The sequence below is a fragment of the Rhinoraja longicauda genome, chromosome 27 (assembly GCF_053455715.1).
Source record: "Rhinoraja longicauda isolate Sanriku21f chromosome 27, sRhiLon1.1, whole genome shotgun sequence".
NCBI lineage: Eukaryota > Metazoa > Chordata > Chondrichthyes > Rajiformes > Arhynchobatidae > Rhinoraja > Rhinoraja longicauda.
In genome coordinates, this window is record NC_135979.1 from 24,729,911 (window position 1) to 24,874,089 (window position 144,179).

The 144,179-nt window shown below is 45.5% G+C and overlaps 4 protein-coding genes across 10 annotated transcripts; 2 read left to right on the forward strand and 2 right to left on the reverse strand.

The window, feature by feature from the left end:
- The first annotated feature begins 23,733 nt into the window (after positions 1-23,733).
- On the forward strand, positions 23,734-29,087 carry LOC144606897 (C-reactive protein-like). Its single transcript, XM_078423370.1, has 3 exons — positions 23,734-23,807; positions 23,915-23,990; positions 27,922-29,087. The coding sequence occupies exons 2-3, from the start codon at positions 23,927-23,929 to the stop codon at positions 28,536-28,538; spliced, it is 681 nt and encodes a 226-aa protein (XP_078279496.1). The 5' UTR covers positions 23,734-23,807; positions 23,915-23,926; the 3' UTR covers positions 28,539-29,087.
- A 3,630-nt stretch (positions 29,088-32,717) lies between these two features.
- LOC144606857 (small ribosomal subunit protein uS15m-like) lies at positions 32,718-45,934 on the reverse strand. Its single transcript, XM_078423283.1, has 8 exons — positions 45,782-45,934; positions 45,336-45,392; positions 44,162-44,237; positions 41,536-41,584; positions 40,329-40,413; positions 36,065-36,123; positions 34,860-35,051; positions 32,718-33,096 (listed from the first exon to the last, which is right to left on the reverse strand). Exons 1-8 carry the CDS (start codon positions 45,879-45,881, stop codon positions 32,983-32,985), a joined length of 732 nt encoding a protein of 243 aa, XP_078279409.1. The 5' UTR covers positions 45,882-45,934; the 3' UTR covers positions 32,718-32,982.
- Positions 45,935-46,101: 167 nt separating this feature from the next.
- nipal3 (NIPA like domain containing 3) lies at positions 46,102-103,261 on the forward strand. 3 transcript variants are annotated; one of them, XM_078423281.1, is made up of 12 exons: positions 69,439-69,509; positions 77,236-77,307; positions 78,683-78,751; positions 82,603-82,774; positions 83,051-83,110; positions 85,724-85,869; positions 87,115-87,211; positions 89,114-89,249; positions 95,252-95,340; positions 96,069-96,132; positions 97,611-97,699; positions 102,186-103,261. In XM_078423281.1, the coding sequence occupies exons 3-12, from the start codon at positions 78,746-78,748 to the stop codon at positions 102,335-102,337; spliced, it is 1,011 nt and encodes a 336-aa protein (XP_078279407.1). In that variant the 5' UTR covers positions 69,439-69,509; positions 77,236-77,307; positions 78,683-78,745; the 3' UTR covers positions 102,338-103,261. The 3 variants fall into 3 exon arrangements, with proteins under 3 accessions (XP_078279408.1, XP_078279404.1, XP_078279407.1); XM_078423282.1 differs by lacking the exons at positions 69,439-69,509; positions 77,236-77,307 and adding an exon at positions 46,102-46,122; XM_078423278.1 differs by lacking the exon at positions 77,236-77,307 and having other exon boundaries at positions 69,394-69,509.
- On the reverse strand, positions 48,637-64,749 carry LOC144606854 (uncharacterized). 5 transcript variants are annotated; one of them, XM_078423273.1, is made up of 6 exons: positions 64,690-64,749; positions 64,108-64,588; positions 56,970-57,049; positions 56,039-56,330; positions 54,617-54,782; positions 48,637-54,532 (listed from the first exon to the last, which is right to left on the reverse strand). In XM_078423273.1, the coding sequence occupies exons 2-6, from the start codon at positions 64,162-64,164 to the stop codon at positions 53,481-53,483; spliced, it is 1,647 nt and encodes a 548-aa protein (XP_078279399.1). In that variant the 5' UTR covers positions 64,165-64,588; positions 64,690-64,749; the 3' UTR covers positions 48,637-53,480. The 5 variants fall into 5 exon arrangements, with proteins under 5 accessions (XP_078279399.1, XP_078279401.1, XP_078279400.1 ...); XM_078423275.1 differs by lacking the exon at positions 64,108-64,588 and adding an exon at positions 58,910-59,046 and having other exon boundaries at positions 64,690-64,715; XM_078423274.1 differs by lacking the exon at positions 64,690-64,749 and adding an exon at positions 58,910-59,046 and having other exon boundaries at positions 64,108-64,665.
- Positions 103,262-144,179: the final 40,918 nt, after the last annotated feature.

Below are 144,179 nucleotides of genomic sequence, written 5' to 3' on the forward strand. Positions count from 1 at the left end.
TTTGGAGCGTGGGTGGAAACCGAAGATCTCGGAGAAAACCCACGCGGTCACGGGGAGAACGTACAAACTCCGTACAGACAGCACCTGGAGACAGATCTCCGGCGCTGCAAGTGCTGTAAGGCAGCAACTCTACCGCTGTAACTGAATTTATTGTAACTGAATCTACAATTCACATCTGTCTGTCCATAACTCCATCACTCAGAGAGAGAAACACACTTCCATCTTACAATGGATGCCTCTGGCTGAATCGCTCAGTTACTCCAGCACTTTGTGTCTATTTTTTGTGAACTATTTTTGCAGTTCCTTGTTTCTGCACCTTAAAGTAAGCAGAGTAAACACAAATACGAGTCAAGAGTATTTAATTGTCATATGCACCGGCAAGGAACAATGACATTCTCACTTGCAGCAGCATATCAGTTCTGTAAATATGATACTCATAGATAACATAATAAACCAAAAAAAATATTGGTAAATTAATAACCCCAACACGAGTCACAGATCATAGTTCATAGTTGTGGTTAGTATTGTGTAGCGTTGCAGAATTTGATGGTTGTTGGGAAGAAGCTGTTCTTGAACCTGGTGGTCATGGTTCTCACATACCTTTTTCTTGATGGCAGTATCTATTCACAAAATGCTGGAGTAACTCAGCAGGTCAGGCAGCATCTCAGGAGAGAAGGAATGGGTGACGTTTCAGGTCGAGACCCTTCTTCAGACTGATGTCAGGGGGGCGGGACAAAGGAAGGATATAGGTGAAGACAGGAAGGTAGAGGAAGATCTGGGAAGGAGGAGGGGAAGGGAGGGACAGAGGAACTATATAAAGTTGGAGAAATCTTCAGGAAACGGGGCTTCCCCTCTTCCATTATCGATGAGGCTCTCACTAGGGTCTCTTCTACATCCCGCAGCTCCGCTCTTGCTCCCCCTTCCCCCATCGCAACAAGGACAGAATCCCCCTCGTTCTCACCTTCCACCCCGCCAGCCAATGGATCCAACAAATCATCCGCCAACACTTCCGTCACCTACAACGGGACCCCACCACTGGCCATATCTTCCCATCCCCTCCCCTCTCTGCGTTCCGCAGAGACCGTTCCCTCTGTAACTCCCTGGTCCACTCGTCCCTTCCTACCCAAACCACCCCAACCCCGGGCACTTTCCCCTGCAACCGCACGAGATGCAACACCTGTCCCTTTACCTCCCCCCTCAACTCCATCCAAGGACCCAAACAGTCTTTCCAGGTGAGACAAAGGCTCACCTGCACCTCCTCCAACCTCATTCTATTGCATTCAGCTGCTGTAGATGTCAACTTATTTACATCGGCGAAACCAAGCGCAGGCTAGGCGATCGCGTCGCTCAACACCTGCGCTCGGTCCGCATTGACCAAACTGATCTCCCGGTGGCCGAGCACTTCAACTCCCCCACCCATTCCCAGTCTGACCTTTCTGTCATGGGCCTCCTCCAGTGCCATAGTGAGGTCCACCGGAAATTAGAAGTCTGAAGAAGGGTCTCGACCCGAAACGTCACCCATTCCTTCTCTCCTGAGATGCTGCCTGACCTGCTGAGTTACTCCAGCATTTTGTGAATAAATACCTTCGATTTGTACCAGCATCTGCAGTTATTTTCTTATACGACTGGGCAGTATCTGCCACTGGGTAAGGATGGGTGCCGTTTTGGGTTGGGATCCTTCTTCAGTTTGAAAGTAGGGTGTGCATGGGGGGGGGGGGGGGGGGAGGCAGGAGCTGAAGCATCACCTACCCACGTTCTCCAGAGATGCTGCCTGACCCTCTGAGTTACTCCAGCAGTTTGTATCTATCTTCGGCATCTTAATTGTCTGTTCGTAGGTGAGTCTCCAGTGACTAATGTTTTTTCAGGATCCCGTTAACTGCCATCTCAAAACCTCCTACTGGCTGTTATCATCTGCTTTCTCTCATTGAATCTAATTTGAAACCAGAGGGTTTTTCCCATGCATCGCAAGGGTTTTTACTTCCCTGGTTTGTCAGCCACATTGGACATTGTCAGGAAAATTTATGTTGACTGCATTTAGTCCACTATCCTCATCAACACTCCTCTTCTTTTCATCCCTAGCCTTTGTTTATCCGTCTGCCAATTAAGTACCCTCCTCAATTATATACTCTTATCACTGGCCAAGCTTTGTCTCATTCCACCTCTTTTCCAGCTCCCCCCCCCCCCCCCCCACCACAATCTGTTTGAGGAAGGGTCCCAACCCAAAACATTACTCATCCTTTATCTGCAGAGATGCTGCCTAGCACGCTGAGTTACTTCAGCACGTTGTGTCTGTCTTTGTTATAACCCAGCATCTGCAGTTCCTTGTTTCTGCAGTTCCTTGCTTCTATATCTTCTTGCTATGGAGGGCGTGCAGCGTATACTTGCTATGGAGGGCGTGCAGCGTATACTTGCTATGGAGGGCGTGCAGCGTAGGTTCACTAGGTTAATTCCCGGAATGGCGGGACTGTCGTATGTTGAAAGGCTGGAGCGATTGGGCTTGTATACACTGGAATTTAGAAGGATGAGGGGGGATCTTATTGAAACATATAAGATAATTAGGGGATTGGACACATTAGAGGCAGGAAACATGTTCCCAATGTTGGGGGAGTCCAGAACAAGGGGCCACAGTTTAAGAATAAGGGGTAGGCCATTTAGAACCGAGATGAGGAAGAACTTTTTCAGTCAGAGAGTGGTGAAGGTGTGGAATTCTTTGCCTCAGAAGGCAGTGGAGGCCAGTTCGTTGGATGCTTTCAAGAGAGAGCTGGATAGAGCTCTTAAGGATAGCGGAGTGAGGGGGTATGGGGAGAAGGCAGGAACGGGGTACTGATTGAGAGTGATCAGCCATGATCGATTGAATGGCGGTGCTGGCTCGAAGGGCTGAATGGCCTACTCCTGCACCTTTTGTCTATTGTCTATTGTCTATTGTCTATATCCCTTATCGATGCATGGATATGAAAATATTGATAGATCCAGTCCCTAAGAATAACTTACCCACATTCATGTCAGGTTTATCGGCCTGTAGTTCCCGAACATGTCCTTGCTGCCCTTCTTAAACCAACGGTACATTTTTAATTAATTTTATTTAAATTTTAACAAAACAAATACATGTATGAACTCATAGTACGCAATGGTACCTACATTCTAAATTCGATTATACATTTTAAATTCGATTATACTTGTATTGTTCTGTATTATCTCCCCACCCACAACCCTCTCCCCCCCCCCCCCCCCCCCCCACCCCCCAGTTAGAAAAAAGAGGAAAAAGGAGAAGAAGAAAGATTTAAAAAATAAAATAAATAAAAAGGGAAAGAAAGAAAGAAAGAAGAAAGAAGGAAACCTGGAGACAAGAAGGAAACACTTCCGGCTAATTTCTTATTAAATTCTTTTTAGGGGTATCAAAACAATCCTGAAATTAAATATTTCCAATTCTTAATCCTAGTTTTAAAGTGAATGGGTTCCAAAGTTTCAAAAAGAAATCATATTTATTTCTCAGATTATAAGTAGCTTTTTCTAATGGGATACAACTACGCATTTCTGCATACCATCTTGCCATTCTTATTTCATTGTGATCTTTCCAAGTGACTGCCACACATTTTTTTGCTATTGCTATTGCTATTTTGAGAAATCTTTCCTGATATTTATCTAAAATTAATATTGGTAATATTCCTTTAGTATCTCCCAATAAAAACAACCTTGAATCCAATGGTATGGTCTTATTCATCAATTGTTCCAAAAAGTTTTTTAGGTCTTTCCAAAAAGGAGTTACCTTCGGACATGCCCATGTGGAGTGTAAAAAAGTACCCACATCCTGGTTGCATCTAAAACAAATTTCAGGTAAATTTGGATTTAAATTGTTTAATTTTTTCGGAGTTAAATATAGTTGATGTAAAAAATTGTATTGTACTAAACTATATCTCACATTAATAGTATTTTTCATACTTTCTAAACATAATCTTTCCCAACTTGGTTCATCAATGCTAATATTCAGGTCTGTTTCCCATCTTTGTCTTGATTTTTGAATTCCTGTCTTTGGACTAGATTTTTGTAACAATTTATACATTGAAGATATAAAATGTTTAGTTCCCTTGCCCTGAATCAGGGATTCAATTCCTTTAATTTGAAATAAAAACATTGAATTACCTAACTTTTCCCTTGAAAAAGATTGTAATTGATAATAGAAAAAAATACTATTCCCTGGAATTTGATATTTGTTTCTCAATTGAGAAAATGTCAAAAAATTATTTCCTTCGTAGCAATCTCCTATATGTTTAATACCCTTCTGTTCCGACTTGTAATATTTGATTATTCCAAGCAAACGGCAGTAATCTATTTTTTACTAATGGAGTTTTAGCTGTTAGAAAAAATCTTTTATCATTAGCTTTAACTGTTTTCAACAATATATTAATTAAATGTTTTAGCAAAGGTGACTCTTGATCCTTAACTAATAGCTTCGCTTCCCATTTATAGATAAATTCTTCTGGGCATAGTTCTTTTATTTTATCCATTTCAATTTTAACCCATGCTGTTTTTCCACCCTCTTGATAAAAGGATGAAATAAAACTCATTTGTGCTGCCAGATAGTAATTTTTAAAATTTGGTAATTGCAGTCCACCTAATTCAAATTTCCATGTTAATTTTTCCATAGACACTCTTGGCATTTTACCTTTCCAAAGAAAATTCCTCACAATTTTATTCAATTCTTGAAAAAAATTATTTGGTAAAGGTATAGGCAGTGTTTGGAATAAATACTGTAACCTCGGAAAAATATTCATCTTAATACAGTTCACTCTCCCTAGCAATGTAATTGGAAGGTTCATCCATTTCTTCAAGTCCTCCTCAATTTTTTTAATTAGTGGTTTATAATTTAGTTTATACAGATTATTTAACTTATTATCTACTTTAACCCCTAGGTACTTCATGCCTTCTTTTTGCCATTTAAACTGACTTTCTCTTTTACATTGATCATAATTACCTTCAGAAAGAGGCATTATTTCAGTTTTATCTTTATTAATTTTGTATCCTGATACTTTCCCGTATTCTTCCAGTCTGAAATATAACTTTCTTAAGGATTCCAATGGTCTAGTAAGGCAAATTAAAACATCATCTGCAAATAAAGTAATTTTGTGATTTTCCTGATTAACTTTAAATCCTTCAATGTCTAAATCTGATCTTATTAGCTCTGCCAGAGGTTCAATGGCCAATACAAATAAAGCCGGTGACAAGGGACATCCCTGTCTACTAGATCTTTCCAAATTAAATGATTGAGAAGATTGGCCATTTGTCACCACTTTGGCTTTAGGTTGTTTATAAAGAGCTTTTACCCAGTTAATGAAACCATTTCCCAATCCGTACTTCTCTAATACTTTAAATAAAAAATCCCATTCTAACCTGTCAAACGCCTTTTCAGCATCTAAAGCAACTGCTACGCTCAATTCCTTTCTTTTCTGTGCTAAATGTAAAATACTTATAAATCTTGCTACATTATCAGATATTTTCCTTTTTTTGACAAATCCAGTTTGGTCCTCTTTAACCAGCTTCGGTAAATATTCTGCCAATCTCCTTGCCAAAAGTTTAGCAACTATTTTATAATCTGCATTCAACAATGATATTGGTCTATAAGAAGATGCATTTAAAGGGTCTTTCCCTTTTTTTTGAATTACGGTTATAATTGCCAGTGAGAAGGATTCTGGTAATGTAGAAGTTTTTTCCGCTTGATGTATCACTTCCATAAATACTGGTAACAAATCTTTAAATTTTTTATAGAACTCAGGCGGGAAACCATCTTCCCCTGGAGATTTATTACTTGGTAAAGAATATAATACTTCCTCCACTTCTCTCAAAGTAAAGGAGGCATTTAGTCCCATCTGCTCCTCATTAGAGATTGTTGGTAATTGTATCTTGGATAAAAAATTATTTATCTTAATTTCATCCTTTTCAGATTCAGAATGGTACAGATTAGTGTAGAATTGCTTAAATACCTCATTGATTTCTGTAGGTTTATAAGTAATAATGTTTTGATCTGTTCTAATTGAATTTATTGTTCTTGATATTTGTTCTTCTTTCAGTTGCCATGCCAATACCTTGTGCGCTCTTTCTCCTAATTCATAATATCTTTGGTTAGTTCGTAATATTCGTTTTTCTGTTCTGTAAGTATGTAAAGTATTGTATTGAAATTTTTTATTTGCAAGTTGTGTTTTTTTCGTATCTGAAGAAGTTTTCTGTAAGTCTTTTTCTAATACGGTGATTTCTTTTTCTAATCTTTCAGATTCCTTCCTACAGTCTTTCTTTATCTTAGATGAGTAGCTTATAATTTGGCCTCTCAAATAAGCCTTCATTGCATCCCATACAATAAATTTATCAACAACTGAATTTAAATTTATTTCCAAAAATAATTAAATTTGTCCTCGAATAAAATCACAAAAGTCTTGCCTTTTCAATAGTAAAGAGTTGAGTCTCCATCTATACACTGACTGTTCTTTATCTGGCATTGTAATTTTCATTAATAATGGTGAGTGATCCGATAACAATCTAGTCTTGTAATCTATTTGTATTATTCTACCCCTTAATTGAGCTGAAATCAAAAATAGATCTATTCTAGAATATGTATCATGTCTATTGGAATAAAAGGAGTAGTCTCTTTCCCTGGGATGGCTTTTCCTCCAAACATCTATTAAATTTAAATTTTCCATTAAATTCAAGGTTGTCTTCGCTGCTCTTGTCCTTGTCGTTGTCCTTGATGATCTATCCATTACTGGATCTAAACAAAAATTGAAATCTCCCCCTATCAATATATTTTCATGTGCTTCCGCCAGATTTAAAAAGGTACCCTGCACAAACTTCTCATCATCTGTATTAGGTGCATATATATTCATTAAGGTCCACAATTCTGAGAAAATTTGACAATGTACCATTACAAATCTACCTACTGGGTCACTTACAATATTTTGTATCTTAATTGGTAGCGTTTTCTTAAATAGGATAACAACCCCTCTTGCCTTTGAGTTAAAAGAAGATGCGACCATACTTCCTACCCAATCTCTCTTTAACTTTTGATGCTCTTTTTCCGTTAGATGTGTTTCTTGCAAGAAAGCCATATCTACTTCCAATTTTTTCATCTGTGTTAAAATTCTCTTCCTTTTTATCGGTCCATTTAACCCATTCACATTATAGCTTAAAAAATTTAATATGTTATCCATTCATTCCTTTTTTTTTTTTTCCTTTTTTTTTCTTCCTTTTTCCTTACCTTGATACCTCTTCCGGTATTTACATTGTGCCGTATTTCAGTGTGCTCCCCTCCATAGTCCAGGTATAAAAACAGAAAATAAATAAGAAAGATAGAGAAATAGACCCTCCCTCTAATGTTGTTAATAAATAGATTAGCAACATTACCCCCCTCTATTATACGAGGTGTGATCCGCACCACACTTGTGCCCATGATTATGGTGGAGCATCCACATTCTCCAACCCCCCCGATATATCAAGTACTTCTAAAAATTAACAATCCTTAATACAGTTAATCCCCTCTATAGTATACAGATCTTATTAATAATCATTCATTCATGAATCTTCTTAAGCATATCTCGATGGCAATTCTTCCGCATACTCTTCTGCTTTGACAAAGTCTTTAAAAAATTATTTTCTCCAGTGTTGATCATAATCTTCAAAGTAGCCGGATGTAGTAAAATAAACTTATAGCCTTTCTTCCATAGAATATTTTTTGCCTTATTAAATTCTTTTTTTCTGCTCAACAAGGCATTACAGATGTCTGGGTAAAAGATTATTTTAGTGCCTTCATGTTCTATTGGTTTTCCCTCCCTTATATTATTCCCGACAGTTTTGAAAACCAATTCTCGATCTTGGTATCTTAAAAATTTAATCAACACAGATCTTGGCTTTTGATTAGCCGAGGGTTTCGGTCTTAGAGCCCTATGTGCTCTTTCTATTTCCATCCGACCTTGTTTATCTATTCCCAGAGTGGTCACTATCCAATCTTGAAAAAAATTAATTGGGTCTTCCCCCTCCACTCCCTCTGGCAAACCAACAATTTTAACATTATTTCTCCTGCTATAGTTTTCCAAGGCATCCAACTTCTCCGCCGTCTTTTTGCTTTCAATTGCTGCAGCAGTAATACTGTCTTCATTTTTTTCCACTCTAGATTTTAACATTTCATTTTCCATTTGTATATTATCCACTTTATTTGTCACTGTTTGAAATATCTCCTCCATTTTTTTCAAAGTCTTATGAAATTTCTTGTTATCTCTCCTCATTAATTTGTTATCTCCTTCAATTTTCTTAAGCCTGTTAATAATTTCTTGAAGCATCGTTTTCATATTAGTCTCTGTATCTTCTTGCTTTTCTTCTTCTTCCTCATTTCCACTTCCACTGCTAGTGGAGTCTCCCGTTACCTCATCGTCACTCGAGTCCGAAACTCCAGACACAACATCAGCAGCCTCTCGGCAAACAGTGGGCCTTTTTGGTAACTCACGGCGACTCCCTCGTATTTTGACCCGAGTCAAAGAGCGCTTGCTGGGAGTAGTAGACTCCAGCTTCGTACCGGAGCCCTCCCCAGACTCACCGCCTGCCGAAGGGTCACCAAATCTAGTCCCCTGCTCCATCAGAGCTGTGGGCCTACCTTCGATTTTTTTTCTTGATTCCTTTGCTTGCTTCTGTGGCAGTTGTACTCCTCCTTTTACTTTCTTGGAAGGCATCCATACGTTCTGGATACTTTCTGTATACTTTCTGATTTAATTTAAAGTACTTGATTCCTTTAGTTCGTCTTTTTTTTAGCAGTTTAGGGCTTTGTTTTCGGGAATGCAAAAAGTTATGTCTACTCAGCCAAGCATTGGACACGCCCCCAAACCAACGGTACATTAGCCAAACTCCTAAGTTCTAACCACGAGCATCACGGGATGATCCAGAAGAATATCCTCTCCGAGCACAGTAGTTATATCCCCTCTGCTCTCACCTGCATCTCTATCACAGCTGTAGCATCTATACCCTGGAACATCTATACCCTGTGCTGCCAGTTCTGCCATTCTCTCAGTCATGTTTCTGTTATGGCTAAAATATCCTGGTCCCCTGAGTAGTTTACATTCCTTGTTAAGTCTCCGGTATTAATTTTAAACCACTGGTCTTTCCTCTCTCTTTGCCCTTCACCTGCCTGTTCTGTCTGTTAATCTTGCCTTCTTTGACTACAGTATTTGCCCCAACTTCTCATCTGCCTCCTTTCTGTTCTGGCACCCTCTCCCTACAATCTAGTTTAAACCTCCCGAGTAGCATGAGCAAATCTCCCTCCCAAGAGAATTGGTTTGTCCCGAGTGAAATGAGATGCCGTTCCTCCAATTTGCGTTTAGCCTCAGTCTGACAATGGACGAGACCGACGACAGAAAGGTCTGTGTATGAATGGGAAGGAGAATTACCAGCAACCGGGAGAGCAGGTTGGTTCACGTGGGCTGAGCGAAGGTGTTCCGTGAAACGATCGCCCAGTCCACGTTTGGTCTCGCCGATGTATAAGAGTCCACATCTTGAACAACGGATACAGTAGATGAAGTTGGAGGAGGTGCAAGTGAACCACTGCCTAACCTGACAGGGCTGTCAGGGTCCCTGGGCAGAGTCGAGGGAGGAGGTATAGGGACAGGTGTTGCACCTTCTGCGGTTGCAGGGGAAGGTACCTGGGGAGGGGGTGGTTTGGTTGGGTAAGGGAAGAGTTAACCAGGGAGTTGCGGAAGGAACGGTCTCTGCAGAAGGCGGAAAGGGGTGGAGATGGGAAAATGTGGTTGGTGGTTGGGATCCAATTGGAGGTGGCGGAAACTTTGGAGGATTATATGTTGTATGCGACAGCTGATGGGATGGAAGGTCAGTACTAGGGGCACTCTGTCTCTGTTACGTCTAGGGGGAGGGGGAGCAAGGGCGGAGATGCGGGGTACTGAGGAGACACGAGTGAGGGCCCGTTCCCCATAGAATGAGGACATCTTGGATGTCCTAGTATGGAACACCTCATCTTGGGCGCAGATGCGGCATAGACGGAGTGTAGTCGAGATAGTTGCGGGAGTCAGTGAGTTTGTAATAGATGTCAGTCAATAGTCTATTTCCTGTGATGGAGCCTGAGAGATCAAGAAAGAGGAGGGAGGTGTCGGAGATGGTCCAAGTAAATTTGAGTGCATGATGAAAATTGGTGATGAAGTTGATGAAGTCCATGAGTTCTGCATGGGTGCAGGAGGTAGCACCAATGCAGTCGTCAATGTAATGGAGGTAGAGTTCGGGGATAGGGCCCGTGTACGCCTGGAACAGGGATTGTTTGACGTACCCTACAAAGAGGCAGGCGTAGCTGGGGCCCATGCGGGTGCCCATAGCTACTCCTTGGACTTGGAGGAAGTGGAAGGAGTCAAAGGAGAAGTTGTTGAAGGTGAGGATCAGCTCCGCTAGGCGGAGGAGAGTGTTAGTAGAGGGAAATTGGATGGTTCTGCGGTCAAGGAAGAAACGGAGGGCTTTAAGACTTGCTGATGGGGGGTGGAGGTGTAGAGTCACTGAACATCCATAGTAAAGATGAGGGAATGGGGGCTCAGAAAGTGGAAGTCATTACAGACACGAAGGGCATGTTGGACATAAGTCGGGAGAGATTGGACCAGGAGGGATAGGATGAAGTTGAGGAACGTGGAAATCATTTCCATAGATCAGGAGCAGGCAGAAACAATGGGTCTGCCAGGGCAATTGTGTTTGTGGATTTTGGGGAGAAGGTGAAAACGGGCCGTGCGGGGCTGGGAAACGATAAGGTTGGAGGCTGTGGAAGGCAGATGGCCAGAAGTGATGAAATCAGTAATGGTGTTTGACAAGGGAGGTGCCGTGGTAGTCCGGCGTGCTGACCACCACTGGCTGAGGCCAGGTGACAACTCTCAGACACCTCGTCCTACTTATCCTTGGACCATGACCCCCACAGACGAGCACCAGGCCTTAATCTCAAACACCACCACTGATCTCAGAGAACCTATCTCTGACAGGTTTCCAAAAGCTTGTATACACTTGAATTTAGACTTGTGTACACTGGAATTTAGAAGGATGAGAGGGGATTTTATCGAAAAACATATAAGATTATTAAGGGGTTGGACACGTTAGAGGCAGGAAACATGTTCCCAATGTTGGGGGAGTCCAGAACCAGGGGCCACAGTTTAAGAATAAGGGGTAGGCCATTTAGAACGGAGATGAGGAAAAACTTTTTCAGTCAGAGAGTTGTAAATCTGTGGAATTCACTGCCTCAGAAGGCAGTAGAGACCAATTCTCTGAATGCATTCAAGAGAGAGCTAGATAGAGCACTTAAGGATAGCGGAGTCAGGGGGTATGGGGAGAAGGCAGGAACAGGGTACTGATTGGGAATGATCAGCCATGATCACATTGAATGGTGGTGCTGGCTCAAAGGGCCGAATGGCCTCCTCCTGCACTTATTGTCTATTGTCTATTGATGTAAAATATGAGGAATCAGAAATTCAGCTTCGCCAGGAACAAACAGAAATGTAATACTGTTGGAGTGACTTCTGCTGGAGGTGTACCAACAGGATTGGTGTCTCAACCTGGCAGTGTCCGAATTATAGTGATGCAGCCCCAGAGTTATCAGACTGAGGACACACATGGGATGTGAAATAGCACACACAAAGATTTTGGCTCCAGTGGTGGGAACAGGACAAGCAAGGTAACACGGGGAAAGAGCTCCCTCTGGTGTTGTAAGTTGATAACGCTCTCAGTGAGCTGTGCGGCAACTGGGGAACAAGCCGATCAGACCCCCTTGAAAGAGCAACACCAAGAACAGCTTTCTTCTTCACGCATTCAGAAGCGGAGACACATTCTCCCAGTGGTCTCCCACCATCATGTTGAGGCCTGATAGGTCTGTGATCGATACATCATCAGTCTTCAGAAACAGCCCATCCAGTCTCACACGAGCTACTGATTGACCCATTTATTGGACTCCTGTTATTTACTCACTCCCAGACATGAAGCTATGCTGACTGTTACTGTCCTTCAGAATCCCCTCCATTAACCTTTCCACCACTGACGTCAGGCCTGGCCTGTAGTCCCCTGGCTTATCTTTGCAGCCCTTCAACTTTCGCCACTCTCCGGTATCCCTGTCCCTCCGCCGTGGCTCAAGGTGATGCAGTCTCTCTAACAGGCCCCTGTAACTTCGCCCCTCACTTCCCACAATGTCCCAGCATACACTGGATCACGCTCCAGGCAGGGCCGTCTTAATGCATGGGCCTGATGGGCACTTGCCCGGGAGCCCACGAGCATAGGGGCCCCATGCTGATCTGTGTATGTTAAGTGACTTGCAATAAATAAATACTACTTTAAAAATGTAGGTTCAATAAGTGCTTTTTTCGCAACATTTTCGGTCACTAAGTGTTTCTCACAGCGATCTGTAAGTGCTTTTCGCAACAATGTAGCACCCTAAGTCCATCGCTAAGTGCTTTTCGCCGGCACGACAGGGGGGGGCTGGTAGGGAAAGGGGGGTGGGGGAGAGTAACGGTAGGGGCCCCAGTACACTGCTTTGCCCGGGGGCCCATAATGCTGTAAAAACGGCCCTGGCTCCAGGGATTTATCTAACCTTGCATTAACGTAACCAGAGTAAAGATAGGACCACTCAGGGATAAAATACGGCACATGGCCCTGGAGTCAGAGGATGTAGGTGAGATACTAAATGAGTACGTTGCATCTGTATTAATGACATCAATGTGGGGAATATTAATATGCAAGGGCAGTTTGAGATCAAGAAGGAGGTGGTAGTGGAGCTCTTGAAGAGCATTAAGATGGATAAATCCCCAGGGCCTGATGGGATCCATCACATTATTGAGAGAATCAAGAGAGGAAATAGCAAAGGCTTTCATGAAGATCCTGACATCTTCATCCAGTCACGGATGAGGTCTGGGGGAATGGAGATTTGCCAATGTCGTTAATGTGTTTTAGAAGGTAGTAGAGATTTTCCAGGGAATTATTGGCCAGTCAGCCTCACGTCGGTGGAGGAGGTGCTGGTCCATGAGGAAGAAGTTGTATCCACTCAGTCAGCTGATTGAACACGTTTGCAGAAATGAATGAAGGCAGCAAACAAGTGTCTTTGCAAGCATTTCCCTGGAATCAGCTGTCAGAGGTCATGACAAAATCCCAACGACAAGAATCTGGACTCTGATGTCGACCCACAGATCAATGGCAGCTCTCGGAGTGTCGGTTGGCCCCCAGGTTTTTCCACCCCCTCAGTTCCTTCCTACAATTGGCAGTGACTGGGTTCAGCAGGATATAAATTGCAGCAGCTTGTGCCCAGGGTATTGGACCCACCTGAGGTGAGACCGGCTTGTTGGAGACGGACACAGTGAGTACCAGAGGGGCTGTTTGTACGTTGCTGACACACGGGACTGGCTGCTGGTTCTCAGTTGCAGTAGATTGACACCAAGTGAAATGAAATGAATTGGGGATTCTTTGTTTTAACAGGTCGGAGAAAGGATGAAGCCCTTTGTGACAATTGTGCTTGTGATGTGCACTTACCTGCCGGGATCGGACAGTGTAGGTTTGTAGGAGGTTTACGTGTAAGTTTGGACAGTGTGTGTCTGTGCTGAACACGGTGCCACCAATTACACCTCCTTGCACATGGTCTGAACCCCTCTATTCCTGTAGGTTTGTGTGTCTGTCTGAACACTGCTATTGTATCGGTTTCTACCAACCCATGGCAGTGTGTTGCATAAGTTTCTTGTCTTGAGCTGAATTAAGCAATTTGGTCCATCGAACCTACTCCACCGTTCAATCATGGTTGATCTATCTTTCCCTCACAATCCTATTCTCCTGCCTTCTCCCCATAACCTTTGTCATCTTTACTAATCAAAAATCTGTCTCTCCACTTTAAAAATACCCAATGACTTGACCTCCACAGCAGATTGTGGCAATGAATTCCACAGATTCACTACCCTCTGACTAAATAAATGTCTCCTCATCTCCTTTCTAAAGCCACGTCCTTTTATTCTGAGGCTGTGCCCTTTGGTGCTGGACTCTCCCATTAGTGGAAACATCCTTTGCACATCTACTCTATCCGGGCCTTTCACTATTTGGTACGTTTCAATGAGGTCCTCCCTCGTCCTTCTAAACTCCAGCGAGTACAGGCCCAGAGCCGTCAAACGCTCATCATACATCATCCCACTCATCCTGGGATCATTCCTGTAAACCTCCTCTGGACCCTCTCCAGCATCAGCACATCCTTCATCAGATATGCAGCCCAAAACTTCTCACAATACTCCAAATGCTGTCTGACCACAACCTAATAAAGCCTCAGCATTACATCCCTGTTTTTATATTTTAGTCCCTTCTAATTAAAGCTAGCATTGTAGTTGTCTTCCTCACTACCAATTCTACTTGCAAATTACCCTTTTAGGAAACCTGCAACAGCACACCCAAGTCCCTTTGCACCACTGATTTCTGAATCCTCTCCCCATTTAGAAAATAGTCTAGGCCTTTAAAAGTGGGAAAACTCACATTTTCCTACATAATGCTCCACATGCCAACTTATTGTCCACTCAGTTAACCTGTCCATATCCCTTTCCAGGCTCCCTGTGCCCTCCTCACCACTTGTTCATCCACATGTCTTTGTTCACCAGTAAATCTGTCTACGGTGCACTCAGTCGTTTCATCCGTCACTAATGTGCACTGTAAACAGATCTAACCCTCATGACCCAACACGAGTTACTGATTAACCCATTTATTGGATTCTCCATGACAATTTCCCGGACATGAAGCCATGCTGACTGCTACTGTCCTTCAGAATCCCCTCCATTAACCTTTCCACCACTGACGTTAGGCCTCCCTCCGTCTAGTGTCCGTCTCCCTCCTCCGTGGCTAAAGGTGATGAAGTCTCTCTGCCAGGCTCCCATAATTTCTCCCTTCACTTCCTAAAATGTCTCATGATACTCTGGATCATGCTCCAGGGATTTACCTAACTTAACATGAAGGTAATCAGAGTAAAGATAGGACCACTCAGGGATAAAGTACGGCACATGGCCCTGGGCATTATTGGCCAGTCAGCCTCACCTCGGTGGAGGAGGTGCTGGTCCATGAGGAGGAAGTTGTACCCACTCAGTCAGCTGATTGAACACGTTTGCAGAAATGAATGAAGGCAGCAAACAAATGTCTTTGCAAGCATTTCCCTGGAATCAGCTGTCAGAGGTCATGACAAAATCCCAACGACCAGAATCTGGACTCTGATGTTGACCCACAGATCAATGGCAGCTCTCAAGTGTCGGTTGGCCCCCAGGTCTTTCCACCCCCTCAGTTCTGTGAGATGTAAAATGTGAGTGCTCACAATCACGATGCCAGAGACAAAGTCGTGGAAACAAGAAATTTATTCACGAGTCTGCAGAACCGGGTGCCTCCCTAAACTGAGACACCCCGAGACAAAGACAGTGCCTTCTCTTTATACAGTACAACTTCGTTGAATCTCCCTCCCTTCTGCTGAATCCTCCTCCCCTTCGGGCTCCTTCCAATCAGAGCGCTGAGGTGCACAATCTTCTGTACCGCCCCCAGGTACCCCCCCCCAGATCATACATTGTATGTGCATGGCAATTGGCAGTTCCCCACTCAGGGGCGTATTTGCAATATTCATTTATCTAGTTGAGCAAGCGCAGTAGTTATCCACATAACCCTTAGTTACCTTCACAACCCATTTCAACCCACCCCTGCTACTTTGACACTCTCCTAAATTTATGGCCCTTTGTCCAGTCTGCCTCTCTCCCCGTACCACACTCTCAGTGCTCCAACGAACATGTGGTAGTTCAATCATCCAACCTGTCTCTACCCCCTGACGGTTTAATAGCCCTGTCCCCGGCATCGTGGTAGTTCATCATCCAGCCTGTCTCTGTCTCTGACGGTTTAATAGCCCTGTCCCCGGCATCGTGGTAGTTCCAGTATCCTGTTTCTGGTGGTTTAATCATCCTGTTTCTCACAATCCATCCTTTTTCTTTTGCTACGCATTCCCTGATTAAACCCCATTTTTAAACTCCTTCGTCTCCAACTGATGTAGCATTCTCCTAATTTCCTTACTCTGGGCATCCAGAACCTCCTCTGGCCGCATTATCATGATTCTCTGCACCTCCCCTCTCGTCCCCATTGGTATTGCTACAGCCTGCATCTGACTTATGCTCCGTGTTATGAGTCCCCTAACACAAGGTATACAACAGGGGATAAAGATCAGCCCAGCCAGTGCACATAAGATCACCAGTGCCACCGTTCTCCACCATGATCCTCCCAGGAGGGAATCCCACCATCCAATGCCCATAATTGAGTTCCATTTTTGTATCGGAACATGCGCCAATTTCCGGATTCCTTCGGATATGTCCATTACTGCCTGTCCGTTATCGTCAATATTCAGGCAACAATTAGAGAGGTTGAATTTCCCACATACCCCTCCTTCTTCGGCTAGGAGGTAGTCCAAGGCTAATCGATTTTGGTATATTGCTGTTCTCATCTGCGTTTGCTGCTTTGCCAACATTTCTAGAGCGGCAGCCGTTCGATTAGTGATCACCTCTAATACAGCCTGTAAGCGTATTAGCCGGTTTAGCATGTACACTGGGGTACGATATCCCCAGGAACCATCCTGAGCCCAGGTGGCTGGCCCATAATATGAAATGAGCAGTCCTTGACATCCAGCGTCTGAGCAATCCTGGTAGCCAGGTCCACAAAGAGATTCCCTCCCAATTCAGGAATTTACTTGAGGTCTCTTAGTTGGGGCTGGTGGGGCTGGTGGGACTAGTCGGGTTATCCCTTTTGCTCGTAGCCAGTTTATTAGGATTTCTTTTTGCCTGTCTAGATGTTCCTTCCCCAACCGGGTCCCCATCCCCCACTGCCCGGCTTTCCATAAGCAAAACCATCTCTCCCCTCTGGGGCAGGTGCCATACATCCTCATTCCTGTGTATCCCAAATTCTGCACTAAGTAGTATTCTACCCCCACCTCCTTACAGCTGGTTCTGGTCCTATGGGTATAACATGAGTCATGCGCATAAGAATGATAGGTAAAAGACCTTCTGGTTTGTCCACCATACCTGATGGGGTGGTAACATTTATCACAGCCGTCCATGCATTTACTTACAGTGGCAACCATCGTGAACACCAGTGCCACGCACTGCATTGTAATCTTTTAGTTCAATTGTCCTTTCTCAAAGATCAGAGTCAGTGGTTTCCTCCCTTGCCTTACTGTCCAGTCCTCCTCAGCTGGAGGTTCCACTGATCCCTTTATTCGCACTGCGTGTGTCCACCCTTTCTCTTTCGTCCGCACTGCCGTCTCCGTGGTCAACAATACCAAATATGGACCAGTCCAACGGGGTTGCGATTTTTCCTCCTTCCACGATTTCACAAGAACCCAGTCTCCCGCCTTCACAGAATGGATTGCAAAGTCGAGAGGGGACTCTGTGCCAGCAGCCCCTTGGTTTTTAATTCTGTAATAGAACGAGATACTGCCAGTACATAGTTCCTTAAGAAAACATCACTACCCTCTAGGGTGGGTATTCCTTCTATCTTTCCCAAATAAGGTAACCCAAACAACATTTCGTAGGGGGATACTGCTATATCCTTTCGTGGGGCGGTTCGAATTCTAAGTGAGCCACCACCACTAGGAGGTATTTCCATTTAGCAGTTGCTTCCCATCCGGCGTCCACCACCGTCCATCTTTTGCTATTCTCGCTCCCAACTCATTCATCCTATCTATTTCGAACTCGGAAAACACGGGTATCTTCTCTATCCCCTCCCTGAGAGGTATCAGAGACATCATCTTTACTGTCCCCTGTAGAGCCGCCCGCTTTGCCATCTCGTCCGCGGCTCTGTTTCCCTGGGCCTCTAGAGAATTTCCCTTCTGATGTCCCGCCACATGTACTACTGCTATTTGCTCTGACTTTGCCAATGATTCCAAGGTTTTTCCAATCAACTGTTCATGTGCTAACTCCTTTCCTCTCGCTGTTATCATTCCCCTTTCCTTCCAAATCTTTCCAAAGGTATGCACCACCCCAAAGGCATATTTCGAATCAGTATATATGGTGCCTTCTTTGCCTTCAAGTAACTCCAATGCCCGCATCAGGGCATAGAGCTCACAGGACTGGGCTGACCAGCTCCCAGGTAATCGCCCAGCCTCTATATCACTTAATGTATTCCCGTCAATTATGGCGTATCCACTGTGTCTTTTCCCATCTATGCACCGAGATGACCCATCTATAAACCATCGACCTCCCTCGGCCAGAGGCTGTTCCTCCAGGTCTTCCCTACTCTTGGTCTCCAATTCTATTATCTCACTACAATCATGTTCTGGCTTCTCTGTCCCTTTTTCCTTTTCTTCGGGCGGGTACAAAAACTGAGATGGATTTAAGTTTTTGTCCGTAATCAGGGTCAAATCATCCTTTTCCATTAGGATAGCCTCATATTTTAATATCCTTGAGTCTGTTAACCACCTCTGGGACCTCTGTGCCAATATTGTTCTCACCATATGTGGGGTGGAGACCACCAAAACCCCCCCCAAGGTTAATTTCCTGCTCTCCTCTACTAGGACCGCTGTGGCTGCCACTGCCTGTATACAGACAGGCCATCCTCGTGACACTGGGTCCAATACTTTTGATAAGAATGCCACAGGCTGCCGGCTTCCCCCCCTCCTTTGGGTCAATACCCCAAGGGCTATCCCATCCTCCACATTTACAAACAAATGGTAGGGCTGGCCTATTGATGGCAGGGCTAAGACAGGGGCAGTTATCAAGCTATTCTTTAGCTGATGGAAATCCTGTTGTTCTTTCGGGTCCCATTCCACCTTATCTTTCTCCTCTCCTAGCCTGTTATACAAGAACCGGACTTGTCTGGCATAGTCATCGATCCAGAGTCTACAGTACCCAATTAGCCCCAGAAATTTTCTGATTTCCTTTTTATTCCGAGGCATCGGCAAGCCTGTGATTCCTGCGATTCTTTCAGGATTTATTCTTCGCTTTCCCCCACTAATTAGGTGGCCCAGGTACTTCACCTCTTGTTCCACAAACTGGAGTTTATTCCTCGATACCCTTAGTCCCTTCTCTCCCAGGAAATTTAGTAATATTATAGTGGCATCCCGCACCTCCCCTTCCCCCTCTCCAGAGATCAGGAGGTCATCCACATACTGCAGGAGCTGGATCTGGGGAGAACACGGGTATTCCTCTAACACCTGTTCCAAGATTTGACCAAACAGGTTTGGAGACTCAGTAAATCCCTGAGGAAGTACTTTCCAGCGATACTGTTGCTTTCTACCCGTTCCTGGGTTTTCCCATTCAAAAGCGAACAAGTCTCGGCTCCCCTCATCCAAGGGACAACTCCAGAATGCATCTTTTAAATCCACTACACTGAACCAATTGTGACTGGGGGGTATCCGTCCCATAATCGTGTATGGGTTCGGGACCACCGGATGCCTAGTCCGGACCACCTTATTTAATTCTCGGAGGTCTTGTACAAGCCGGAATGTTCCGTCTGTCTTTCGTACGGGTAAGATCGGGGTATTATAAAGGGACATGCAACTTTCTAATACTTCCTCCTTCAATAGATTCTCAATGATTGGCTGGAGTCCCTTTCGGCCCTCGATAGAGATAGGGTATTGCCTGACTCGCACGGCGTCATGCCCTTCCCTGTGGACTATTCGGAGGGATGGTATTCTCAGCCCCCCTCTATTTCCTTCCCTAGCCCAGACCTGATCATTGATCCTCTGTTCATCCTCTTCCCTTAGTTTATATAATTGGATTACTATCCGCCCTTCCACAGGTGCTGTTCCTATTCCCAACTGGATCTGCAGATCCCGTCCCATTAAGTTTACTCCAGCCTGTGGAACTAAAATCAAATCTTCCACCGCCTCCCTATTTTCGTATTTGACTTTTACTCCTTCTATCTCCGGGGCCGCCATCACTTTCCCTCCTACTCCAGAAATCTGCACATGCCCCTTTCCAGTTGCCATCCCTTCAGGTATTCTGGTCACACTTGATCTTTCAGCCCCCGAATCCACCATAAACACTGTGTCCTCTCCTTGGGGTCCGAGTTTTAAATTTACTAGGGGTTCCCGTTTGTGTCCTGTTAACCCCAAGGAGGGGAACCCCTGACCCCCCTATTCTTCCTCCATCATGGCATACGACTGAACTTCTTTCCTTAGTTTAAGGCACTCTCTTTTGAAATGTCCCTCCTCATTACAGTGATAACACCTGGCAGGTCCTGCTCTCCATGCCCCATCGCGTCCTATATCTCTTCTCTCGCTTCCCATTCTTCCCCTTATTCCTCTTCCTCGTCCCCTATAGGTCTCTTTCCGTCTATCCCCTTGGTCTTGCTCAACCACTTGCTTTACCGCCTGCATCATCATTTTGGCTTTCCCCTTTTGCCTTTCCTCATCCCGCCGCACATATACTTTCTGTGCCTCTGTTTATAATAGATTTAATGGTTTCTCATTCCAATCCTCTATTTTTTCTAATTTCTTCCGGACATCGGGCCAGGATTTGGTTACAAAATTCGCCCTCAAAAGTTGTTGCCCAGCGTCTGACTCCGGGTCAATCCCTGAATATTGCTGCATGTTCTTTCTTAACCTCTGTAGGAAGGTATTGGGGCCCTCGTCCTTTGCCTGCTGGTTCTCAAATGCTCGCTCAAAATTTTGTCCCTTAGGCACGGCCACCCTTATTCCTTTTATTATTATTTCCCGGAGTTCTCTCATGCTTCTCCGACCCTCTTCGGACTGCTTGTCCCAATTGGGCGAGGCAATCGGGTACTTCACATTCCCCGCTACAGCTGGATGATGCTCGGATCGCTCCCAAATTCTAATCCCGGCCTGTCTAATCATTTGTCTTTCTGCAGAGTCGAACAGATTTCCCATAATGGACATCAGTTCGTCCCAGGTATATATATTTGGGCCCAAAAAACTGGTTGAGTTGATCTGCTAACCCCAAGGGATCTTCCAGCAAACTCTTCATCTCCTTTTTAAAATTCCTAACCTCCATACTGGTCAGGGGAACATTTACAAATCCGAATCCCCCGTCAGGTCCGCCCATGGGGACCTCCCTCAAGGGATATGCAGTTGAAGTTTCACCCCTCCTTTCCTCTATTCGACGGGATCTACGGAGTTCTAGGGAAGGCAGATTCTCTGCCGCTCCCTGTCCTCCTCCACCTGACGTCTCCCCCCCGTCTTCCCTTGGTTGTTCGGGTATAGACCCGGAAAGGGGAGGCGGTGGGACCACGTATGGTGGTGGCAAATGTTCCAAGGGATCCCATTTGGGAACATTTGGTTCTTGTTTACCTGCCAATTCTAGTAAACGTACCTGAGGAACCCAACAGCCTGCATAACAACTTTCCTCCAGATTAGGGGAAGCTTTTGAATTAACAAACACATTTAATGCCTGCCGTACCCAATCCTCATCGGAGCCCAGTCGTGGCCACCAGACTGAACTCCCTTTTATTGGTTCCTTTGGTCAATCAAAATAACAGAATTTAATCATGATCTCCTTATTTTTATCCCCAGTGCCTCCCTCTCCCCAGAGTTGTAACATTCGCCCCAACGGACTATCGGGTGGAATGTTGGGACCTTCTTCCTTTGGTCCCTTTCCCTTGGTACATTTTTATCCCCTGGGTCATTATTTTTAACACAAGAATTACCCATCCTCCCTGTCCGACTTATCCCGTCCGACAGTATCCTCCCTGTCCGACTTATCCCGTCCGACAGTATCCTCCCTGTCCGACTTATCCCGTCCGACAGAATCCTCCCTGTCCGACTTATCCCGTCCGACAGTATCCTCCCTGTCTGACTTATCCCGTCCGACAGTATCCTCCCTGTCCGACTTATCCCGTCCGACAGTATCCTCCCTGTCCGACTTATCCCGTCCGACAGAATCCCTGTCCGACTGTTCCTGTCTGACAGAACCCGCATTCGCCCCAACGGACTATCAGGCGGAATGCTGGGGTTGGGCTTACCGCCCTACCCCTCCCGTTCGGAACTCCCCTCCCGATCTGTTATCCTCCCGATCGGAACTCCCCTCCCGATCTGTTATCCTCCCTGTCTGACTTTTCCCGTCCGACAGAACCCAATCGCCCGAATAATACTTAATAGTCAATTTTCTTACCCGGGTCCCGTGCACAGAAATTGCTCGATTGATCCCGATCAGAGTTTCCCTCCGATCCCCTGTCCGACTGTTCCTGTCGACAGAACTCCGGATACCGGATTCCCTCTTGTTTCCACGAATCTCCTGTCCAGATATCACTCGCTCAAACCGCTGATGGCAAGCAAGGAGATCAGGCACTGCTGAAATCAGCAGGGTGCACCTTCCCTTCCTTTCGTGCCTCCGCCAAGCGGCCGGAGTGGCGATCCCGGACGAGCCCCCAAGCTTGTGAGATATAAAATGTGAGTGCTCACAATCACGATGCCAGAGACAAAGTCGTGGAAACAAGAAATTTATTCACGAGTCTGCAGAACCGGGTGCCGCCCTAAACTGAGACACACCGAGACAAAGACAGTGCCTTCTCTTTATACAGTACAACTTCGTTGAATCTCCCTCCCTTCTGCTGAATCCTCCTCCCCTTCGGGCTCCTTCCAATCAGAGCGCTGAGGTGCACAATCTTCTGTACCGCCCCCAGGTACCCCCCCCCAGATCATACATTGTATGTGCATGGCAATTGGCAGTTCCCCACTCAGGGGCGTATTTGCAATATTCATTTATCTAGTTGAGCAAGCGCAGTAGTTATCCACATAACCCTTAGTTACCTTCACAACCCATTTCAACCCACCCCTGCTACTTTGACACTCTCCTAAATTTATGGCCCTTTGTCCAGTCTGCCTCTCTCTCCGTACCACACTCTCAGTGCTCCAACGAACATGTGGTAGTTCAATCATCCAACCTGTCTCTACCCCCTGACGGTTTAATAGCCCTGTCCCCGGCATCGTGGTAGTTCATCATCCAGCCTGTCTCTGTCTCTGACGGTTTAATAGCCCTGTCCCCGGCATCGTGGTAGTTCATCATCCAGCCTGTCTCTGTCTCTGACGGTTTAATAGCCCTGTCCCCGGCATCGTGGTAGTTCCAGTATCCTGTTTCTGGTGGTTTAATCATCCTGTTTCTCACAACCCAACACGAGTTACTGATTAACCCATTTATTGGATTCTCCATGACAATTTCCCAGACATGAAGCCATGCTGACTGCTACTGTCCTTCAGAATCCCCTCCATTAACCTTTCCACCACTGACGTTAGGCCTCCCTCCGTCTAGTGTCCGTCTCCCTCCTCCGTGGCTAAAGGTGATGAAGTCTCTCTGCCAGGCTCCCATAATTTCTCCCTTCACTTCCTAAAATGTCTCATGATACTCTGGATCATGCTCCAGGGATTTACCTAACTTAACATGAAGGTAATCAGAGTAAAGATAGGACCACTCAGGGATAAAGTACGGCACATGGCCCTGGGCATTATTGGCCAGTCAGCCTCACCTCGGTGGAGGAGGTGCTGGTCCATGAGGAGGAAGTTGTACCCACTCAGTCAGCTGATTGAACACGTTTGCAGAAATGAATGAAGGCAGCAAACAAATGTCTTTGCAAGCATTTCCCTGGAATCAGCTGTCAGAGGTCATGACAAAATCCCAATGACCAGAATCTGGACTCTGATGTTGACCCACAGATCAATGGCAGCTCTCAAGTGTCGGTTGGCCCCCAGGTCTTTCCACCCCCTCAGTTCCTTCCTGCGATTGGCTGTGACTGGGTTCAGCAGGATATAAATTGCAGCAGCTTGTGCCCAGGGTATTGGACCCACCTGAGGTGAGACCGGCTTGTTGGAGACGGACACAGTGAGTACCAGAGGGGCTGTTTGTGTGTTGCTGACACACGAGACTGGCTGCTGGTTCTCAGCACCAAGTGAAATGAAATGAATTGGGATTTTTTTTTCTTTTAACAGGTCAGAGACAGGATGAAGCCCTTCGTGACAATTGTGCTTGTGTTGTGCATTTACCTGCAGGGATCGGACAGTGCAGGTTTGTATGAGGTTTAATTGTGTGTTTGGGCAGTGTGTGCCTGTGCTGGTGCCACCAATTCCAGCTCCTTGCCCATGGTCTGGACCCCTCTCTTCCTGTATGTTTGTGTGTCTGTCTAATCACTTAACCACTGCTGTTGTATGTGTTTCCACCAACACGTGGCAGTGTGATTCATAAGTTTCATAAGTCATGAGCCAAATTCCAAATACCAAAGTTAAAGTGTTGTATTTGAATACGCGGTATAAAAAATAAAGTGGATGAGCTTGAGGCTCAGATAGATATTGACAAGTATGATGTTGTGGGAATCACAGAGACATGGCTGCCAGAGGACCAGGGCTGGGAACTGAATATTCAGAGGTATGCCTCCTATCGAAAAGACAGACAGGTGGGCAGAGGGGGTGGGGTCGCTCTGTTGGTAAGGAATGAAATTCAGTCCCTTATGAAGGGTGACATAGAATCAGGAGATGTAGTGTCAGTATGAATAGAACTGAGGAATTGTAAGGGATTGTAAAAAGACCCTAATGGGAGTTATCTACAGGCCCCCAAACAGTAGCCTGGATATAGGGTGCAAGTTGAATCAAGAGTTAAAATTGGCATGTCGCAAAGGTGGTTATGGGAGATTTCAATACGCAGGTAGACTGGGAAAATCAGGTTGGTGCTGGACCCCAAGAAAGGGAGTTTGTGAAGTGCCTCCGAGATAGATTCTTAGAGCAGCTTGTACTGGAGCTGACCAGGGAGGAGGCAATTCTGGATTTAGTGTTGTGTAATGAACCGGATTTGATAAGGGAACTCAAGGTAAAGGGACCATTAGGAAGTAGTGATCATTATATGATAAGTTTTAATCTACAACTAGACCAAGTGGGCCCAAACCTCTCCTGTAACCCTCCCCCAACTGACGATCCTGCAGACCCGGCAATAATTAAACGGCTTTTTTTTAAAATGAAATAAATATAAATGAAGGTGTGTATTTTTTTTTAAAATGAAATAAACCTTTCTTGAAAATAAAGCGTTTTTTCATTAAATTAAATGGCTTTTTTTAGATGAAAGAAATGCAAATGAAAATGGCGATCTTTAAAAAAAAGGAAAAAATCTTTCTTTAAAATAAAGCGTTGTTTCTTTAAATTAAACGGCGTTTTTTAAATGAAATAAATCTAAATGAAAGCGTTGTAGGAAAATAACTGCAGATGCTGGTACAAATTGAAGGTATCACAGAAAGCTGGAGTAACTCAGCGGGTCAGGCAGCATCTCAGGAGAGAAGGAATGGGTGACTTTTCGGGTCGAGACCCTTCTTCAGACTGAAAGTGACGATTTTTTTTTAAATGAAATAAATCTTGCCTTAAAACATTTTTTCTTTAAATTAAACAGGTTTTTTTTAATGAAATAAATGTCAATGAAAATTATATATTTTTTTTAATGAAATAAATCGTTCTTTAAAATAAAGTGTTTTTTCTTTAAATTAAACTCCCTCTATATGGTACCTGGACCAATTGGTCGCCAAGGGTTTTTTCCTTAAATTAAATGGCGTTTTAAAAAAAATGAAATGAATGTCATGAAAATGTCGATTTTTTAGTATTCCAGTTGAGCAAAGGGAACTATGAGGCATGAGGGAGGAGCTGGCCAGAGTTGACTGGAAAGAGACCCCAGCAGGGATGAAAGTGGAACATCAGTGGCAGGTATTTCTGGGATTAATGCAGAAGGTGCAGGATCAGTTCATTCCAAAGAGGAAGAAAGATTCTAAGGGGAGTAAGAGGCGACCGTGGCTGACAAGGGAAGTCAAGGACAGTACAAAAAATAAACGAGAAGACGTCTAACAGGTACTTTGGTTCTGTCTTCATTAAGGAAGACACAAACAATTTCCCAGAGGACCTAGCTAGGGTGATGGAGAAACTGAAGAAAATTCATATTCGGCAGGAAATGGTGTTGGGTAGACTGATGGGACTGAAGGTCGATAAATCCCCAGGGCCTGATGGTCTGCATCCCAGGGTACTTAAGGGAGTGGCTCTAGGAATCGTGGACACATTGGTGATGATTTTCCAATGTTCTATAGATTCTATTGATTCAGGATCAGTTTCTGTGGATTGGAGGGTAGCTAATGTTATCCCACTTTTTTTTAAAGGAGGGAGAGAGAAAACAGGGAATTATAGACCAGTTAGCCTGACATCAGTGGTGGGGAAGATGCTGGAGTCAGTTATATAAGATGAAAAAGCGGCACATTTGGATAGCAGTAACAAGTCAAGTCAAGTCAAGTCAAGTCAATTTATTTGTATAGCACATTTAAAAACAACCCACGTTGACCAAAGTGCTGCACATCTGACTAGGAAAAAAAAGAAACATACAGTGGCAGGCAGCCAAACACAACGGCGCGGCCATCTTGAACAAAATGTAAATTCAATCACCCACAGTCCAACAACAAAAGCATTAAATAAGCATCAAAATTACACCCCCAAAAAACAGTCCAACAATAAAAGCACTAAACAGGCACCCAAATTACCCAACCCCAAAAACCCCCAAAAACACAGTCCAACAATAAAAGCATTAAATAGGCATTCAAATCACACAACCCCAAAACCCCCAAAAACAGGGGGTAACAGGACCAGTCCGAGTCAGCATGGATTTACGAAGGGGAAATCATGCTTCACAAATCTTCTGGAATTTTTTGAGGATGTAACTAGGAAAATGGACAAGGGAGAGCCAGTGGATGTAGGGTACCTAGACTTTCAGAAAGCCTTTGATAAGGTCCCACATAGGAGATTAGTGGGCAAAATTAGAGCACATGGTATTGGGGGTGGGGTGCTGACATGGATAGAAAATTGGTTGGCAGACAGGAAACAAAGAGTAGGAGTTAACGGGTCCCTTTCAGAATGGCAGGCAGTGACTAGTGGGGTACCGCAAGGCTCAGGGCTGGGACCGCAGCTGTTTACAATATACATTAATGACTTAGATGAAGGGATTAAAAATAACATTAGCAAATTTGCAGATGACACAAGGCTGGGTGGCAGTGTGAACTGTGAGGAGGATGCTATGAGGTTGCAGGGTGACTTGAACAGGTTGGGTGAGTGGGCAGATGCCTAGCAGATGCAGTTTAATGCAGATAAATGTGAGATTATCCACTTTGGTGGCAAGAACAGGAAGCCAGATTATTATCTGAATGGTGTCAAGTTAGGAAAAGGGGAAGTACAATGAGATCTGGGTGTCCTTGTTCATCAGCCACTGAAAGCAAGCATGCTGGTACAGCAGGCAGTGAAGAAAGCTTATGGCATGTTGGCCTTCATAATAAGAGGAGTCGAGTATAGGAGCATAGAGGTCCTTCTGCAGTTGTACAGGGCCCTAGTGAGACCACACCTGGAGTATTGTGTGCGGTTTTGATCTCCAAATTTGAGGAAGGATATTCTTGCTATTGAGGGAGTGCAGCATAGGTTCACGAGGTTAATTTCCGGGTTGGCGGAACTGTCATATGTTGAAAGAATGGAGACACTGGGCTTGTATACACTGGAATTTAGAAGGATGAGAGTGGATCTTATTGAAACATATAAGATTATAAAGGGATTGGACACGCTCGAGGCAGGAAACATGTTCCCGATGTTGGGGGAGTCCAGAACCAGGGGCCACAGTTTAAGAATAAAGGGTAGACCATTTAGAACAGAGATGAAGAAAAACTTTTTCACCCAGAGAGTTGTGAATCTGTGGAATTCTCTGCCTCAGAAGGCAGTGGAGCCAATTCTCTGGATGCTTTCAAGCGAGAGTTAGATAGAGCTCTTAAAGATAGCAGGGTCAAGGGATATGGGGAGAAGACAGGAACGGGGTACTGATTGTGGATGATCAGCCATGATCATAGTGAAGGGCGGTGCTGGCGCAAAGGGTCGAATGGCCTACTCCTGCACCTATTGGCTATTATCTATTGTCTAACAATCTAATTCTTTGTATTCTACAGGAATGTACGGGAAATCAGTGATATTCCCAGCCAAAACAGCCAACAGCTTTGTCAGGATGTATGCATCTGATTTCTCCCGTTTGACTGCCTTTACTGTCTGCCTCAGGGCAGCCTCTGAAGAGACTCGTGCTTACAGTTTGTTCTCTTACGCAACAAGCTCTTCGCCCAACGAACTGCTGCTTTGGCAAGAATCTAAATCAAAACTCCGGCTGGAATTAGGAACACAAAAGATTACGTTTTCCCTCCCAGAAATGAATGCTTTACTGAGACACATGTGTGTGACCTGGGAGTCTCAAGGGGGTGAGATAACAGTCTGGGTCAATGGTAGACGCAGTCTACGGAAGGTTGGTGGAAAGGGTCAGGTTGTAAAAGGGTCTGGTCAGTTTATTCTAGGTCAGGAGCAAGACTCAGTCGGTGGAGGGTTTGACATCAATCAGTCCTTTGTTGGAGAGATCTCTGATGTTCATCTGTGGGATGGTGTTTTACAATCCAATGATATTAAGAAGATAAGTCAGGGCTGTCTCCAGTACGGAGGGAACATCATTGACTGGGGATCAACAAAATATACATTTGAAGGGATTGTGGCAATTGGAGGCAATAAGGATTGCACACTTTGAATACAGTAAACATTAAATTGTGCAGAGGAGAACACAATTACCTCAAACTCCTCTAGCTGAATATGACCTTGCGATATTTCCTCTCTAAACCAGATCAGTAGTAGAAGTAGTGATGGTGATTCCTGAATAAAGGGCTGTTTACATCTGGGTAAGGGACAACTCACTGAATCCTTCCAGTTTATCTTCAAACTCAGCCCAGGGACTGTTAAGCACAGACAAGTCCGCCCTCTTTAACCTGACACCCTCCTCGTCCATTCTGCTGAAGCCCTTCCTCAGATCCCACCGGGAACAGTTGGGCATCCCAGTTAAAAGGTGCAGCAGTACAGAGCGGTGTCCAGGGCATTTGGTGCCATCTGCTGATCCTGCTCTTGATTTAGATTGTGCTGATTGGAATTATTACTGTCTCTCTCTGTATTACCCTTTTGATTTCACATTGTTTGTTACACCAAGGTTTGGAAAGCTCACAATGTGTTCTGTGCGTCCAGTGATTGTGATTGAAATGTAACATTGCAGTTTCATCAGCTTAATAAATGAGCATCAAAACAGAAAGGATCTTGTTTGTGAAGTCTGTGTGTGCGTCTGGACTCGTTATCGCTCTCAGAGCACTCCCAGTGTGCATCACTAAATCGACTCCTGACACAACCCAGTGTGGAGCTGATCTGCTGACAGTAAGATCAAACCACCTCCTCCCCAGGTATTTTCCCATGCAACCACAGGAGATGCAACACCTGTCCCTATACCTCCTCCCTCCACTCCGTCCAAAGACCCCAACAGTCTTTTCAGGTGAGGCAGAGGTTCACTTACACCTCCCACAGCCTCATCTACTATATCTGCTGTTCCACCTGTGGATTCCTATATATCGCTGAGACCTTGCACAGGCTTGGCGATTGTTTCGCTGAACACCTCTGCTCAGTCTGCCTAAACCTATCTGTTCTCCTGGTTGCTAAACACATTAACACCCTCCCTCATTCTCTCCTGAGCCTCCTCCATTGTCCGTGCGGAATAGCACCTCATATTTCGCTTAGGCAGCTTACACCCCAGAGGTATGAACATTGATTTCTCTAACCCTTCCTTACCCCCTTCCCCCATCCCTTCCCAGTTCTCCGACCAGTCTGACTGTCCTTGATTACATTTTATCTCTGTTTACTTTGTTGTTACCTTCTCCTAGCTAACAATGATCTATTCTACATTTTCCTTTATTGTCACCCCCTTGGATCTCTTGTTCTCACACCTTACACTTCCTTATCCTGATTCTGGATTAGTACAGGTGTCAGAGGTTATGGGGAGAAGGCAGGAGAATGGGATTAGGAGGGAGAGATAGATTATCCATGATTGAATGGTGGAGTTGACTTGCTGGGCCGAATGGCCTCATTCTGCTCCTATCACTTATGATCTGATCTCCACATGTTCGCCTCCCCTGACTCAGTCTGCAGAAGGGTCTTGATCCGAAACGTCACCCATTTCCTCTCTCCAGAGATGCTGCCTGTCCCGCTGAGTTGCTCTAGCATTTTGTATCTATCTGCTGACAGTAAGTTCGCTTTAGGCTGAGAAACGATGAATGTGAATCCGTGGGAAACTGGGGAGAACTGCACTGGCTGGTGTCGGGTGTCGCACCCTGCTGGCCAGCTGAGGCCATTGGCACCCAGTCATTGTCCTTTGCTCTTAATAAATTTATCCAACCTCTCAGGATCTTGTTTTTAGCTTGTCTGACATGTCCTCTTCCCCACCTGATTTCCCTCTTAAGTGTAGGTATCACAAAAAGCTGGAGTAACTCAGCGGGTCAGGCAGCATCTCAGGAGAGAAGGAATGGGTGATGTTTCGGGTCGAGACCCTTCTTCAGACTGCGAAAGGGTCTCGACCCGAAACGTCACCCATTCCTTCTCTCCTGAGATGCTGCCTGACCCGCTGAGTTATTCCAGCATTTTGTGATACCTTCGATTTGTACCAGCATCTGCAGTTATTTTCCTATCCCTCTTAAGTGTAAATGCATACTGCTCAAGTGATTAATTAGATCGCCAATGCTTTCATAGAGGTGCTTAAGGAGAATGCCTCCCTGCTTTTCCTGACCAGTGCCTCAATATTCCTTGTCAACCAGGGCTCCTTATTCCTGTTAGTCTTTCCCCTCGCTGTTCTCATGAAGAGTCCTGACCTGAAACGTCCATTCCCTCCACAGATGCTGCCTGTCCTGCTGAATTCCTCCAGCACTTTGTTTTTTATTCAAGATTCAAGATATCGCTGACTCCCCTCACTCTTAACAGAAACACTCCAATCCTGAACCCTCCCTAACTCGCTTTTAAAACCCTTCCACATCCATGCCCAGCCGTCCCTGGAGAAGCATGCAATGTCCATGGACACCTTGGTCACTTTCCAGTCATCCACAAACCTCAGGGTCTGCAGTAGCTCAAGTGCATCTTGGAAAAAAAGGATAATGTTTTGCTATGAAACTCGCTCTCACGTGCAAGAACTGTGCCCCGCCACCTTTTTATATTATATATTAATGATCTGGATGATGGGATTGATGGCTTTGTGGCCAAGTTCACAAAGTCTGCGGACTTTTCACGGAGCCCGCGATCTCTGTCGGGGATCGACTTTGGGGCTCCAACCGCGGGAGCCTGCGGACTTTAACATTGCGGAGCTTGCGGTCTCAGGGTAGAGACCGACTTCGGGAGCTTCAATCCGCAGAGGGTTTCGATCGCCCCCGACGCAGGGACTTCGACCGCCGGCTGTGGAAGCTTCGATCGCCCCAACTGCGCATGCTTCGACTGCCCTGACCACGGGAGAATAAAGAGGAAGATTAGACTTTATTGCCGTCCATCACAGTGAGGAATCTGCTGTGGTGGATGTTTGTTAACTTTTTTGTACAGGTAGTTGTACGTCTTTTTTTTTAGTTTGGCAGTATGGTAATTTGAATTTCACTGTACCTTTGGTACACGCGACAATAAACTGAACTTGAAGTTTGTGGATGATACAAAGATAGGTGGAAGGGCAGGTAATGTTGAGGAAGCAGGGAATCTGCAGGACTTGCGACTGGTTGGGTGTAGGTAAAGAAGTGGCAAATGGAACACAGCATAGCAAAACATAGTCATGCACTGTAGTAGAAGGAATAAAGGCATAGAGTACTTTCTAAAAAGGGAGAGGATTCAGAAATCTGAGGTACAAGGGGACTTGGGAGTGCTGGTGCAAGATTCCCAAAAGATTAATTTACAGGTTGAGTCGGCGATGAAGGTAAATGCAATGCCAGCATTAATTTCAAAGGGACAGGTATATGAAAGCTTAGATGTAATACTGAGGCTTTATAAGGTGCCAGTCACATTATATTTGAAATATTATGAGGAGTTTTGGGCCCTTTTTCCAAGGATGTGCTGGGTTTGGAGAGAATCCAGAGGTTTCTGACAATGATCCAAGAGATGATGGTTAATGTATTTGTCAGGCTCTGGCCTGTACTCATTGAAGTTTATAGGGATGAGGGGGGATTTCACTAAAACCTATCAGACAATGAAAGGCCTGGATAGAGTGGCCATAGAAAGGATGTTTTTTATTAATGGAAGCATCTAGAGCCAGAGGGTACAGCCTCGGGATAAAATGACGCACCTTTAGAATGGAGATAAGGAGGCATTTTTTTAGGCGGAGGGAGGTGAATTCACTGCCACAGATGGCTCTGGAGGCCAAGACATTGGGTATTTTTAAAGTGGCATTTGATAGGTTCTTGATTAGTAAGGACATCAAAGGTTATGGGGAGAAGGCAGGAGAATGAGGTTGAGAGGACTCGCAGTTAGTTTAGTTTAGAGATACAGCATGGAAACAGGCCCTTTGGCCCACCGAATCTGCGCCAACCAATGATCACACTAGTTCTAATCTACACAGATGGGGACAATTTTACATAAGCCAATTAATCTACAAGTCTTTGGAATGTGGGAGGAAACCATAGCAACCGGGGAAAACCCACAGGGAACTCTGTAGAGAGCACCTGTACGCACGATCAAACCCTGGTCTCTTGCGCTGCAAGGCAGCAACTCTACTGCTGTGCCTCCGCACAGGATAAAATAGATCACCCATGATTGAATCGCAGAGTAGACTTGATGGGCCGAATGGTCTAGTTCTGCTCCTCGTACTCTTACAAGACAGACATTGACAGCTTGAGGCTAAGTAGATGGGGGGGGGGGGGGGGGGAGAGAGAGAGAGAGAGAGAGAGGGAGAGAGAGAGAGAGAGAGAACCAACAATTGGCACTGTAAAGTTTAGCAAGCCAGGATCATACCTTTAGAAGTATCTTCCATCTCCTGGTATCAATATGCCTCATCACACTCCTGATGATAACTAATGAGATTCAGATTTCTCAAAGTTATCAAAAAGTGTACAGTAAATTTGAAAAGATAAATATTTATTAATTGGACATTGAAGTTTTAACACCTTCCATGGAAATGCAGATGTTGCAGGCACCGGTGGTCACACAGGTGTACCTTCATTCACTACCTTGCTGACAGACTGTTCTCTCTCTGCAGCCACTGCCTTGCGCCTCTGCCGTTCGGCAGCACGGATTTTCCGAACTTCCTGGAAAACCTGAATTAGAGCAAAACGTCAGAGTGAGAGTAGGATAAGATGGGAATGCGACTGAGTGTGTGTTTCCCTGCTTCTTGGAGTCCACACTGGCTTCCAATGTCCACCCTTTCATCCGATTCTTTGTTGCCAAACTAAGTACCCAAAGATAAATCTGTCAGCGCCGCTGTGATCTTCTCACATTTTGTCACATCTTTTCATCTAAAGTATGTGTGGGGAACATAACATCGAGAGAAATCTCGGCAGTAATTGTCATGTATCATCTAATTACTCAAATTAAGGTTCATGCACAATAACCATCTTCGTTCTCAGTAATGTCCGCCTACTGGGCTGGAGTTCAGCCTGCATCACACAGCTTTTAGCCCTTGCCCCAGGACTGTTCTTCGTGGGCAACTTTGGACAATGTCCAATGGATGTCAGGTTGTTCGACTGTAAAGTTATCACAGCTGAAGTTGATCGTAACTAATTGCGATATCAAGGTTTGTCAGTAAAGGGTGGAAGCTCCAGTCAAACCACAGGTATGGATATTGGTTTGGCTATGTCACCATTGTTCCCAGTAACATTAATATACCCTACAAAATCTCAGCAATGGAATCAGTTTGCGTGTGGCATGCTTGCCTTCATTGGCCGGGCATTAAGTATAAACATCAGGAAGTTATGAGTCCCGGGGTCTCAAATTTGGGGTTTGGGCTTTGGGGTCTCCGGTTCGCGGTCATGGGTTTGGGGTCTCGGGTTCGGGGTCTCGGCTTTAGGGTCTTGGCTCTTGGGGTCCCATGTTTGGGGTCGTGGGTCTAGGACTTTGGTTAGGCCGTATTTGGAGTACTGCGTACAGTTCTAGTTGTCCTATTACAGGAAAGGATGTGGCGGCATAAGAGGGTGCAGAAGAGTTTAACAGAATGTTGCCTGGATGTTGGACAAACTTGGATTATTTTCTCTGGAGCGTCAGAGGTTGAGGGGAGACGTGAAAGTATATAAAATTATTAGAGGCATGGATAGGGTAGACAGACAGGACCTTTTTCCCCAGGGTGACAATGTCAAAGATTACAGCTTTAAGATAAGGAGGTTTTAAAGGAGATGTGTGGGGCATGTATTTTCACAGAGGGTGGTGGGAACATATTGCCAGAGTTGGTGATGGAAGCAGATACATTAGTGGCATTTAAGAGGGCTTTAGATAAGCACATGGATATGAAAGAAATGGATGGATATGGCAGATGAGCTTAGTCCACCTTGGCATCACGTTCAGCAGGAGCATTGTTGGCCGAGTGGCTCGTGTTGGTTCAGTACTCAAGCTATTCTTTAATGGATGACATTGGCACATATCATATCATATCATATATATACAGCCGGAAACAGGCCTTTTCGGCCCTCCAAGTCCGTGCCGCCCAGTGATCCCCGTACATTAACACTGTCCTACACCCACTAGGGACAATTTTTACATTTACCCAGCCAATTAACCTACATACCTGTACGTCTTTGGAGTGTGGGAGGAAACCGAAGATCTCGGAGAAAACCCACGCAGGTCACGAGGAGAACGTACAAACTCCTTACAGTGCAGCACCCGTAGTCAGGATCGAACCTGAGTCTCCGGCGCTGCATTCGCTGTAAAGCAGCAACTCTACCGCTGCAAACACAATATCCACAAATTTTGCACTAAATGGTGATCAGAGTGGTTCCATTGACAATTTAAGCCTTGCACGTCCTGAAGAAGGGTTGACTGCAGCTCCCAAATAACCACCCACGATGAAACAACTGGCAGATATCCGTACCTTTATGCACAAAGCCTTCTTGGCAATCCATCGCTGTGTTGCCTTCCTGTAATACTCAGGGGGAAAGGTATACTGAATACCCAGCTGTGTGCAGACATTTTCAAAGGCCTCGTAGCGTGTCCGCCGGAGGTACTTGAGCAGCTTCTTCCGTCTGTCGATTGCCAGCAACATATAACGCTTGTTGGTCTTATCCTGGCCAAGTGAAAATGAGAATGAGCACTGGATACTGGGGTGTGTAACTATCAGAGCCTCAAACATTGCCTCCAACATTAGGTCAGGTAACAAGATTGGAAAGGAGAGGAACGGCTGAAGATCCATTCAGCCTCTGTCTTCTGCTCAATGGTCATAAATGGGAGTGTGCTCCCTTCTGCTCCACGTAAGACAGTAGGTCTACAGGCAGCTTATCGGAAGTACAGAATCCCAGTGGAAGGGAGAAATGCCACACAATGGCCATGTTTAGAGACCACAGGGCAATGGGAGTAATCAGAGAGGGATGCCTTAATGGGATTATGTGGAATATAGACCACTAAACACCGACACAAAAAGGTTGGTCTGTGTGGCCTGTTCCTCTCCTACATTATTGGGAGATGCATGCGTGGAGAGCAAGTGAGGCAAAGCTCAGTGGCAATCAGTGCCATGGTGATGTCCAGCTATTCGTTAAGGGACAGAAAAAGAGTTGACATTGAGCAACATAGGAGGCTGAGGAGAGAGAGTAGATTGACACAAAATGCTGGAGTAACTCAGCGGGACATGTAGCATCTCTGGAGAGAAGGATCGAGACCCTTCTTCAGACTGAGTTACCGCCTGTCCTGCTGAGTTACTCCAGCATTTTGTGTCTATCTTCAGTTTAAACCAGTATCGGCAGTTCCTTCATACACAGAGGGAGTTGAGTGAAGAAGGGTCTCGACCCAAAACGTCACCCATTCCTTCTCTCCTGAGATGCTGCCTGGCCCGCTGAGTTACTCCAGCATTTTGTGATACCTTCGTAAGGAAAATTAGAATGGGAAAAGAGAGAAGGCAGGCTTTTTTAAATTGCAGAGTTGGCTAGGGAAGGAAAAGGAGGATGTGTGCAATAGTATGCAGGCCAAAGTTGTCAAAGTAACAATTATTTAACAATTGGCAGCTGGAGCAATGTGTAACATATGTTAATACAGAAGGTACAGATGTGTCTGCACAAAGATGCTGTGGAACTCCGATGTACACACCTTCCTGTGGAGCTGCAGGTGCTCCTGGTAATTCCGAATTTTTGCTGTTAGGATGGCAACTGTGGGAAGGAAGAGAGAAAGGTGGGTAACTTAACACATGAACACCCTACACCTCAGCCTGTGGTCAAGGAGGCAAAGAAACAAGTGCTGCAAGTCTGAAGTGAACACATAACAGTGGAAACACTCGGCAGTTCCATCATCACATTTATATTTCAGATTGCCTGCAGGTTTAGCTTGCCCACCAGGTTTAGCCTTTTCAGAGTCTGTTACAGAATGCAGAAAGGGGCTCAAGCAGGGACTTGGGAGGAAACTCTAGCACCTGGAGTAAATCAGGTGAAAGATAATCGACCAGAAACATTAAATCTGATTTTCTCTCCGCAGATGCTGCTGGCCCTGCTGGGCACTTGCAGCACATCCCACACAGAACCACTCGGGGTTTGATGAACTCCAAACACTGCCATCTATCTCTATCCATTGGATTCCTTTTTGACTAACCTGTCATGTGGGACCTTATCAAAAGCTTTGTTAAAATCAGTGCAAGGTGCATCATTGCTCTCACCAACTCTCGTTGTTACCACAACAAGAAGTAATTCCATCCTGAGTCAGACATGGCGTACCATAACCATGCCAGAGGCAGATACGATAGTGCTATTTAAGAGGCTTTTGGATACATAAATAAGCAGTTTAACTTGCTATCATTTTCGGAACAGACATTGTGGGCCGGAAGATTATTTTAAACCCCTCTGATGCAATTGGTCTGAATCATAGAGCCATACAGCACAAATACAGTCCCTTTGGCCCTACTTGCCCATGCCGACCACTAATCAGGCATTCTACATTCTAATCAACATTGTTGATAGAAACCATAAGCAATGGGCCCAGCAATGATCTGGAGGCACACTAGACACAGACCTCCGGTCCCAAAAAACCACCTTTCAACATCACCCACGGCTTCCTTCCATGAAGCCAATTCTCTATCCAATTGGCTAGCTGTCCCTAGAACCCATGTAATCTAACCTTCCAGAGCAACCTCCCACACGAAACCTAATCTAATGCCTTGCTGAAGTCCATATACATGGCTTGGGCCTCACCAGCTTTTTTGGTTACTTCTTCAAAAAAACTCAGATTCGTAAGACACAATCTCCCACATACATAACCATACTGCCGATCCCGAATTAGCCCATGTCTATCCAAATTCATATGCAGTCTTGCAGCACCTCACCCATGTCTAATGACGATTCATCTATATCAGCCACAGTGCCTACAATTTCTTCCCTAGCTTCCCACAGTATCCTTGGATATATCTGATCAGGCCCAGGAGATTTATCTATTTTAATACAGTCCCAGTCTTTATTGGGAAAGTTAATTCCCCTACTATGACAACCTTATTAGTCTTAGCCCGCGATCTCCTGGCATATTTGATGTTCTAATTCCCATTGACTATTTGGGAGCCTTTAGTACACCCCCAAAAAACAGGTCACCCCCGTTTTATTTTTCAGCTCTACCTATATAGCCTCACAGGACGAACCATCAGTAATGTCACCTTGAACTATTGTTGTGACATTCTCCTTGATCAATAAAGCAACTCTTTTACCCCCCCCCCCATCTCCATCTCTCCTTGTAGCACCTGTACTTTGGAATATTAAACTGCCAGTCCTGTCCCTCTCTCAGCCAGGTTTTCGTAACAGCTACACTGTCCCTATCACCTGAGTTCATCCGCCTCGCCCGTCAGGCCTCTCAGTAAAATAAACACAACTCAATCCAACACTCCATCCTTGCTCCCTGCTGCCTATTCTGTCCACCAAATTTTCTTTCTTCAACTTCCATAACAACCCCCAGCCCGTCACCTGCTTCTATGCTGTATTGGATCACGTCCCCCTGCCAATGAAGTTTAAACTCTCCCGAGTAGCACTAGCAAATCTGCCTGCCAGGATATTGGTTCCCTTTCATCCCTATTGTACAGATCATCTTGACGCCAGAACAGATCCTAATGGTCCAAAAATCTGAATCCATGCACCAACTCCTCAGCCACGCATTTATCTGTCCTGTCTTCCTGCACCTAACCTCACTGGCAGCTGGCATTGGGAGTAATCCAGAGATCCCCACTCTGGAGGTCCTGGAGGCTCTGGAACTCCCAATAATCATTTTTGCAGGACCTCATCTCTGTTCCTACGTCATTTGTGCCAACGTGAACAATGTCTACTGGTTGCTCCCCCTCCTCCTTGATGATGTCATGCAGCCACTCCGAGACATCCTGGACCCTGGCATCAAGAACATCCTGGAGTCTCAATCGTTGCCGCAGAATCTCCTGTCTGCCTCCGAACTAACGAGTCTCCTATCGCTGTGGCTCTGCTTGACATTACCCTTCCCCACTGTGCCTCAGACCCAGGCTCAATGCCACAGCCATGATTCCTGCTCACCCCTAACTGGTCATTCCCCCTAACTGTATCCAAAAGGGTAAACCTGTTATGAAGGAAAATGGCCGCAAGGTCACCTGCAATCTCTGATCTTTTCTCCTCCTGGTCACCTACCTACTCTCTTCCTGGATCTTAGACCTGACCACCTTGTACAACTCCTATCTGTGGCATTGGGAGTAATCCGCAGATCACTACCCCGGAGGTCCCACATATGAAGCTCCGATTTTCTTGGATGATCCTGAGGTCGTCCAGCTGTAGCTCTAGTTCCTTAATACTGCAAGGAGCTGTGCGTGCACACAATCCCAAATGTGTAGTCATTAGGGGCACGAGCAGTTTCCCTGACTTCCCACAACCTGTAGAACGTACACTGTACCATTCTACCTGCCATCACCATTGCATTAAAACCGAGAAAAGAAAGCACAACAATCACAGAAGAAAAAGGCAGACTGAACCTTTACCCCCTGTCCTCCTCTGCCCAGCCTCCTTGCCCAAACATCTTGAACCAAAGCCACACACTCACCCACCACACAGCACGTCCTCACTCACCACACAGGTCTCTCCTAATAAGGTGTTCTGCAGCAACTTGCCTTATTTTTATTGACTGCTCAATTAGCTCATTTTGATCACTCAGCCCATCCACCGGCTGCCTTTTGAAATGTCCCGCTGCTGCTGCTGCTGCTTCAACATTGGAATAGACTCAATCAACCAATTCAGCAGCTGTCTTTTGAAATATCCTCCTTCTGCCCACTGCAGACACTGAAACACACTGACTCAACCAATTCTCTTAAATTTGAATAGATTTTGCGATTTGTTTTTTTACACCCCGGCATGCACCAAAACAATGATTCGATGAGTGTTCACTTTTATTGCATACTCTGAGCATGCTTCAGACACGGAACATTGAAAATAGTAGGCCAGGGCCCTCTGCTCTCTTCTCCGCCAGCAAACCTGTACTGGCCTTTCCTCGGCATCCTTCCCATTAATAAACAATAACTCTATTGACCTGTGGAGAGTACTTTCATCTTAGGCCCTCATGATTGCCCACAATACACTCAGCAACTGATTGGTATCGTGTGCAGTGAATTCCAAATATTTACTGCCCTCTGGAATGATTGATCCATAACAACTTGCTTCCTCCATGGACACCACAACTGGCCATTCCTGCTGAAACTTGTCCATCTGCAACATTAACCCAGTGATTCTCCATTAGCACAGCCTGATATGCTGGGCATGTCCTGCATCTTTGCCATGGCAACACATAGTGGAGACAATGGCACATAATCACCTAACTCCCCATCCACCTGTTGTGGATTTAAACATATCATCGATCCATCCCTCTCAGTACCTCCCCTGCAATTTTAAATCATCTTCAAATTTATTTTTCCCAATCTTGATGAAGGGTCTCTGACCCGAGATGTTGAACGTTTTCCTCTCCACAGATGCTGCCTGACCTGTTGAGTGTTTCCAACATTTTCTTGTTTTTAATTGCAAACTTGTGTGGAGTTCAATAGAATTAAATGCAATTTAATTGAAACTAATAAGGTTCTTAAGACATTTGACAGGGTGGAATCTGATAGGCTGTGTCCTGAGTGCAGAAATTAAAATGGGAGACAGATTAGGATAAGGAGTCGTGCTTTTACAGGCACGGAGGGTTACAATTCTCTATCCCCAGAGGGCTTTGGACGTGGGTGCAGAGTTTATTTGGCACAGTCATGTCTGGGAAATAGTGATTGGGTAGGAAAATGAGCTGAGGTCAAGGAACAGCAATGGTCCTGCTTCACCTGTGTCCTGGGCTATTATTAGTGGTTGAAAGATGAATGGAAGGCAAAACTAAAAAGCGAACTCACTTTGGACTTCCGTGGAACCAACGTCACTGGGATTCCTCCGCACCTTCTCCACCAGAAGGCTAGTTTTCAGCTGCAGCTTCTCTCTCTAAAAGTGAGTCAATCACACAATCAAATCTGTACCAGTAGAAAGGTCAAAGCAAAGTCAACAGCACGAGGAGGAAATAAAGGCTAATCCTGCCCCTTCACCCTATCCAGTGAGAATCTCTGAAAGGAGTAATACTGAGAACTGTCAGCCCCGTGACTGTATACACTGGACAGATGTGATTAAACTCTCACCACTGAACATTGACTTTTCCAACTTTAGATAGTTCCTCTGTCCCTCTTTACCCCTCCCCCTTCCCAGATCTCCCACTGTCTTCCTGTCTCCACCTATATCCTTCCTTTGTCCCGCCCCCCTGACATCAGTCTGAAGAAGGGTCTCGACCTGAAACGTCGCCCATTCCTTCTCTCCTGAGATGCTGCCTGACCTGCTGAGTTGTTCCAGCATTTTGAATAAATACCTTCGATTTGTACCAGCATCTGCAGTTATTTTCTTACACTTCTTAAACTCTCATCAAAAGTCAGGCAGTTACTAAGTTCAAGATGCTATTGCAAGATATTAATTAGTTGTTTTGCTAGGTAGCATCTTTTCACGACTTGCCCAAAATGTTCCATGATCACTCAAGGACAGTGGAAATACACAATATTCAGTGCAAAATCTTAAACTTCCTCTCCTTTCTGAAACTAATAACATGCCAACCATCTTCTCAGCCTCATCAGTCTTCTCCAACTTTCTATTTCCATCCGTCTTTGAAGGTTCTCCAGTCATCTGTAGCCTTTAGCAACGTCAGTCAACTGTAGTGACCTGGGGCTTGTGATGCCATCATCTTCCGCTCCACTCTCTCCGTATTCCTTCACCATTATTTAACAGTTACACATTCAATCTCCTTCTCTCTGTTCAGCCCTGAATCACCTGACTAGAAACATCGTCTATCTATTCCCTCTATAAATGCTGCCTGCCCCACTGATTTCTTCAGTACTTCGTGACTGGTTAGCTCGCCACAAAAGCTTTTCACTCTACCTCGCTCGGTACACTTGCCAATAAACTAAACTAAATCTAAACTTTTGCTCAAGATGTAAGCATCTGCAGTCTCTTGTGCCTTCATTTTTGGAACGCCAGCTCCACAGTACTTTTCTTAAACATGATCCAAAAATGGGAAGGACTTACATGACTTGCCATTTCCAGTGACAACAGTCTTCGAACCACGTCATCAGTCCTGTAGAAAACACATCACAGTCCTTACACACGAGAATTAGGGCCAACGCCTTTATATTCCCTCTCTGTTTCCTTCTTTGTCCTCCTGCACATCATCCCAATTCTAAGTCAGCATCTGCTTCCCAGCTCGGTAATGATACTACAGACCAGATGAGCAAGTGGCTTGACGTGCATCATTCCTGCTCATGAACAAATGTTTTCTCCATCTCCCTCAATATTCATCCACATACTCCAAAGCCCCACTCAGTAACATTTCATTGTGTTTCATCAGTAAGCACATTCTATGTATCCTTAGTCCCAGACTCACTCCCCCTTTTTGAAGAGCCTTCCTCAAAAGCACCAACTCACTCAGACAGAGCAACCACAGCAATTCATCCATTCTGTAATGCATGGGGTTAAAACAAATGGGCACCCATTCAGTGGAATTATGTACCCAGTATTTGGCAATTTGATATTCGGAATACCAGGTAAGGATTTCCTATCTTCAGTACAATATTTTTCTATGGTTTGAGGCTTTGTTTTGTTCAGAACCTTACCAATGTCATCAAACTGTCTAAAATAAGGATGAGAGGGGATCTTATAGAACCATATAAAATTATAAAAGGACTGGACAAGCCGGATGCAGGAAAAATGTTCCCAATGTTGGGGGAGTCCAGAACCAGGGGCCACAGTCCTAGAATAAAGGGGAGGCCATTTAAAACTGAGGTGAGAAGGAACTTTTTCACCCAGAGAGTTGTGAATTTGTGGAATTCTCTGCCGTGGGCAGTGGAAGCCAAATCACTGGATGGATTTAAGAGAGTTAGATAGAGCTCTAGGGGCTAGTGGAATCAAGGGATATGGGGAGAAGGCAGGCACGGGTTATTGATTGTGGACGATCAGCCATGATCACAATGAATGGCGGTACTGGCTCGAAGGGCCTCCTCCTGCACCTATTTTCTAATAAACAGGCCCAGGTTCAAATAAGTAGTGACAACTTTAAATTAAATTAAAACAACAGCCAACATTAAAGTGGTGACTTTTTATCACTCGGCCTAATTTCAACAAGGCAACTTTTGTAAAGACTTGACTGACTGAACTATATTGTAACACTGTGGGTGTCAAAAGACACGTCAAACTGAGCTAATGACTGGGAAACACTGAAGGAGATTCCCAAAAGGCATCTCGACTTGGCTGCATCAGAGTCATATGCAGAGTACTTTTGCAGGTAAGTTCAGGAGAGAGTCTTTGCAAAAGATAGGATAGGAGGCAGTGTAGTTCAGATAATTGTGGGAATCGGTGGGATTGCAGTAGACATCAGTTAATAGTTTTTTTTATTCTAGGACATTCAAACTCTTTCTTTAGTAGTCTTTCTTTAGTACTACACTTCCTCCACCCTGCCTCTTGCAAAAACACTATCCCCTACTCTCAATTCCTCTGACTTCACTACATCTGCTCCCACATCAAAGCTTTCTACTCCAGGACATCTCAGATGTGCTCTTTCTTTAGTAAGTGTGGTTTCCCCCTGCAATCTTAGATGAATCCTTCACCCGCATCTCCTCTGTGTCCCCTCACTCGGCTCTCACTTCACCTTCCCCCACAGAACAAGGATAGAGTTCCCTTGGTCCTCACCTTTCACCCCACCAGCCTTCGCATCCAACACATGATTCTCCAACATTTCTGTCACCTTTAATGTGATCCCACCACCAGTCACATTTTCCCATTCCCACCCCTTTCTAACTTCTGCAGAAACTACTCCTTCTGCAACTCCATGATTCGCTCAAACCTTCCCATCCAAACCACCCTCTCCCCAGGTACCCTTCCCTGCAACCGCAGGGGATGTAACACCTGTCCCATTACCTCCTCCCTCGCCTCCATCCAGCGATCCCAGCAGTCCTTCCAGGTGAGACAGAGGTTCACATGCATCTCATCTAACCTCATCCACTGCATTCAGTGCTCTAGATGTGACCTCCATTACATCAGCAAGACCAAGCATAGACTCAGTAATTATTAGTCAGGCCTGCTGGATCTCCAGGTTGCTAACCATTTTAACTCCCCTTACCTTCCTGCACTGACTGTTCTGGGTCTTCCATTACCATTGAGCCCATGTGCAAACTAGAGGAACAGTATTTTGTATTCCTACCCAACGGTATGAACAATGAATTCTCCGATTTTAGGAGAAACCTTTTTTGAAATCTTTATTTTCAACTTCTTCTTCCTCTCCTTTCCCCTGTGTCCCACCGTGACAAACGTCACCTATCCATATCCTCCAGAGATGCTGCCTTAAATGTTGAGTTACTTCAGCATTTCGTGTTTTTTTGTTGTAAAACAACACCTGCAGTCTGTTGTGTCTACTGGGTTTAAGAGCTACGCTTCAGCAGCAGTTGCTTAGTTCTCAATGACAGTTGGCAGCAGCCCTCCAAATGCCAATACATGCGGGGCCCTAATAACTTTTACTTTATTTCAGATTCTGCTGGACAGGGAGGTGTTGGAACAAGAGGTGCTGAAGCAAGGATAAATTGGGAAAATGTCAGAGAGAGGCTTTAACAGACTAAGTTTTTAAACACTAAGCAGCAGTAGTTAGTGAATGATGGCCACGTACTTGCTCACTACTGCCACATCGCGGTAGTTTTTCTTCAACATGGTTGGGGACAGATCATCCAACTGACTGGAAAATTCTATCAGAGAAAAATATTACATAAAAGAGCACTGAGAGACTTCATTCAATTACACAGAAAACAGTTATGCATGTGCAAGCTTTGTAAACGACATTGAATTAGTCCACTCAGCCATTCCTATTCCACAATTCTCCTATAACTATAACCTTGTAAAACTCCCCATTGAAAATGTTTCCATCACTTCACCAGCCGGAAATGTTCTGCCCCTGTTGCTACACAACCCTCTTTAATCCCACACACATGATCTCTTCACTTCCTAGTGTTCTTTCCATTCAATCGAAAACACAGTCCCAACCCAAAATATCATCAGTCCACCCGATCCAAAGATTGTGCCTGACCCATTGAGTTCCTCCAGCACTTTGTATTTTGCTCACGATGCCAGCATCTGCATCTCCATCCTGGTTCTCCTGTGTCGTTCCCATTCCTCTGCCAAGTTAAAACCCTTCACAAAAGCATTAACAAATCCGCAGGGATACTGGCCTTGCTCACACTGAGGTGCAACTTGTCTGGCTTGCACAGGTCCTACCTGCCCCAACCACAGTCCCAAAGGCTCATAATTAGAAAGCCCTCGCTCCAGCTTATGCATTCATTTGCACTATTCTCTTTTTCCTCTACTTGTTAGCATGTGCAACTGGGAGCAATCCCAACCTTTGAGGTTTTTTTAATGCCTTTTCCAGCTCCCTAAATTCTGCTGCGAGGACTTAATTCCTTCCTTCAACCTTTGTCATTGGTACCAACAGGAACCACTATTTACAGTTCTTCACCCACTCCCTTACAACCATTCAATCTGCTCTATTGCCCTGGGATTTGGGAGGTGACTTATCACGTAGTCACACCTCTGGTCACAGCATCACCTATGTGTTCCTCCAACCATTAAATCCCATCAATATTACTCTCCCGCACATCTTGCTCCTCCACTATGGCACTGAACCTCTGTGGTATTTTGCTTCTCTCTCTGCCTGCCAGTCAGTGTCAGGCCTATCCCTCGGGGCGACAGGGAGCCAACACAGGAGCCAGGCTTCTCTGAGGGAGATCACAAACTCAGCTCCCTCTCTGGGCCGACCCCCGGGTTTCACACAGCTGCTGACCCGCACTCACCTGGTGTCCTCCTCGACACCGCAGCATAACGGCAGCCGGCCGGCTCCCACCCCGCACCTGCGACAGACACGGGGAAAGTCAGTGGGCTTGTCAGACCCAGCACCGGCCGCCATCCCAGGGTTATCCAACCCCCCCCCCCCCCCCCCCCCGGCCCCGTCACTGCCCACCCACCTCCCTCCAACAACTCCCCACACGGGTTTCCTCCCTCTGGTTCCCGCCTCCCTGGATCCCTCCCCTCATTCCCTGAGTCTGAGACTCTCCACCCGGGTCCTCTTTCCTTCCTCGCCCAGATCTCTGGGTTTGTCCCACCCGCCCTCTCCCATCCCTGGGATTGCCCCCCTTCCCCTCCACCTCCCCGACCCTCGGGTTTTTTCTCCCGGGTTCTCCTCTCTACCCCGTCCCTGGGTCCCCCCCCCCCCAATTCCCGGGTCCCCCCGCAGCCTGACCCGGTCGCCGTCCAGGCCCGGGGGCCGCCGCCCTGCTCCAGCCGAGGAGGAGGCCGCGAGCCCCGGGCTCCAGCAGCGCGCACACGGCCCTCCTCAGCATCCCCGCGGCAACGCCACCCGAAACGTCATCAGGCCGCGCCGAGGGTGACGGGGGCGGGGTGGGGTCGTTGCCGGAGTGACGGGCGGGGGCGGGGGCGTTGCCGGGGTGACGGGCGGAGCGGGGCGTTGCCGGGCTGATGGTAAGGGCGGGGCGGGGCGGGGGCGTTGCCGGGGTGACGGGCTGATCCACGGCTGGGAGTTGCTGCCGAGACTGCCCGGACACCAGGAGACACTAACTGCAGGTATTTCTGTGATAACGCCCATGAGGGAACACTGTTTACATTTCGCGGGTCAAGCCGGTTACAATGCAATTTCCACCGGGAACTGGAGAGCGACTTGAAATGTGAAAACAAGCAACTACAGACGCGGAAGGGTCCCGACCCGAAACATCAGCCGCCCATTCCCTCCCTCCCCAGACCCGCCGAGTTCCACTTCCACATTTAGACAAAAGACAATAGACAATAGACAATAGGTGCAGGAGTAGGCCATTCAGCCCTTCGAGCCAGCACCGCCATTCAATGCGATCATGGCTGATCACTCTCAATCAGTACCCCGTTCCTGCCTTCTCCCCATACCCCCTCACTCCGCTATCCTTAAGAGCTCTATCCAGCTCTCTCTTGAAAGCATCCAACGAACTGGCCTCCACTGCCTTCTGAGGCAGAGAATTCCACACCTTCACCACTCTCTGACTGAAAAAGTTCTTCCTCATCTCCGTTCTAAATGGCCTACCCCTTATTCTTAAACTGTGGCCCCTTGTTCTGGACTCCCCCAACATTGGGAACATGTTTCCTGCCTCTAATGTGTCCAATCCCCTAATTATCTTATATGTTTCAATAAGATCCCCCCTCATCCTTCTAAATTCCAGTGTATACAAGCCCAATCGCTCCAGCCTTTCAACATACGACAGTCCCGCCATTCCGGGAATTAACCTAGTGAACCTACGCTGCACGCCCTCAATAGCAAGAATATCCTTCCTCAAATTTGGAGACCAAAACTGCACACAGTACTCCAGGTGCGGTCTCACCAGGGCCCGGTACAACTGTAGAAGGACCTCTTTGCTCCTATACTCAACTCCTCTTGTTACGAAGGCCAACATTCCATTGGCTTTCTTCACTGCCTGCTGTACCTGCATGCTTCCTTTCATTGACTGATGCACTAGGACACCCAGATCTCGTTGAACTCCCCCTCCTCCTAACTTGACACCATTCAGATAATAATCTGCCTTTCTATTCTTACTTCCAAAGTGAATAACCTCACACTTATCTACATTAAACTGCATCTGCCATGTATCCGCCCACTCACACAACCTGTCCAAGTCACCCTGCAGCCTTATTGCATCTTCCTCACAATTCACACTACCCCCCAGCTTAGTATCATCTGCAAATTTGCTAATGGTACTTTTAATCCCTTCGTCTAAGTCATTAATGTATATCGTAAATAGCTGGGGTCCCAGCACCGAACCTTGCGGTACCCCACTGGTCACTGCCTGCCATTCCGAAAGGGACCCATTTATCCCCACTCTTTGCTTTCTGTCTGTCAACCAATTTTCTATCCATGTCAGTACCCTACCCCCAATACCATGTGCCCTAATTTTGCCCACTAATCTCCTATGTGGGACCTTGTCGAAGGCTTTCTGAAAGTCGAGGTACACCACATCCACTGACTCTCCCGTCAATTTTCCTAGTTACATCCTCAAAAAATTCCAGTAGATTTGTCAAGCATGATTTCCCCTTCGTAAATCCATGCTGACTCGGAATGATCCCGTTACTGCTATCCAAATGCTCAGCAATTTCGTCTTTTATAATTGATTCCAGCATCTTCCCCACCACTGATGTCAGACTAACTGGTCTATAATTACCCGTTTTCTCTCTCCCTCCTTTCTTAAAAAGTGGGATAACATTTGCTATCCTCCAATCCACAGGAACTGATCCTGAATCTATAGAACATTGAAAAATGATCTCCAATGCTTCCACTATTTCTAGAGCCACCTCCTTAAGTACCCTGGGATGCAGACCATCAGGCCCTGGGGATTTATCAGCCTTCAGTCCCATCAGTCTACCCAAAACAATTTCCTGCCTAATGTGGATTTCCTTCAGTTCCTCCATCACCCTAGGTTCTCCGGCCCCTAGAACATTTGGGAGATTGTGTGTATCTTCCTCAGTGAAGACAGATCCAAAGTAACGGTTTAACTCGTCTGCCATTTTTGTTCCCCATAATAAATTCCCCTGCTTCTGTCTTCAAGGGACCCACATTTGCCTTGACTATTTTTTTCCTCTTCACGTACCTAAAAAAACTTTTGCTATCCTCCTTTATATTATTGGCTAGTTTACCCTCGTACCTCATCTTTTCTCCCCGTATTGCCTTTTTAGTTAACTTTTGTTGCTCTTTAGACCAATCCATGCTACTCACACAGTTCTCTTACTAATAAAGCCATTATCCCGTTTTCAGAATATTTTCTTCAGTTGTAAAACTTTGCAAAACTTTGATTTTAGATTTCTAATTAAATATTTTTGATGTTTGACAGGTGAGTTGATTCAATAACCACTTATTGGATCCAGCTGTGGTCACTTGACTGGCTTCAGCTCAGTCCAGAGTGCCAGTGGTTCCTGGCTGCCAGGCATTGTTGGTCGGCTTCTTCTGGCCTGTCTGCTGATGACAGGGATTGGAGTGGACCTGAGGGAGGATGCGTCGTCACAGCTTGTACAGAGCAGTGAGACTACATACATACAGTGTAAGAAAATAACTGCAGATGCTGGTACAAATCGAAGGTATTTATTTCACAAAATGCTGGAGTAACTCAGCAGGTCAGGCAGCATCTCTGGAGAGAAGGAATGGGTGACGTTTCGGGTCGAGACCCCTCTTCAGACTTCTACATGCATACAGTACATACAGAAACCTAATTGGTGAGTTTCAAGCATAGTTGTAGGAAAGAATGGATTGGTTCTGGGATGTGAAAACTGTTAAGGGCTTTAGGTGGAAAAAAGATTTTGGAAATGGGGTAATTTACAAAGATAAAGATGCTTTTCAAGTATGCCTGTATTTTCTGACATGAAATGTGTTGCCTACCCAGCCTATATCACCATACACAAGTGATCTTTGGGTGATGCTATAGAAGAACATGTTTAATGTTAATGCCAAATTGACCCATAGAGTCTATGTTGACTCAAAGCAACCTTGTCTATCCCATTTCTTTCCCTGTAACAGATTCTCTCTGAGACATATGCCCGACTCTGACTGCCATTTCTCTCTCTTGTAGCACGAGGTAGAAAGCACTCACAACTTTCATTGCCCCTGCCCCTGCACTGAAAGGATCCCCCCTCTAGTAGAAGCTGCTGCTGTAGAATCTGGAGCCACAGCCAATGCTAATACTTTGAAAAATGGAACTGGATCTAAACTCCATCTTCCACTGTTCTACACTGGCACTGTCCTCCACTATTTCCCCAAAACATCAATGACTGCATTGGGGCTGCCTCCTGCATCTGTGCAGAACTTTGACACTAACTTCTACCCTCTTCATAAATTCTCTTGGACCATCGACACATCTCCCACCTTTCTTGGTCCCGGTTTCTATCACTTATCAACTGATGTCTACGATAAACTCACTGACTCCCATAGTTATCTTCACCTCATCCTGTCTCTTGTAAGGACACAATCCCCTACTCGCAATGTCTCCATCTCTGCTGCATCTGCTCCCAAGGTGATGCTTTTCACTCTAGGACATTCGAGATATCCTTTCTATAGTGAACATAGTTTCTCCCTGGTGTTGTGGATGGATCCTCACCCGCATCTCCTCTGTGTTCTGCTCGCGCTCTCCCCCTCTCTCCAGATGGATCAAGGATAGAATTCCCCTGCTTCTTACCTTTCACCCCACCAACCACTGCATCCAACACGCACATCATCCTGACATTTCTGACACCTGCAACATGATCCCACCGCTAGTCACATCTTTCCTTCCCCACACCTATCTGCTTCCTGCAGTGACTACTCCCTCAGTTCACACACCCCTTTTCACCCAAACTGCCCCAGGTACTTACCCCTGCAACTACAGATGTTACACCTCCTCCTTCACTTTCACCCAGGGACCCCAGCAGCATTTCCATGTGAGACAGAGATTCACATACCCCTCCTCTAACCTCATCTATTGCATTCAATGCTCCCAAAATGGCCTCCTTTACATCAGCGAGACCAAGTGTAGACTAGGCAACGGTTTTGCCAAACAGTGGTCCACCAAGACCGGCTGGCCCTCTCAATTGCTAATCACGTTAACTCCACTTCCCATACTAACCTTTTGGTCCTGGGCCTATTTCCACACTATCTCTAAAGGAGATTAGTTTGTCTTGGCAAACTGCTTGGCATTGACATTGTGGACCTAAGAGTCTGTTCCTAGTCTGTACTGTACTATGTCGACGAGGATTCTCCTGCACCTCTACAGATGCGTCACAGATTACATTGACAAGGTTGTATCTCAGCCCGATATGGCAACTACTCTGCTCTTGACTACCTGAACTCACAGAAAGTGGTGAACACAGCCCAGTCCTCTTTCCTCTCTTTTTTTCCTTCCTTCATTCTTAATGGTTCAAGAAACTGATGTTTGCTAGCGACGTATAGCTCCATTCCTTCACCCTTGCAGTCAGTCGTTGAACCCCCACCCTAGCAACATTATCAATGAGTTCTACAGCTTGGAAACTCAACCAGGCTAACCAAGGTGTCTTGCTCAGCTCATCCCATCTATCTGTGTCTGGCCCCATTGAAGCTTTCCTATCCATGTACCTGCCCAAATATCCTTTAAATGGTGTAATTGTACCCGCCTGTACCACTTCCTTAGACGGCTCGTTCCACGTTCCCATAACCCTGTGAAAATGTTGCCCCTCTCACAAACCTGTGCTGTTTAGTTTTAGACTCCCCTACCCTAAGTAAAGTCTGTGACTGGCCATCTCACTATGTCCCTATGGTTTGATAAACTTGTAACATCACCCTTCAGCCTCTTATGCTCCACGAAAACCATCTTCGCCTATAGTCTGCCCTCATTGCTCAAGCCCTCTAGTGCCAGCAACATCTTGGTGAATCTTTCCTGGAATCAAACCCTCCGGATTAGAGGTTGGTCCCCACAATACAAGGGTCATCTGTGGAGGCCATATGCCCATGAGACAGTGTGGTGTGAGCTAGTTGGCTGCTGGCAGCGGCTGCCCAGATGGAGGCAAAGTCATAAAGTGCGGTGAGGGGGATGACTTGCATCACATTTTGGTTTCGGAAGAGTTGTACCCAAGAGTTTTACATGTCATCCCCCTTAATGTACTTTATAACTTTTCTTATCTATTTTCTTCTTACTTATTTTGTTTTTCCTTTTAATGTTTCTTCCTTTCTTCTTAGCATTCTTCCTTCTCTTTTATATTCCTTTTCCCTGTCGTTTCCTTCCTTTACTTTTTGTCATCCTCTCTCTGCTGCTCCCTCACACCCAATCCTATTTTCCTGCATTAATGCTATATCCTGTCAAGATGCCTTGTAAATGTTGGTCCCGTTGCTGCCTCCACCAACTCCTCCGGAAGCCCTTTCCAGATATCAACTACTGTTTGTGTGAAATCTTACTCCTAAGACCTCCTTTAAACCTCTCTCTGACATTAAGCCTATGACTGCTAGTTTTGGACAACCCTACCAATTGAAAGAGACACTGGTTATCCACTCTATCTATGCCTCATAATTGTTATATACCTCTATCATACCTCTCAGTGTCCTTTGCTCCAGAGAAAACAGACTCAATCTATCCAATCTCTCCTGATAATTAAAGCCCTCCAATTTAGGAAACCTCCTTGAGAATATTTTCTGCATCATCTCTTGGCTTAACTATCCTCCCGATGGCGTGGTGACTAGAACTGCACACGAAACTCTGTTGGTCTCCGTGTGGTCTAACCAACATTTTGTACAACTGTTAACATGACGTCCCAACTCTTGTACTCGATATTTTGTCCAAGGAAGGTAAGCATGCCATACACCTTCATTACCTCCCTGTCTATCCGTGATTCCATTTTCAGGGAACTGTACTTGTACTCTGTATATTCTTCCCTCATTTAACTACCCAAAATGCATCACATTGCACTTGTCTGAGTTAAATTCCATCTGCCATTTCTTCAATATCAATATCCTGTTGTAACCTAAGACAACCTTCTTGATTGTCCACTATAGCTCCAAATTTGGTGTCATCCGTAAACTTATGAAACATGTCACCTACATTCTCATCCAAAACATTAATAAATATGACAACACAAGAACCAGCTCTGATCCCTGTGGCTCACAGGTCTTCAATCTGAAAAAACATCCTCTGCCACCCATCACCAAGCCTCCAAAGCGGTTCTGAAAATTCCAAGGATTAGCTGAGAGTGACAGAAATGGGGATCCATTAAGGCTGAAGATTGCCGAGAAAAAAATCTCCAGGCTGAGGAAGATTTGGTGCTTTTTTCTTTATATCTTCTTTCTTCGACAAGCAATGCTTCTGACTGTCTGAAGAACATGAAATCCCAAAGATACCTTTGATTCCAGAATTGGGATTATCAATCAGAACTGCTTTGTCTGCAATTGCAATGGCAGAGCAGAATTAATAGGGGACAGAGAAAGGGAAATAACTAGATTATACACAATATATTAACCCCACCCCCTTAAATAATTTGCAGGCTGCACAGGTTCATGTTGACTTTAATAAGGTGCTCTGCACATGAAGAGTGCTAAAAAAGAAAATTATGTCAGTTACTGCATGAACATTTGTGGCTAAGAACACTGTCTGGATAACTGTTAAAAGTGATGACTGCACTGAACTTTTCTGCCAACGCTTCATTGCAGACAGTCACAGAAATCGGTGCAAACACCCAGTTAATTTTATGAACAAAACGTGTAGGAATAACAGCACACAAATAGCTCTCCTTTAAAGATACACAAAGCTACCACGATGCATTATTCTAAAGTATCTTTATCCCTCTAAACTCATCAGTGATGTAAACAGAGATTTTGAGGAGTGAGGTTCGGATCTTGCTGCCACAGTTAATGAGCTCACTCACAGCTGGAAGAGCAGCCGAGGGGCCACTGGATTCCTGAAAGGGCAGGGCTCTCAGTTTTGTCCAGATCTCATGCCCATTTATAGATCCTTCCACCCTGCAGGACTTTGCAATTTAAAACCTGCACACACGTGGATAGACTCTGCCTGAGGAATCGGCCTCTGGCTGCTCCGAAAGTATGTGGAGGGAAGCATCAGGATGGCCATCACCACAGAGACAGGTCACGTACACAAGCAGGCACTGACGTCATTGGTTTAACAATGTATCTTTGTCACAACTCACAGATCTCTTGCTTCCCGCTGTCATACAAATGACAAATCATCATTAACACTAATATTCATCCTACCTCCTCACATCAGACTCATTAATGTTCATCTGACTGAATAACTGGCGTAAAGTAAGTTCACATTCTCTTTAATTACAATCAACCCATTTGTAAAATAAACCTTTCTACTTTCTTCTCACATAATGCTTCCTGGAGTTGCCAGGTGTGTTTCTCTTTCTCCCATCCTACAGTTTCTCCTGGGTGCAGCCTGAGTACCGCAGTAGGTGATCAGCTATTCCTGTGCCACAAATGGGTCGTGAGACCGGAGCAAGACAGGTCCACCTCCTCCTCGGGCTGCCTGCTCCTGGCTGGGAGCAGCTGCTGCCTGCATCTCCTGAGCTCCTGTATGTGCCGACTGACATTGTTTCCTAAACTCTGATGCTCTGGTACTGAGAGGGGGCAGGCCAGACCTCTGCCTGGTGATTGTGTCCTGAGAATTGGCCTCAGCTGCACTGGGCCCTGCATTTGTGTTCCCGTTGACCAGAGGAACGGTTGGTCTAATGGCAGCTATAAGTTCCTGAAAGCCCTGCGACAGAGCGGTCTGTATCCCCGATCCCAGAGCCTGAAAGCCAGCGTGTAGGGTGCCATCTATTCTCTCCCCTATCATGGTCATGGCTGTACTTTGTGCCTCAGCAGGGGCACGGAGTGGTTCCTGGGTGTTACGGAGATGAAGGTGTGCAGCAGTTTCAAGTGAAGCTGCCACATGCTCCATCGACGTCTGCAGGGAAGCGAAAGCTTCCTTGATACTGCTGCAGATGAGGGCTGTGGATTCCAGCGTCACGGTGGTCAGGTGCTGCACATCCTCGAATATCGATCGCAGGGGCTGCAAGTATGCAAGATGCTCGTTGAACATCCTTCGCTTTGGCCGAGTCCCCGACAGGTCAGAGTCCCACGGCTCCGAGACAGGATGCATCCTTCTTCTCGGCCTCTGCTGTGAAGATGACACATCCTCGTACACTGCCCAGTTATATGGTTCCCTGACATCTTGGGCATCGCCCAATGCATCCTCCTCACTGATGCTATCCAACCGTGCTCTGGTGAGCGCATCGGAGCTGGAGTAGGGGAGTGGGAAAGCCATGTTCGATGAGGTTGGGATGGAAGGGGCTGGACCTGTGGAACACGGAGATGGATCAAGTTGCAAGGACTCACGATCCGGTTTGCTTTCAACATCCTCATCCTCCTCCTCATCATCGTAGTCAATTAAGAAGCAGAGCTTATCATCATCATCATCCTCGTCATCATCATCGTCATCATCCTCCTCTGGACCCCACTGCTGTGAAGGCTCTAAAGTGAAGCAAGAGGCAAGATAAAAAATCCCCTCCTGTTTTGGAGTGTTGCAATTCAATGTACTGATGCAATCCCACAAACCTGTAGCCTTCAGCGTCACACCAATCTCACCGTCCGCCACCACTGCAAGACCACACTCTCTACCCACCAACTCCACAGCCTGATCCTCATAAGGGGTGAGCTCCTTAATGTTGGGGATGTACCCTTTGCATTCCTGTACCTCGCGCGCGTTGTGCATTAGTTTTTCCTGTAAAAAGAATGCAGCGTTAAATTATTGTTAGCCAGAGAAATTTCTCCCAGATCTGAGGTGAACTTTTATGGCCTTGTGATATAACACAGGAAGGTTCTGCATGCAAGGGATCTGGCATAGGAATGGAGGGACAAGTAGACCATTGAGCACATCCCACCATCCAATAAGACTCTACCTACTTGTCTTTCCCTGTGTCGCATACCATTGATTACCAGAAAAATGATCAACCTTTGATTTAAAAACTAGAAGTTGATCTAGAATGAACTGACTTCTGTCCCATGGCTCTGACACCCAGTGTCACAAAGTGCTTTGAGAGACCGTTCAGATTGCACATCAACTCGTCTCCCAGACAGCGTTGATCCACTGCAATTAGCATTCAACTGCTACATTTCCATGGCAGGTGCTATTTCCTTGGCTCTACACTCATCCCTGGAACATCCTGTTTATTGTCTAAAACTCTGCCTTCAACTCTATAATTCCAACCAAACGTCTCCAAACCCGTGAACTTAGGACCCAAATTTGAGGAAGGATATTCTTGCTATTGAGGGCGTGCAGCGAAGGTTCACTAGGTTAATTCCCGGAATGGCGGGACTGTCGTATGTTGAAAGGCTGGAGCAATTAGGCTTGTATACACTGGAATTTAGAAGGATGAGGGGGGATCTTATTGAAACATATAAGATAATTAAGGGATTGGACACATTAGAGGCAGGAAACATGTTCCCAATGTTGGGGGAGTCCAGAACAAGGGGCCACAGTTTAAGAATAAGGGGTAGGCCATTTAGAACGGAGATGAGGAAGAACTTTTTCAGTCAGAGAGTGGTGAAGGTGTGGAATTCTCTGCCTCAGAAGGCAGTGGAGGCCAGTTCGTTGGATGCTTTCAAGAGAGAGCTGGATAGAGCTCTTAAGGATAGCGGAGTGAGGGGGTATGGGGAGAAGGCAGGAACGGGGTACTGATTGAGAGTGATCAGCCATGATCGCATTGAATGGCGGTGCTGGCTCGAAGGGCTGAATGGCCTACTCCTGCACCTATTGTCTATTGTCTTTTGACCCCTCCTCTGCAACTGGATCCTTATCTTGCTGACCCATCTTCCTGTGAAAATGAACATATTAGTGTGGTTTTATGTGTAACATGATTTCTAAAGCCAGTTCCCTCTTAACCACAAAGGGGAATGAAGTAGCTGCTGCACAGGTGTAAAACTTTATAGGGTGAGGAACATGACAGTGCATAAGAGGGAGAATGCCCGGAGAGTTACCTTGCCTGCTCTGGTCAGGTCATTGAACTTCTTCCGACACTGGTCTGCAGTCCTTGAGGTGAGAGAGGTGGCGTTTAGTGCCATTGCCACCTCTCTCCACATGGCACGTGAAATAGATTTCTGTGGTTTTCTTCCATGTACACCCAGCAGTCTGTCTCTCCTTGGCTGCATCTCATTTAGAAGCGTCTGGAGGTCGGTGTCGGTAAAATTTTGAGCCCTTCTTCTCTGCCTCTTTGAACTGCCAGGCTCCCAGGTCTGGATGTCACTCCCAGATCCTCCATTGGAAGAAATGCTTTAAAGAGTGTCACGAAAACTAACATGAGCCAATGATTTCAGACACTTGACAGTCGAGTTGATTTGCAACTCACTTGCCTAATGGAATCATACAGCACAGAAAAAGACCCTTTGGCCTACCATCAAGTATCTAGCTATACTAATCCATTTACCAGTACAAGGCTAAAGGTGTCAGCCATTCTTGGCTTTCCCAGATGCTAGGCCACTAACTTGTGAGTTCCACACAGCAATACTCCTGGCTCAATACTACTCAATCTAAAGAATCTCTCAACAATTTGCAAATAACATAAGGTCAACTCTGAGTATAATCAGGGAGTTGTTTTAGCTGAGGGACATACAGGTGTAAATGACTGAAACTAATTAATTAGATACATTGATAATTAGAATCAGAGATGTCTAATTGAATACAGGGGTTATTGCCATGAATATATAGATTAAAGGTTTGTCTGGCCCCGTCTCACTGGATTGCTGAAGATGAGTATTTAGCATGTCACATTTAATTCACAGACTCACACCATCTTTCTAAAATTAATCAATATACCATATTATAAACATCCTATTGTTGGTTATCAGGTCAATCATCTACTCCCCAATATACTAAAGATACTGATTATTTCAAAGTTGAATGAGAACGTACTCATTTAAATGCTCTGCTGATTTCAGGCAGTTTGCCAGTCGACTCCTGAAGGTGCTTGGCATCTCCATTGGCTGTTCACCCTGTTAATTAATTGGGGAAAAAAACCATACACCAGGTTACACGTATCGCAATCAGTCAATTCTCCAGCAGTTGATAATGAAGGCTTTGATAGACACAAAATGCTGAAAGTGACTCAGCGGGACAGGCAGCATCCCGAGAGAAGGAATGGGTGATGTTTCGGGTTGAGACCCTTCTTCAGACCGTCTGAGTCTGAAGAAGAGTCTCGACCCGAAACGTCACCCATTCCTTCTCTCCAGAGATGCTGCCCGTCCCGCTGAGTTACTCCAGCATTTTATGTCTATCTTTGGTTTAAACCAGCATCTGCAGTTGCTTCCTACACAGCGAAGGCTTTGGACAGCTTGGGGATTTTTAAACTCTACTGGTTTTAAGCACCTGCGATAAGGTACTCCCCCATCAGTATGGGTGTTCCTTGGGGAAATCACATCAGTAGTGCCATTCTGATGTGCAGGATGTACTTGTGTGTGAAGGTGGTAGAGATCAGAGGTAGAGGTGATAGAGCAGCAGTAGAACCACCACTTATTTCCAGTGACCTGGGTTTGATTCTGACCCTGTGTGCTGAATATTGGAAGCACTTGTGACCATGTGGGTTTCCCTGGGAGCTCTGGTTTTCTCCCACATCCCCAATAAACTGTGGCTGGTTAATTTCCTCTAGTGTAGGAGAGGGACAGATGAACCAAGGGAATTTGTGAGCTTAATAGGTAGAATAGTTACAGGGAAATACACAGGGAAATTTGGCTCATGTCAATGCTCCAAGAGCCAGCACAAATTTGACGGCCAAATTGACCTCCTTTTACTGCAAGAAAATATGAGAATATAAAATCAGATTTAGTGGTGATGAGGAATCCATGGAGAATTGGTTCAGTACTCTCAGAGATGGTATCTCTTGGGATCATGTACTGGTGTTGAAGGCAGTAAATGTCCAGGGATGTTGAATATTCATCAGACAACATCCCCCCTTCAGGCTATTGAAGGAATAGATGATGAAAGATGACAGGCCCTAGAACCCTACATGAAAAGTTCATGTAGTGGGGAGGAGCTCACCCACATCATCACGATGTTGATGATGGGCGATGTGGCTAATGCAATTTAATGTCAAGTTGATAGATTGATTGAAAGACACAGCCAAGGAGTTGGTGCCGGCCAGCTTTGTCCTGCCTTTCCTCTCTTCTTGCTTTCTCCCACACCACCCCCCAATCAGTCTAAAGAAGGGTCTTGACCCAAAACATTACCCATCAATGTTCTCCATAAATGCTGCTCGACTCACTGAGTTACTCCAGCACTTTGTGTCCTTCAATGTGACTTTACTGTTATTTTTCCTTGGTGCAATCCATATAACCTCATTTATTGATCTTTTTGATGAAATGTTCATATCCACTACTTCTTTAACCAAAATGGCCACCTCCTTTTATCCTCACCATCACTTTCTAATCTGAAAATGCTGTAACTGGGAATGCTGAGGTGGCATTTCCAACTTTCTTTTAACCATTACTATTATCTCGACACAAAGTGCTAGAGTAACTCAGTGGGTTAGGAAGCATATACTGCCTGGCCCGCCGAGTTACTCTAGCATTTTGTTTCTATCTTCGATTCATCTGCAGTTCCTTCCTACACATTATTATTATATGTTTGATGAATTCCTGGGACCTTATCTGCCTTATTCTTCACAAATCACATGAAGGAGTTTTATATATTAGTGCTGCCAAACTCCTTTGTTGTCTATCTTCTATTTTTTGTTTCCTTTACCCGACACGAATTTCCACCACTCATGGAATTGTACAGCCCAAATTTCCCATTGAATACCAGAACCGGTTCCAGGAAACATGGTGCCTAATCATATTTCTTCAGCTTTATATTATTACCTGGTAGTTATGGCCTTACTGCAGCATCTCCTTTGGCAGGGTGGGTTCAACTACGACAGACTGGGCAGCAATATAAAGGTCTCATCATAAATGTAAACATAGCTCAGCATGAGTGAATAGCAGGAATTGCTAGAAAACTGAAAATATAGAATGAAAAACAAATAAAACTACGGATGCTGGAAATACAAAAAGGAATGTTGGAAGAATTCAGGAAGTCAAGCAGCATCTGTGAAAAGAGAAACCAGTTACCATTTCAGCTCATTTTAGGACAAGATAGCGGCACAGCTGCTGCCTCACAATACCAGAGACTCAGATTCGATTCTGACCTCGTGTTATATGTGTAGTTTGCACATTCTTCCTGTGACTGCATGGGTTTCCTCTGGTCCTTGGATTTCCTCACACATTCTAAAGACGTGCAGGTTTGCAGATTGATTGGCCTCTGTAAATTGCCCCTTAGTGTGCGGGGAGTGGATGAGAAAGTGGGATAATATAGAACTACTGTGATCGATGGTCAAAGTGGACTCGGTGGGCTGAAAGACCGGTTTCCATGTTGCATCTGTAAATTTTTAAAAATCAACTGGGAACAGTCTGACAAATTTTAACTGATTTCTCTCTCCAGGATGCTGCTTGACTGGCTGTGTTCTTCCAGCATTCCTGAAAATGTCTGAAAATATTCAACATGTGATGTCCTTTGTACTGTTTCACAGGTTGGCAGGGCAGCATAGTAGAACTCTAGGGAGGGGTGGGCTGGCAACAACAGGGGGAGTACAATGACAGGATAGGAAGGAGACTAATGGGAGGGAGAAGTGTGATGGGAAGGGAGAAGGAACGTGATGAAGAGGGGATCGTGGAGTAAGAAAGAACATATGAAAATAGTACCAGGTGCAAGCCTGAAACCTCTCCACTATTCAATGTGATCATGACTAATTTGCCCCAGACTTCAATTCATCTTTTTACAAGCTCTCCACAGCATTCAATATCCTGGTCATTCAGAAATGTATCCAACTCCTCTTTCAACACCTTCAGCCATCCACCCGTCACAACCATCTGTAGTAAAGAATTCGAGATCCACCACCACCCACCACAGTAAGCTGCGGGGCGAAGACTGGGAGTGGAGGTTGGGGGTGTGCGGACAGATGTGGAAAAGGTTAGAGATCGGGGAATTGAGGTGAAGGCAGATTTCTAGGGGTGAATGTTAGGGTGGGGCGCATTTGAAGAAGGTTGGGGTAGGACATTGAGGGAAGATGTGAGGGTGAATGAAGATCTGGGGGAGGATGTGAGAATGGGGACATGTTTGGGACTAAATTTTTGGGTGAGCCAAATTAAGAGGGTTGGTGTTTGGGAGGGGGTGTGAGGGTTGGAGGTGAGGGACGGGGGGGGAGATCTGGGGGTTGGAGAGGAGATGGGGAGGTTGAGGATCTGGAGGTGGCAGGTTTTCAGAATGTGAAAAGGGATGCTGGGGCTAGAGCTGAGGGGGTATCAGTGGTTAGGGAGCGTCCAGGTTGAGGGGATGTGGGGAGGTTTGAGGGTCCGAGGGATGGGGCAGGTATGGAGAAGGTTAGGTGGAGATTGGGGATTAAGGTGGATCTGAGGCTGGTGCAGGTCTGGAGAAGATTGAGGTGGGGAGGGGTGCAGGGAGTTGGAGCTGAGGGAGGAATCAGAGGTGAGGGCCTAGGTTGAAACATAGACAATAGGTGCAGGAGTAGGCCATTCGGCCCATTTGAGCTAGCACAGCTATTCAATTTGATCATGGCTGATCATCCAAAATCAATACCTTGTTCCTGCTTTCTCCCTGTATCCCTTGATTCCGTTAGCCCCATGAACTATATCAAACTCTCTCTTGATCATCCAAAATCAGTACCCCGTTCCTGCTTTCTCCCCATATCCCTTGATTCCGTTAGCCCTAGAGCTATATCTAACTCGGGGGGAAAACATCCAGGGCTTCCACTGCCTTTTGTGGCAGAGAATTCCACAGATTCACAACTCTCTGGGTGAAAAAGTTTTTCCTCATCTCAGTCCTATTCTTACACTGTAACCCCTGGTTCTGGACTCTCCCAACATTGGGAACATTTTTCCTACATCGAGCCTGTTCAATCCTCTAAGAATTTTATATGTTTCTATAAGATCCTCTCTCATCCGTCTAAATTCCAGCAAATACAAGCCCAGTCAACCCATTCTTTCATCATACGTCAGTCCCGCCATCCTGGGAATTAACCTGGTGAACCTACGCTGCACTCCCTCAATAGCAATAACGTCCTTCCTGAAATTAGGAGACCAAAATTGCACACAATACTCCAGGTGCAGTCTCACCTGGACCCTGTACAACTGCAGTAGGACCTCCTTGCTCCTAAACTCAAATCCTCTCGCAATGAAGGCCAACATGCCATTAGCTTTCTTCACTGCCTGCTGTACCTGCATGCTTACTTTGTGACTGATGTACAAGCACACCCGGGTTTCGTTGCACCTCCCCTTTTCCTAATCTGACACCATTCAGATAATAATCTGCCTTCCCTGTTCTTGCTTCCAAAGTGGATAACCTCACATTATACTGCATCTGCCATGCATCTGCCCACTCATCCAACCTATCCAAGTCACCCTGCAGCCTCATTGCATCCTCATCGCAGCTCACTCTGCCACCCAGCTTTGTGTCATCCGCAAACTTGTAGATGTCACATTTAATTCCCTTGTCTAAATCATTAATATATATTGTAAATAATGGGTCCCAGCACCGAGCTTTGCGGCACCCCACTAGTCACTGCCTGCCATTCTGAAAAGGACGCGTTAATTCCTACTCTTTGCTTCCTGTCTGCCAACCAGTTCTCTATCCATGTCAATACCCTACCTCCAATACCATGTGCTCTAATTTTGCACACTAATCTCTTGTGTGGGACCTTGTCAAAGGCTTTTTGAAAGTCCAGATACACCACATTCACTGGCTCTCCCTTATCCATTCTACTTGTTAAATCGTCAAAAAATTCCAGAAGATTCATAAAACCATGTTGACTTTGACCAATCCTGTCACTGCTTTCCAAATGCGTTGCTATAACATCGTTAATAATCAACTCAAGCATCTTCCCCACTACCCATGCAAGGCTAACTGGTTTATAATTCCCCATTTTCTCTCGCCCTCCTTTCTTAAAAAGTGGAGTTGCATTGGCTACCCTCCAGTCCACAGAAACTGATCCAGAGTCGAGAGAACATGAGAAAATGATCACCAATGCATCCACGATTTCTAGGGCCACCTCCTTGAGTACTCTGGGATGCAGACCATCAGGCCCTGGGGATTTATCTGCCTTCAGTCCCAACAGTTTACCTAACACCATTTCCTGACTAACGTGGATTCCCTTCAGTTCCTCTCTCCCACTCAAGTACTTGTTTAGCTGTTCAGCCATTTCTTTGTTTCTGATTATAAATTCATCTGCCTCTGATTGTAAGGGACATACATCTGTCTTCACTAATCTTTTCCTTTTTACATATGTAAAGTAGCTTCTAGTCAATTTTTATATTCCTTGCAAGCTTTTTTTATGCTCTTTTCCCCCCCCTCTTAACCCCTTTGTCCTCCTCTGTTGATTTCTAAATTTCTTCCAGTCCTCCGGTTTGCTGTTTCCTCCAGCCAATTGATATGCCTTTTCCTTGGATTTAACACTATCCTTGATTTCCCTCGTTAGCCACAGTTGAGCCGCCTTACCTGTTTTATTTTTTCGCAAGGGATGAACAATTTTTGGAGTTTATCCATGCAGTCTTTAAATCTTTGCCATTGCATCTCCACCATCAACCCTTTAAGTATAATTTGCCAGTCTATCCTCACTGCCCCAAACCGTTAGAGACTCCCCCACACTCACCACATTCAAAACATCGCTGAAGTCTCACCTGTTCAGTACTGCCTTCAACCACTGAAGGTCACCTCACCTTCTGTCTCCTTTCTCTGTTCATTTATTTATTTACTTATTTATCTATTTATTCATTTACCTATGTTCTCAAAATCTCTGTAAAGTATCTTTGAGTATATGAAAAGCGCTATATAAATAAAATGCATTATTATTATTATTATTATTATCCTAGCCAATTCCTGTCTCATACCTTCAAAGTCTCCTTTCTTTTTCAGGGCCCTAGTCTCCGAATTAACCGTGTCACTTTCCATCCTAATGCAGAATTCCACCTTATTATGGTCACTGGTGCCCAAGGAGCTTTGCACAACAAGTTCGCTAACTAATCCTTCCTCATTACACAATACCCAGTCGAGGATGGCCTGCCCTCTAGTCGGTTCTTCCACATATTGGTTTAAAAACCCATCCCGTATACATTCCAGGAAATCCTCCTGCTCAGCGCCGCTACCAATTTGGTTGGCCCAATCTATAGGTAGATTAAAGTCACCCATGATAACTGCTGTAACTTTGCTACACGCATCCCTAATTTCCTGAGTGATTTCCCCAACCTCCCTACTGCTGTTTAGTGGTCTGTGGGGATTGTGTAGGTTGCAAAAAGGTTGGGGTGAGGGAGAAGGAGGTTTGGAGCAGGTTGGTGTGAGGTGAGAGTATTTGAGGATGGGGCCAAGTTTGGAGAAAGTTGGGGTGAGGGCGTATCTGAAGGTGGTGCAAATTTGGAGAAGGCTGGGGTGGGGAGGGGTGCAAGAAGTTAGAGTTGGGGGAATCTGGGGTGAGGGTCTAAGTTTGGGGATGTTTGGGGAGATTGGATGGGCCAGGGATGGATTGGGCCGGTTTCGATTAGGGTTGGGGGCGAGAGAGGTTTGGAAAAGGTTGGGGGTGAGAGAGTATTTGCGGATGGGCAGGTTTGGATTTTGGGGTTAAGCAGGATCGAGGACAGGTTTCGATGAGGTTGGGTTGAGGGAGGATCTGAGGGTGGGGCAGGGTAGTGTGGGAGGGGAGTTTGGGGTGAGGGAGGAGCAGGTTTGGAGAAGGTTGGGGTGAGGGAGGGTCTGAATGTGGGACATGCATGGTGAAGGTTAGGGTGGGAGGGGAGGAGGTTGGATTGAGGGTGGATCTGAGGGGTGGGGCAGGCATGGAGAAGATTTGGGGTGAGGCGGGTGTGGAGGGGGAGCAGAGGGCCATGTGAAGCCGGGCACGGTCCGCGGGATGCGGGCTAGTGGTGGCGGCAGTGGGCCGGGTCGGGCCGGACCGGTGCAGTCCCATCCCGGGCCCCGGTCCCGGGCCGCCAGACTCGGGTTAAAGGTCACTGACCTGAGGAGAGGAGGCTCCAAGATGGCGGCGGCGCGGCGGCTCCGCACGGGTGCGCATGCGCCGGCACTGGGCCGGTCCGCGCCTCCCCTCTGTGGCTGCGCTGCGGCCGCCCGGAGCGAGGTGTGGGGTCCGGCCGATGATGAGTCTGGCCTTCGTCCCCCTCCCTGCCCGGCACTGGTTCCCGGTCCGTGCCTATCGGCGTCAGCGACGCGGCGGGATATCTCGCAGCCGGTCTGCGGGAGGCCTGCCTGCACAAGCCCAGCCGCCCTCGCTGCTCCCCGGTGTGTTTGCACCTCTCAGCTTTACATCTCTCGTTCACCCTTGGCCTCAACTGTTCAGGCAGAGAGTTCGACAATTATCCCGCTTTTTGTGTGAAGAAATAACGTCACGCAGCATATAAACAGGTAGCTTGTCCATGCCGAATTAGATGCCCCAGCTAACACATTCCCGTTTGCCCAATATACCTCTCCTATCCACGTACCTGTACAAATAAAGTTACATACATATTAAATGTTTTTTTTGTTGTAAATCAGCATCTGAAGTTCATTGTTTCTACCTGTTCAAATGCCTTCTAAATTGTACCTGCATCGACTACATCTGGCAGCTCATCCCACATAACCACCATCCTCTGTGTGGAAAAAGTAGCCCGCCAGGGCTTTCTCCTCTCATCTTAACCCTGTGCTCTCTAGTTCTTGAATCTGCAACCCTGGGGGGGGAGACACCATGCATTCACACTGTCTTTGCCTATTGTGGTTTCACACAGCTCTACACAATTGCCTCTTTCTCCTACACTCCATAATTTTTACAACTGGTTGCACCTGTAGAGGACATTCTGAAGACGGGTCTCGACCCAAAACGTCACCCATTCCTTCTCTCCAGAGATGCTGTCTGTTCCGCTGAGTTACTCCAGCTTATGTGTGTCTATCTTCACCAGGACATTGGCTGGATTGGAGGACTAGCTAAGGGGAGAGATTGGATAGGCTGTGCCTGCCTTCCCAAGAGCGAAGGAGGATGAGGGATGACCCGATAGAAGTATTTAAGGTGTAGATAAGGGCAATAATAAGAACTTTTTTTTCCTCATGGCAGGGGAATCAAAAACAAGATGGTGTTGGTTTTTGGTAGGAAGAAGGAGTTTTAAAAGGGAGCTAAGGCTAAGATTTCTGTTCAGAATAGTTGATATATGTAAGTCGATGGCAGAGGAGGTGGTGGATTTGATACAATCACTATATTTAAAAGGCATTCAGGTGGACTCTTAAATAGACAAATTGGATTAGTATAGATGGACAAAGCTGAAGGGCTTGTTTTAGCTGGACAACTTTATGACTGTCTGAAGAAGGGTCTCAACCCGAAACGTCACCCATTCCTTCTCTCCAGAGATGCTGCCTGTCCTGCTGAGTTACTCCAGCTTCTTGTGTCTATCTTAACTTTATGACTGTATTGGTCAATCAGCCTGCACAATGTTCTGCCATTCAATGACATTGTGGCTGGTTCAGTCTTGGCCCCAGCACCACTTTCCTGCCATGAGCATACTCCCAAGACTCATGCTGACAAACAATGGCTCTTATGTGTCCACACTCTAATTGTAAGCTTCTGTTCGCTTGAAAATAGTTTAAGCAACTCTGGTTTGAAGCATTTTCATCACAGGGTTCTTACTGCATTACACCTTATGGTGCTGTGGTGCTCCTCTCACCACTATCCTCTCCCATGTTTTTTGTATTTAACATTGGAGAATCATTTAGATCCCCCTATCTACCTTTCCAATGGGTAGCATGGTAAATGATCAAGAGCCAACAATGAGACATATAATATGAACATCTTCAGGGCAATTTGTTGTTATGGTATAGACCCATTGTTTTTGAGGCATAATGGCAATATCAGCAGTGCCCATTAACAATGTGGTCAGTTAAAACATTGTAGAATCAAAGTTGAAGGTAGACACAAAATGCTGGAGTAACTCAGCAGGTCAGGCAGCATCTCAGGAGAGAAGGAATGGGTGACGTTTCGGATTGAGACCCTTCTTCAGTTTGAAGAAGGGTCTCGACTCGAAACATCACCCATTCCTTCCCTCCTGAGATGCTGCCTGACCCGCTGAGTTACTCCAGCATTTTGTGTCTATCTTCAATTTGAAACAGCATCTTCAGTTATTTTCCTATACATAGAATCAGAGTTGATGTGCTGATATCATTGAGGTCGAAAGGAAAATTCAGAGGGTTCTATGGAAGGGTTTACAGGATAATAGAGCTGGAGTAGGTGACATATATTGCAGAGCAATGGTGGAATTCTAAATGTGAAGCTAGAAAATGTAATTTGCATTTATGCAGCAGAGATGAGGGAGATAAGGAATAGTTATGAGAAAGAAATGAGGCACAACCAGCCTGACACAAATATATTATACCATGTAGACAGACACAAAGGCTGGAGTAACAGCAGGTCAGGCAGCTTCTCTGGAGATAAGGAGTAGGTGACCTTTTGGGTCAATATCCTTCTTCAGACTGAAAGTCGGGGAAAGGGGACGACCCTAACCCAACTTTGCATCCCCTCTCTCTCCATCCCTCCCCCACCCTAGTTGTCATACTAATTTTACTGTCCTGTTGAGTTCCTCTGTTTACTCGTTGTCACCTAGCCCACACGCAACAATGGCCTGTGTGGGAAGGAACTGCAGATGATGGTTTAAACTGAAGATAGACACAAAAAGGTGGAGTAACTCAGCAGGTCAGACAGCATCTCTGGAGAAAAGGAACAGGTGACGTTTCGGGTTGAGAGCCTTCTTCAGATGAGGAAAAACGTTTTCACTGATAGTTGTGAATCTGTGGAATTCTCTGCCACAAAAGGCAGTGGAGGCCAGTTCACTGGATGTTTTCAATAGAGAATTTGATTTAGCTCTGAGGGCTAACGGAATCAAGGGATATGGGGGAAAAGCAGGAACAGGGTACTGATTTTGGATGATCAATCATGATCATATTGAATGGGGTGCTGGCTCGAAGGGCCGAATGACCTACTCCGGACCCTCAAACGTCCCCACATCCCCTGCAACCTGGACGCTCCCTAACCACAGATACCCCCTCAGCTCTAGCCCCAGCATCCCTCTTCACCTTCTCAAAACCTGCCACCTCCAGATCCTCAACCTCCCCATCTCCTCTCCAACCCCTAGATCCCCCCCCCATTCTCACATCCTCCCCCAGATCTTCTTTCACCCTCACATCTTCCCTCAATGTCCTACCCCAACCTTCTTCAGAGATGCTGTCTGACCTGTTGAGTTCCTCAAGTCAAATCAAGTTTATTTGTCACATACACATACACGATGTGCAGTGAAATGAAAGTGGCAATGCCTGCGGATTGTGCACAAAAAAGAATTACAGTTACAGCATATAAATAAAGTTACTATAGTGTAGACAAAATTTAGTCTCTGGAGTTATAAAAGTTGACAGTCCTGATGGCCTGTGGGAAGAAACTCCGTCTCATCCTCTCCGTTTTCACAGCGTGACAGCGGAGGCGTTTGCCTGACCGTAGCATCTGGAACAGTCCGTTACTGGGGTGGCAGGGGTCCCTCATAATCTTACTTGCTCTGGATCTGCACCTCCTGATGTATAGGTCCTGCAGGGGGACGAGTGTAGTTGCCATGGTGCGTTCTGCCGAACGCACTACTCTCTGCAGGGCCATCCTGTCCTGGGCAGAGCTGTTCCCAAACCAGACTGTAATGTTGCCGGACAGGATGCTCACTACAGCCCCAGAGTAGAAGCAATGAAGGATCCTCAGAGACACTCTGAATTTCCTCAGTTGTCTAAGGTGGTAAAGGCGCTGCTTTGCCTTACCTACCAGTGCGGCAATGTGCGTTGCCCATGTCAGATCTTCTGTGATGCGGACTCCCAAGTATTTAAAACTGCTCACCCTATCCACAGTAGACCCATTTATCTCCAGTGGCGTGTACGTCCTTGGTTGTTTAGCCCTTCTAAAATCCACAATCAGCTCCTTTGTTTTAGTGACATTCAAGAGGAGGCTATTGTCCTGACACCAGAGTGCCAAATCAGCCACCTCCTCCCGGTAGGCCTTCTCATCGTTGTCGGATATCCGGCCCACCACCACAGTGTCATCAGCAAACTTGATGATGGAGTTTGATCTGAACTTGGCCCCACAGTCATGTGTGTACAGGGAGTACAGTAGGGGGGTAAGGACGCAACCCTGGGGGGATCCTATGTTCAGGGTGAGGGAGCTAGATGTGTGTTCCCCCATCCTGACCACTTGGGGCCTGGCGGTGAGAAAGTCCAGGACCCAGGCACAGAGTCATTTATGCCTACAATAGCCTATAGTGTGCCCCACATTTCCTTAATTATCAGTGTTTTGTGCATTCATTTCTTCTGAGTACCGTCTATATCTCTCGTTCCCCTTTCCCCCCTACTCTCAGTTCGAAGAAGGATCTCGACCCAAAACATCACCAATTCCTTTTCTTCAGAGATCTCCACCTATCACTTGCCTGGCTTTGTCCTGCCCCCACCTCTCTTCCAGCTTTCTTCACCCCCTCTTCCTCCTCCTCCTCACTACAATCAACCTGAAGAAGAATCCTGACCTGAAAAGTCACCTATCCATGTTCTTCAGAGATGCTGCCTGACCTGCTGAGTTACTCCAGCATTTTATGTCGGTCTTTGGTTTAAACTAGCATCTGCAGTTCCTCCCTACACACATTATACCACTTTATTATACCACTGATGGGCCCATACATTGGAACTGAAAGCACAAGGTGATGGCAGATAGATGTAGCCTGTAGGAAGGAACTGCAAATGCTGGTTTACACTAAACCAGGGTGGTGAATCAGTGGAATTTTTAGCCACAGAAGGCTGTGGAGTCAAAGTCAGTGGAGATATTTGAGGCAGAGATAGATAGATAGATTCTTGATTAGTACGAGTGTCAGAGGTTATGGGGAGAAGGCAGGAGACTGGGGTTTGGGGGGAGAGATAGATCAGCCATGGTTGAATGGCGGAGTAGACGTTGGGCCTAATGGCCTTAATTGTACTCCTAAGACTTATGATCTAGACACAAAATGCTGGAGTAACTCAGCGGGACAGGCAGCATCTCTGGAGAGAAGGAATGGGTGACGTTTCGGGTCGAGACCCTTCTTCAGATACATGTAGCATTGGGACCAAAGATACTAGTTTGATTGGGACGCTGGTACCTTCTACCACCTGAATCCTCCTGCCCGCCAGGGGGCAGTGAAACCCCCCGCCGGCTGCACAGGCACCCAGACCAGAAGCGCCTCGGTGCCCCATTGGTCAGCGACCCCGTCACTCACTGCGTGTCCCCGCCCCGCGGCTGCCGGCCGGCCTCTGATTGGCGGAGGTGGGCGGGCTCAGTGAGCGGGGACGATGGAGCGGGAGGGCAAGTGGCCACCGAGCGACCTCTCCTACAAGGTAGGCCGCGGCTCACGGCTCCCCAGCACCCACACACGGACCGGTGTGTCCGCCATTCCCCCGTCCCACGACGGCTTCGGCGCCGACTGAAGCACTCCCTCCGTCGGCCGCTCCCTCGCAGTGTCCTCGCCTCTTTCCTCCCTTCCTTCCTCCCTCCCCCCCCCCCCATTCTCCCTCTCTCTTCCTCCCCCTCCCTCTCCTCCCCCTCCCTCTCCTCCCCCTCCCTCTCCCTCTCCTCCCCCTCCCTCCCCTCCCTCTCCTCCCCCTCCCTCCCCTCCCTCCCCTCCCTCTCCTCCCCCTCCCTCCCCTCCCTCTCCTCCCCCTCCTCCCCCTCCCTCTCCTCCCCCTCCCTCTCCTCCCCCTCCCCCTCCCTCTCCTCCCCCTCCCCCTCCCTCTCCTCCCCCTCACCCTCCCCCTCACCCTCCCTCTCCTCCCCCTCTCCCTCTCCTCCCTCTCCTCCCCCTCCCCCTCCCCCTCCTCCTCCCCCTCCTCCTCCCCCTCCCCCTCCTCCCCCTCCTCCCCCTCCCTCTCCTCCCCCTCCCTCTCCTCCCCCTCCCTCTCCTCCCCCTCCCTCTCCTCCCCCTCCCTCTCCTCCCCCTCCCCCTCCCTCTCCTCCCCCTCCCCCTCCCTCTCCTCCCCCTCCCCCTCCCCCTCTCCTCCCCCTCTCCCTCCCTCTCCCTCCCCCTCCCTCCCCCTCCCTCCCCCTCCCTCCCCCTCCCCCTCCCCCTCCCTCCCCCTCCCCCTCCCTCCCCCTCCCCCTCCCTCTCCTCCCCCTCCCTCTCCTCCCCCTCCCTCTCCTCCCCCTCCCCTCCCTCTCCTCCCCCTCTCCTCCCCCTCCCCTCCCTCTCCTCCCCCTCCCCTCCCTCTCCTCCCCCTCCCCTCCCTCCCCTCCCTCTCCTCCCCCTCCCCTCCCTCTCCTCCCCCTCCCTCTCCTCCCCCTCCCTCTCCTCCCCCTCCCCTCCCTCTCCTCCCCCTCCCTCTTCCCCTCCTCCCCCCTCCCCCTCCTCCCCCCTCCCCCCTCCCCCTCCTCCCCCCTCCCCCTCCTCCCCTCCTCCCCCCCTCCCCCTCCTCCCTCCCTCCCCCTCCTCCCTCTCCCTTTTCCCCCATCCCTCTCCTCCCCCTCCCTCTCCTCCCCCCCTCTCCTCCCCCTCCACTCTCTCCACTCCCCCCTCTCCTCTCCCCTCTCCTCTCCCCCTCTCTCCTCTCCCTCCCTCATCTCCCCCCTCTCCTCTCCCTCCCTCATCTCCCCCCTCTCCTCTCCCTCCCTCCTCTCTCTCTCTCCCTCCTCCTTCCGCCTTCTCGCTTGGGTGAGATCGCTGGGGCTGTGCTGTTGGCTCTACATCAAAAAATGCTGGGCTGTCAACAAATGGTCTGAGCTATCCGTCTCTTGCCACAGCAAACCAGGAAAAATCAAACCCCAGATCTAGCAGGAAACAGAACAGAACAGTTAGGTTTAGTATTATTATTGTCAAGTGTACTCGGGTACATTGAAAAGCATTGTTGGCGTGGTTGTTGGAATTCTTTGGGGAAGTGAATATTAGGAGAGTCAGCAGATGTGGCTTACCATGATTTTCAGTAAGCCTCTGATAAGGTGCCGCACATGAGGTTGCTAATGAAGACGAAGAAGCCCATGGTATCAGAGGGGAGATACTAGCACGGATGGCAGGTTGGCTGGATGACAGAAGGCAGTGCGGCAATAAGGGGAGCCTTTTCTGTTTGGCTGACAGTGACTAGCGGTGTTCCGCAGGGGTCGGTGCTGAGGCTGCTGCTCTTCACATTGTATATAAATTATTTAGATGAGGGAATTGAAGGCTTTGTGGCCAAATTTGCAGATGATATGAAGATGGGTGGAGAAGCAGGTAGTGTTGAGGAAGTGGGGACTCTGCAAAAAGTCTTGGACAGGTTGGGAGAGTGGGCTGAGAAGTTGAAACTTACTGAATAGTGAAAGGCCTGGAATAAGTGAATGTGGAGAGGATGTTTCCACTAGCGGGAGAGTCTACGACCAGAGGCCATAAGCCTCAGAATAAAAGGAGATACCTTTGGAAAGATGAGGAGGAATTTCTTTAATCAGAGGATGGTGAATCTGTGGAATTCATTGCCACAGAAGACTGTGGAGACAAAGTCAATGGATATTTTTAACGCAGAGATTGACAGATTCTTGATTAGTAAGGGTGTCAGGGGTTAATGGGCGAAGGCAGGAGAATGGGGTTGAGCGGGAAAGATAGATCAGCCATGATTGATTGGCAGAGTAGACTTGATAGGTCGAATGGCCTAATTCTGCTCCTAGAACTTATGAAATTATGAATACTGTACTTGAATGTAATCAAGCCAAACGCAAGTCCAATACATAGTACGGGTGATAGAGCGAAGGGAAAGATACAGAATACAGGAAATAATTCTCAGCATTGGAGCATAACAGTTCCAGGGTTAGAGTCCAATGTCTGCAATGAGTAAGAGAAGCCTGAGAAACTGTCAACTGTCGTATGTTGAAAGACTGGAGCGACTAGGCTTGTATACACTGGAATTTAGAAGGATGAGAGGGGGATCTTATTGAAACATATAAGATCATTAAGGGGTTGGACACATTAGAGGCAGGAAACATGTTCCCAATGTTGGGGGAGTCCAGAATCAGGGGCCACAGTTTAAGAATAAGGGGTAGGCCATTTAGAACAGAGATGAGGAAAAACATTTTCAGTCAGAGAGTTGTAAATCTGTGGAATTCTCTGCCTCAGAAGGCAGTGGAGGCCAGTTCTCTGAATGCATTCAAGAGAGAGCTAGATAGAGCTCTTAAGGATAGCGGAGTCAGGGGGTATGGGGAGAAGGCAGGAACGGGGTACTGATTGAGAATGATCAGCCATGATCACATTGAACGGTGGTGCTGGCTCGAAGGGCCGAATGGCCTACCCCTGCACCTATTGTCTAAACAGGGGAAGAAGCTGTTCCTGAGTCTGGTGGTGCTTGCTTTCTCGCTTCTGTATTTTCTGCCCAAAGGGAGCAGGGTGAAGAAGGAATAAATGGGGTGTGAAAGGTCTTCGATAAAGTTGGCTGCTTTTTGGAGGCAGCATGAAGTGTAGATGGAGTCATGGGTGAGGAGTCCGGTCTGTGTGATGGACTGGGCGACATTCACAACTCTGCAATTTGATAAGATCCCAAGTGACATGAGTAGAATTAGGCCATTCGTCTCAAGTCTACTCCGCCATTTATTCACGGCTGATCTATCTCTCTCCTAATCCAATTCTCCTGCCTTCTCCCCAGAACCTCTGACACCCATACTAATCAAGAATCTATCTGTCTGCCTTAAATATATCCACTGACTTTGCCTCCACAGCCTTCTGTGGCAAAGAATTCCACAGATTCACCACCCTTTCACTAAAGAAATTCCTCCTCATCTCCTTCCTAAATGAATGTCTTTTAATTCTGAGGCTATGGCCTCTAGTCCTAGACTCTCCCATGAGTGGAAACATCCTTTCCACATCCTCTCTCCAAGTCTTTCACTATTCTGTATGTTTCAATGAGGTCCCCCCGTCCGTCCCCCACCTCATTCTTCTAAACTCCAGCGAATATAGGCCCAGTGCCATCAAACACTCATCACATATTAACCTACTCATTCCTGGGATCATTTTTGTAAACCTCCTCTGGACCCTCTCCAGAGCCAGCACATTCTTCCTCAGATATGGTACCCAAAATTGCTCATGATATTCCAAATGTGGCCTGACCAGCACCTTATAGAGCCTCAGCATCCGTTTTTGTATAGAAGCCCTCTTGAAATAAATGCTGGCATTGTGTTTGTTTTCTTTACTACTGATTCGACTTGTCAGTGTTACCATCGAAGAAGTACATAAGGTACTATCGTGTATGAAGGTAGACAAATCTCCAGGGCCTGATCAGATATATCTGAGAACACTGCGGGAAACTAGAGAGGAAATTGTGGGAGCCCTGGTTGAAATTTACGAGTCGTCCTTAAATACAGGAGAGGTGCCAGAGGACGAGGGTGGCAAATGTTGTGCCTGTTTTCAAGAAGGGCTGCAGGGAAAATGCTGGGAACTATAGGCCTGTGAGCTTAACATCTGTAGTTGGAAAGTTACTAGAGAGTATTCTGAGGGATAGGTTATACAGGTATTTGGATGGGCAAGGGCTGATTAGGGATAGTCGGCATGGTTTTGTACGTGGGAGGTTGTGTCTCACAAATCTGATTGATTTTTTTGAAGACGTGACCAAAAAGGTTGATGAGGGCAGAGCTGTAGATGTTGTGTACATGGATATCTGTAAGGCATTCAACAAGGTTCTGCATGATTGGCTGGCCTGGAAGGTTCGATCCCATGGGATCCAAGGAGAGATAGCTGAATGGATAGCAAATTGGCTCCGTGGAAGGAAGCAGAGGGTGATGGTAGAAGGTTGCTTCTCGGACTGGAGGGCTGTGATTAGCGGTGTGCCTCAGGGTTCGGTGCTGGGCCCGTTACTGTTTGTCATCTACATCAATGATTTGGATGAGAACGTACAGGGCAAGATTAGCAGGTTTGCTGATGATACAAAAGTGAGCGGTTTAGCTGATAGTGAAGATGGTTGTGAAAGATTGCAGCAGGATCTGGATCGATTGGCCAGGTGGGCTGAGGAATGGTTGTTGGAATTTAATACAGAGAATTGTGAGGTGTTGTATTTTGGGACGTCTAACAAGGGCAGGACCTACGCAGTAAATGGTAGGCCTCTGGGGAGTGTTGTAGAGCAGAGGATCTAGGAGTGCAGGTGCATGGTTCCTTGAAGGTCGAGTCTCAGGTGGTCTCGGGTTGAAGGTGGTCAAAAAGGCTTTTGGCACTTTGGCCTTCATCAGTCAGTGTATTGAGTATAGAGGTTGGGAGGTCATGTTGCAGTTATATATGACATTGGTGAAATCGCATTTAGAATATTGTGTTCAGTTCTGGGCACCATGTTATAGGAAAGATATTGTCAAGCTTGAAAGAGTTCAGAAAAGATTTACGAGGATTTTGCCAGGACTAGAGAGTGTGAGCTATAGGGAGAGGTTGAGTAGGCTGGTTCCTTGGAGTGCAGGGGGATGAGGGGTGATCTTATAGAGGTATACAAAATCATGAGAGGAATAGATCGGGTAGATGCACAGAGTCTCTTGCCCAGAGTAGGGGAATCGAGGACCAGAGGACATAGGTTCAAGGTGAAGGGGAAAAGATTTGATAGAAATCCGAGGGGTAACTTTTTCACACAAAGGGTGGTGGGTGTATGGAACAAGCTGCCAGAGGAGGTAGTTGAGGCTGGGGCTATCCCATCGTTTAAGAAACAGTTAGACAGGTACACTTAGACAGGTACATGGATAGGATAGGTTGGGAGGGACCAAGCGCAGGCAGGTGGGACTAGTGTAGCTGGGACATGTTGGCCAGTGTGGGCAAGTTGGGCCGAAGGGCCTGTTCCACGCTGTATCACTCTGACTATGACTTGCAGATTAACTTTTTGGGAATCCTGCACCAGCACTCTCAAGCCTCTTTGCACCTCCAATTTCTGGATTCTCTCCCTATTTAGAAAATAATCTACGCCTTTATTCCTACTACCAAAATGTATGACTCCACACTTTGCTACACTATATTCCATCTGCCACTTCTCTGCCCACTCTCCCAACCTATCCAAGTCCTTCTGCAGAGTCCCTGCTTTCTCTACACTACCTCCCCCTCCACTTATTTTCGTATCATCCGCAAACTTGGCCACAAAGCCTTCAAACCCCTGTTCTAAATGTCTTGTGGTCTTGGGCCGATCTGCCCCAAACCAAGTTGTGATGCATTCCGACAGTATGGTTTCTTTGGTGTGCCTTCTTGGATGTCCCTTTGAATGTGGTTGGTACACGATAGATCGTTGGTAATATTTATGCTAAGAAATTTGAAGCTCTGAACCATTTCCAATTTAGCACCATTAATGCTGATTGGGGCAGTTACCTTACCATTTGTTCCCTACCAACTTTCCTGTATTCCGTCTTGTCATTGTTCATGATTTGGCCCACCACAGTGGTGTATTCTGCAAACCTGTAGTTGGAGTTAGATCCGACTTGGTCGCACAATCGTGAGTGTGTAAGGAGTATAGTAGGGGACAGGGCACCGGTGTTGAGAGTTATTGTGGAGGAGGTATTAACATCTAAGTTCACTAATTGTGGTCTCTGTCTGCACAGGAACAGGCCCTTCGGCCCACAACATCTGTACTGAACATGATGCCAACTAAACTAATCTCCTCTGCCTACACATGAACCATATCCTTCCATTCCCTGCATATCAATCAAAAAGCCTTTTAAATGCCACCATTGTATCTGCCTCCACCACCACCCCTGGAAACGCATTCTAGGCACCCACCAAAAAGCACCATTTATCAGTGGTAAAGAAGGCGTGTGGCCCACTTGCATTCATCAGCCAGGCATGGAGTACAAGGGTTGGGAAGTCATGTTATGAGACATTTATAAGGCCACACTGCCTTTCCGATTACCTAGCTACTGAAAGGTGTCATTATACTGGAATGGGTGCATAAAAGATTCACAAGGATGAAGGAAGGGCCTGTTATAAAGAGATACTGGATCCATGGGAGCTTTTTCCCCCCCGAGTCTAAGAGGCTGAGCGATGACATTATAGAAGTATATAAAACCATGAGGTACATAGATAAGGTGAATGATTGCAGCCTTTTTCCCAGGGTGTGGGAGTCTAAAACTAGAGGGCAAAGGTTTGTGGTGAGAGAGAAAGATTTAAAGGGAACCTGAGTGGCAAACTTTTCACACACAGTGTGGTGGGGGTATGAAATAGGCTGCCAGAGGATGTGATAGAGGCAGGTACAATTGCAGTGTATAAAGACATTTAAAGAGGGCGTCACGGTGGCGCAGCGGTAGAGTTGCTGCCTTACAGCGAATGCGGCGCCGGAGACTCAGGTTCGATCCTGACTACGGGCGCCGTCTGTACGTTCTCCCCGTGACCTGCGTGGGTTTTCTCCGAGATCTTCGGTTTCCTCCCACACTCCAAAGACGTACAGGTATGTAGGTTAATTGGCTGGGCAAATGTAAAAATTGTCCCCAGGGTGTAGGATGATGTTAATGTGCGGGGATCGCTGGGCGGCGCGGACCCGGTGGGCCGAAGGGCCTGTTTCCGCACTGTATCTCTAAATCTAAAAAATCTAGGAGCTGGATAGAAAGGTTGAGAGGGATATGGGCCAAGTGCAGGCACATGGGTCTAGCTCAGGCGGCGTCTTGGTCAGGTCAGTTGAGATGAGTTGGGCCAAAGGGCCTTCTGTTCTGTATAACTCCGTGACTATAAACCGTTAAATAACGGCGTAGGATTTCCAGAGTACCTTGTGGTAAGGCAAGTCCAGAAACATCTGAAATTCACACCTGTCCAGAAATTTTCCTTGATCCTTCAGAGAGAATAAAACACTTCATCGTGGGGAGGCTATATGAAGTAGCCATTGTAACTGTAGGGGTTCTGTGTTAAATTACACCCGTGTGGAAATTCCAAAGTTGCTGTTAGGTGGAATTGTGATGGTGAATGACAATACAAGGACGCAACAAAATGGAAGCAGTAGTTGGACAACAGCCCCCTCCAGCTTGCCCCACCGTTAAATATGATCATGACCCAGGCCCAGCTCCTCCTATGCCAGGTCCATATAGCCCTCAATTATCCAGTCTTTAAAAAAATATATCTACCATCTCTTTACATACCCCACTGATATAGCCTTTGTTATATTAACTTTATTTCAGAGATTGTAAGAGGAACCTGCACATCTCTGTATTAAATATCCAGCCTACAGTCTTGTCATTATATCCCCTCCTGTAAGTTTAGTTTATTAGTTTAATTTAGTTCATTGTCATGTGTCATGTGTCATGTCATGTGTACAGTGTATAGTACAGTGAAAAGCTTTTGTTGCATGCTAACCAGCCAGAGGAAAGACAATACATGATTACAATCGAGCCATTCACAGTGTACAGATATATGATAAAGGGAATAAAGTTTAGTGCAAGATAAAGCCAGTAAAGTCTGATCAAAGATGGTCCGATGGTCACCATTGAGGTAGACAGTTCAGTGCTGCCCTCCAGTTGACGTAGGATGGGAGGTAACACTCTCCCACTGATGGAAACATCTCACCATCAGACTTATCATTGCCCCTCAGCATCTTATATGTTGCAGCAAGATCACTCGTCTATTTTCTAAACCTTGAACTAAACAGATCCAATTTTCTGAGCTGCTTATGACAGGATAATCCTTAAATCCCAGGAATTAACCTAATGAATCTCTTCTGAACTGCCTTCAATGCAAGAATATCCTTTCTTAAATAAGGTTACCAAAACTGCATAGCACTCCCAAGTGTGGCCTCACAAACATCCTGTACAATTATGACACCATTTCCTTTCTTCTAAACTCTATCTCTTTTGCAATTAAAGGCAATGTGACAGTTACCGCCCTAACCACTTGCTTCACATGAGTACTAACATTTTGTAATTTAGGCGCAAGAACAGATCGATACCTCTGAACTCCTCTCATTGCATCCTTTTTCCTTTTAGGTAGTAATCTGCCTTTTAATTCTCCTTTCTGAAGTGCGTTACCTCGCACTTACCCATTTGCCCACTCACTCAACCTATCTATATCCTGTTGTAAAGTACAAATATATTCTGTCAGACCATACCTGGATTTGACCATATTGTCATCACTACTTCCTTGGAATTCATGAAACCAGATGATCTTAATTAATCATATTTCATTTCTCACCATCAACATTGAAAACCTAGTTCCTTAAATAGATTCTGTTACGTACTACTCTAAGGAATAGTCCCTGACACACTCCACAACCTCCTTGTCTATGGTTAAGCATATTGCTTAACCAATATGCAGATTAAAGTTGCCCATGATAATTTCAGTTCTCTTACATGCCTTTGATATTTCCCCATTTATTCTCTGTCCTATTTAGAGGTGACAGTTGAGGGGGATAAAAACTAATCCCATCCATGTCTTTTGTTCCCTGCTATTCATTATTTCCACCCAGATTGATTCCACCTTATTATTTATTGCGTCATTATCACTCCTCAGCACCTTCCTTGGGTGTGAAGTCATAAGGGGAATGAATGTTATGTTACCTCCTAAGTTCTAAATTTTGTGTTAGGACTGGTTGTCTCTTGTTCCTTACTGTATGACGTTTTGTTTTATTAACAGGAAAATCTTATTGGAACTTTACTCGCCATCTTTGGAAACCTCATCATCAGCATCTCGCTGAACATGCAGGTGAGCCTATGACTGGAGGGAGGGAGGGTTCTGGCGGGAGTGTGGGCCTTTGAGAAGAGCGGCGAGGATCACACTAAGGTCAAGTTGAAGTTCAAAAGACCAATGTTTATGGTTGCCGTGATTGTGTTTACTGAACACTGATATGGGTCGGTACTTGCAATTACTTGACCAATCGAGGAGCTCGCAAAGCCATATGCAACCAAACATGTAACACGTTACATCCAGTTGAAGCAATTATCTTATTTGGAGGAATGTTGAGAATGTTAGCGTGAGCAATTGTGTAGCTTTACAACAGATTGCAACACAAATATATAAAACCCACTGTTTACATAAAGAATAGAATAGCGTCTGACCTGAGAGATAACTGCAATCAATCTCGTGAACCCACTTTGCATTGCCTTGAAGTAAGGTTTATTCTTCCTTCAATAAGAAGGCTGAAACTTTATGTTGTTTTGCAAAGCCTTGTTCAATGACAGACAGACGTCCCTATTTTGGTACTCCATCTCTTCGGATTAAAAGGAAAAATATTACTGGTCTGTCTAATTACGTTGTGTATCTGCAGGCTATTTTTTTGTGTTGTGTAAGAGCAAGCCGGGTCTTCCTTAAAGCAGTATTCTGTACTCTTTCCCTATCTAAACAATATTCTGTGTTTCTGTTCCTCCTGTCAGAGTGGACAACTCCTATTTCCTCACGTTTTACTTCATCCGCCATAGTCCGAGCACTCATTTTCTTGAAATTAGAGAGTATCGGCGCGGATCCCTGTCACTGCCACATTGATGGTCTCAATCCTGAGTTTCTGGGATACTGATAATGACCCACTGTGATCCAAAATCTTGACACTAATCTCTGGTACTCTCTGAGACACTGTCACTGAGTCTTTGGGACCTTCTATTGATCTGTGAGAACCGTTATGAACATAAAAACACCAGAAGCAGGGATAGACTGTGCTGTGTACTCTTCCATTTAATCAGATCATGACTCTTCCTTAACCTCTGCTGCTTGCCTGTACTGATGTTTAAAAAAGATGGACACAAAAAGCTGGAGTAACTCAGCCGGACAGGCAGCATCTCTGGAGAGAAGGAATGGGTGGCATTTTTTTTAATTTTTATTTTATTTATTTTTTATTTTTTGAAAAGCATATGTACAAATCGAAATTTAAAAAAAACACATTTGTTACAAAGTTCTTACATAGCTTCAATTTTTAAATTTTTGAAGAGAGAAAGTAAAAATAAAAATATAAAACTATAAACTTGGGAAGAGAGAGTAAGAGGGTTAAAAAAAAAAAGGATCTAACAATAAAATGGGTGGCATTTTAGGTCGAGACCCTTCTTCAGACCGACCCGAAATGTCACCCATTCCTTCTCTCCAGAGATTCTGCCTGTCCTGCTGAGTTACCCCAGCTTTTTGTGTCTACGGTTTAAACCAGCATCTTCAGTTCCTTCTTACACACTGATGTTTAAAAAGTCAGCTAAACAGGCAAATTGTGGAAAGATGATATTGAATGCAGAGAAGTGAGAAATAACATAGTTTAAGAGAAAGAAAGATAAATTATATGATGCAGTGTTTTGACCCAAATTGCTGGCCATTCCTTTCCCTTCATAGATGCTGCCTGTTTCACTGAGCTCTGCCAGTATCTGCAGTCCCTGGTGTCTCAGTGATGTTTTGAAGGATGTGCAGGAACAATAATACCTAGATGGATAATGCATTTGTAGTCAAAAATAGCCATTATGATATTCTGTAACTCCTGCACTATCTCTAGGACTAGGTATTGATCTCTGAGAATCTGAGAGTTTTCACATTCCAATGATTTGTGAGAATCTGGTACAGTTTAGTTTAGTTTAGAGATACAGCGTGGAAACAGGCCCTTCCGCCCACCAAGTTTGCGCCGTTCAGCAATCCCTGTACACTAATACTATCCTACACACTAGGGACAATTCATAATCTGTACCAAAGCCAATTAACCTCCAAACCTGTACATCTTTGGAGTGTGGGGAAAACCCACGCAGTGACGCTCAGAACATACACACTCATAGGCAGCACTCATAGTCAGGATCCAACCCGGGTCTCTGTTGCTGTAAGGCAGTAACTCTACCACTGCGCAAGACCCAGAGATGCTAGTACTAATCTCAGAGAACGCAGTGATGACTTGTAAGATTCTAATCCTGTTTCTTAGTAATGAGCAATGTTTTCATAGAATATAGAAAGATACTGATTTATTCTCAAAATGCTGGAGTAACTCAGCAGGTCAGGCAGCATCTCGGGAGAGAAGGAATGGGTGACGTTTCGGGTCGAGACCCTTCTTCAGACTGAAGAAGGGACTCGACCCGAAACGTCACCCATTCCTTCTCTCCCGAGATGCTGCCTGACCTGCTGAGTTACTCCAGCATTTTGTGAATAAATCGATTTGTACCAGCATCTGCAGTTATTTTCTTATAGAAAGATACTGCATAGGAACAGGCCCTTCGGCCCACAGTGCCTGTGCCAAATATGATGCCACTATAAACTAATCTCATCTGTCTTCACATGATCCATATCCCTCCATTCCCAACATACTTAAGGTCTTATCAATATTGTATTGTCAGTGATAGTATGCTGTACTAAATAATTAATTACATTCTTCAAGAGTCCTGCTATATCCCATCCTCTTCCAGGTCAAACCTCCAGCAAACGTTTGTGATTGATCTTAATGATATAATCTCGCCCTATGAGATCTGCACCATTGACGAATGTTATCCCCATATCAAGTCAAGTGTTATATAAATCAAAAGGCTACATTGCTTTCTGTTTTGCTGCCCAGAAGTTATGGACATTTCATTCTTATTTCTCACCTATTTGGTCCCAGTTCTGATGCAGGGTCTTAACCTGAACTGTTGACCATCCCTCTGCCTCCACAGATGCTGCCTAACATGCTGAGTTCCACCAGCAGTTTGTATTTTGATACAAGTATTCTTGGATATTATTTTCCGTGAGCAGCTGCTCAGAGTTGGTCAGATTTGCATCACAGGCACCATCTCATGGGGAATACAGTGTGAAAGGATTTTCATGTGGGGACCTCAACTCGCCCTTAGGCCGTTATGTTATGGTCGTGCCACTGTGCACCAGTGCACGAGGGCTTTGGGGAGGTGGTTATCTGGACAGCTGTGCGAAATTCTTTCAGGTAATATTGTGCGTGGTTTAAACATCGAGAGGATCCCAATTTGTCCACAGGACTTCTCATCGACCAGTTTTTGGCATGCTTAAGATGGATTGCATCACGAGGTATCAGATATGTTGGCCAAGAAACCATACTTGATTTGCAGGCATATGGTCCCCCTATCTTGGCCAACGCAATAATCCGTTCATTACCCCTTCTCGTTTTTTCAGTCTGCCTGGTCTTTAATGGTGGTAACCCTCCAATTATCCACCTCCAATTTGCACCCTCCTACAGAAATTCCACTCCATACTTTTCACACTTCAGACAAACCCATATGCTTCTTTGGGATGATGTTATGTGACTTTCACTCTGCTGAAATCCATGCGTTGGGTGCGCATATGGTGCTGCTACTCTTGAGTGGTAAAGCTGTGACATTTCCTTCTCTGCCGTTGTTATATTTAGCAGATGCTGGTCCTTATTCAACGATCATCATCTTAATTCATCTTTAAATTGGCCTGTTTAGCATTATCGTGATGGGAGTTGAAAGAACTCTCTGACAGTTGTCTGTGTTTGGACTTAGTGCAATGAGATGAGTTGTGGAGTCTCTGCCACGACTATTGGAGTTTTTATGGTGCACCTGCTCTACTACTAGCATGTACAGTAATATATCCATCTATCTTTGCATTGTACAATGATATTTATTCATCTGCTATTACAGAAGTACAGCCATGTGAAGCTAGCAGGCACCAAAGATCCCCGATCGTATTTTCAGACAAAAACATGGTGGTTGGGACTGACGCTCATGTTAATAGGCGAGTTAGGAGTTTTCACTGCCTATGCCTTCGCTCCACTGTCGCTGATCACACCCCTCAGTGCTGTCTCCATTGTCGGTATGAAATTTTCTCTCCGATTCAGTGTGGGATATACTGGGTCAATGGCGTTGGGAGAAAATCAGTAAGGGATTCCTGCCAGTTGTTTTAAAGAGGCAGGAGGAAGGGGCCCATCTCGGTAAGGGGAGTGGGAGGCTCCTCCAGACGGAATGAGGCGCTGGGGAACAGAGGGACTTGTGGAAGCTGAGGGGAGGGTTCAGAAGGCATGCTGCTACATGTGTAAGTTGATAGAAGCTGACCATTATACTTCTAAATGTGTTCATTTTATCTCGTCAGCCAGCTCAATTATAGGGATCATATTCCTACGGGACAAGTGGAAACCGAAGGAATTCCTACGTAAGTGTTTATCACGTGAAATTATCTTTTGTAGATTGAAACCTGAGCTGTTTGCTGATTTACCATGATGTGGGCAACACATGGGATAGATGAAATTCACCACGGATTAAATGTGGCTGATCCATTTTCAGAGGAAGAATGCTATAACACCTATTAAATAGTACAGTTTTAAAGGGAATTCAGTGCAAACTTTGGATAATCTAACTATGAACCATTGAAGGTCGTAAGCCAGGTACACAGAACAGTTAATGATAAAAGAAGGATGGACTACACAAGCTGGGAAATTATGCTTATGTGATGTGACGCAATGGTTTATCCCCAGTTATGCCGCCACGCTTTAGGAAGCACATGACGAGATAAAAATAGAATCAGACAGCACGGAAGCAGACCCTTCGGCCTGACTTGTCCATGCCAACCATGATGCACCATTTAACACAGTCCCATTTACCTGAATTTGACCCATCTCTCTAAACCTTTCCTATCTATGCACCTGTCCAAGTATCTTTTAAAAGTTGCTATTGTACCTGCCCCAGCTACTTTCGCTGGGCAGCTCATTCCATGTATCCACCATGCTCTGTATGAAAAAGTTGCCCCTTCAGGTTCCTATTCAAACCTTCCCCTCTTACCTTAAACATATGCCCTATAGTTCCTGATTCCTCTACCCTTGGAAAAAGACACCGTGCTTCCATCCTATCAATTCCCCTCATGATTTTATACAGAGATACAAATTTTACAGATGGCATAGGATAGATTTACTACAATGGTCGGACGGATGATTTGCATCCTCTTGAGCCCCAGGCGAGGTCCTGGAGGACTGGAGAGGACATTTTCTTGCTTTTGGGCTAAACTGCAGGTGGCAGTAGAGCTGGTCAGTTTGGAGACTGAACAATTTATCCAAACAAGCTGACTGACCATCCTGTTCTCTGCATTAGAGTAAAAATCTGCAGATGCCTGATTCCCACAGCAGGGAATGCTGAAAGAGGGGAACAAACCAGGTGGCCTCGGGGGGAGGGGGGGGGAAGAAGAGAAGAGTTGAAGGTTGAAGACCCTTCATCACAGCTGCAAACACGAGAGACAGGAGATGGGAGAGCTGGAGAAAACAATTGATTAGTACAGGAATCGGAGGTTATGGGGAGAAGGCAGGAGAATGGGGTTAGGAGGGAGGGATAGATCGGCCATGATTGAATGGCGGAGTAGACTTGATTGGCCTAATTCTACTCCTATTCCTTATGACCTTATAAAAGGGAACGTCAATGTTAGGGTGCAGATCAAAGTTGTCAAGGTAACAAAGCTTTTAAAACCAACACTTGGAGATAGAAAATATTAAAAAGAGGAAATTAAAACAGAAAAATGAAATCCAAAGGGATTATATATATGGTGCAGCAGTTAGTGCTGATGTTGACAGATGCAGGGACCTTGGTTCGATCGTGACATCTGTGGAGTTTGCTCATTCTCCTGAGGGTGCACTGATTCTTGGCCAATGCTCTTATCTTCACCCATTTTCCAAGATGCACTGGCAGTTTAATTGGTCGTTGTAAATTACCCCTTGCTGCTGGTAAAATACTCAAAGGGAAGCCGATGAGCATGTGAAAGAGAATATGTTGCTGGGCCACAGCAGCAACAGAGAGAGACAAGGAGAAAGGGACTTCCCTGCTGGGAGCTAGCATGGATCTGGAGGGATGAATGGTTTTCTTTGCCTCAATAAGTCAGTAATATATGTGAAAGGAAAAAGTGGAGTGTGTATCTGAAATTCTTACATTCAATAAGTTCTAAAGCATCAACGAATGCTGACTAAAGATGAGATGCTGATCAAGCATGCAGAGCATTGTTGTTGAAGTGTAGAAAGCCAGAAACAGAGGTGTTAGGGTGGACATGGTGAAGAGAAAAGATGTTATTCTCTCCGATTTGCAAATGAAAAAGCATATGAAAATGCATTAACAATGGATATGGTTGAGGGAAATGACAGTGGATGAGAAAGTCATGAAGGGAATAGTCTTTTTGTAATTCTGAAAGTCATAAAGAGATACAGCATGAAAACAGGCCCAAAGAGTCTACACTGACCATTAACCACCCATTAACTCTAATCCTATATTAATCCCATTTTTATTCTTCCCACATTCTCATCGTGCATTCCACCACTTATCAACGAGACAATTTAGAGGGGCCACTTAACTTACCAATCTGCACGAGTTTGGGATGTGGGAGGAAGCCAGAACCAGGGAGAAGGTACAAACTCCACACAATAGCACTGGTGATCAGGGTTGGCACTGTGGTGAAGCAGCTCGACTAGCTGTGTCACTGTCAAAAGCCTGTCAACGATAGTAGGGTCTCGACCCGAAACGTCACCCATTCCTTCTCTCCGGAGATGCTGCCTGTCCCACTGAGTTACTCCAGCTTTGTGTGTCTATCTATAGTAAAAGGAAAACCATGGTTGAAGAAAGAAGCCATGTTAAGGCACCAGTGTGTGAAGTAATTTTTTCATCAGAGAAGATAAAATAGGGACCGCAAAAGTGGGAGAATGAAACCAAATCCTTATAGAAACAGTGTGGGTTAAAATGTATACCTGTAAATCACTGTGTAGGTCACTCATTTGTTTTTCTGCTTGTTCTGCAGGAAACTACGTATTATCGTTCCTTGGATGTGGGTTCACGGTGGTTGGAATCTATCTCCTGGTCACATTTGGACCAAATGTTCACGAGAAGCTTTCGGGAAGGAATCTTATTTCACACTTAATGGGCTGGCCCTTTCTACTGTATCTGGTAAGGACCAGGCTTGTCAGGGGTGAGAGCAAGCTGCAGGTGAGAAAGAGAGGGAGGGAGGCAAAGAGGAGTGGAAAGGAGAGATGTGGGGAAGGAAGAGAGATGTAGGAAGAGGTAGCCTATAAAAAGGAGATGATTAGGATGCAGAATGAGTACATTTCTACAAAGAAGAAAATTATGGGCACCAAAGCCAGAATTCTACAGGTAATAAAAGGCACTGGGAGGAAGATGAAGCAGGAAAATGTGAGTATTATGTTATATTACATGTTAATATTATTCATGTTATATTATTCGCAAGTGAGAATTAGACTAAATATAAGAAGTTTGGAAAGGTACTGAATGAAATGTGTGAAAAGGAGAATGAGAACATAAAAGGGAATTCAGAATTTTTAAATAATCATTTAAATAGTACACCTAACAGCCACATAAGTTGTAAACAAGCATTAAGAGAAGTTTGGAGATGAATAGAGATCAAAAACTGAACCGAGAAACTGTGTGTATGTACGCAAAGGATAGTAGGACATAGTGAAAATGGTTAAAAAAGGACATAAAAACATAGAATTCTATGGAATCTTATTACGTGTTCTTATTAAGTATTTATGAACTGGCTTGCTCACAATTCTGCTCACTGCTTTTTTGGAATAGAAATTAGGTTTAGGTTTATTATTATCACGTGTACTGAGGTACAGTGGAAAGCTTACTTTCAGATGCTAACCAAGCAGATCAGATGTACCATCCATGAGTACAATCAAGTCAAACTTAAATACAATAGAGAGAGAGCAAAGGGGAAGATGCAAAGTGGAGTATATAGTTCTCAGCATTGTAGCGCACCAGTTTCATAGACAGAGTCCAATGTCCACAGTGGGGTAGAGGTGAATCGGACCGTACCCCAGCAGATGACAAAGGGGAAGAAGCTATTCCTGAATCTGGTGATTGTAAAAGGTGATTAAAAAATGTAGATGAGGAACTTCAGTTAGGTCGATAGAGTGAAGAGATTGATGTTCTTAAAGATTTTACAGAAAGTTAGCACAATTTTCTAGGAGGTGAGAGATGAGTGAGATTTCATTAAGAGGGAATGAGAGTATCTGTGGAGCCTAGAATGGGCAAGGGTGTTGGATGGGGACATGGAGTGCATGATGGCATGGGCCTGCATTACTGTTGTCACTGGAGTAGATGGTGTACTGGCAAAATTGTTGTTGAATTGCCAAAATGAGTGATTCTGATTGGCTTCTTAATGCTTTGCAGCTGGTGATGGTTATCCTCTTCTGCATTCTCCTGTACTTCTACAAAATACGAAAGATGAATTATCTTGTTGTAATTCTGCTGCTGGAAGCCTTGTTGGGTGAGTGCTGACATCCCCCACTGCAACAGTGTAAATAAGGGAGTTCTGGCCTCCCTCCACTACAGGTGCGCACAATAAAACAGTGGTTGTAATTAGTCATTCAAATAGATGATTTCATAGCCTCTTCACTATGATTGCTCCTTAGACCCTTGGTGTTTGTGTTGTGTGAGTATTTCTCGTTCCCTCAGTATCTATCCGAGAGTCAGCCTGATGGTCACCTTGCCCCTCAGTATACCAGCATCCTTAGCTGATGGTCACCTTGCCCCTCAGTATCTATCCCAGCATCCTTAGCTGATGGTCACCTTGCCCCTCAGTATCTATCCCAGCATCCTTAGTTGATGGTCACCTTGCCCCTCAGTATACCAGCATCCTTAGCCTGATGGTCACCTTGCCCCTCAGTATACCAGCATCCTTAGCTGATGGTCACCTTGCCCCTCAGTATACCAGCATCCTTAGCCTGATGGTCACCTTGCCCCTCAGTATACCAGCATCCTTAGCTGAAGGTCACCTTGCCCCTCAGTATCTATCCCAGCATCCTTAGCCTGATGGTCACCTTGCCCCTCAGTATACCAGCATACTTAGCTGATGGTTACCTTGCCCCTCAGTATACCAGCATCCTTAGCCTGATGGCCACCTTGCCCCTCAGTATACCAGCATCCTTCGCTGATGGTCACCTTGCCCCGCAGTAACTATCCCAGCAGCTGATGGTCACCTTGCCCCTCAGTATCTATCTCAGCATCCTTACCCTGATGGTCACCTTGCCCCTCAGTAGACCAGCATCCTTAACTGATGGCCCCTCTGCCCAAAGATACGAGAGGAACAAGATGGACCACTCCGTTGAAATCGCCTATACTGAAGTTTAGTACGCAAAGGAGCCATTTTAGAAGGTAAAACCCGCCGTTCGTTATGCCTCTCGCAGTGTAATCAGTGTTTTGGGGGAACAGTATGTGTGATGATATCATTAAAATGCAGAATAGATCTCATCTATCAATTCACAGATTTTTGTTATTTTTCTTTTAAAATGTTTCTGCAAGTTTCTGCTTACTAAAATGGTGTCATGACATTCTACGGTTTTTAGGGTCGAGTGGTATATCTTGTTCCTCTAGTATCTTTGCCTCTGCCCCTCAGTATCTATCCCAGCATCCTTAGCCTGGTGGTCAGCCTGCCGCTCAGTATCTATCCTAGTGGCCGCAGCTTTATATTGTGAGTGTAGCTGATTGTACAGATTGACAGGCTGTAATGATTGGGACGTTTCGGGATCAATGCTGGGGTCACAGCTGTCTGTAATATGTATTAATGATTTGCAAGATGGAAGTACATAAACCGTTCCTAAATCAGCAGATGATATAAAAGTAGGCGGGAAGGCAAGCTGTAAGGTGGGTATGAATGGATTAAGCACCTAAATGTTATGCACTGCAGTCAGGGTGCACACCTGTGGTGCTGAAGAGTACGTTTAATGACACAGGAGACAAGGATGTAATCAAATGATTCCTTGATGGTTTTAAACTGCCTGAACTTTTTTGTGAATGCACCATCTAGGTGAGCGAGTATTCATCACATTGGTGACTTGAGTTGTGTAGATTGACTCACAGTGCTGGAGTAACTCAGTGGGTCAGGCAGCATCCCTGGAGAAAAGACGGGTGACGTTTCAGGTCGGAACCCTTCTTCAGACTGTAAATAGTTCTATATACAGTGGAAACTATTGTGTATCAAGGTAAAGCCATTTAGCACATTTGTCTGGCCTTTGACATCTTTAATTAGCCCTGGTATTGTTCAGTCTGTAAGGGTGCTAATGGCGTTAATGTGCTTGCTATTTAGCTGTGGATTCACTTTTAATTCAGTAGGACTAATTGTGTATCTGTACACAATTAATACTCAATTAATCGTTATTTGTCCCTTTAGGCTCCATGACAATTGTGGCAGCCAAGGGTGTGTCAAGAATGATTGTTCTGTCGATCCAGGGAAATCAACAGCTGACCTATCCTATATTCTATGTTTTGTTTTTAATTATGGGTTCTACTGCAGTGTTTCAAGCAATGTGAGTAAATATTCTCTAAATTTAAACTTGCATTTCTTCCACTTCCTGACAAAGATTGATTTCTCACTGGAGTTGGAGTCTCCGTGTGTTGAATGTTACACCCAGCTAATTGACTGGACTTCTGGCTGAGACTTGCTAAGCCACAACATTTAAAACATTTTTTGTAGAGATTCAGAGCGGAAATAGGCTCTTCGGCCCACCGGGTCCATGCCGACAAGCGATCCCCGCATATTAACACTATCCTACACACACTAGGGACAATTTTTACATTTACCAAGCCAAACCTGTACGTCTTTGGAGTGTGGGAGGAAACCGAAGATCACGGAGAAAACCCACCCAGGTCACGGGGAGAACGTACAAACTCCGTATAGACAGCACCGCTAGTCGGGATCGAACACGGGTCTCCGGCGCTTCAAGCGCTGTAAGGCAGAAACTCTACCACTGCGCCTCCATGCTCATATTGATGCTTTGATGTAAATAACTCAATGTCCTCCTCTCCTCTTATCTAAAATCCTTTGTCTCATTTTTCACCTCTAGCCTTTGTCACTTACTTCCCCCCACCTCACCTGTATCATCCATGTTTCACTTAAGATAGACACAAAAAGCTGGAATAACTCAGCGGGTCAATAGACAAAAGGTGCTGGAGTAGGCCATTCGGCCCTTCGAGCCAGCACCGCCATTCAATGTAATCATGACTGATCATTCACAATCAGTACCCCGTTCCTGCGTTCTCCCCATACCCCCTGACTCCGCTATCATTAAGAGTTCTATGTAGCTCTCTCTTGAAAGCATCCAGAGAATTGGCCTCCACTGCCTTCTGAGGCAGAGAATACCACAGATTTACAACTCTCTGACTGAAAATGTTTTTCCTCATCTCCGTTCTAATTGGCCTACCCTTTTATTCTTAAACTGTGGCCCCTGGTTCTGGACTCCCCCAACATTGGGAACATGTTTCCTGCCTCTAACATGTCCAATCCCTTAATAATCTTATATGTTTCAATAATATCCCCTCTCAACCTTCTAAATTCCAGTGTATACAAGCCTAGTCGCTCCAGTCTTTCAACATATGACAGTCTCGCCATTCTGGGAATTAACCTAGTAAACCTACGCTGCACTCCCTCAATAGCAAGAATGTCCTTCCTCAAATTTGGAGACCAAAATTGCACACAGTACTCCAGGTGCAGTCTCACTAGGGCCCTGAACAACTGCAGAAGAACCTCTCTGCTCCTATACTCAACTCCTCTTGTCATTAAGGCCAACATGCCATTAGCTTTCTTCACTGCCTGCTGTACCTGCATGCTAACTTTAAGTGACTGATGAACAAGGACACCCAGATTCCTTTGTATTTTCCCATTTCCTAACTTGACACCACTCAGATAATAATCTGCCTTCCTGTTCTTACCACCAAAGTGGATAACCTCACATTTATCCACATTAAACTGCATCTGCCATGCATCCGCCCACTCACACAACCTGTCCAAGTCACCCTGCATCCTCATAGCATCTTCCTCACAGTTCACACTGCCACCCAGCTTTGTATCATCTGCAAATTTGCTAATGGTACTTTTCATCCCTTCATCTGTCATTAATGTATATTGTAAATCGCTGCGGTCCCAGCACCGAGCCTTGTGGCATCCCACTAGTCACTGCCTGCCATTCTGAAAGGGACCCGTTAATCCCTACTCTTTGTTTCCTGTCCGTCAACCAATTTTCTATCCATGTCAGTACCCTACCCGCAATACCATCTACTCTAATCTTGCCCCCTAATCTCCAATGTGGGACCTTATCAAAGGCTTTTTGAAAGTCCAAGTACACTACATCCACTGACTCTCCCTTGTCCATTTTCCTAGTTACATCCTGAAAAAATTCTAGAAGATTAGTCAAGCATGATTTTCCCTTCGTAAATCCATGCTGATTCGGAACAATCCTGTTATTACTATCCAAATGTTCCGCAATTTCTTCTTTTATAATTGACTGCAACATCTTCCCCACCACTGATGTCAGCCTATCTGGTCTATAATTTCCCATTTCCTCTCTCCCTCCTTTCTTAAAAAGTGGGATAACATTAGCTACCCTCCAATCCACGGGAACTGATCCTGAATCTATAGAACATTGGAAAATGATCACCAATGCGTCCACGATTTCTAGAACCATTTCCTTAAGTACCCTGGGATGCAGACCATCAGGCCCTGGGGATTTATCAGCCTTCAGTCCCATCAGTCTACCCAACACCATTTCCTGCCTAATGTGAATTTCCTTCAGTTCCTCTGTCCACTAGTACATCTGGGAGATTGTTTGTGTCTTCCTTAGTAAAGACAAATCCAAAGTACCTGTTCAACTCGTCTGCCATTTCCTTGTTCCCCATAATAAATTCACCTGCTTCTGTTTTCAAGGGACACAAATTTGTCTTAACTATCTTTTTCCTCTTCCCATACCCGAAGAAGCTTTTAGTATCCTCCTTTATATTCTTGACTAGCTTACCTCATCTTTTCTTCCCGTATTGCCTTTTTAGTTATCTTCTGTTGGTCTTTAAAAGGGTCCCAATCCTCTGGCTTCCTGCTCATCTTTGCTACGTTATACTTCTCTTTTAATTTTATACTGTCCTTGACTTCCCTTGTCAGCCACGGTCGCCTCTTACTCCCCTTAGAATCTTTCTTCCTCTTTGGAATGAACTAATCCTGCACCTTCTGTATTATTCCCAGAAATACCTGCCATTGTTGTTCCACCATCTTCCCTGCTAGGGTATCTTTCCAGTCAACTCTGGCCAGCTCCTCTCTCATGCCTCCATAGTCCCCCTTGCTCAACTGCAATACTGACACTTCCGATTTTCCCTTCTCCCTCTCAAATTGTAGATTAAAACGTATCAGATTATGATCACTACCTCCTCATGGCTCTTTTAACTTGAGTTCCCTTATCAAGCAGCATCTCTGGAGAAAAGGAATACGTGAAGTTTCAGACCCTTCTTCACCATCACCGAGTAACTCACTGAGTTACTCCAGCTTTTTGTGTCTATGTTCGGTTTAAACCAGCATCTGCAGTCCCTTCATACCCATGTATCACTGGTGAGGCTTTGTCCCGCCCCAATCTCACTTTATTCAGCTATCTGTGAATCAATTCCACTCTCTCAGTATGTTGCTATCGATGTAACCAGGACATACCGTACAATGCTGGCAGCCAGACAGAATCCAAGGCAAAGAGTCTCCTAAACATCTATAATTAATTGATTCGTAAACCTCATGTATCCTACTCATAGCTCCCTAGTTAAAATGATAGATGCAGAGAATAGATACATAGATCATGCAATAAAAGTTCACCCTTTTTCACCTGTGAAACTTTTTTTAAATAAAAAAAAATATTTGGTCATGGGACAGAGATATCTGTCACTGACAATACCAGTATTTATTATCAATCCTTAATGACCCCGAAACAAGAAGGGAGCTGAGAGATAACCACAAATATTTATCCAAGAACTTCTCTCTCGAGCTTCTCTCTCGAGCTTCTCTCAAGAACTTCTCTCAAGAACTTTCCCAGCGATCTCTGTTCAGACATTTCAGATTTATAACTTTAAATTCTGATCTTCAGAGTGAGGTGTTTGAGCATCATTTTGCAGGCACAGACTCCTTTGCAATTGTTTGAAGCTGAGTTGCTATAAAGGATATTTGTTGTCGATATTACTGGATTTTTAGACATTAAAGGATTTAGTGTAAGAGGATCTAGGAAACATGTAAATGGGGGCAAAGGATCAGCCATAATCTAAATGAATGGCAGAGCTATTGAATGACTCATGAACTATTCTTGCTTCTGTTTTTTTTAATGTTTTATTTAGCACTTCATTGATTAACGGAAAATTTGATTTGACAAAATCTTTATTGTTCCAATAACAATTGTCTGTCATTCCCTGGTCACTCCTGAGAACTAATCCTCTCATCACCAGAATCATCATTGTACATCTCTTACACAAACCATCAATGAGAAAAGTGAGCACTCTGTAAGAACGATTATCTGGGTTTAGTTTTACCTCTTTACCAATGTCCCCCAGTTGACAATATAATTACATTTGCTTTCTTCAACAAATTTACACTGCAGTTCAATATAATGGGTGGCACAGTGGTGCAACCTCACAGCACCAGACACCTGGGTTCGATCCTGAATACGGGTACTGTCTGTACGGAGTTTGTATGTTCTTGTATGTGTGGGGATCGCTGGTCGACGTGGACTCGGTGGGCCGAAGGGCCTGTTTCTGCATTATATCTCTAAACTAAACTAAACAGTTCCATTAATAACATCATAGTTGGGTTGGGCAGTGGGTGAGTGCCTTTATCACACTGGGACAGTGTTTTCTCATCTACGATTATTTCAGCCTCCATCACCATTTGCCTTGCTCCCTGGAAGTTTGTGGTATTTCTATATTCACTTAATGTCTTCCTCTATATCCCTTCACACTTGGTCATTGTATCAGCCACCCTTCTGGAATTTGCCTTGCACACTGCATCACCTGCAGAGTCAGCTGCTCAGGCATGTCAGCTTATTAGACTTGAACCTCAATTAATGGGCCGCATAGAAGCATAAAAATCAGGACAGCAGTCAAGTCATTTAGTCCTTTGCTCTGCCATTTTATATGATCGTGGCTGATCATCCAAATGCAAAACTCTGTCTCTGTTTGTTTCTCTATATGTTTCTCTATATACTAAAACTCTTGTTTGTTTGTTTGTTCCTGAACTACAGCCAAAACGGTACACGATAGCGTGACAATTTTAGGCCCACCTTACTCACCGTCGTCCCTTTGGTGCTAATGGAAAAAGTTTCATTGAAATCGGTTATATTTTTTAAGTTAATCACATTTTAAAGTTTAAATCTATCTCCGAGGGAGGGGGAGGGGGGAGGGGAGGGTGCTGCACCAATGCAGGAGAGGATTGGGCCCAATGGGTCCACTTAGTCTAATGTTTCTCTATATCCCTGCTGTCCCTAACCATTAATGTTACACCTAAAATGTTTAATGATTGGGCCGGAACCGCGCGCTGTGGTTGATAATTCCACAGGTTTTTCATTCTAGGTTGAAAATTTCTCCTCATCTCAGTCCCCTAGTTCTACACTTCCCCACCGTTGAGAACATCTTTCCATTTCCCTCGGCTTGCTGTCTTAGACAACTTTTAACCTCATGCTTCTTTGCCACGGATCCTGGTGGGTTTTCCTTTCTCCACCAGCCTGTCTTTCACAAATGCTTTGCTGAAATCCAGAAACAACAACAAAAAAAGCACTGTGCCTTCACTAAGGGATGGGACGGGGGAGGGGAGGGGAGGGCAGACACTGTCCTTTCACTGAGGGACGGGATGGTGGTGGGGATCAGACCGTTCTTTCACCATGAGACACTGTCATTACACTGGGTCGGGGGGGTCAGACACTGTCATTACACTGTGGTCCGGGGGGGTCAGACTCTGTCCTTTCACTGAGGGACGGGAAGGTGGTGGGGATCAGACTACTTTCACCATGAAACACTGTCGTTACACTGTGATTCGGAGGGGGTGGAGGAGGGTCAGACACTGTCCTTTCACTGTGGGACAGGGACACTGTTTTCAGTATTCTTTTTATACGTTTGCATTGCAGCAACACAGCCCTTTCAGTCTCTGGAACACTGGGTCAACCTTGGTCACTGCAGAGCCTGGGGCTGTGACACAGTTACCTTTTATACTGTGGGGCAGTGAGATATTGCCCTGCCACTCCTTGGACCAGGCACTGCCCTTTCATTCCATTACTCAATGACATTGACACTGTACTTTGCCACTCGGGACATTAAACCAAACGCTGCTCTTTCAGTCACTGGGACAGTTCTTTCAAATGGACAGTGAGCCAGAGTCTGCCGTTTTACAGTTTGGAACAGATTATGACTTGGTCTGCAGTATGGTGTGGGAGGCTCTGGGGTTTTAGTGTGAGCACACAATGTTCTTGGCGAGGGCGGTGTGTTCCAGGGCTTGAGACTGAAGCTGTTCCTTGTTATACTGAAGGTTCCTGCGCGAGGTTTCCGAGCTGTATGATCCATCCCAGATTGTCAGTGTCGGCTACATTTTGTCCACAACCATCGCTGTCATTGTTGGTGAGTATCCATCCATTCAGTGGGTGGCAAATTTACCACGTCCAGGAGAGTTTATGTGGCTACAATAGATAAAGGCGCCAAAATGGGTTATCAGCGAGTATAATTAGAATAAGAAAATAACTGCAGATGCTGGTACAAATCGATTTATTCACAAAATGCTGGAGTAACTCAGCAGGTCAGGCAGCATCTCGGGAGAGAAGGAATGGGTGACGTTTCGGGTCGAGACCCTTCTTCAGACTGATGTCAGGGGGGCGGGACAAAGGAAAGAGTCTCGACCCGAAACGTCACCCATTCCTTCTCTCCCGAGATGCTGCCTGACCTGCTGAGTTACTCCAGCATTTTGTGAGTATAATTAGAAGCCTGCAAATGGGGTAGGAGTTATGGGAAGTAGTAGGTAACCAGCAGGCGTGTAACGGCCCCCCTTGGGTTAGTGTGGTGTCTCCATTAGTTCATAAGTGGTAGGAGCAGAATTAGGCCAATCGGCCCATCGAGTCTACTCCGTCCGGCATTCAATCATGGCTGGTCTATCTCCCTGTTGACCCCATTCTCCTGCCTTCTCCCCGTAACCGCTGCCTCCAAGTGCGTTTCCGGTCCCTGTGAATAAAGAGGAGCTTGTGAATGGTGTTGCAACCTCCAGGGAGAGGGGATTCCAATTAGTGAAGGTCAGAGGGGTGATGGTGAAGCCAACAAGACCCGACCCATCCTGACAGACTTGTTTTGCTTTCCAGGGGCCATCTTTTATTTGGAGTTCAACGGCACTGACGCTCTGCACATCTGCATGTTCGTCTTCGGGTAGGTTGATGCTGGGAATCTACTCTCTGTGCAGCAGCTGAATTAACCTGTGCTTTGGCCACAGTATCACAAACACTTGTGGATTCCCAGTGCTAACTTCGGACGAATAGTAATCTTATCTTTGTGTTTATTTTTGGCCACTTTTTCCCTTCTCCCTGATACATTTAGCTTTTTTTTTTAGTTTAGAGATACAGCGCGGTAACAGGCCCTTCGGCCCACCGAGTCCGCACCAACCAGCGATCCCCGCACACCGACACTATCCCACACACACACAGGACAATTTACATTTATACCAAGCCAATTAACCTACAAACCTGTACGTCTTTTGAGTGTGGGAGGAAACCGAAGATCTCGGAAAAAGCCCTCGCGGGGAGAACGTACAAACTCCGTACAGACAATCACCCGTAGTCAGGATCCGGCCTGTATCTCTGACGCTGTAAGGCAGTAGCTCTGTATGCCATCGTACCGCCCTTCAAAATACATGATTGACTGGAAAATTGATTGATTGAAAGATAGTTGGGGACTGTACATGAGTTAGAAAACCATAGAAAGGTACAGTACAGGAACAGACCATTTGGCACACGATGTCTTTGCCGACGACATTGCCGTTAAAATGCACATCTGCCTGCACGTATCCATATCCTTCCATCCCCTGCCTGCTCTTGTTACAGTGACTTATTTGCATCCCAGGCTATTGAGAATAATTTTGAAACATGTAACCACACGGAACATGGTTAATAAAATTACTGCGCTGCAGAAAGACAAGTTGTCACTTGGGATAACAGCAATAACCAAGCCTGACTCAATGAAGGGGAGGATTGAAAACTTGTTCCCAGGCTCACGGTATTCAGGAAAGGTAGTGATGAAAATAAGGGGATGGTAGTATTGAACATTAAAACCAGCACCATAGAGACGAGAATCTGGAGACAGAATCGTTTTATTAACAAATTAATCTGAGTAAACTATGAATAAATTTTACTGTCAATAATAGAATTTCAATATTTTTAATGGTCCTACTGAAAATGCTGTGCCTTTATGTAACCCCTAATGATATAATTTAAAGTTCTCATTGGGTTCCTTCTGCTCTTCTGCTCATGCCTAATTTCTTTCACCCATCGCTGACAACTAAGTGGCCTGTAATCAAACAGGTTTGTTACGCACATGAACTTACACACTGAGAATAGTTTATTATGGATAAGGCCTGAGCTGCCATGGGTAGGCTGGCCCAGATCCCATTCGCCCCTTGCAGGCACCAACTCCAACTGTTGGCAACTGCACCAGCTGCAACTTAACCAGATCAGGCCTGGTGTGTAACTCAATGCCTGTAGGAAGAGTAGCTAAGAAATCATTGGATGTTTCAAAAAGGGAAAACTAATTCACAGCCCCACAGGGAAAGATGAAGGGAAATGAACCATTAAGTTGCTGTTGAAGACGTTGGCAAGTATGGTTGTTTGATTGTGATTTTTTAATTTCCTTAGCTCCTGCATCGCCTTTCTAGGAGTATTTTTGATCACACAAAGCAAGAAAAAGACTTTTCAACCATACATCACCATGGATGTGCTTCCAGGTCAGTTACGATGTGCATCACTGGCGGAGGAACAAGGCGGGTTGGTTTGGAAAGGAGAGGGTGTGATGGGGGAGTGTGAAAGAGCAACGGTGGAAGCCAAGGGAGCAGGTCAAAGGTGAGATGGGGAGTGAAGAGGAAGGGAGGGGGGAATGTGAAGATGGAAGGATGAAGAAGTGAAGGAGGATTGAAGGGTGTGAAGGAGTGGGAAGAGGGGAGTGAAGGGGGAGTGCTAAGGTGTGAAGAGGACGGTGACAGCAGAGGGAAGGAGTGAAGAGGCAAGAGACTGAAGGGGGAGAGTGAAGGAAAGGCTGAAGGATTGGGGAGGCAAGACAAGGGAAAGTGAAGGAGGCAAGGAAGTAAAGAGGGAGGGTGAAGGGATGGAGGAAAGGGGGAATGGGGCATGATGGAAAGAAGGGAATGGCAAGGGAGCAAAGGAGGTTGGCAAGGGAGTGAAGGTGGAAGTACAGGGAGCAGAGTGAGCCCATGAGAGTGGGGGGAAAACAAGGAACAAAGAGTAAAGGAGAAAGCTCAGGTTTGAAGGAAGTGATAAAGGTTTTTGGGTTTGAGAAAGCAAGTATGGGGTCAAGGGAATGCAGCAGTGGAGGTGGATGTGCAAGGAGTTGGGTAAATGGGAAGGGTTGTGTTCAGAGGAGATGAGTGATAGGTGGAGTGTGAGGAAGCAAAAGCGGAGCAGGGGATAAAGAGGCTGCACGTCCCTGCGGTGGAGACTAGGGAGAATACAGAGGACAGGAGGGAGTTGTGAGGACACAAAGTGGATGCTGGGGAAGAAGGTAAGAGCACATGGGAGCGGGAACATGAGCAGTGAGAGCAAAGAGGGAGGGGAGGGACAGCAAAGCACAGGCGGGCCATGCAGTGGACAGGAGCGGGAGGTGATGAAGGGTGAGAGGGAGAGCAGAGAGGGTGAGGAGAATGATATATATGAACATATGAATCAGGACGAGGAATAGGCATATGGACTTCGAGCCCTGGCTCAAAACTTTAATAAGATCATAAATAATGTGATTCCAAATTTAATCTCCCATTCCTGTCTGCCTGCGTTCAGTCTTTTTCCCAGGAAACGGGAATCTAAAATGACTCACAAAAAAAGCACTGACCAACGCCTGATACAATTGGAGCAATAAGACTGCTTTTGTATTGAATTCCCCTCATAGTGAATGATATTATTCTCCGACCTTTCTCAGTTACTCAGTTACTAACCTGCATACTAGACTTTTGTTAACCATGAACCAGATCCCGCTGCAATCATTATTCAGATTCTATCTTTTTTCAATTTTTTATTTTCCACAATAACCTCTGCAACACCTTAAAAAATGTCTTTTGCAAATTTAAATCAAGAATGAAGAGTGTTTAATTATCATTTGTACCGACAACTGAACAACAGAATTCTTACTTGCAGCAGCTAAACAGGCCCATAAACACAATACACGCAGATAAAATCAATAAATTAATAACTGGAATGCTAAAACTGGAATGCTAGTGCAAAAGTCTATCCTTAGCAACGGTGCACTTCCATGTGCATCTTTGGTTGCACTGAGGCCTCGTGTGTGCAGTGTTCAAGAGTGCGATGGTTATAGGGCAGAAGCTGTTCTTGAACTGGGTGGTCATGGTTTCCAGGCTCCTGTAACTTCTTCCCCATGATAGGAGTGAGATGAGAGGGTGGCCTGGGTGGTCTGAGTCTTTGATGATATTGGCTGCCTTTATGAGGCGGAACCTCCTGTTGATCTCTTCACTGGTGGGGAGATCACTCCCTGGGATTTAGTCTATTCAATGGTTTCCCTTTATCAACAGCTTACGTTATTTCAGCAAATTCCAATGACTGGGTGAAACATGCTTTACCAATTCCACAATCCTGTTGACTTTGCATGCTTTCCATTAAGTTGTTGTGGGCTTCCCTCCCCCCCACCCCCCTTTGTTCGTCCCCTTCCTCCCTGGCACTCAATGCCATTGAAAGGTTTAACAGTACCACACTGCCAACCTCTCTGTCACCTCCTATCCCGGTTGGTAGCCACCTACTTCCCTCTGAACTCTCCGCAGTTCTGGGATAAGCAGCATCCCGGAAAATTCCAGATTTCTAATGACTGTGCCATGATTCCAGCAGCTGCTTAATATCAGAAACCCGCAACTCCAAGTCCAAGAGACGGGAGAAACTTGCTGCACACTTGATCATCCTGAATCCAGGAAGTATCTGAGAGTTCCTAAGTGCCCACGTGTGTTTATTTAAAGCTGGTTTTGCTTGGCATCTGATCCTTAGTACAGAAACCTCCCACTCTGTCCAACCGCTGTGCATCAGAGTTTACTCTTGTGGTGAGTCTCTTCTCACCCACACGGTCATTGGATCCACCAATACTGTACCAGCTCTACACGGAGTAATTCATTCAGTCTCCTGTTTTAACTTGACCACTTCTCCAGGTCCCTGATTGACTACGTTACCACAGGCACTGCGTTCAAGATCAGAACTACCCTCTGAGAAAATAAAAGTTCTACTCACAAACCTCCTTGCACCTCCTCCTGATCTGCCATTTTAAATGTGACCCTCCTGGTTGTCAGACACTAATAATACACCGATCAGCCAAAACATTATGACCACCTGCCTAATATGCTGTTGGTCCTCTGTGTGCTGCCAAAATAACGTCGACCCGCCGAGGCATGGACTCTACAAGACCCCTGAAGGTGTCCTGTGGTATCTGGCACCAAAACATTAGCAGCAGATCCTTCAAGTCCTGTAAGTTGCGAGGTGGAGCCACCGTGGATCGGACTTGTCGATCCAGCACATCCCACAGATGCTCAATCAGATTGAGATCTGGAGAATTTGGAGGCCAGGGCAACATCGTGAACACTTCCTCACGTTCCTCAAACCATTCCCGAACAATGTGTGCAGTGTGACAGGGCGCATAATCCTGCTGAAAAAGGCCACTTCCACCAGGGAATACCATTGCCCTGAAGGGGTGTACCTGGTCTGCAACGATGTTTAGGTAGGTGACACGTGTCAAATTGACGTCCACATGAATGGCCGGACCCAGGGTTTCCTAGCAGAACATTGCCCAGAGCATCACACTTCCTCCACCGGCTTGTTGTCTTCCCACAGTCGGTTCGGACCAGACAGGATAGCCTTCATTGCCCTTGAGCATTGATGAGCCTTGGGCACCCAACACCCTGTCGCCGGTTTGTGGTTTGTCCCTCCTCAGACCACTGTCGGTCGGTACTCACCACTGCTGACCGGGAGCACCCCAGAAGCCTTGCCTTTTCAGAGATGCTCTGACCCAGTCGTCTGGCCATAATAATTTGGCACTTGTCAAAGTCGCTCAGGTCTTTACTCCTGCCCATTTCACCTGCATCCAACACATCAACTTCAAGAACTGACTGTTCACTTGCTGCCTAAGAGATCCCACCCCTTGACAGGTGGCATTGTAACAAGATAATCAATGTTATTCACTTCACCTGTAAGTGGTCATAATGTTTTGGCTGATCAGTGTATTCTTTCTCTCGTGTGTATTTCATTTCCCATTAAATACCACCCATCTCAACTATCCCATGCCCTCTCAGTGGCATAGATGGCAGAGCTGCTGCCTCAGAGCATCAGAGACCCGGGTTTGATCCTGGCCTTGGGTGCTCTCTCTAGAGTTTGCACGTTCTCCCTCTGACTGGGTTTCCGCCGGGCTCCTCCCACATTCCAGACATGCGGGTATGTAGGTTAATTAGCCTCTGAAAATTGCCCCTAGTGGATGAGCAAGTGGGTTAACATACAGCTAGTGTGAATGAGTGATCTACATTCAATGTGGACTCACCAGACCAAAGGCCCTGTTTCCATGCTGTATCTCCAAACTAAATATAATGTTTCTTGAGGTATAACCCCCTCAATCTGCCCATCTCCAAAGAAGACATTCAGTCTCTCCTGATAATTAGGGCTTGTTTTTAGTTGGTTCAGTTCAGAGAAACTTCATTTTTTAATAGGTGTTTGGCAAAATCAGTGTTACTGAAGAACAGCTACATAGTACAGTTACTAAAAATTATTTAACCGGAGATTTATCAAGTTTTACTCTATACAGCACACGGAAACTGAAATTGGAAGTAATAGCAATTACAGAATTAAAACAGACTGGTTTCTATAGAACAAACCAGTCAGTTGTTCCCTTGTTCCTGTGTTGAGTGAGCACCTTAGCAGTTCCCTTAAAGGTCCTGGGATACTGGGATGGCTGTACTGGGATGTACTGGGTGTACTGGGATGGCTGGGAGGTCGATGTGAGCACTTTAAAAGTCAAGTGCAGTATTTTTAAACTTACGAATAAAAGGGTTAAATCTTTCTGACCGACAAAGAGACCTGCTGGTGGAAAAAGATTTACCTCTGGCAGTTCATGGATGATTTTGCAAGAAAAACTCAGACCGTCCTGATGGCTTTGATGGTATTCTGTACAGCCCTCCCTCCGATCTCCCCACTACTGCAGTTCACGAGTTGTTTCTTTTCCAGGGCTGGGGAGCATGTTTCTTAAGAGCCCAGTGCAGCCTGATCTGGGTGGCTCCTTCTCATACGGCACCCTGGACCACAATGCAGATGTGCTGCAAGACCCTCAGCACGAGCCCAATTCTTCTCACCCCGAGATGACATCCAAGCAAGACTGAGCTGTGAACCCGACAGGGCAGGTGAACTCTGCCCACCTGCGCCAGTACTGAGCTCTGTGTGTGCTGCTCTCAACGGTCCTCCTCCAGCTCGCCATCCTGCGACTGAGGCAACAGTGTGAGTGGCTCAGAGAACCATCACTGTCCCACAAGCTCCTGCTCATTGCTCCCCACTTACTGCTCCGAGACCAGATGGAGCAACCAAGCATTACACAGAGTAAGATGGGGAGACCCCTGCCCCATCCCTTGATCCACACGTTCACTTGGACAACTCATCTACAGCCAGGCTCCTTGCGTTGAGTAGCAGTCACAGGCTCCCCGCTGCAATCACTTGATTAAAATGGACAGCTTCATCTTATTTCATGACACTTTGTATTTGCTGTACAGTAAAACTCCAATAATCTTGCGCACTTGGAACTGTGGTATCACTATTTTAGATATTGCACTATTATAATGAATTTCCCAGTGTACCAGTTCAGTAACAGGGTCGTGCCTGGTTGAAAGAGAGCAGGGGGATCATGGGCCCGGCAGTTCAGAAGGTGGCAGCACTAGGGGTCCCAGCGAGTCGTAGGGGCCGTGGATTACCAGTAGAGTGTGGGCTCCAGGGGTCTGGTGAATGGAACGGAGTGCGGAACCGGCGCCTGGTGCGTTGGAGGGAGCTCGGGAACAGGAATCCCGACGAAAGAAGGCGTGGGCCAGACATTAGTTGGTGAGCTACACGCTGGACCGTAGGGATTTCTGAACGTTCAATTAGCAGATTATCAGAGTTTTACTTTTTGTTGAGTTCCACTGTTTAAAATGTCTGTTTTATCTCTATTTAAAGAAACTCCTGTTCATTATTTTCTGCTGGACAGTTAAATGTCTCCTCCATACTGTTAAATAAAGGAGACAAAATAAATAGTCAATAAAGAAATGGTCTATAATTTATATGTTGCCTTTTGTGGTCTTATTGCCAATGAAGTACTTTTGGAATGCAAACATGATCTAATCTTGGATTATTGGAACCGTGGAAATATTCTATGCAGCCTCTTACACCAATGGTGGAAGGAATGAATGTTTAGAGTGACAATGTCACTCAGGTGGGCTGCTTTACCCCAATGCAGATCAGCTTCATGGACCGAGCTGAATTCACTCAGGCAGGAGATGAATGTTCTACCACTCCTTATTTACGACTGGTGGAAGGGCTTTGGATATCAAAAATCACGTATCAGAATCTGAAAAGAGAGAGAGTTAACAAACAGTCTGAGACCCTCCATCAGTTCAGAGAAAGAGAGAAAAGTATGTTAATTGTATTGAAGGTGGGGAGAGGAATGGATAGGGAAAGGAAACATCTGTGACAGGGTGAAGCTATGGTTGAATGGGAAATGTTGTAGAGGAAATGGAGGGAGTTGAGGGTGATAATGCACAGTACATAGCATGTACAGGGTTGAGGAACATGCCCAGCAGTTCTCTTTCCACAGATGTTGCCTGACCTGCCACAAATTCAAAGCATTTTCTGTTTATTTCAGATTTTTGGTATCTGATTTTTGATTTTCTTTAACAGTATTTATGAGGCTGTGTCTGGTTGCTTTTGCTCACCAGTGGAGATCTCAGCCACAGTAAGACCATTGAATCTGGTAGGGAGGTGGCTGGACTCTAGTTCAGGTGGCAATTGCCTTTCTGAATTGGTGGATGCCACATCAGCACATTGTGCCAGTACTGCTTCATGAATGGATGCTTCATTTTGTGAGGATGATTATTCATACAACTGGTATAAAACAACGAGGCAAAAACTCTCCCGAGGGTGTGAATTTCATGCAAGAGCGCAGAATGAAATATTCACAGAGAGACTGTCTAGAATTGTGGATTCGACGGTTCAAGAACCATTGCTTTGAATAAACCAGATGAGATTTGCCGTGAGGCAGAGTGCACAGTGACTCAAGTTAAAGCCATTGTTGACTTAGCAGAACAGGATGTGAATGCAGTATGTCAACTTAAAGAAATGTCCTGGGGTCATAGCAAAACACCACAAGCTCAGGCTAATAAAACCATGAGATCTACAGGAGAGAATTATTTCACACTTTTGCTAAAAAAAATGCAACACGTGGAAAGAGACTCATTTTATAAAAACATGCCACGGGAAAGAATCATCTGGACATAAACCAGAAGCCATGGACAGTCAAATCAGTGTTCAGGACCGGCATAGACAATAGGTGCAGGAGTAGGCCATTCGGCCCTTCGAGCTCAGCACCACTATTCAATGTGATCATGGCTGATCATTCTCAATCAATACCCCGTTCCAGCCTTCTCCCCATACCCTCGGACTCCGCTATCCTTAAGAGCTCTATCTAGCTCTCTCTTGAATGCATTCAGAGAATTGGCCTCCACTGCCTTCTGAGGCATATTCCAACAAGGACAGAGAAGGTTGTGAACGTTAGAGAACCGAGGATGATCAAAGAGTATGTCAAAAAACGAAAGTGTATGTAAGGTTTAGAAAGATGAAATCAGAAATCATTGAGGAATATAAAGTAAGCAGGAAAATAACACAAGCCGGCAATTAGAAGACTCAGAAGGGCAATGAAATGGCATTGGCAAATTGGATTTATGAAAATCCCATGTCTTTAAATGTACATTAACACCAAGAGAGTGGGTGACCAGAGACGGTAGGACAGCTCAAGAATAAAAGATAGAATGCATGGTTGGAGTCAGAAACGTCCAGAACAAGGGGCCACAGTTTAAGAATAAGGGGTAGGCCATTTAGAACTGAGATGAGGAAAAACTTTTTCAGTCAGAGAGTTGTGAATCTGTGGAATTCTCTGCCTCAAGGCAGTGGAGGCCAATTCTCTGCATTCAAGAGAGAGCTGGATAGAGCTCTTAAGGATAGCGGAGTCGGGGGGTGTGGGTAGAAGGCAGGAACAGGGTACTGATTGAGAATGATCAGCCATGATTACATTGAATGGCGGTGCTGGCTCGAAGGGCCGAATGGCCTCCTGCACCTATTGTAATTTTTTTTTAATGTAGGTGAGTTGATTAGCAGATGACACCAAAATTGGTGGAGCTGCAGACAGTGAAGAAGTGTGCAGCAAGATATTTGATCAGCTGCAGAAAAGCATGGAGAATTGGCAAATGGAGTTTAATCCAAGTAACTGTGAGGTGTTCCATTTTGGGAGGTTGAAAGTAGGGGAAGGTATATAGTTAATTGCAAAACCCTTAACAGCACTAATGTACAGAGGGATCTGATGGTTTTACCTGTAATACTTGAGATACCTGTAGTCAGTTTTCAAGCTGGCTGCTCAGATCCTCTGGTCCTTTTAAATAAAGACAACAGCACAACTGGCGTGACGTGCTCCCAGTTGTACAGAGACTTGGCCACAATAGCTGAAAGTTGTAGTTTTGAGCTCATTTTATGCTAGGAATGTTGGATCAAGTGTCACATGATGGGCAACACCATATGATGCATACCTGATGCTGGGGAAATGCCGGATCTGCTTGTGTGTGTGTTATAACAGTGTCATGTCCAATTTCACAGTGGCTTTGATTTCACCTGGAAATTAGTTTTGATGTAAGCTACCCCAGAGAATTACAATTTTTAGCCAACTACTAGACCAAATGGACCCGTTGGGCCCAAACCTGTCCTGCATTGGTGCAGCACCCTCCCCTCTCCTCCCCCTCCCCTCTCCTCCCCTCCCCTCCCCTCTCCTCCCCTCCTCCCTCCCCCCCACTCCATCCCCCTCATCCTCCCTCCACACCCCTCCCTCCCTAGGAGATAGATTTAAACTTGAAAATGTGAATAACTTTAAAAATATAACACCGATTTCAATGAAACTTCTTCCATTAGCACCAAAGGGATGGCAGTGAGTAAGCTGGGCCTAAAACTGGCGCGCTATAGTGTACCGTTTTGGCTGTAGTTCAGGAACAAACAAACAAGAGTTTTAGTATATAGATGTCTGCTGCATATCCTTCTACCACAGTGAGTACATCTCCACGTATTTTATTGGTTGGGAAGAGCTGATTTGAGAAAGGTAAAAGTCTTTAATTTCTTATTTTATGATGCAGAAGGCAGAGTCAAAATTGGTAGATTAGCAAACCTGTGGTTCACATACAGACTGATGCAAGTGCAAATTCAGTAAATATATTTAAGAATATAGATTTGGCATGTGGTGAGTGTCGGGTTCTTGACTCTTGTTGGACTTCTCAAAGCTCTCAATCAATAGTCAATAATCGTTTATCTGTCACATACACATAATGTGTAGTGAAATGAAACATTACCCGCAGTTGAACAATAAGACCAATAAGAATAATCAATAAAAATGCAATAACACACACAATCACAAATTAACACCAAACAAAAAAGAAACATCCATCACAGTGAGTCTCCTCCAGTCCCCTCCTCAATGTGATGGAAGGCCACAATGTCTTTTTCTCTTCCCCTGCCGTCTTCTCCTGCGGTCAGGCTGTTGGAGTTGCCAAGTCGGGGCGGTCGGGGCTCCCGACATTGAAGCCCCCGCTGGGCGGTGAAAATCCCGCGGCCTATTCCAGGCCGCGCCGGACTGTAAAAGTTCCGTGGCAGGCCGACCCAAGCCCCGCGATTCGGGGCGGGCGAACACGCTGCCTCTGCCGCTGCCGGTGCTCCCGATGTCGGCCCCCACCCAGGGGCCTGCGGGCTTCCGACGTCCACGCGGCCCGCGCCGGAGCCTCCGGAGACGAGTCGCAGCTGCTCCCGCAGCATCCGCAGGCGGCCAGCGCCACAGGTGGTGAGTCCGGGCCGCGGGCTCTGCGAACCAGAACCCCAGGTGGTCCCAGGTGCATGGCCGGTGGTAGGCCGCAGCGGGAACGGAGACACGACACAGAAACAAAGGTCGCGTCTCCGTTCGGGAGAGAGAATTTTACAGTTCCCGTTCCCTCCCACACATAACATACAAACCCTACACCATATTAAAACTACAATTCATACAAAAACAACAAAAAACACAAAAGACAGACGGACTGCAGGCAAGCCGCAGCTGAGACGGCAGTGCTGGCTCCTCCTCGAGTCTCCTGCCAGAGTTTTGCTGGGGTTATTTATGACTGGGTCTGTCACTACCTGTGATTGACTGAAACTAATTGTTGTGATAAGACAGCAATTTCATTGTTGTATCCTGCTGCCACTAAGCCAATAGAAGACAAACTAGATAGACCCAAATCTATGAAGAAGGATCCCGACCCAAAACATCCATTTCCATTTGTCCATTTCTGACCATTTCCCTCCACATATGCTGCTTGGCCCGCTGAGATCTTCCAGACGTTTGTTTTTCACTCCAGATTTCAGCCTCCACAGTCTTGTATTTCTATATCTCTGGATCTAGGTCTTTCTCAGCTTGCGTCATGTTCTGCCCATGAGTGTCACAGGAAGTTGAAAAATCCAACTGAGTTTGAGAACAGAGGCAGAGAATATATCTAAAGCAAGAATGGTCTCAGAACTTCTCTGTATAATTTCACAGCAAAGGATACTTTGCCTTGATATCAGAGCAGGGATTACACTGGGAAAGAACATTTTTTATAGCGTGCAAGCAGTCAGGTCTAATTCATGAATTGTAATGGTACCCTATCGGAGAATAAGAATGGGCAACTTGGAATGGGTTAATTAAACCGCAGCCACACATGGTTACTGGAGCCAGTGTCAGGCTCCAGTGGTCTTGCTTGCACACATAAAAGTTCTTCAAGCAAGAAATGTCCAGCCAGTTCCCACTGATAGACTTCAACTGAAGACTGCACCAGTTTCTGGTTCGGACTGGTTTTTCAGGAGCTGAGTGTACCCGGTGAACCTGTCCAAAACATTCCCTTCAGCCATTCACCGCCTTGCTTGTCATAACAATCATTAGCAAGAATCTCCTTCCATAAACTCCCTTCACAGGAATAAACACCGAGCAGTGGGAGAACCTTGTGCCAGGACGTACACTGGTGCAGCAGGTAGTGCTGTTGTCTCACAGGTTCTTGGGTTTCCTCCGGTTTCCTCCCACATCCCAAAGACGTGGGTTAATGGGCCCATGTAAATGACCCCTAGTGTGTGGGAAGTGGATGAGAAAGTGGGAGAACATAGAACTAGTGTGAACGGTGATCGATGGTCGTCATGGACATGGGGGGCTGAAGGGCTTGTTTCCCTGAAAGGCTGTATTCTTTAACCAAAAAAATAATCCCACAGATCCACAGGTTCACCCACTCCTAACCTCTCACCCACCACTGATCACAGGATATTCTGCACGTCACTGACCCAAAGGCTTGGATGGACTTCGCACCTGGCCCCTCAGCTTTGAAGGTGCATGCAAAGTCCTCGTTCACAGGCCGTGGTGGTTCCCTGTGCAATCAGGGCGACTGAGATCTGTGGCAGTGACCAGGAGACCTCGAGGTCACAGGGGTGTCACGCCAAGGGGCAGGACAGGGGCCCACGGAGACTCCAGCACAATGTTTGACCATAGTCCGATCTGACCCGATGTTTCAGAACTAACGAATAAACAATGCACGTCTGAGCAAAGTGTGGACAGCAACACCACTGGCCGGCGGCGTTCTCTTTGCCTGCCTTGGCCGCGACTTGTTCAAGAAAGGTTGAGAGTTCAGCACTGTTTCAGCAAGGCTTTGCTCAATCGGCAGCTCCACTGAGATGAAAGCCAGGTTATTGTTGACCATCCATGCCCACATGGACTAAATGGTCAGACTTGGTTCCATAGATTCAACATAATTCCATCTTTCCAAACACAAAACAAAGCAAAATAATAACACAATAAGTTCAAACAGCACTGAATGTTAACTTTTTTATTAACAATAAAGTTTTAAGTCAGCACTTTAGAACATAAAAGATTTCCAATTGAATACATCTGTAAAATTATCAAGACACAATCCAATATTGGACAGTGTCAGATATGTCAGATATTTAGGTTTGTTTAAAGTAACTTATCTCCAGTTCACAACAGAAATGTAACAACCAAATCTGGAGTGAATCATCAGAGAGTGAAGTGAGTTCCAGAGTCAGTGAGACATCAGCACTGGTGGTCACTGCCCAGTACCCCCACCACCCACCGCTTGGCCAGGCCTTCCCCTTATTTGAGAGAACTTCCTTTCTGGCAGTGGTGAATTGTTTACCAGCTCTCCCTCTGAGCACATTAAAAAAAAGCCATCGGGCTCAACCAGCCGTCCCAAGTCTCACAACCTGCTGAAGCAAGAACCACAAGGCAGAATCTATCAGCACGTTGCATTCATTGTATCAAAAGTATCTTGCATTTATTTTACCCCTTATTTTAATTCTGAGCACATTCTTGCACATTGCAAGAAAAATGAATCTATCTGTTAGAATATTAGCAATACAAAGAGGAGACACAAAAAACTACAGATGCTGGAACCTTGAGTAAGCCATAAAGTGCTGGAATAAGGTCAGGCAGCATCTGTGGAGGAAGTGGTCTGAAGGAGGGTCCTGACCCAAAATATCACCAGTCCATTCCCTCCACAGATGCTGCCTGACCCGCTCATTGCTTTGTGCTTTATTAACAATTGGTATTAGTTGTAAATATTTTGCTGATTCTCTGATAGTAAAACACAACCTGTTCAGTCCAAACACAAGAGAGTGGATCTTATATCAGCAGAATGTTCTTATCTTTACAAATGAGTTTCCAGGAATAGTCTTTTTTGAGCCATCTCTGGGATGAGGATGTGGCTTTAACATGGGAAATGGTGCAAAGAGAGGGGGCATGTGACCTGTCCTCCCCAGTGTGGCCACCCACCCCTTGCCTCCGGCTTCTCCTCTATTCTATTGCAGATTCTTAGTAGTCTCTTACATTTCACGTCAGAGTTAAACCAGTTTTCTCTTTTTCTGCTTCTCCCCCCCCCCTTCCTGCCTTGATGTGACGTGACACTACTCATTTACAGGTCAACATTGTTACAGCCAGTTATGTGCACTTATGCATAAAAAATTATAGAAAATTATACAGCTACCAGATAAACACTTGGAAACAGAAGAGTGCCAGACTTTAGCTAAATAATCTCACAACAGGATTTTCCTTTGGGAATATATTCCGAACACCTGTTTAACGCTTAACACCTTAACACCAGGAATATCCCGAACTTTCAGTTCTCCTGCCTCAGTTCCAAGGTTGTGCGACAGAAATGGATATTGCTTTATTTAACATGATCAATTTCCAATATCCTTTCATGAACTGTTTGCATTGGGAGAATAAAGGAAAACCAGGACACTGCATTCTTACAACAGAATGACAGCTCTTTAAAAAACCGCCCATGAAAAAAAAAAAAAACTTTTTGTTTTGTGATACGCTTCACTTTAAAACCATTCATCAAGTGTCAAAACTTTTCATAATAAAAATAAATATTCTTAAATAGCATAAACGTAAAAGTTCAATGTTCCACGGTCCCTGTCATAAGGTGCTCGCACAACAGCTAAAGACGCAGCAGCAAATGACTCCCGTTATATATTCTGAGTCACTGAAGCCACCTGTGCTTGGTCTCAGTCACACTGACACATACAGTACAAAGCATAACAGCAGCATCCAACAAAGGCCCCCAGTGACTGAACACGCGTTCCCAGTGTGAGGGAACTCCAAACGATTTATGTTCAGCCTTATTCTGCAGCCTCTTTCATTGGGTTAAAAATGGTAACCAAAGATCAAACTCAAAACATGGGTTCACAATTATCATACCCATACTTAAAAATGAAACATAACACATTTTGCTTCAATAAAAACAAATCTTAGTTTAGTTTAGTTTAATTTAAAGATGCAGCATGGAAACAGGCCCTTCGGCCCACTGTGTCCATGCTGACCAGCGATCCCTGCACACTAGCACTATCCTACACACCAGGGACACTTTATAATTTTACTGAAGCCAATTAACCTACAAACCTGTACATCTTTGCAGTGTGGGAGGAAGCCAGAGCACCTGGGGAAAACCCATGCAGGTCACGGGGAGAATGTACAAACTCTGTACAGACAGCACCCATAGTCAGGATCGAACCCGGGTCTCTGGCACTGGATTAAAAAACGTCAAGTTAAAAGTATGTTGACTTTTCTATCTATTTCTAAAACTATTCTTTAAGATATCCTTTACACAAACTCACAATAGAAATCTTAATGAGCTAGTCTCCACATAGGTAGAGAGTCCCCTCACACCTTACATTCTGTTTCTTATTTTCACAAGGACTTTACTCTGATCCATCCAACCATATTGTCTTAGAAACCAGGAATTTAGCCCAGAGTGTGATTTTACTGACATCATTCATACCAGATTGACACACTTTTCAGAGACTAAACAGCATTGCAACTGAACCAGAACATTTTCAAAACAAAAACAAGCACGAGTTTGCATGTTTACTGGGCAAATTTCACCATCGGGTCTCTCTCTGCATATGTTTCATTTTTGAATGGAACATCTTTTGTTGCATTAGCCGTCAAAACACAACTCAACCTCATGAAAGGATCTGAATCTGGACACTCTCTCCTAAAGGAGGAAATGAGGTTTAAGTTTGATTTCAATATTTGGTCATCAAAAAGAATATTTTCTATTACCCACGATTTAAACACCGCATGGATTGTCACTGCCACACATACAGATCAGCACACTGTGCTTGTTAATGGCATGCTGTAAAGTCTTTAACCTACAACCTGTCCAATCCTTTTGGCACATATTTCCATCTCAATTCTGCACTATTTTTTACCACATTTCTGCTGCCTCACAATATCTTCCACAAAATTATTTTGGCGATCCACAGGATTGTCCGACCCCATTCCCCTACACGGCTCTAGGTTGTTCTGAAGTGTGTGTGGCTCCATCACTGCAGCTCCAATGTGCTGAGAATGCTCTTGGCTCTGTCCACTGTCCTTCCGTAAGCCGGCACAATGGAGATGCCGGCTCGGACAATAAAGGGCCGACCATTGCTGTTCCTGAGCTTGGCGCGGTTCTGCATATGTTCCTCTCTGACTGCAGGAGGTAAATCTAAAGGGGAACGGGTCGTTTGCTCCACTGTGGCAGGGGAGGTCCACTCGCTGCATGGTCGCTGCATTGGCCGTCACAGCGTGAGGGAGGAGAGCGTTCTCGGCGGTCACTCTGCCACCACGGCCAAGATGTTGGGTGTAATCGGGCATTTGAGGTATGAGTGAAGGTGGGCAGTCCAGTTGGTCGACATGCTGAGGATCTCCCGAATCTGCTGGGACATTACCTGCAGCTTCATTTGGAAACGTGGGCACCTGTTCCTCAGGTTGCAGACCGATGTGTCCGGCCGACAGAAGATGGTTCAAAATCTCAGCACAAGAAGGGATTGTGGATGGAAAATGGCTGTAAGCATCAGGTTGTGAAAGGGTGCTCAGAGGAAAACTTGTGAACAGTTTATTCAGCTCTGCAAGGTATGTGGCTGTATCTTCTCCACACTGAGCACTTACAACCCCAACACCTTCATGTTCATTTACATCAATGTCACTTTCTTTGACTGATCCATCTTCCTGCTGAAACAGTAAATTCAACTGTGTCACACCGAGTAGAATGTTTTCAGTTGAGGCATCTTCTGGTTTAAACTGGGCCAACAGATTTTGATTGCTGTCTACGTTTTCATTTGTTGATCTGCTCTCATTTCCTTTCCTTGAAACGACCCCGTGATATTGTTCATTCGTATCTACGTTCTCATCCAGTCCATCAATTTCCCATTCATCTGCATCAGGTGAATTTCCAGTCCCACCTGACTCATGCATATCGTTGTAGAAAGGCTGGAATATCTCAGCAGCAGAGATATTGGACAAGTCCGCACAGGGGAGCAGCTCCTCATTGGACCAAATATCTCCCAACAACAAACCCGGTGGCTTGGTGTGAACGGGAGGGTGGAACTGGTCTCCTTGCTGTGCATAGGGAATCATCGGCAAGAGGTGCGGTTTGTCTCCAGGTTTAGCCAAGGAGGTGGGAAGGCGAGAGTGGTCACCAACATACTGTTTGTCAAGGCCCGCGAAGCTCTTAGGTTTTCTTCCATGATCATAAGGTTTTCTTAGGGCATCTGCCGATTTGTGCGTCTTGGAGAATGCTATTGCCAGCAAAAGATCTGGGTGTGATGACTCCAGCCCTGTCAAAGACAACAGCAGAGAGTCAGTACATTGTTGCACCAAAACTCCTTCTGTCACCGCAGATGGAGCAAAGTGTTTTGCTTATATAAACAGTCAGTTTCCCGGTCGGTAAATGCAGGATGCCTAGGTTCTGTTTCCCACCTACACTGGAGCAGTAGTGACAGCATTAGCCTAGACCCATCAGCCAGGTTAGCTGTTCCCAACAACTACCCAATGACTCCTGCTGTTCATCTGTAGCTGTGGGACTCAGCTGAGGTTTTATACTTCACGGGGCAAGCTCGATCAGCTCCTGGTCCTCAGGCTCTGTTCCCAGTGAGGCTTAGTGAGTGGCACCTCGTGAGCCTCTGGGGCAGAAGGTGGAGACAGGTCCCACACCACAGAATCCAGACCAACTCGTTGGCCCACTATTACAGGTGGGTGGTGCAGTCAAAGGTGCTGCTTTATCAAAACATCTGAGATTATCTGAATTAAACATTGAAATGCCCTTTTCCTTTAAGATAGAATTTAAAACGACATCAATCAATAAAGTGCCAAGGAATGATCCCCTGTGTACGTCATCACTAAAGAACATTCTGCAGGCGGCAATAATCACGCCCTTGAGATCTTAATCTGCGTGAATTGTGCCGAGCTATTGGTACATATTTCAATGTCAGCAATGTCCCTGTGGAGCTGCTTCATAAACAAACCCCACTGAAAAACACTGAAGAGACAAAGAGGTGAAAGGACAGAGATCTGTGCTGTAATGCCAGATTTAAACTTGCACATCACTGAAGGTGCCATCTTGTTGAAGAGGTAAATGTGTTGTGCTTGCAAATGATGGATGAAGTAAATGTCTGGGTGTCATTTTCCTCCCAGTCCTCCTATTGCCCAAGAAATCTCCTCCCTAAACAAGTCCATTTCTCTCCCGCTCCTTCCTTCTTAAAAACCCACCCCTTCCACCTACTCATCTGCTCCTTTAACATATTTTGCGGCCTGGTGTAAATGTTTTATACAACTCCAGTGAGGCATAGCAGCATGGAGGACATTGCATAAATGTCCCCTGCTGTTTTAACTGTTGTTTAATTGATTGAAAGATACAGCATGCAAACAGTCTCTTAGGCCCACTGAGTCCATGCCAACCATCAATCACCCGTTCACACTAGTTCTCTGTTATCTCACTTTCACACGCACTCCCCTCCCGACCCACCAGGGGTAATTTACAGAATCCAATTCACCTACAAACCTGCACCTCTTTGGGGTGTGGAGGGAAACCGGAGCACCCGGAGGAAACCCACTCCAAACTCCACGCAGACAGCACTCAAGGTTAGGATTGAACCTGGGTCTCTGGCAGGCACTGTGGGGCAGCAGCTCTACCAGCTGAGTCACTGGGCTGTAGTGTGTTACGATACGATAGAACTTTATTTATCCCGGGAGGGTAATTGATCTGCCAGCAGTCATGAAAACACAAAATGCATGAAACGTGAAATTAAAGTGATGAGTGGAAAGGCTTGGGGATGTGCAAAGATTGGGATGGGGGGGTGGGGGGAGGGGAGTCAGTCTCAGTTTAACCCATGACAGAAGGGGGAGGAGTTGTAAAGTTTGATAGCCCCAGGGAAGATGGTGGATGAAGAGAATGATAGGAGCTGCAAATGTACACGAATCAATCTCAGAGATAATAACTGTGAGCAAATCAAGGAGTAAGTGGGCAAAACTCCCACCTGAGAATTAGGTGTCTGGGAGTACGTGTCCCACCCAGGCACACACTGACAACTCAACCTGCTGAGGGAGCAACAGCTTAGGAGGTGTTAACTTTTAAAGAAGCATTAACTACAATCCAAGGAATAACCTGGCCCTGTTACGATGGGCAGGAAATTCCTGGCCTCACCAAGTATTGGTGGTACAGATTACTCAATGATTTATCTCTTTGCTATCCTATGGACTTTCCTGTTTGCAATTTGGCTGCCACATTTTCAAGAGACTACTATCCCAAATGCTTTTAATTGGTTGAAAATTGCGTTGGCAAGTTAAGTTACTGCAGAAAATGGAGGGACATGGGTCACATGCAGGCAGAGGCGATTAGTTGATCTTGTAGGATATTGTAGGCCGAAAAGGCCATTCCTGTGCTGCACTCTTCTCATTGCTAAGTTTGAGCAATAACAGAGGTGATAAATTTAATCTTCTGTTTACCAAGAGGCTAAACAAAATCCTGGACATAAATGGGTGATGCGAACTTCACAGATTCAGATGCTCCCTTACCTGGGCCGCTGAGAGGAGGCAGTCTGGAGGGAAGTTTCTGTAAGGCTGGGAGAGGTACAAGATACACCGTCTTAGATGGACACTGCTCAAGTAGCACCAGGCCGTACCTCTGTTGGCTATTTAAGTAAGAGTAGTAGGAGGTGTACAGCTCCAAGTCCCCCTTGGAAACAGGTTTAAAGCAAACTACACATGTTTCCTGCAGAACAACAGATCAGTATCAATGCATTGGTAACAATATTAAACAGCTGCTAACGTACTGAAACGTGTGGGGTTTGTAAGATGGCCTCTGTAAATTGCCCATAATGTGTAGGGAGTGGATACAAAATCAGGATTATTTAGAACTAGTGGGAGTGGGGTATCGATGGGCAGCATGGAACCAATGGGCCTGTTTCAAGGCCGTATCAATCAAAACTATGCCTGCTCTGCATTCATTGTCTCAACAGATCGATTCATTCAGTGCCTGCTATAAATCAACGATAGCATGAGAACAGTAGGAGGCCATTTGGCCCACTTGGCCTGTTCAGCCCATCAATTGGATCTAGGGTGATTTGTACATCAGTTTTGTTCAATGGCCTTTGATGCACCACTTTTTTTAAAAAATCGACCTTGGTCTTGAAAGCTCCATTTGACTTCATTTATTGGTGGGGGGGTCAGAATTCTTGATTTCTATTTCTGTTGCGTTATTATATACTGAATAAAAGGACTGTATAAAGGTTTGTTTGCTTGTCTCATTTCCAGCTGATCTCGAGCGGGGGAGTTGGAGTTATTTGTGAAGTATTCTCTTTTTTTGTTATTGCTTACAGGAACGATTGCATTTTATGACGCCTGGAATTGTTTGATATAAATGAGCAATGAAGCATTGAAAATCAGCATCAATCAGGCCCTGTCTGCCGACTGACGTCAATTCTCTGTGGCTCCTGTGTGTTTGCGCGTCACACACTGGCAGAAATATCTGGAAATACAAGCCACGTGTGCATTGTGCCTGACAGTGTTCACTAATCAAGTTTTATATACATTTTATTTGTGCGGCACAAAGAATGATTCTATGCAGAAAAACTTTAGGCAGACTGGTCATGTTCTTTGATTCCTGATTTAAGGACACTCATTACACACATTGATAGAACATAGTATCAGATCAGGCCCTTCGGCCCACAATGTCCATGTAGAACATGATGCCAGTGGAAACTAATCTCCACTGCCTGCAGGTGATCCATATCCCTCTATTCCCTGCATTTCCATGTGTCTATTCAAAAGCTTCTTAAACGCCACTATCATTTCTGCTTACCCCACCACCAGCGTGTTCCAGGCATCCATCACCCTCCATGTGAAAAAGCATGCCCAGCACATCTCCTGTAAACTTTGCCCCTCTCATGTTAAAACTATGCTCTCTAGTCTTTAACATTTCCTCCCTGGGGGGAAAGGTTCTGACTGTCTATCCTATCTATGCCTCTCGATAACAATTCACGTTTGTCCAGCCTCTCCTTTTAGCTCAAACCCTCTTATCCAGGCAGCATCCTGGTAAATCTCTTCAGCACCCTCTCCAAAGCATTCACATCCTTCCTGTAATGGGGTGATCACAATGAGGCCTGACCAAGGCCCTATAAAGCTGCAACATGACTTCTTGACTCATACTCATCAGACAAAAGCACTCTCTCTCTCTCTCTCTCTCTCTTTCTTACTCTCAGACTCTCGTTCCCACTGTTACTTGGAGCACCAAGCAGCCACCGTCATACAACTGTTGGGGGTCCTTGTGGTGAAGGCAAGAGCCCTGGATGTCAATTCTCCCCAGCCAGGCCCTGTGACTTTCCTATGATGCCCTGTGACCTGTGTGCTCAGTCTTGGTCTTCTACCTCTAACTGACCACAAGGACCTTGGGGAGGTTATTAGAATCCTGACCCTCTTGCTTCAGATATTCTTCTTCCCTCCTTCCTCTCCAGCATCAGTAAACTCACCAGCAGTTGTCGTAGATAAAGGCCCATGTGACTAAAAATTACCCTGGTAGGACAATGAAACAGGCAAGGGTCGGCGACCAAATTCAGGAAGCAACTTGGACCTTTTGGTTAATTCTTGGAATTCGAACAGAATATATATATTTCTATATATCATATATATCAGAATATTTTTGTCCTGGGCATCCTCCACTGCCAGAGTGAGGCCACAGGAAAAAACTGGAGGAACAGCACCTCATATTCCGCTTGGGTGTCTTACAATCCAACGGTTTGAACATTGAACGGAATTCTCCAACTTTAAGTTATACCCTCACTTTTCCCTCTCCCTTTCCTGTGCTTCCCTCACCCCCATATCTCCAACTATCCTTCCCCCCTCTCCGTCTCCACTCTCCCCCTTCTATCCCTCCCTCTGGATTTACATTTCACTCCTCTTTCATTCCTCCTTTCTCTTTATATCAGACCCCTTTGATTACTCGACCCCTTTTGGTCTCTTTTTGTTACCCTTTTGAATCCTTTTCATCTCTGGGCTTTGTCCACCCATCTGCCATCCAACACCCCCTCCACTTCACCTGTATCCACCTATCACTTGCTCGACTTTGTCCCTGCCACACCTTGGCATAACAGACCAAAATAAAGATAGGGTGGGAGCAGAATCTCTGTCAGAAGCTGGTGCGGAGGGTTAGGAATGTGGGATTCATATTTTAATTTAGAGGAATACCGTTCTCCAGATCTGGAAATTCATAACCAAGAGTACGAACATAACATTCCACTGAGATGAGAGTGTTCCTCGATTACAGACCCATCCTTGCCTCCCACCCCTTGTGTTCACTGTAACCCGTCACATCTATTAACTATCACATCTATTAATTATCCCCTATTTATAAATCTTATTGCAATGACATGTAACTTCATGGGACCAAATGTATTCTCTGAACCACATAAGCAAAGGAAACATGTCTCCATGTCCAGTGATCTGATGTGTGGATTCTATGTCTTACACGAACCTCGACCGAACATAATGTTGAAAACACTCAGTGATCTCGGCAACAACGAAGGGAAAGAAAGATAATGCTTCAGGTCATTAACTGGCCTGACTTGCTGAGTTATTCCAGCATCTGCAATCTTTCTGTCAATTTGTATTCAGGGTGAATCAGTAACCTTGCTCAAAACAATCGTGAGTGCACAAAGTTTGGTCAAAATTCAGCATTCTGCCAAAAGGTAAAGAAACTTAACTTTCACACTGCGAAGGGCACAAAGTGTTCTGTAGAAATGTTGCCTGACCCGCTGAGTTACTCCAGCACTTTGAGACCTTTTTTGTAAACCTTTTTTCTACATCCTAACTTTCCGTGAGCATTTTTGGGCACCATATCTGAGGAAGGATGTGTTGGCTCTGGAGAAGGTCCAGAGGAGGTTTACAACAATGATCCCAGGAATGAGTAGGTTAACATATGATGAGTGTTTGTCGGCACTGGCCTGTACTTGCTGGAGTTTAGAAGAATGAGGGGGGACCTCATTGAAACATACAGAATAGTGAAAGGCTTGGATAGAGTGGATGTGGAGAGGATGTTTCCACCATTGGGAGAGTCTAGGATGAGAGGTCATAGCCTCAGAATTAAGGACCTTCTTTTAGGAAGGAGATGAGGAGAAATTTCTTTAGTCAGAGGTTGGTGAATCTGTGGAATTCTTTGCCACAGAAGGCTGTAGAGGCCAAGTCAGTGGATATTTTTAAGGCAGATATAGGGAGATTTTTGAATAGTACAGGTATCAGGGGTTATGGAGAGAAGGCAGGAGAATGGGGTTAGGAGAGATAGATCAGCCACGATTGAATGACGGAGAGGACTTGATGGGCCAAAGGGCCTAATTCTACTCCTAGCACTTATTATGACCCTGGAAGGTTGAAACAAAGTTCTCCCTCTCCTCATTTTAAACAGTTCACCAAATCTGTGCAAGTCAACTGCCACTTTTAATTGTGGGAGGGGTAAATGATGTCAAGCTGTGGCGGGCTGAGGCCAGCACTAGCTCTCGTACACCTCCTCACACCTACACCTCCTCATACCTACACCTCCTCACCTATACCTCCTCACACCTACCCCCTCCTCACACCTACACCTCCTCACACCTATACCTCCTCACACCTACACCTCCTCACCTATACCTCCTCACACCTACCCCCTCCTCACACCTACCCCCTCCTCACACCTACCCCCTCCTCACACCTACACCTCCTCACACCTACACCTCCTCACACCTACCCCCTCCTCACACCTACCCCCTCCTCACACCTACACCTCCTCACACCTACCCCCTCCGCACACCTACACCTCCTCACACCTACACCTCCTCACACCTACACCTCCTCACACCTACCCCCTCCTCACACCTACCCCCTCCTCACACCTACACCTCCTCACACCTACCCCTTCCTCACACCTACCCCCTCCTCACACCTACCCCCTCCTCACACCTACACCTCCTCACACCTACCCCCTCCTCACACCTACACCTCCTCACACCTACCCCTTGACCATGACTCCACAGATGAGCACCAGCCCATTGCCTCCCCGACCTTCTCTGATCTCATCACCTTTGGCGATTTGCCCTCCACTGCCTCCAACCACATCACTCCCCAGGCCCACACGGCCTGCTTCTGCCTCCTCCTGAAAATCCACAACAGGACTGCCCTAGCAGACCCATTGTTTCTGCCTGCTGCTGCCCCACTGAACGCATCTCCACATACCTCGATTCTATCCCATCCCCCCCTGTCCAATCCCTTCCCACCTACGTCCAGGACATCTTGCACGCCCTTCAGCTCTTTAATAACTTTCCGTTTCTAGGCCCCCGTTCACTCACCTTTACCATGGACGTTCAGTCCCTCTCCACCTCCATCCCCCACCAGCAGGGCTTTAAGGGCCTCCGTTTCTTCCTTGAACAACCAATTTCCGTCCACTAACACTCTCCTCCGCCTAGCGGAACGTCCTCACCCTCAACAACCTCTCCTTTGGCTCATCCCACTTTCTCCAAATCAAAGGCATCCATGTGGGCCCCATCTATGCCTGCCTTTTCGTCAGTACTTATTCCAGGCGTACCTTGGCCCTATCGCCCAACTCTCTGCGCTACTTCGGCAACTGCGCAGGGCTACCTGGGCTACCTCCTGCACCCGTGCAAACCTCTTTTGAGATAGACACAATTTTTATATCTCCTTGAACTTGCTTGGTCTTGTGGTCGGCTGGATAAGGGGCAGGGTAACAATGAAGGGAGCACTCACCTGTGATCGGTCACCAGATGACACAGAATTGAAGTGACTGCCACAGGTATTGTTGGAATCAGGAAGGAATGAAAGGGAGATGGAGGCAAATACGGTAGAAATTTCAAAAGAGAACTGGATCGATGTTAAAGATAAAAAAAACATGCTCTTATGTGGAGGAGTGGAGAAGAGGGATTGACTGAATGTTAGCACAAGCTCAATTGCCCAGCATCTTCTCCTGTGCTGCAAGGTTCCTGTGACTGTGTGGTATTGTGACTCTCAGTGACCGCTCCAGTGTGTGTGTGACACGGCACGGAGGGGGATGCGTTGACCCGCGATGGCAGTGTACACCTCACACGGGTCAACAGAGATGGACGTTAAAGTTTTTTCGAGGGGAATATTACCTTTGTCTTTGAAGGTGCCAACTTGTCCACAGATTCCCAGACTGGATCAGGCAGAACGCACCTCCGCACAGCGATGACCGTCGATAACACCTGATCAACACAATGCAGGAGAGGATGGTAACTACTGGACAATAAATGTGACAGAAGTGGAAGCGAGGACGAACTTCAACCTGTGGCCCCAACCTGGTAGTTATGGGCTGTGGGGTTAAGGGGTGTGAGTGGGAACCGAGGATATGTAGAGTCTGCTGACCTATCCGGGCCCACATCAGCCCGCCTGCATCACGGACTGCTGACATGAAATCACTCACGGTCCCCGTTGCCAGCAAGCACGAGCCAAGTTTAAGTATGGACGATCGAACATGGTCAGCATGGATGGACTAGGCGAGCCGAAGGACTCAATTCCACGCTGAATAGATCTGCAATTAAACCGGTGATGCAACACAGTTGTTACTGAGACTTGCTGGGCAGATTTGGTGGTAACTGAGCAGCCAAGGTAAATAAGGTAGACACAAGGAATGGGTGACGTTTCGGGTCGAGACCCTTCTTCAGACTCAACCCCAAACGTCACCCATTCCTTCTCCCCAGAGATGCTGCCTGTCCCGCTGAGTTACTCCAGCATTGTGTGTCTACCTTCAATTTGAACCAGCATCTGCAGTTATTTTCCTAGCCAAGGTAAATAAAATAGTTTGTCCAGAAATTGGATCGCTCAGCTCCTTGTTTTTTGTTTGCACAAAGCGGTCCAATTTTCAAAAATTAAAACGTGAATGGCAATCGATGACTTCAATATGTGGTATGTGGGAGGAAACCGGAGCTCCCAGAGCAAACCCACGCAGGTCACGGGGAGAAGGTACAAACTCCGTACAAACAGCACTCATGGTCAGGTTGGAACCTGGGTCTCTGGTGCTGTCAGGGAGCAACTCTACCGCTGTGCCACAGTGCTGCCCACTGAGTGCTTCTCCAAGCAGGCCCCAGGTTTGCTGCTGACAATTTGACCCAGCCATGGTCCTCTTCTGGGCATTTACTTATCCTGATGTCCCATGGATTCTCCATCCCTCACCTTTTGTCCCACCCCTGCAAGCACCAAACTCAACTGTCCAAATGTGCACCCCCCAAGTGACAATCACACCCTTCAACTCGATTGCATTCCCCTGCCCCAATTACACGGTCTCACCCAACTCCTTACAGACCTACGGTAGGCACAAAATGCTGGAATAACTCAGCGGGTCAGGCAGCATCTCTGGAGAGAAGGAATGGGTGACTTTTTGGGTCGAGAACCTTCTTCAGGCTGATGTCAGGGGAGGGGGCTGGACAAAGATAGGATGTAGTCGGAGACAGGAAGACTGGTGGGAGAACTGGGAAGAGGGAGGGGATAGAGAGGGAAAGCAGGGACTATCTGAAGTTAGAGAAGTCAATGTTCATACCGCTGGGGTGTAAACTACCCAAGCGAAATATGAGGTGCTGTCCCTCCAATTTGCCCTGGACCTCACTCTGACCTAACCCATCCGTCAGAAAGTCATTGAGTCACATTGCATGGAGATATGCCCTTTGGCCCAACTCATCCATCCCACCAAGGTACCCCATTTAAGCTATTTATCTGCGCTAGGCCCATTTCCCCCTAAATCTTCCTATTGAACACACTGACCAAGGTGCTCCTAACTAGCAGTCTGTAGCTGTGGTGACCCGTACCTGTGCCAGCAGGTCTGTGGGGCCGAGGACAGGATAGGCTTTCACCAAGAACCGTTTCACTGTTGATGTTTGGATAAATCCCCTCCAAACAACACGCTTCCTAGAAATAGACCTGCAGGAAAAAAAAATTAAATTAATACAGATATTGGGTCTTCTTGTAGCTCCGACATTAAATATCAATTTCTGGGGGCACAAAATATTTTACTTTTAAATATCGGAAGTGCTGAGGTTTACCACAGTTTACAGGCGGTGTGATGCTCCCTCCTCTCGCCCTCTGCTTTACACTGATCATAACGCGAGGAATACAAGTCAGTGAACCTTATCTACATGAACGCAGGGCTGCAGCACAGACCTAGATTTTTTAGATTTAGAGATACAGCGCAGAAACAGGCCCTTCGGCCCACCGGGTCCGTGCTGCCCAGCGATCCCCGCACATTAACACTATCCTACACCACTAGGGACAATTTTTACATTTGCCCAGCCAATTAACCTACATACCTGTACGTCTTTGGAGTGTGGGAGGAAACCGAAGATCTTGGAGAAAACCCACGCAGGTCACGGGGAGAACGTACAAACTCCGTACAGTACAGCACCCGTAGTAGGGATCGAACCCGAGTCTCCGGCGCTGCATTCGTTGTAAGGCAGCAACTCGACCGCTGTGCCACCGTGCTGCCCACTAGCACCGACCTGTGCTAGTAAATGAGGAATCAACGGCCAGTCCTACTGATCAAACCATGCTGCTGTACTGGAACTCTGCATATGTGGGAACTACCAATATTGCATTGTACTTTCCAGTATAAACTGGAGGAAAGAACTGCAGATGCTGGTTTAAATTGAAGATAGACGCACAATGCTGGAGTAACTCAGCGAGCCAGGCAGCATCTCTGGAAAGAAGGAATGGGTGATGTTTCGGGTTGAGGCCCTTCTTCAGACTGATGTCAGGGTAGTGGGCTAACAATGATCCATTCTACATTTTCCATGAACTTCATTCCCTTTGCCCTGTTTTCACACCTTATGATTCCTTATCTACACACTTCCTCATCTATGTATTGCCCACTCCCTGACATCAGTCTGAAGAAGGGTCTTGACCCGAAACGTCACCCATTCCTTCTCTCCAGCGATGTTTCCATTATAACCTGTCCTACTACACAGCAATTTAAACAGGCAGGGTGCCTCTGATGAATAATATATTATATTTACAATATAGTACTGGAACAGTCCCTTTGGCCCTCAATGTCCGTGCTGAACATGATGCCATTAAACTCATCTGCCCTGCCTGCACATTATCCATATCACTCCATTCCCTGCGTATCCATGTGGCTATTGAAAAGCCTCCTACATACCACCATCGTATGTGCCACCAACACCATCCCCGAGAGCACGTTCATCCACCACTCAAGGTGTTCTGACTGTCTACCCTATCCATGCCTCATATAATTTTATATACTTCTATCAGGTCTCTTCTCAATCTTTCTTCTAGAGAAAACATTGCGAGTTTGTTCAACCTCTCCTTGTAGCTGAAACCCTCTCACCCAAGCAGCATTCTGATCAATGTAGAAACAAATAACTGTAGTTGCTGGTTAATATACAAAAGGACACGAAGTGCTGAAGTAACTCAGCAGGTCAGGCAGCATCTCTGGAGAACATGGGTAGGTGACGTTTTAATTCTTCAGACTGATTGTAGGGGGGTCTTTTGCAGGGGCCCCTTTTCCAGTTTTCTTATCCCACTCCTGCAATCATTCTGAGGAAGCGTCTCGACTCTTGGAAACAAGATTGATAAATTGATGGCAGTAATAAGCGGGTACCATCTAATATACAAGGTCGAGTATGGAGATGCGTTTGCAAAATTACCAGGGTTGGGAATGAAGTATTCCAGGATAACTACATGTTTTGAGATGAGAGATTAAATGTTGGTTGCCCCAGGTACGTAGGAGGGTCCAGATGTGAAAGTGGGATAACATAGAACTCGTGTCAACTCGATGGTCGGCATGGACTCGATGGACCGAAGAGTGTAAAAAGGAACTGCAGATACTGGTTTAAACCAAAGATAGACACTGAAGCTGAAGTAACTCAGCCCGTTTCTCTCTATCAATTCAATCCTATGCACATGAAATACTTATCCTGTTCAGTGCGTATAGGAAACCTCAAGAGCCAAGAGTGTTTTATTGTTATATGTCCCAGATAGAACATTTGTACTTGCAGCAGCACAGAGAATACGTAAACATAGTACACTGTAAACAATATAATAAACAAGAAAAAAAGTTCAGTGTCTGTGTATATTCAGACTGAAGAAGGGTCTCGACCCAAAATGTCACCCATTCCTTCTCTCCAGAGATGCTGCCTGTCCCGCTGAGTTACTCCAGCTTTTTGTGTTTATCTTCGGTGGGCCGAAGAGTCTGTTTTCATGCTGTATCTAAACTAAACTAAACTAAACTAAATCCAACCCAAGAAAAAATGGAGAATGGTAAGTCCAAAGAGAGTGCAGAGATGAAAGAAGTTAACTTTAATAAAAAAACATGACTAGCGGAACTGAAAGGTGGTGAGTGCTGGGACCTGATGAGTTTCTGCATGATGTGGCAATGGAAATAGTGGATGCACAGATTGTCATCTTCCATATCCTTAAACAGAGCACGAGATACAGTTTCCGAACAAATCAAAATCATCTACTTAAAATGGCAACATAAAAATACCACTCCCAATAAGCAAGCAATTCTCTCTAAAAAAAACAGACTCAAAATTTAGTTCACACACAATTTTTTTTTAAAATCTTCTAAAATCCAATTTATTTTCCCAAAACTCAGTTTTCCCTCGAAACAGAGCAGTCATCGCCAGTGCAGCCACTTCACCGTGTATAGATCATAAGTTAATAAGCTATCTCTCCCGCTCGGCCCCATTCTCCTGCCCATAATCCCTAACACCCATACCAATCAAGAATCTTATCTATCTCTGCCATAGAAATATCCATTGACAGCCACCACAGCCTTTTGTGGCAATGAATTCCACAGATTCACCACCCTGGGACACATCTACCCAACTCCCACAATGGAACTCAGGCACAGAAATAGGACAAGGCTCCTGAAATAGATCATAATTCCAGAAATTGCTGCTGAAATGGAACACCTTCTACAGATTGAGAACATAGTTCCACAAGCAGAACACCTTTCTAGAAACAGAATGGTTTCAAAACAGAGCCGGTCTCCAGAAATAGAACAAAGCTTTTCTAAATACTGCACTTCTGGAGAAACAGAAGGAAGGAACTTTGTTTACTATCTTTTGACCCTCAGGAAGTTTTGCGATAAATGGAAGAAAGAAAGAACATCCATCACAGGCTAATTTATTTCCATTATATACAGCCTCTAACGTGAGAGCCAATTTATGTATACACGGTCCTCACTAACACCAAGTTCGTTGAATAATTGACAGACACAGCATGGAAACAGGCCCTTCGGCCCACCATCCATGCTGACCTTCAATCGTCCGTTCACATCGGTTCAATGTTATCCCACTTTATCACCCCCCCCTCCCCTTACACACATGGGGCAGTTTTCAGAGGCCGATTAACCTTCAAACTTGCATGTCTTTGAGATGTGGGAGGAAACTGGAGCATCCGGAGGAAATCCACACGGTCACTGGGAGAAAGTGCAAACTGCACACAGAGTTCAGAATCAAACCCAGGTCTCTGATGCTGTGAGGCAAGAAGCTGTACCAGCTGTGCCACTGGGCTGCCCCGTGCAAGTGATTTACACAGAAATGGCAAGGATACGGGAAAACCCTTTGAACAAGTGTCACAGTTTCTTTTTTGTCTACAGCCAAATGAACAATGGGACTTTGTCAATGCAGCATTCCCTCAGTACGGCACTGTTCGGCCAACTCAAACCCTTCCCAGAAAAGTAAAAACTCCAGAAATGGAACTTCTTCCACTTTCTTCAAAATAATCCAGATTTTTTTTCCTGATGGTGAGATGGACAGCCTACAGCATCAAGCTTCTTTTTTTCAGTTTCCAATATACCCACATCTGATTCCGTCATCTGTCCAGATGGGGAAGAGGGGCGATGGGGGGTGGAAAGAAAGGAGTGGAGGAAGAAGGGAGTGAAGGGATCTGTGGAGTTCTCAAAAATTGGAGAACTTAACGTTCACACGGTTGGGGTGTAAGCTACCCAAGCAAAATATTGGCCACATGTACCACTGCCAGAGTGAGGCCACACGCATACTGGAGAAACAGGACCTCATATTCTGCTTGGGAAACTTACAACTCTACAATATGAACACTGAATTCCTCTATCTCCCCACCTGAACTTGGACTTACTTCTCCCCTCTCCCTCCCCATCCACCTACATTCATTTCTCCTGCCACACAATTCACACCTCTTCAATCCTTTTGTCTCACACCTGTATTTTCATCTCTGGCCTTTTGTCCAACCATCTGCCTATAACCACCACCCCCCCCCCCCCCCCCCCTACTCACCTATATCCATCTATTGCTTGCCAGGCTTTGTCCTGCCCCTCTTGTCCCTTCCTTCCCCTTCCAACCCCCCCCCCCCCCCCCCACACACACACACACAATTAGTCTGAAGAAGACCCGAAACATCACCTATCCATGTTCTCCAGAGATGCTGCCTGATCCGCTGAGTAACTCCTGCACTTTGTGGGGGTTTTCTTAAATCAACATCTTCAGTTCCTTGTTTCTCCAAATGATCGAGTCGAACAAACACGAACGAGGTGATAGAAACAGTCATTGTGGGAAATGCAACTAAAGTAGTGTATGCCCATTTTCAATGTGGCAATTAATCAAGATATTGTTCCTGCCTTGCCTTTAAGCACATTGTAAACTTTTCCACCCAACTGCTAAACATGTACGTCTGTAATCCTCACCAATCCTGCATCACAGTATCACAATGCAACACCATCCACACAACTCGAAGGAAGACACAAGATGCTGGAGTAACTCAGCGGGTCAGGCAGCATCTCTGGAGAGAAGGAATGGGTGACGTTTCGGGTCGTGATCTTTCTTCAGACTCATCGTGCACTGGAAGATTTGCTGGAAAATGCTCACTCGGGAATCAATTCCTCACTCACGTTGTTCGATATCACATCAGATGTTAGATTTAGGACCACGCCAACTTGACTAACTGCAATTCATTAAAAAATAGTTATGAAGTATGTAAATCCAAACCCAAGGCGCAAGCTCAAGACTTTAGTTAGGCTGCATTTTGAATATTGTGGGCAATTCTGGTTGCCGCCAAAAAAAGAATGATGTGTGGGCTTTGGAGAGGGTGCAGAAGAGAGAGGTTCACCAGAATGATGCCTGGATTCGAGGGTATTAGCTATAAGGAGAGGTTGGACAAATTTGGATTGCTTGCTTTGTGGCGCTGGAGATTGAGGGGAGGCCAGATAGAAGTGTATACAATGGTGACGAGAGGCATAAGTATTGTAGAGTACCAGAACCTCTTTACCAGGATGGAAAAGTCAAGACTAGCGGGCATAGCTTTAAGGTAAGAGAGGCAAGAATTAAGGGAGATGTGCGGGGAACTTTTTTTGCACAGAGGGTGCTAGGCACCTGGAATGTGCTGCCAGGGGGTGGTGGTGAAGGCAGATACGACAGTGGTGGTTAAGAGGTTTTTGGATGGGCATATGGATATGGAGGGATATGGGTCACGTGCAGGCGGATAACTGTTTATCATGGAATCATTTTGATACAAACATTGTGGGTTGAAGGGCCTGCTTCTGTGCTATACTGTTCTATGTTCTATAACACACAGTAAATTAGGAGCAGAGGCAGACTACCTGACCCCTGGAGCCTGCCCTGCCATTCAGTCTGATCACGGCTGCTCTATGCTGGCCACAACTTCTCTTCAGTGCTAGTTCCCCATGGCCCTCAATTCCTTGGTGCAACCCCAGAAGATAGTGTTCACCTCAGGTGGCACATTGCCCAGGTCGACACGCCGACCATTACCTTCTGTGACCCACGGCAGAGTTGGTGGAGGTCACTGAAGCTGCTCTGTTTTCCATTGGCGAGAAATATTTGGAAAGATGCGAAGTAATCTCATCGGCTGTATCTGCGGTGCAGTCAGGAGAGGCCATCCAACATTCCTTTGATCTTCTCAATCTACTTTTAACAGGTGGACCCATTGTCGCTGTGAAGCAAAGTAAGGTTTATTTTTTTATAAATACACTTTTAAGTTCGGTCAGAACAAACACAGAGCCTCCATTGTTAGCTGCCCACACCTGGCTGTGACTAAGGACCACTTGCTCCAGCCTCGGCCACACCGTGCTCCCACTCTCCAGCAGGTTGCCAGGCTTTGTCCAGGGGAGATCCACATCCACCGGCTCTCCCCTGTCAATTTTCCTGGTTACATCCTCAAAGAATTCCAGAAGATTAGTCAAGCATGATTTCCCCTTCGTAAATCCATGCTGACTCGGAACAATCCTGTTACTACTATCCAAATGCTCCGCAATTTCGTCTTTTATAATTGACTCCAGCATCTTCCCCACCACTGATGTCAGATTAACTGGTCTATAATTTCCCGTTTTCTCTCTCCCTCCTTTCTTAAAAAGTGGGACAACATTAGCTACCCTCCAATCCACAGGAACTGATCCTGAATCCATAGAACATTGGAAAATGATCACCAATGCGTCCACAATTTCTAGCGCCACCTCCTTAAGTACTCTGGGATGCAGACCATCAGGCCCTGGGGATTTATCAGCCTTCAGTCCCATCAGTCTACCCAACACCATTTCCTGCCTAATGTGGATTTCCTTCAGTTCCTCCGTCACCCTAGGATCTCTGCCCACTAGAACATCTGGGAGATTGCTTGTATCTTCCTTAGTGAAGACAGATCCAAAGTACCGGTTCAACTCGTCTGCCATTTCCTTGTTCCCCATAATAAATTCCCCTGCTTCTGTCTTCAAGGGACCCACATTTGCCTTGACTATTTTTTTCCTCTTTACATACCTAAAAAAGCTTTTACTATCCTCCTTTATATTATTGGCTAGTTTACCCTTGTACCTCATCTTTTCTCCCCGTATTGCCTTCTTAGTCATCTTCTGTTGCTCTTTAAAAGAGTCCCAATCCTCTGGCTTCCCACTCTTCTTTGCTTTGTTGTACTTCTGCTCCTTGACTTCCCTTGTCAGCCACGGGTGTCTCTTACTCCCCTTGGAATCTTTCCTCCTCTTTGGGATAAATTGATCCTGCAACTTCTGCATTATTCCCAGGAATACCTGTCATTGCTGTTCCACCGTCTTCCCTGCGAAGGCCTCCTTCCAGTCAATTCTGGCCAGCTCCTGCCTATTGCCTCTGTAATCCCCTTTGCTATACTGTAATACTGACACTTCCTATTTTCCCTTCTTCCTCTCAATTTGTAGAGTAAAACTATCCCAGGGATTAAAAGTACCATTAGCAAATTTGCAGATGATACAAAGCTGGGTGGTAATGTGAACTGTGAGGAAGATGCTATGAGGTTGCAGGGTGACTTGGACAGGTTATGTGAGTGGGCGGATGCATGGCAGATGCAGTTTAATGTGGATAAGTGTGAGGTTATCCACTTTGGTGGTAAGAATAGGAAGGCAGAGTATTATCTGAATGGTGTCAAGTTAGGAACAGGGGACGTATAACGAGATCTGGGTGTCCTAGTGCATCAGTCACTGAAAGGAAGCATGCAGGTACAGCAGGCAGTGAAGAAAGCCAATGGAATGTTGGCCTTCATAACAAGAGGAGTTGAGTATAGGAGCAAAGAGGTCCTTCTACAGTTGTACAGGGCCCTAGTGAGACCGCACCTGGAGTACTGTGTGCAGTTTTGGTCTTCAAATTTGAGGAAGGATATTCTTGCTATTGAGGGCGTGCAGCGTAGGTTTACTAGGTTAATTCCCGGAATGGTGGGACTATCATATGTTGAAAGACTGGAGCGACTAGGCTTGTACACACTGGAATTTAGAAGGATGAGAGGAGATCTTATCGAAACGTATAAGATTATTAAGGGGTTGGACACTTTAGAGGCAGGAAACATGTTCCCAATGTTGGGGGAGTCCAGAACAAGGGACCACAGTTTAAGAATAAGGGGTAGGCCATTTAGAACTGAGATGAGGAAAAACTTTTTCAGTCAGAGTTGTGAATCTGTGGAATTCTCTGCCTCAGAAGGCAGTGGAGGCCAATTCTCTGAATGCATTCAAGAGAGAGCTGGATAGAGCTCTTAAGGATAGCGGAGTCAGGGGGTATGGGGAGAAGGCAGGAACGGGGTACTGATTGAGAATGATCAGCCATGATCACATTGAATGGCGGTGCTGGCTCGAAGGGCCGAATGGCCTCCTCCTGCACCTATTGTCTATTGTCCATTGAGATGAGGCTCTAACCTTGCAGAGGAACAGGCCCTTCAGCACACCATATCTGCAGCAAACATGATGTCAGGTTAAACTAACCTCCTCTGACTGCATATCCCTCTATTCCCTGCATATCCATGTGCCTTTCTAACCTTCCCCCCACCACCACATTCCAGGCATTCACCAATCGCTGAGTAAAAAACGTGCCCTGCAGATCTCCTTTAAACGTTGCCCATCTCACCAGATGCTCTGGTTTCTCCCCACATCCTGAAGATGTGCAGGTTGCTAGTTTAACCAGTCACTCTAGTGGGTAAATGAGTGTTGAGTCTGGAGAGAGGTGCTGTGAATGCGGAAGTAATATAGGATTTGTATAAATGGGTGGTTGATGGTCAACCAACCTGATGGCCTGAGGGATGGTTTCTTTGGTGCATCTAACTCTAAGATATAGGTTGACAAATACTCTATTGAACTTATACAGAACCATGGTAGAGAGCAAAATGACTTGTTGCACCACAGCCTGGTTCAGAAATTTGAACACCCAGGAATGAACACACTGGGGATTTATCTGCCTTCAGTCCCAAAAGTTTACCTAACACCATTTCCTGACTAATGTGAATTCCTTTCAGTTCCTCCCTCTCACTAGATCTTCGGCCCCCTAGTATTTCTAGGAGATTGTTTGTGTCTTCCTTCGTGAAGACAGAACCAAAGTACTCATTTAATTGTTCTGCCATTTCCTTGTCTCTCGTTATAAATTCACCTGTCTCTGATTGCAAGGGACCTACATTTGTCCTCACTAATCTTTTCCTTCTTACATATCTAAAGAAGCTTCTACAGTCAGTTTTTATATTCCCCACAAGCTTTCTTTCATGCTCTTTTATCCCCCTCTTAATTAACCCCTTTGTCCTCCTCTGTTGAATTCTAAATTTCTCCCAGTCCTCCGGTTTACTGCTTCCTCTGGCCAATGTATGCCTTTTCCTTGGATTTAACACTATCCTTGATTTCCCTCGTTAGCCACGGTTGAGCTGCCTTCCCCGTTTTATTTTTTCACTAGACAGGGATGAATAATTTTTGGAGTTCATCCATGTGGTCTTTAAATGTTTGCCATTGCATCTCTCCCGTCAACCCATCAAGTATAATTTGCCAGTCTATCCTAGCCAATTTCCGTCTCATACCTTCAAAGTCTCCTTTATTCAAGTTCAGGACCCCCGTCTCTGGATTAACTGTGTCACTCTCCATCCTAATGCAGAATTCCACCATATTATGATCACTGTTGCCCAAGGGGCTTTGCACAATAAGATTGCTAATTAATCCTTCCTCATTACACAATACCCAGTCCAGGATGGCCTGCCCTCTAGTCGGTTCCTCTACAGATTGGCTTAAAAAACCATCCCGTATACATTTTAGGAAATCCTCCTCCTCAGCACTGGTACCAATTTGGTTGGCCCAATCTATTGAAGGCACCCATGATAACTGCTGTACTTTTGCTCCACTCATCCCTAATTTCCTGCTTGATGCTATCCCCAACCTCCCTACTGCCGTTTGGTGGTCTGTATACCACTCCAACAAGCGTTTTCTGCCCTTGGCTATTTCGCAGTTCTACCCATGCCAATTCTACAGCATCCAAGCTAATGTATCTCCTTGCTATTGCATTAATCTCCTCTTTAACCAGCAATGCCACCCACCTCCTCTTCCTTTCTGTCTATCCTTCCTGAATATCGAATACCCCAGCATGTTTAGCTCCCAGCCTTGGTCACCCTGGAGCCATGTCGTCGTAATTCCAACAATATCATATTCCTTAACTACTAACTGCGCATTCGGTAACATTAACTAGAGGAAGATGAAATGAAGTCGGCATAAAACACTTTTAACTGATTTTAGCAATGGCCATGATTTTTAAAACTAAAAAAGTGTGACATTTTCATTTTCTATCTTGCTACTTGATAAAGAGCAAGCACTTTCAAACTGTTGTAGCATTTGAAGAAACAATATCACAAGCTATCAAAGCAAGTAAGACTCCCTACACACATCCTAACACATGGCATCCTAACACATGACATCCCTGTGTGGTATCTCAGCTGCACGGAGGCAGAGAGGAGAGCTCTTCAGCGGGTAGTCCATAGAGCTCAGAGGACCATCGGAACACAGCTACCAGCCTTGGAGGGCATCTACAACACACGATGCCTCAGAAAAGCCACCAGCATCCACAAAGACTCTTCACACCCCTGCAACAGTCTGTTCAAACTTCATCCACCTTATTACGAATGCTCCTCACATTAAGGCACATAGCTTTCAGATGGGTTTTTCTTTTCTCCCTTCTATTTTTCACTTCTGCACTCCTTTAATGACCCGTCTCCTTGCATTGGCTCATTGGTTCCCATCCCCTAGTTGAAACGTGACCTTTCCTACCCTTTCTTTCCCGTTAACTGCATGCATACACTTCCACGTTTTTGACCCCACCCCCACCCCCACTGTTTAGTTGCATTGAATACGATTCACTTGCATTGAATGAGTGACACAGCACCATTAAGAACCATTTCCTTACACACAATGTGTATTGTAGATATACAATTGACAAATAGATGTCAGAAGTGAAAGGCTCCCTGTTATCCAGGTAAGATCCCTAGGGAATGTGTTGGAACCATCATGAAGTTGGAGGGAAAAGTGACTGGGCCCTGGGAGCTGCTGCTTTGCTTACCTGTACAGATCTGGCAGCCTGGATCCAGCAGGTGGCTCCTGTGGTCATGTGTGGTGTCCAGTCCTCTGTTCCCCTCAGAATCTGATAACTCCCCTCTCCCAATGCATGTGGGTGAATTGGCCTACAAATAAAATAAGCCCTTTTTAAAGAAACATTAACTAGAGGAAGATGAAATGAAGTCGGCATAAAACACTTTTAACTGATTTTAGCAATGGCCATGATTTTTAAAACTAAAAAAGTGTGACATTTTTGTTTTCTATCTTGCTACTTGATAAAGAGCAAGCACTTTCAAACTGTTGTAGCATTTGAAGAAACAATATCACAAGCTTTCAAAGCAAGTAAGACTCCCTACACACATCCTAACAAATGGCATCCTAACACATGACATCCCTGTGTGGTATCTCAGCTGCACGGAGGCAGAGAGGAGAGCTCTTCAGCGGGTAGTCCATAGAGCTCAGAGGACCATCGGAACACAGCTACCAGCCTTGGAGGGCATCTACAACACACGATGCCTCAGAAAAGCCACCAGCATCCACAAAGACTCTTCACACCCCTGCAACAGTCTGTTCAAACTTCTGCCATCGGGCAGACGATACAAGGCCTTCTGCGCCCGCACCTCCAGACTCAGGAACAGCTTCATCCCCAGGGCCACAGCTGCTATGAACCGGTCCTGCTGAGCCGGATGGTCACATCGCACAGTGAACTGGCACAGACCTACTGCACTTTATTCTGTTTAAAACTGTTCTAATTTGTTTAATTGGGTTGTATAAATACTGACTAGCTAATTAATTTATTGCATCGTAAGGGAGGCGCATTCCCAATCTCGTTGTACACTTGTACAATGACAATAAAGATATATTGTATTGCATTGTATTGAATATAAGCAGTTAGGTTGCTATTCCCCTATAGTCACGGTCTTAACCTTTCTTCAGTGTTATGATAACACAATGTAGCCTTAGGGTAAGGCCAATTACACATCCTTGCCTCACCCAAAGCTGGCTTTGCCATTCAGTCTACCCTGGTCTGTATTTTAAACCTATTTACCTGCCATGACTCCATGTACTTTGAAATCCTTATCAAACAAACGTCTTTCTGGATTTGAGGCCCACTACTGCTTGGCAATTGAAAGCATCACCACATGTGTTACAAGATTTATCTGTTCCACTGACCAACTGCCATTGTACCAGTGATGTCTTGGCCCACCCCTCACTACCGAACTACTGCGCTAACCAGAATGTGATCACGCATTCCTTCCGTGACATTTATGGGGAAAATAGGATACAATCAGAGTTTTTATTCATTCTGTAGAGACACTTCATTTGTGTCCAACCTTGAACATTTGGAAAAATGGGCTTGGATCCACATATTAACCAGAATGACACTAGGTCTTAATTATTAAGCTAAGCCAATGGGTTCCATTAGCTGGATGGATGTATTCTAATGAATATAGAAATATCATGGGGCTATCTGATAGATGTGGTTGGTAATATTTCATTGGGGGTATCAAAACCAATTTCAAGCTGTAGGTTACAGGTCACCACGTGGTCTCTGCTTTGAATAATAAATCAATGTGCGCGTAATACCACTTACATTTCAAATTTACGTTATAACATCCGACTTATACAAGGGTCCTGGGCACGTAACACTTACATAAGTTGGGGAACGTCTGTATACTTTGTAAGCTTCGTAAACAAGAAATTTCATTGTATCCTGGTGCTTATGACAATTAACCAAACTGAAATGTAACCCTCGAAAGAAGTTTAAGTCTGCTCTAGTTTGAATGGTTTGGGATTTGGAAGATTTTCTTCCTTCCTAATTTGAGGAAGGATATTCTTGCTATTGAGGGAGTGCAGCGTAGATTCATGAGGTTAATTCCCGGGATGGCGGGACTCATATGATGAAAGAATGGAGCAACTGGGCTTGTATTCACTGGAATTGAGAAGGATAAGAGGGGATCTTATAGATCTTGTAGGTTAATTGGCTGGGTAAATGTAAAAATTGTCCCTAGTGGGTGTAGGATAGTGTTAATGTACGGGGATCGCTGGGCGGCACGGACTTGGTGGGCCGAAAAGGCCTGTTTCCGGCTGTATATATATGATATGATATGATATGATATGATAATGTTTCCTCACTAATTCTCTCCCACATGCTGAGCTGTCCATGTTGAAACAGTTGGAGCTTTCAATACTGAGCGCATGGGACCTTTATTAGGAAGTGGTTCCGGGAAATGTTTCAAAATCCAGTAAATGGTACAAATTGTAAGGTGTAAGGTATGAAAATAACTGCAGATGCTGGTACAAATCGAAGGTATTTATTTCACAAAATGCTGGAGTAACTCAGCAGGTCAGGCAGCATCTCAGGAGAGAAATTGGAATGGGTGACGTTTCCGGTCTCGACCCGAAACGTCACCCATTCCTTCTCTCCTGAGATGCTGCCTGACCTGCTGAGTTACTCCAGCATTTTGTGAAATAAATACCTTCGTAAGGTGTAAGGGGCTAAATTGCCTACTGCTGTCCCAAATGTTCTTTCAGACAACTACTTACACGCTGCAATTGGGTTTACAGATAGGTTTATTATAGTTTCTCCCTATTCTGCCCATCCCATGATTTCCATTTTACCTATTTGCATTAGAAATGTACATCTTCTATGGTTACAGTAAGTATAGTTCAGCCCCTCCTACTGTTTCCATTATTCAACGGCATAAACAAAATACTGGATGTACGAGGTCAGGCAGCATCTATGGAATGAATCACAAACGTCATCAAAGTGAAACCTGAATATTGTTCCTCCCTGTTGTTTTAAGTATTTTCTGCTTTTAATTCAGATTCCCCGTGTCTGCACATTTTACTATTGCTCCATTATTCAAGGAATATATGGATTGCAAAGCGTGAACACTGAATACTAAAGTAAGGGCACTATTCTTGGTGTAAATTCAGTGGTATTTATTTAGCCCCAGTATGGCAAGCAACACAATGCAGGCTCTGCAGAAAACATACTCAAGATCATTTTGGCTTCTGTCTTTGGCTTTTTCACTACTCAGTAAGAGAAAATCATGAGCGATGTATATAACATTATGAGAGGCGTAGATAGGATAGACAGTCAGAAACATTTTCCCAAATGAAAGGGCATAGCTCTAAGGTGAGAGGGGCCAAAGTTTTTTTACACAGAGGGTGGTGAGTGTCTGGAATGAGCTGTCGGGGGTGGTGGTTGAAGCAGGTACGTTAGTGGTATTTAAAATACTTTTGGATATACAGGGAATGGAGGGATATGGATTATTTGCAGGTAAATAAATGATGGTCTTGCTTGGATAGACATTGTGGGCCTAAGGACATGTTCTTGTGCTGTTCTATGTTCCATGTAGAACAAGGGAACGATCTGAAATTTCCTAATTTACACTATGGCCCAAGTCAAAATTATTCGTACTAACATCAGAGGAAATATGAGGGTAACACAACCGCATAACATATGGACACTGAGTGTCAATCTATGCAAATAACCAGGTAGAAAACAATCATAAGATATTATCTCTGTCAAATTCTAAATGCTGACTCCCTAATCTGTGTCATCATCATTTTTCCATGGGCTTTCCATGTACATTTGTTAACTGAGGCACAATTCCATTATAGAAAATAGGTGCAGGAGTAGGCCATTCGGCCCTTCGAGCCTGAATATTAAAACTTATCTCCTACCTGGGTAATTTTAGCCAAAGGCCTGTTTCTCTTTGATGCTTTTCTTCATTCACTTTATTGATTAATCAGTTAATTGTAGAATCATAGAGTTGTGCAGCACAGAAACGAACCCTTCACCTCATCGTGTGCATGCCGACCTTTGTGTCCATTTGCATTATCCCACTTGCCTGCATTAGGACCACATCATTCGGTGCCTTGCCTATTTATATCTATATACTAAAACTCCTGTTTGTTTATTTGTTTGTTCAGGCGGGAGGGGTGGAGGAGAGGGTACTGCACCAATGCAGGAGAGGTTTGGGCCCAACGGGTCCACTTGGTCTGGTATCTATTTAAATGCCGCTTTGCAACAAGGAAGATCGGAAAATCATACTTAGTATATGAGTGGTCCATTCAGTGGGGAAGAAGCTATTCTTGAATCCGGTGTTCCAGATGTCAACTATTCTCTAACCCATTGCAGACATTGGGCTTTGTCTCCGGAACTGATGCGCTACAATGCTGAGAACTATATTCTGCACTCTGTATCTTTCCCTTTGTTGTATCAAGTGTATTTGAGTTTGATTTGATTATATTCATGTATAGAATTATGTGATCTGATTAGACAGCATGCAAAACAAAGCTTGTCACTGTACCTCAGTAAACGTGACAGTAATAAACCTAATCATAAAATGTGTTAAAAACTTAACTCTTTTTCCATTCCTTAAATCTAAGCCCCCTTGTTTTTGATCTCCCTATCATGGGGAAAGGATTATCTATTCTATTTAAGCCTTTGTTAATCTTATACGCTGCTATCAGGTCACGGAGACTGTGGTCAGGATGTCACACTGACTTCCATTTCACAACTAAGTGTAGATTGCTTCACTTCCAGCGAGCCTGCTCCGCGCAGAGTTAAAGTCCACAACAGTGTTCAGTCAGGGCTGTTTGCATGTTTCAATTCCCAAGCAACTACTAAAATCTTAGAACTCCATGCAGAGGAAATGTATCTGACTGATAGCAGGAATGAGGGATTCAGTTCTGTGAGTTTCTGGTGCAGCTTTCATGAAGGCAAAGAAGATTAAGAGAATATTTAATACCAAGGTAAATATCTTGGGAGATTTTAACAGAGCTAATTGGAAGGAACTGTTCCCACTCGCAGCTTGGTCAGTACCAGAGGAAAAGATTTAAGATAACCGCCCATAGAATGTTTCATTTTACATACGGAGCTTTTATTAGCAGGATGAAGAAAGTGAAAGGTTGGTGGAACAGATACAATAGGCGATCACAGAAGAAAATTGGATCAAAGAAAAAGAAAAACAGCCACGTGAGAGTGCCAAAGAGTGGAACAAATTGAGTAAGTCTCACAGAGACCAAGGGCAAGTTAGGTGAAACCCCCTTCTCTGTCCTGTACGACCCCGTGATTGTTTAAACACTCGATAGTTATTCAAAGTGGAATTACAGATGAATACATAGAAGTCTCATATCACAAAAAGAATCCTAAAGAATAATGATTACACTGAATGATTGAATTCCAAACTTAACCTCCACACAAGTTAGGAGATATTGCACAACTAAATACCAGAACATAATTCTTTATTTAATTGATCTAGCAAGTACTTCCGATCTACAACAAACTGATATAATAATTGGCCAAAGCTAGCAACGAGGTGAAAGGGAAGGTGATACTATAGCCACTGTCTCACATCTCCACTGCCCTGGGTTCAATCCTGATCTCAGCCTATGTGGAGTTTGCACGTTCTACCTGTGATAATGTAGGTTTATTCCTGGTGTTCCCGGTTTCCTTCTGCATCCAGAAAACATGCAGTTGCTACTATCCTAGGATCAACATCTCCCTCTCTTCCTGGCCCTGAGGAAAGCTGATCCTTCATTTCTACATTCACACCGTATTACTTACCATTAAATCCTCGAGAGTTAAGTTCTGGTCATTGTCTCTTTCAATTTCTATCTCTCCCTTATGCGTGAGTTTAGTCAACGGCTGCCTTTCAAATTCTTCTGATTTTGTGGTAATTAGTTTTATGCTCTGTGAAGGACAGGAAGTGGGAACGAAACACAAGCAGATATTAAACATTTGACATATGTTGTGTGAGGATATAAATAGAAGCCATGTAGCACTAGCCAAAGAAAAAACACATTCATTTATGAGGGGAATGGATTAAATAGAAACATACAGCACAGACACTGGCCCTTCAGCCCATCTTGTCCATGCCGACCCACACTAATCCCATCGGCCCACATTGGACCTGTATCGCTCCCTGCTTTTCCTGTCCAAGTATCTGCCCAAACACGTCTTAAACATTGTAATTATATCTGTCTCCATCTTCTTCTTTAGCTCATTCCAGATATTCACCACCCTCTGTATGAAAAACGTACTCTTAGACCTCCTTTACAGACCTCTCCTATCTCCTTAAACCTGTGTCCTCGAGTTCTGGACTTCCCACCTTGGAAAAGAGATTCCATCTGTTCTAACGATGCCTCTTGTAATTCCATAAACCTCTGCAAGGTCGCCTCCCCCAACTCTACATTCCAATGAGAATAAATCCACCCCCAGCCTACCAAACCTCCCCTTGTAACTACAGCCCTCCATTCCAGGCAACAGCCTGCAAATCTCTTCTGTACTCTCTCTGTTGCCCCCACACCCTCCCTGTGGTGCAGCGATCAGAACTGTACACAATCAATGCAGCCTAGTCAACGTTTTGCACAATTGTAACATGACATACCATTCTGATATACAAAGCCTCGAGGTATCAAGGTGTGTATAACAAAGGTCTTTTTCGCTGACCACACCCAGCTGTGTTACCACTTTCAGAGAGCTACAGTCTTGAACCCTACATTGATCCACTTTGTGATAAACAAATGACCACATGCTCTAATCATCCAAGACGTACAGGTATGTAGGTTAATTGGCTGGGTAAATGTAAAAATTGTCCCTAGTGGGTGTAGGATAGTGTTAATGTATGGGGATCGCTGGGCGGCACGGACTTGGAGGGCCGAAAAGGCCTGTTGCCGGCTGTATATATATGATATGATAATCATCTTGAAAATCCTCTCTACAGTATGTTAAACATCTACCGATGCAGAAATTGTTTGCTCCTGTATTATTGCACTGACTTATTTTAAGCTTATCACTCCAGTAATGTATTACATCAAAACATGCCAGCCAGCCTTGCAAATCACTCACTTGCCTCAGGATGGGACCCATTTTATGAAAAATGGAACATGACAAGCAAAACTTGAGGCTCAGAAGATTTTTCGACCAAACCTGCCAGGAGCCAAGGCCTTCAGAAAATTAGATCGGGCATTTCTTGGTGTAATTCATCGTAATGCACATTTTATTTCCCTGTTGAGTTTCTCACATTTGTTGATGCTGTCAAAGTGCCTGACTTGCTTTGAGCAAACGTTTGACAGAAATTGGATGGAAATGTCACAGCTACAACTCTTTCAAATTAACTCACAACAGAACAAGTCACGAGTCTGGAAATCTTCAGCCCACCCCATTTTCCCCATTGACATTTGTTTTTATAACAAGAATGTCTATAATACAAGGCTTTTATTCAGAATGCAATTATCGCATTATGACGGAAATAGGACTCTGAGAACTGCATTTTGCAAGGGTTTAAAGTGAACCCTCTCAGATATCATTTTATGGTCCATAAAATGCTCTCATTAACTTCTTGCTTAAGAAAAACATGGACCTTTTACTGGTGTATAGTTCTCAGAGCTGATAGTTGCCACTGATCAGGGGGGGCTTGGAACCCCCCAAAACCAGGGGTCGTTGACCTGCAGCATGACTCCCATTTACATCCCCATTGCCCCACCCTCTCACCAGAGGGTCTGCAGAATAATCTCTTTTAAAATGTGGACCCCTCCCATGGTTGACTGCTGCTGATGGTCCAGCTTCATCTTTGAGCAGAGTTCACACACAGAACCTGTGGTCACCACAAACGTGCAATTTCCAGCGTCTCAGCCAAACATTATCCTCGGTGTAACACACACACACACACACACACGCACACTTGCAACCACTCTCAGGCCTTTGGCAACCCCCCCTCCCCCCCTTACTTACACACTTGTTTTCATGTTCCCTCCATTTTATCAGCTCCAGGGAAGCGAGCTCTGTGGGGCTCATGAGAACCAAACACTGGGCTGTGATCTCGCCCAGAAGAACCTGTCTAAACAAATGCTGTAAGGAAAATAGAGAACAATAACTCCAATCACCGGGATTTTACAGACATAGAAACATAGAAAATAGGTGCAGGAGTCGGCCATTCGGCCCTTCGGGCCAGAACCGCCATACAATATGATCATGGCTGATCATCCAAAATCAGTACCGCGTTCTGGCTTTTTCCCCATATCCCTTGGTTCCTTTAGCCCTAAGAGCTAAATCTAACTCTTTCTTGAACACATCCAGTGATTTGGCCTCCACTGCCTTTTGTGGCAGAGAATTCCACAGATTCACAACACTTTGGGTGAAAGTTTTTCCTCATCTCAGTCCTAAATGGCCTATCCCTTATTGTTAAACTGTGACGCCTGGTTCTGGACTCCCCCAACATTGGAAACATTTTTCCTGCATCTTCTAAGAATTTTATATGTTTCTATAAGATCCCCTCTCATCCTTCTAAATTCCAGCGAATACAAGCCCAGTCAACCCATTCTTTCATCATACGTCAGTCCTGCCATCCCGGGAATTAACCTGGTGAACCTATGCTGCACTCCCTCAATAGCAATAATGTCCTTCCTCAAATTAGGAGACCAAAATTGCACACAATACTCCAGGTGCGGTCTCACCAGGGCCCTGTACAACTGCAGTAGGACCTCCTTGCTCCAAAAATCAAATACTTTCACAATGAAGGCCAACATGCCATTAGCTTTCTTCAATGCCTGCAGTACCTGCATGCTTACTTTCAGTGACCGATGTACAAGCACATCGCCAGGTCTTGTTGCACATCCCCTTTTCCTAATCTGACACCAATCAGATAATAATCTGCCTTCCCTGTTCTTGCCACCAAAGTGGATAATCTCACATTATACTGCATCTGCCATGCATCTGCCCACTCACCCAACCTATGCAAGTCACCCTGCAGCCTCATAGCATCCTCCTCGCAGCTCACACTGCCACCCAGCTTTGTGTCATCCGCAAACTTAGAGATGTTACGTTTAATTCCCTCATCTAAATCGTTAATATATATTGTAAACAACTGGGGTCCCAGCACCGAGCCTTGCGGCACCCCACTAGTCACTGCCTGCCATTCTGAAAAGGACCCGTTAATTCCTACTCTTTGCTTCCTGTCTGCCAACCAGTTCTCTATCCATGTCAATACCCTACCCCCAATACTATGTGCTCTAATTTTGCACACAAACCTCTTGTGTGGAACCTTGTCAAAGGTTTTTTGAAAGTCCACATACACCACATCCACTGGCTCTCCCTTATCCATTCTACTTGTTACATCCTCAAAAATGTCCAAAAGATTAGTCAAGCATGATTTCCCCTTCATAAATCCATGCTGACTTTGACCGCTCCCGTCACTGCTTTCCAAGTGTGCTGCTATAACATCTTTAATAATCGACTCCAGCATCTTCCCCACTAACGTAGCGCAGCAGTAGAGTTGCTGCTTTACAGCGAATACAGCGCCGGAGACTCAGGTTCGATCCTGACTACGGGTGCTGCACTGTAAGGAGTTTGTACGTTCTCCCCGTGACCTGCTTGGGTTTTCTCCGAGATCTTCGGTTTCCTCCCACACTCCAAAGACGTACAGGTATGTAGGTTAATTGGCTGGGTAAATGTAAAAATTGTCCCTAGTGGGTGTAGGATAGTGTTAATGTACGGGGATCACTGGGCGGCACGGACTTGGTGGGCCGAAAAGGCCTGTTTCCGGCTGTATATATATGATATGATATACCGATGTAAAGGGCCTATCCCACTTAGGCGATTTGTTAGGCGACTGCCAGCCACTGCCATAGTCGTAGCAGGTCACTGAAAAACCGGCGACTGGACCCTCCCCCACGACAATGTCTACTACAAGCTACAACAACCTACCACCTAGTCGACATCAAGTTACGGCAAGCTACCGACAACCGGCGACCCAATTGTCGCGAGTAGGACGTCCACCTACGACCGCACCTACGATGACACCTACGACAACCTACCACCACAGAGGCAACAACCTACGACAACCAAAATCAACCTACGTTCACCCGCGACAAGCTACGACAAACTACGACTTTGAAGACTGAAGACAACTGAAGACAATTCACGTTTCACCCACTTTCCCTATAAAAGGGGGTGTATGGTAGAGTTTCCAATCATTCTGCATCATGACTATTTGAAAGTGATGCCATGGGAAACTACTCTGAAATACAGTAACTTCATACATCTATTTTTCATCAAGAATTTCCTTTATTGATATTGATTTCCTTTATTGATATTGAAACTCGCTGGAATTTAGAAGATTGAGGGGGGATCTTATAGAAACTTACAAAATTCTTAAGGGGTTGGACAGGCTAGATGCAGGAAGATTGTTCCCGATGTTGGGGAAGTTCAGAACAAGGGGTCACAGTTTAAGGATAAGGGGGAAGT

Excerpts from the sequence above, each read along its gene's own strand:
- nipal3 (XM_078423278.1), top strand. The coding sequence starts at position 69,465 with ATGGAGCGGGAGGGCAAGTGGCCACCGAGCGACCTCTCCTACAAG. Across the intron at positions 78,752-82,602 it reads GCATCTCGCTGAACATGCAG|AAGTACAGCCATGTGAAGCT; the intron begins GTGAGCCTATGA and ends CTGCTATTACAG. Across the intron at positions 89,250-95,251 it reads ACTGCAGTGTTTCAAGCAAT|GTTCCTGCGCGAGGTTTCCG; the intron begins GTGAGTAAATAT and ends GTTATACTGAAG.
- LOC144606854 (XM_078423273.1), bottom strand. The coding sequence starts at position 64,164 with ATGCGCACCCGTGCGGAGCCGCCGCGCCGCCGCCATCTTGGAGCCTCC. Across the intron at positions 56,331-56,969 it reads TCAGCAGAGCATTTAAATGA|CATTTCTTCCAATGGAGGAT; the intron begins GTACGTTCTCAT and ends CACTCTTTAAAG. Across the intron at positions 54,783-56,038 it reads ACCTGACCAGAGCAGGCAAG|GAAAAACTAATGCACAACGC; the intron begins GTAACTCTCCGG and ends TTCTTTTTACAG.
- LOC144606897 (XM_078423370.1), top strand. The coding sequence starts at position 23,927 with ATGAAGCCCTTCGTGACAATTGTGCTTGTGTTGTGCATTTACCTGCAG. Across the intron at positions 23,991-27,921 it reads GCAGGGATCGGACAGTGCAG|GAATGTACGGGAAATCAGTG; the intron begins GTTTGTATGAGG and ends TGTATTCTACAG.
- LOC144606857 (XM_078423283.1), bottom strand. The coding sequence starts at position 45,881 with ATGCTGAGGAGGGCCGTGTGCGCGCTGCTGGAGCCCGGGGCTCGCGGC. Across the intron at positions 44,238-45,335 it reads GGTGTCGAGGAGGACACCAG|AATTTTCCAGTCAGTTGGAT; the intron begins GTGAGTGCGGGT and ends TTTCTCTGATAG. Across the intron at positions 41,585-44,161 it reads GATGTGGCAGTAGTGAGCAA|GACTGATGACGTGGTTCGAA; the intron begins GTACGTGGCCAT and ends TGTTTTCTACAG.